Source organism: Halichoerus grypus, chromosome 11 (genome assembly GCF_964656455.1).
Source record: "Halichoerus grypus chromosome 11, mHalGry1.hap1.1, whole genome shotgun sequence".
NCBI classification, from domain to species: domain Eukaryota; kingdom Metazoa; phylum Chordata; class Mammalia; order Carnivora; family Phocidae; genus Halichoerus; species Halichoerus grypus.
Window position 1 is genome coordinate 4,756,027 of NC_135722.1, and position 140,903 is coordinate 4,896,929.

General features: G+C 55.7%; 2 protein-coding genes across 7 annotated transcripts; one reads left to right on the forward strand and one right to left on the reverse strand.

Moving 5' to 3' along the window:
* Positions 1-1,464: 1,464 nt before the first annotated feature.
* Positions 1,465-98,403, reverse strand: LRP5 (LDL receptor related protein 5). 4 transcript variants are annotated; one of them, XM_036105434.2, is made up of 23 exons: positions 98,230-98,403; positions 69,964-70,360; positions 63,805-64,002; positions 60,067-60,263; positions 58,831-58,962; positions 43,075-43,471; positions 41,486-41,657; positions 32,445-32,661; positions 29,910-30,199; positions 28,219-28,445; positions 26,716-26,900; positions 24,254-24,577; positions 23,059-23,258; positions 21,109-21,317; positions 19,765-19,955; positions 18,917-19,126; positions 16,307-16,432; positions 12,999-13,235; positions 10,724-10,834; positions 8,740-8,976; positions 8,356-8,495; positions 3,625-3,722; positions 1,467-1,896 (listed from the first exon to the last, which is right to left on the reverse strand). In XM_036105434.2, exons 1-23 carry the CDS (start codon positions 98,291-98,293, stop codon positions 1,635-1,637), a joined length of 4,821 nt encoding a protein of 1,606 aa, XP_035961327.2. In that variant the 5' UTR covers positions 98,294-98,403; the 3' UTR covers positions 1,467-1,634. The 4 variants fall into 4 exon arrangements, with proteins under 4 accessions (XP_035961328.2, XP_035961327.2, XP_077913831.1 ...); XM_036105435.2 differs by lacking the exon at positions 10,724-10,834 and having other exon boundaries at positions 1,465-1,896; XM_078057705.1 differs by lacking the exons at positions 43,075-43,471; positions 58,831-58,962; positions 60,067-60,263; ... (1 more) ...; positions 69,964-70,360; positions 98,230-98,403 and adding an exon at positions 42,136-42,263 and having other exon boundaries at positions 1,468-1,896.
* A 29,821-nt stretch (positions 98,404-128,224) lies between these two features.
* On the forward strand, positions 128,225-138,889 carry C11H11orf24 (chromosome 11 C11orf24 homolog). 3 transcript variants are annotated; one of them, XM_078057708.1, is made up of 5 exons: positions 128,225-128,368; positions 131,383-131,642; positions 131,789-131,989; positions 136,536-136,709; positions 137,499-138,889. In XM_078057708.1, exons 4-5 carry the CDS (start codon positions 136,634-136,636, stop codon positions 138,605-138,607), a joined length of 1,185 nt encoding a protein of 394 aa, XP_077913834.1. In that variant the 5' UTR covers positions 128,225-128,368; positions 131,383-131,642; positions 131,789-131,989; positions 136,536-136,633; the 3' UTR covers positions 138,608-138,889. The 3 variants fall into 3 exon arrangements, with proteins under 3 accessions (XP_077913834.1, XP_035961329.2, XP_077913835.1); XM_036105436.2 differs by lacking the exon at positions 131,383-131,642; XM_078057709.1 differs by lacking the exon at positions 131,383-131,642 and having other exon boundaries at positions 137,508-138,889.
* The last annotated feature ends 2,014 nt before the right edge of the window (positions 138,890-140,903 follow it).

Genomic DNA, 140,903 nt, shown 5'->3' on the forward strand with positions numbered 1-140,903 from the left:
TCTCATGGAAGCCTAGAACAGTCCTCGGGGGCGGGGGACAGCGCCCTTCCTTAACAGATGGGGCCAGCTGGGTGAAGTGAGTTAAGAGGTGAAGCTGGCCTGCCTTCCAGGCAAATCCAATCCCTCCTGTCTGCAACCGGTCCTTTAGTGTAGGTCCCCACCAGGTGGCATAGCAACCCCACGTCGGTACTCAGGCCTGGCCTTCCTGAGCTCCCTGTGGCTTGCGCTGATGGCAGGTCACCTCATCCTCTCGTCTCCAGTGTCTGCTCTTGGTCCCAGGGGCATCACCACCAAGGCTAACCATGACCTCAGGGAACTCCTGGGCAATCAGGGAGCAGGGGAGGCAGCTCCCCGAAAGTCTCAAGAAACCAGGCCTGGCAGTCTTATGTACCTGACGTCCCCAGCTCTGTCCCCTGGTCGAACAGTCTCGGGAGCCCCGAGGGCCACCACCTTTCCCAGCACTGGGGCCCCGGGATCTGAGTGTTCTGTGGTTTCCCCATCCTGGAGGCTGTCACCTCCGCATTCCAGGCCCTGGGGGGTTGGCCAAGGCTTCGATCTTCAGTCCTGCTGGGAAGCCCTTCTTCCAGATCTCTGTGTTGATTCTTGAGTGTGTGCCCAGGACTCCCAGTGGTGCTTCTTCTCTAACCTCCCTGCGACATTCCAACTGGGGTTAGGCCCTTCCCGCCTGGCACGGGGTGGCGGGGGGAGGGCAGCCAGGCTTCCTCATGACTCCTGACTTGCTGACTTCTCAGTCTCCTGCAGGCTGGAGACCCCCCAGGGGCAGGCAGCAGGCCTTATCTCTTCGTGTCCTCCAGTACCACCCCAGTGGGTAACAGGGCAGGCCTGGGGCCGTGTTTACTGACTGCCTCTGCGAGGACCAGGCTCTCCAGGGCCCGTCTGCTGGAAAGGACAGGGCGGCAACCAGGGAGGGCAGGAGGGCTGGGAGGTTCCCGCCCCCACCCTGGGCGAGCGTGGCCTGGCAGCCCTATCCACTGGGGTCCACATGGATGGCAGGGCCAGGAGGGACCCCTTGGACAGCAGAAGCCTGGGGCGGCCACACACAGAGGTCAGATGGAAGCAGACACTGGCCAAGGAATAGCCCAAAGCCCAAGTACATAATCTGCAGAGCCCAGCGCAAAATGAAAAGGCAGGGCCTCTTTCTTAAAAACTACTCAGAATATCAGGATGGCAACAGCAGAGCACAAAATAAGGTGCAGGGGCCCTTCATGACGGCACGAGTCAGGCCTCCTGCCCGCACGTCTCTGCCTAGGGGTTCGGCCTACCCTGTGGGGGCCTGAGAGAGACACGGTGCTCCGGACGGACAAGTGCGCAACTCTGACAGCTGCCCAGGGGAGGGCCGGCGGCCGGGATCCCCTCTGTGAGGACACTCGATTCAGAAACACACATGGCACCAAAGAATGGCAGTGACGTTTTAAAAAAATTAAGTTTATAAATATTTTCTCCACTGTACAAAGTTTTCCCAGCCCTGCCCACCCCGTCACTGTTCACATTTCTCGCGTTTTTAAAATCCCAACTATATTTATTTTTTTTAAATCATAAAATATATTTTTTTCTTTGTTCATATTTAAAACTATTTACAAGGGCGCAGAGAGGCCAGGGCGGCCCGGCAGAGGTCAGGACGAGTCCGTGCAGGGGGACGGAGGGGGAGGGAAAAGATGGAAGTAGCTCCTCTCGGTGGCGGGCGACGGGGGGTAGCTGTCCTCCGCCGACAGGTACTGGCTGTGGGGCGTCGGCGGTGGCGGGTAGGGGTCTGAGTCCGAGTTCAAGTCCAGGTAATACTTGCTGGCCTTCCAGCGGTTGGCGCTGTAGTCGCTGTCGCAAACGTCGGTGCTGCAGGGCGTCGTGGGGGGCGCCATGCCGCGGACGATGTAGGGCCTGGGGGGACACAGGCGAGTGGGGCCTCGGCTCAGGGGCCCCTCGCTCGGGCGCTCTCTCGGAGCCACACGTCCCCACCTCACAAGCGGGCCGCACTCCAGCGCGGCCGAGGCCAGCCCCGGGCAAGGACGGCAGCCCCGGGCCACGGCTGCCCTCGGGGAGAGCGCGGCCTCCGGGGCCGGCCTGGCTGGCCTTGGGCCACTGACTACCTAACTCCGCTAGACTGCAGGTTCTCATTGGTAAAATGAGGAGGATAAAACAGCACCCGGTTCCAAAGGGGCTTGTGAAGGTTAGATGCGACTCTGCACGGAAAGTGCGAGAAACAGCGCCGGACACGGGAAAGTGCTTGACAACCGTTCCCCATGGTATCATTCCTATAAATATCGGGAGACCAGTGGGCCTGGAAGGGTCCCCTACTGAGTTAAGGCAGTCTGACCCAGGACATGCCTCCCAGAGGTCTCCTGCACCCTAAGGTTCTGTGTGGGGCTGCCGGACGGCCTGAGCTGGGGGTGCGGCCATGCTATGTTTCAGAGCCCCAGGGGGCTCATCGAGGGCGAGGAGGGGGAGCCAGCACGGGGCACGTGGGGCTGAGAAGGTGCGGCAGGAGGACAGGCCCCATAGGACCCTGGGGCGGGGCAGGAAGGGACCCCGACAGACAGTGTGGGAGGGAAGAAGTGGCACAAAAATCGGACATAAGGAGTAAAGCCGGGGGTGGACCAGACACTGAGGGGTCTGGCCAGTGTGCATGTGACAGCCTGGGGACAGCCACCAACAAGGCCACTGGGGACACACTGGGGCGCTGAGGCACCGGGGGGACCACGACAGGTCCCTGACTAGGGCAGTGACTCAGTAACAAGGGGCACCTCTCCTCTTCAGGCCCCAGAGTTCCTGAAATGGCCACCAGATGGCAGGCGACGCTCTGAGGCGCCTCTGCACCGGAGGGGGAGGGGGCAGGGGGAGGATGAGGACGAGGGGCCTCCACTCCCAAGGCCCTGCCTCCGCCTGCCCCTTCAGGTCGCTCCCGTGGGGTGACGGGTCCAGCGCACCTGTGCGGCAGGCCCTGTAGGCTGAGAGCCCGGGGTCGAAGGTCACCTCAGGCCCCGACCTGGCCCCTGGACACAGGCCAGCACACCCAGACCCCTCTTCTCAACGTTCTCAAGTGTCCGCGCCGCCCCCAGCCCCGACCCGGGGAGGCAGGGAATGCAACCCCAACTGGAGCAGACCTGCGGGTTTCCCTGTGGTGGGTGGGAAGAGAGGCCCCACGGCGGCAGGGGCCACGCCGGCACTCATGTGACTCGGACCTGAGCCTCCCGGGACGGAGGCAGCAAGCGGTGGTCCCGCGGCTGGATTCCAACCCAGGCACACCTAGGCCCCCGTGCCTTGGCCTCCCCGGGCGGTGGGGGCCCCGGCCACGCCAGTGGGAATCCCCTGGTGGCGGCATTCCAGGCCACGCCGGCCTGGGCGTGTCCCCAGAGCTACTTCTAGACCCAGAGCCTGCTCACAACACGGGATTCGGTTGGTTTCTGGACTCAACAGGCAGGCCCGCTGCACTCCGTGGGGAGGCAGGCCGGGCACGGTCTGAGGGCCCAGGGGAGCCCACCAGCACCCTGGCCCTCTCTGCCAGGTCTTCTCACCCCGGAAATGGGGACAAGGCCCTGCCTCCACCACAGGCTCGTCCAGAGGCCCAGACGGCCACGGGTGTGCAGGGCTGTGGCAGGGACTTCGTACCTGTAGGGTCTCGCGGTGGTGGGAATGTTTGAAGAGTAGAACATGTCCACGTTGTACAAGGAGGGGTCCGTGGCGGGGGACGGTGGCGGGTTCAGGATCTGAGGGGAGCCAAGCAAGGGTTACGCGCTTCCGGGGGCGCCCCGCCCTCCCGATCAGGCGGACAGGTCTGCACGGGGCCCAGCCGGCTACGCGGGCCCCACGCTGGGGGGAACCAACAGCTGTCCTGTCACCCCTGAAGGGGGTCACGGTGAGAGGCAGCGGCGCCCGTGGCCCCAATACCCGCCCTGCGGCCCACACCCCGATGCGCAGCCGGGCTCTAAGGAGGTCCCTGGATGCCTGCACCCGCCCCATGCACTGCCCCCCAACACCCAGCGGCAGATGTCCCCGCAGGCCCTGGGGTGTACCCCGGTGCCAGTGGGCGCCTCCTGACGCTTCTCTGGGACTTCTCTAACTCCCCTTTTGGACTGTGACTTCCCCATTTCTCCCCACATGGTGCGAAGTCTAATTCCTACAAGACCCTCCTTATTCCTAACACTAAGGTGGCTCCGCATTCTGGCGGGAACCCCGACCACGAACAGGGGGCGCCACGCTGAGGGAGGGGCCCCAGGCCCTCCACGCAAATCAGGAGAAGGTGCCCCCTTCTCAGGGGATGTATTGCCCCAAAACTGTGACAATGAATACAGTGCCTCCTCCAGAGCCAGGCAGCCCAGGACCGGCCCCCCAGAGGGACAGAGGGACCTGGGGCCCCCGGTGACGCACGCAGATCTGCATCTTCCCCGGCAGCTGCCGACAGCACCCCACCATCACATGGCCCTTCTGGGCATGCGGGGCTTTTGTGGGGTCACAGCCGGACCCTGCTTCCGGAGCTCTCACAGCTGAATGGGAACATGGCTGGCACTGTGTGTCCTGAGGGACTGGAGGGCAGAAGAAAGGGCCCAGCCTTTCCTGACAGGCAGGTGTGTATGGGTCCTGATCACTCCCCAGCTGCGGCGTGCCCCCTGGTGACACATGGGGAGTAGCCTACAAGAAGTGCCCTTTGGGAAGGGGCAAGAGCCCCCAGTCCTTATTCTGGGGAAGGTCCTCTTCGGCCCAAATAGCCAGCCTGGGGATCCTTCAGGATTTGCCCCCAGAGTTGGGAGGGCACGATACTGAGGGGGTGTCATTCAGAGGGGGGAGCAGAAACCAGGTGGGGAAGCCCAGCAGAAAAGGCCTCCTAGAACCGCCCCTGCACCCCACGCCCCTGGGGTCCTGTTTCTCTTCTGCCCATGAATCTGACTGGACCTGGCTTCCCTTCACCTCCACCTCCAAGGTGAGCTTTGGGATTCTGCCCCAATCCCTTCCTCTGCGGGTGGTCACTGCTCCTTCCCCCAGCGCACCGTGGTCTGGCTGCTCTTCTCAAGTTTGGGGCGGGGGCAGCCCCTCAAGGATGTGGGTTCAGGAGAGCGCCCACTTCTGGTCGGGCTGACATCGTGTGCGGAGTGTCAGACGCCCTCAAAAAGGCCGGCTTTTACTTTAGCAGCAAAAAGCAGAGTTGGGCGAGGGGCTATCATTGCCTTTAGATGCTATCGTGTGGGTTCCAGAAAGTACGTATGAAACTACTGTGTATGATCGTAGAATGGTGGATTTGTGTCACTGCATGCCTGTCCAAGCCCACAGAGTGCGCTACACCAACAGTGAACCGTGCTATCAGCTGTGGGCTTTGTGTGATTATGATGTGTCCGCGTGGGTTCGTCCCTGGTGCAGGACATCAGAGGTGACACTAAGGGAAGCTGTCCACGTGGGGGGCAGGAGGCATGGGGGAAATCTCTACACCTTCCCCTCAATTTTGCTGTGAACCTAAAGTTGCCCTTAAAAAAGTCTTAAAAACAAAAAAAGCACCTTTGTAAAACTGGTAAAATCTGAATAGGGCCAAAAAATACCCTCTCAGTGCCCTACTCCTTCCATGGTGCTATTGCCCTAGACTGAACATCTGTGTCCCCCCTCAAGTCCTATGCCGAATCCTAACCCCCGATGTGATGGTATCGGGAGGGGGGGCCTCAGGGAGGTAACTCAGTCATGAGGGTGGAGCCCACATGACCGGGTCAGCACCCTGATAACAGACCCCGTTCTGCCCTGTGAGGAGGATGAGGCAGCCACCCGTGAGCCAGGAACTGGGCCCCCACAAGACACCACATCTGTCAGCGCCTTGCTCTTGGACTAGGCAGCCTCCCAAACTGTGAAAAACAGCTGTCTAAGCCCCACCCAGCCTGTGATATCTTTGTTAGAGCAGCCGAGGACGACCAAGACGTTAGTCATGCGAGATGCTGCCTTTGGGGGGATCTGGGTGAAGGGTACGTGAGATCTCTCTGTATTCTTACAACCGCATGTGAATTGACAATGATCTCAAAATACAAAGTAAAAAAAGTTACTCTCTCGGCTGGGAAAACAAAGTCCAGCCTTTTGTACACTTGCCTGTGTACAGATTACCCGTGGGGACACACGAGAAGCTCGCCACAGGATGTGCCTCTGGGAGGCGGCGGTTCTTGCTCAGAGTGAGGGGGTGACCGACCCTCCTTCCGCTGTACATTCTATTGTACCTTTTGAATTTTGTACCATGAGCCTATATTACTGATGTGAAACAATGCAGTTAATTTGAAAACAGCTCGCTTCACACGGGGTTTCTTCTTTTTAAATATTTTTAAAAATATTTTATTTAGGGGCGCCTGCGTGGCTCAGTCATTGGGCATCTGCCTTCGGCTCGGGTCATGATCCTGGGGTCCTGGGATCGAGCCCCACATCGGGCTCCCTGCTCTGCGGGAAGCCTGCTTCTCCCTCTCCCACTCCCCCTGCTTGTGTTCCCTCTCTAGCTGTCTCTTTCTCTCTCTCTGTCAAATAAATAAAATGAAATCTTTAAAAAAAATAAATAAATAAAAAAGATTTTATTTATTTATTTGAGAGAGAGAGAGAGAGCACGAGCAGGGGGAGGGGCAGAGGGAGAAGCAGACTCCCTGCCGAGCAGGGAGCCCGATGCGGGACTCGATCCCAGGACCCTGAGATCATGACCTGAGCCAAAGGCAGACGCTTAACCAACTGAGCCACGCAGGCGCCCCAATGGGGTTTCTTTCTGGCAACACAAAAATGTTCTAAAACGGTGGTAACAGTTGCACACACCTGTGAATATCCTAACCGCCACCCAATTCTACCCCTGAAGTGGGTGAACTGTATGGTATCTAAGTTGTATCTCAACAAAGCTGTTTAAAGGGGCGCCTGGGTGGCTCAGTCGGTTAAGTGTCTGCCTTCAGCTCAAGTCATAATCCCAGGGTCCTGGGATCAAGTCTCGAATTGGGCTCCCTGCTCCGCAGGGAGTCTGCTTCTCCCTCTGCCCCTCCCCGCCACTTTAAGTGCATGCTCTCTCTCAAATAAATAAACAAAATCTTAAAAAAAAAAAAATAGCTGGGCTGGTAACAGTGTCATCTCTTGCTGCTAATAAGAATCCCCCGGCTCCCAGTGGAGCCAGGGGACAGAGAAGCCAGGGCACCGAGCCTCCTGGTGTCTGCATGGCGGTGTTCAAGGGGCAGTCCTGGAGTGAGCTGGTATTTCTAACTGGTCACGTAGCACATGTAAGAGTCAGGGGATGGTGGCAACAGAGAGGACTAGAGGGATGGTGGGGAGTATTCTAAACTCCAGGCTTGCGGCTCCTCGTTTCTGCTGCCTCTAGACATGTCCCAGGCCTGCAGCCTCCAGGAGACGCAGTTCCCAGCGGGCAAAGCCCAGATAGTGTCCCTTGCTGCCCCCTTCCTCCCAGGGCTGCCAGTGTCAGATGTGGTAAGGAGTGGAGAGCCCGGACATGAGACACCAGAAAGGCAGAAACACCCAGCCCTGGCGGGTAGGGCTTCCTGGAGACCCCCAAAGAAAGCACAGGAGGCAGCGTTCAGCTTAGAAGAGCACAGTGTTGCAGGAAGTCAGGTTTTTAAGGATTAAAAAGTATAGAACCATGTAACGTCAGACCCCAATGCTTGTCTACACAGATTCACACTGGTGCATCGAGTTCACCCAGGTCCCTGGGGCTGTGCTCTTGGAAGTGTCCCCCCCTCCAGCCAGCCTCGGGAGAGGTCCCCTGGCAGGAACGTGGTGGAAGTGGGGGGCACTGGGGGCTTCAGTGTTTCACCCTATGTACGGTCATTTCTCTGTAGCATGTGGCTCAGCTAGGACCAGGCCCTCAGCCCACACGGCCTCCTTGGAGTGTTTCAGCCACAAAAGTCACCTGCGAGTGACAGTCCTTTGGAAAACAATCCAGCTATTTCCTGGGACCTAGCAGGGGCTTGGGAGAGAAAATATGATCTTGGCAGGGACGCTAAGGAGAAGGGCACCCAGGCCAGTGGAGCGCCCTACCCAGACCGGCCCTACAAGAGGCAGTCATAGACAGGGTGGGGCCTATGAGGAACGAAGGTGGTCACCAGGGCACTGAAATGTCCAACAGCAACCCTAGGAGGTGGGATTATGGGGGAGACTCCGCCCTTGATATCTGTATGGGGTTTTCAGATTAGCCACAACGAATAAGGAGTATCCCTTCTACACAGAGAAAATGTCCCAAGAGAAAAACGAGAAGATGCACACAGGGAAGAAAGCAAACACTCCCACCCTTCTCTGTGGTGGTAGGACAGCTAATAATTCTAGGAATCCTGAGGTCACAGGAAGTGTCCCCTGGCCAGCCACTCAGGGTGGAGAACCCCTGCTCCCACCCCCACTCACCGGCGGGTACAGGGTGGCCTTGGTGCTGGACGAGCTGCTGGATGAGGCCCCGGTGACATGGTTCCGGTCATAGAGGGGCACTCCACCCCGGCCCCCCATCAGGCTCACGGAGCTCATCATGGACTTGCCACATGAGATGCCTGCCAGGGGGAGGGGGACAAGGTGGGTCAGGGGCCAGGCCACCCACAGACACAGCACACGCTCCTTGGCTCCTGCTGCCCGTAAGACCCAGGCTCGGGGGGGGGGGCGCGAGTCCTGTCCTGTCCCTGCCCCCACCGGCCCCTCTGCCCACCCCCAGCGTGCGTCTCACCCACTCACCCCACACCCTGCCCCGGCAACTCGCCCCACCCCTGCCCAGCGCCCTGGCCCACAGTGACGTCTTACCTGTGAAGGGACCGTGCTGGGAGCTGCCCGGGGCTATGAAATTGAGGGGCACGTGGGGGGTCCCACTGACGTACTCATGCGGGAAGGGCCCGTTGGCCCCGGCGTAGCGCTGACATACCACGCGCTGGCACACAAAGTAGACCCCACCCATGACAAAGAGGGACAGGATGATGCCGATGACCGGCCCGATGGCACTGCTGTGGGCCGGGCTGTCGTCGGAGGGCGGCTTGGTGATCTCTGTCAGAGAACAGACAGGGAGAGAGGGCGGACATTAACCGTGAAGGCTCGGGCCCTCCTGCAGGGGTGGAGCCCGCGTGCCCCGGGGGGGCCGGTTCAGCACAGCGCCCAGCGGTGGCGGCAGGGCGGGGAGGGAGACGCTGGGGTGCTGGGGCGCCAGGCTCATCTCAGTACCACTGACACGCTGCCCCCCCCCCCCGGCCTGCCTGGAGCACCCTCCTCTCTCCTCCTCGCTCCCCACTTCCTCTCTCGTCCCGCTCCCCACCTGGCTGGCTAAGCTCTACCTACTTTCCAACAATCCCTCAACAGCAACCCCCTACAGCAGCCTCCGATCCGTCCGCGTCTGGGGCTCTCCGTGGAGGCTGAAAGCGTGTGCGCTGGAGGCCCTGTGAGTCACGGGCCCCAGGCAGCTGGGCCTGGGGGCTGCAGGCCTGTCTAGCGGGGGACATCACCCACGTACAGGGGCTGCGCTGGGCCGACAACACACCCAGGGCTGCAGGCATGCGCTGAGCCCCACATGCCGGCCGGCACAGAGGCCCGACGTGAGGGTGGCGTGAGGGGCGGAGTGTGACAAAGCCTGGGCATGGGGGCTCCGCCAAACCTGCAAAGCCAGAGCCCACTCAGGGCTGCAAGGCGCCCAGGAGTCTTTCTGGGGTCCCTGCCAGTGCAACGGCCAGGTGGGGGGGCTCCTGGGGCTGGCTCTGCTGTCAAAGCCTCAGCAGGGGGCGGGGGGGCCATGGAGGCTCTAAACTCAACTTTGACAAAAGGACATTCACTCGCTCATCAGGCTGGCCCAAGGATTCCAAAGGCAACCCACTATGTCCCTCCTGCCAGCCAAAACCCAAAGGGAAGGAGGAAAGTGCTGGTTCGGGCGACAGGACCAGACTACGGATGAACGTCACCCCGGACATGGGAACCAGCGTCACGCCAGAGGCTGGAGACACCGTCAGACTGACACCTGCCCAGCCAGTGGGGGGGGGCTCGATCCCCGGTTGCCCCCATCTCTGTCCTCTGGCCCCAAGTTACTCACTTTCTTGAGATGGTAACCGAGGTGCCTCACCTGACTTCACACGAAGGTACAAAAGTGTTTGGGGACCCCTCCTCCTTCCCCGCTCACAACACCTCTCTCCTGCAATCAGCTCTCAGCCTAGGTACCTCTACAGTAAGCGGAGAGCCCATGTCCCCAGACATGTGCGCACATTCCCACTTCCTGTCTGGGGCTCCAGCTCCCTTCCTGTCACAGCTTTTCGAGAGCCACCACCTCCAGGGAGCCCTCCCTGACTGCCCTGGCCTCACATCCCGTGGCCCCCGTATCCCCGATTATACAGGCCGCATCACTCAAGAGGCGTGGAGCATGTGTGTGCATGTGGACTCTGCACCTCCCCAGCCAGAGAACAGGCGGCCGGGGGAAGGGCCACCCCGACCCCATCAGAGTGGTCTTGCGGCCTGAAGGATGCTGCTGCGTGACGTCCTAGTGGGCAGAAGCGCCCCTCTCAGGCCCCGTCCGCCGCAGGTCCGCAGGGGGCCTGTCTCTGGCACAGCCAGAAATACCCCAGGGCCCACAGCCCCCGTCCCCCTCCCAGCTCAGCCTCACCACTGCCTCTTCTTCCGGGAAGGCTTCCCTGCCTGCCTGCCCCCAAGGCCCAGTACTCCCAACCTTCTGGCCTCTTCGTTCGGCCCCCAGCATATTTCTCCTCCTAGTCCCGACACTGGCCCAGGGCGAACCCTCGACGGGGAGCTGGCTCACCGCACAGGAGCTCATCGGAGCCGTCGATGCAGTCGGGAAAGGAATCGCACTGCTGCTTGATGAGGACACACTGGCCGCTGGCGCAGCGGAACTGGCTGGGCAGGCAGACGGCTGCAAGGAGGAGGCTCGCGTTCAGAGGGGCTACGGGGTGTGATGCGGCCAGGTGCGCTGCGTGCCCCGCCACTAAGACCCAGCAAGAAGGTCTGCGTTCCAAATGCAGAGCAGACAAATGGGACCCTTTCGAGGATGGGGTCAGGGAGTGGTCACAGCAAATCCAGTCTCCACCCTCCCCTCGATGACCCCTGTTCCGAGGCCTCCGTGATGCTGGGGTAGGGATGGCAGGGAAGAGACCTCGGTGAGCCCTGGGAAGTATTTATCAGGCTCCTACCACAGGTCAGGCCCAGGCAGGGCCAGGACTAACACAGCCTCTGCCCCAAGGCTCGCCTGAGTTACCGGGAGGTGAGAGCCAACTAGAGGAATGACCTAGAATGGGTGGGGCAGGGGACAGGTGCTATCTCAGCAGAGCTCCCCGGGTGGAGGATCAGGAAGGAGGAGCAGAGCTCAACCAGGAAGGCAAAGGCAGCTCACAGCCCCTTGGACTAGGAAGAAGAAGGCTGGGTACGGCCTGCCGTCTCTGTCTCCCTCCGTGCTCCAGAATGCGGACCCGGAAGGAGCTACAGTTCTTCGAGGAAGGCACTGCCCGGGGGGCTCAGCCAGCGGCCACCCCCAGAGCTTGCTATTTAAGCTCCCCACCTGCCCTGCCCTGCCCTGCCCCGAGTGTCCCTCCCTGGGAACCAGAGACGAGGGGACCCTGTCCTTGCAGTGACTGGGACAATCTGTTGGCAACGAAGCAGGGGAGGAGGCTTCTGAAAGAGAAGGTAAAACCCTTCTCAAAGGCTTGCTTTCAGTGCTGTACTTTGCACCAGGATAAACGTTTACAGGTGAAGAGGTGGGGGAATGGTTCCTAGTCAGGGCTCCCACCATCCTCTGAGACTGTCACCAAAACACGTGTGCTAGGGCAAGGATGTATGGCGGGACTCCGCAAATTCTTCTGTAAAGGGCCAGGTAATAGGTATTTAAGCTTCAAGGGCCATAGGTCTCTATTGTAAGGACTTAACTCTGCTGTTTTAGGGCAAGACCAGCCACGGACAATACGTAAACAAACGAGCCTGGCTATGTTCCAATAAAACTTTACGAAAATTGGTGGCGCTCCGGATCTGGCACTCGGGCTGCAGTCTGCCAATCCCCAGTCCACCACCTCCCTCAAAATCTCAAGGGTCCGTAAGCGGGAAAGACTTCACGACTACAGCTTTATAGAAGCAGCTGAGGAAGTGGCCCCCCACCCCCAGGCCCTCATCTTCCACAAGATGGCTGCTCATCACAAATGGGGACAGTGGATGGTGACCAACGAGCATGTGAGTTATCTAAGAACAGCATCCGGCGGCTGTGGGGGAGGCAGTTAGAGCAGCCCACTAAACTCAGTCATGGGGCCCTGGTGCTGACGATATGCGGCAGGAAACAACCAAGCACGTCCTTTATAAAAGGAAAATTCAGAGGATGCACACAGATAGATGTTTCGCTGTCAGGTCTAAAGGAAGATCCTGCTGGTCAGAGTGGACTGGGGATGACTAAGGAAATCCCTTTCTCATTTTTGGCTCAGTGGGGTGCTAAAACCACCCAGGAGTAAGCGTTATTCCACAGACTGTTCTGTGGAGGACAGCACTGCCTTTCGGGACAGGGATTAATCAGAGCGTGCACCGCGGAAATCCAGCTGACTACTGGGCTTTGCCTTGGGTTTTTGTGAAACTCTTAACCCAATGAAGGAAGGCAAAATAGGCTCCTACAGTCTGCTTTCAAGCCCAACTGCATGGCAGGACAGGGTGGATGGCAAGGTTTTCCTCAGTGGGCCTAAAGGTAACATTTTCCTCTCCTAAACCGAGGAGGATCTGGCACTTTCGCCCTTGGCAAAGGTTCTACAGTGAACCTACTCTTGTGTGGCCAGACTGAGCTCAAGCTTCAGGAGGGCAAGGCAAGCGGCTTGCAGGGGGCGCAACTCAGGGAGGGGGCAGCCAGGATGGAGCAGGCCCAGAGGGGGTGGGGGCGGGGCCAGAAGCGGGGGTGGGGGGGTGGGCAGGGCTATGGCAGGCAGGGGCAGGGAGGGGCGGGGTCAGAGCCAGGGGCAGGTAGGGGCAGGGGCGGGGCTGAGGAGGGGGCGGGGCAGGGGCAGGGTCAGGCGGGGGTGGGGCGGAGCCAGCGGGGGCGGGGCCGGCCTCACCGTCGCAGTCGGCCTCGTCGGAGCGGTCCTGGCAGTCGGCCTCGCCGTCGCAGCGCAGGCGCAGGTCCACGCACTGGCCCCGCGCGCAGGGGAACTGGGCTGCCGAGCACACCGGGCAGCCCTCCTCGTCGCTCTGGTCGTCACACTCGGGGAAGCCGTCGCAGCGCCAGGCCCCGGGGATGCAGTCGATCTCCCCGGTGGCACACGCGAACTGGTCGGGGGAGCAGGTGGGAGGCTCTGCGGAGGACACAAACACCATCACGCACCGCCCCGCGGGGCCATGCGCTGCTGGGCTTCCAAGCGGGAGACGGTTCAGCTCGATCCCGGTACTGTACCCACACGGTCTCTAGGGCAGTGTGATCTATCCTGTCCCGCCTCTAGCCCCATCATAAGATGAAAGTGGGGGTCATAAATGTTTGCTGAAAGGAGACAGGAATCTTCTTTGTTGCTTTTTTTAACTGTGGGGAAAGGGTCCTGAATGGAAACCTGAGCTCTAAGCAGCAGGTGCTACACCAAGTTGAGGAGAAAACGCTCTTAGCTAGAAACTCGATCCTGACCACTGAGAAGCCAGGGCAGACCCACCTCCTATGGGTCTCCATCTCCTCACATGCACCTCAGGGCACTGGGCCAGGTCTCTGGGGATGCCCACTGGAGCCCCACCTTTGCCTGCCTGGGGTCCCAGGCTGGGCTGCCCATCTAGCGTAGAGTCTGTATGCGTGCCCGCCCGGCCACACCTGAGCATCCAGTGCCTGCACGCGCACACACATCACACACACACTCCCCTTGGGAGCTGGAGGGTCAGAAATCAGGTGCTTAGGACCTGCATCTGTTATAGGTCTGGGGCAGCTGGAGCAGTGGGGCTGGGACTCTGCGGGTGGCTAGCGCACCCACGGATCCAGCAGGGGGCTGCTGGAGGACCTGCTGGGCATCTCGTGGGGAGCAGGCTAAGAAGAGGCAGGAGCGCGAGGATGCCATGGTGGGAGGGTGCAAGGGGCAGTAGGAAGGCTCCCGGTGGAGGGAGTCACCTAAAGGTGGGGAAGTGGGTGAGCAGGAGACGGGAGACCTGGGGCCACCTCCTCCCAGGTGACCATGGCAAGTCGCTCCTCTCCTCATGTCCACCTTCCTGAGTGCAGGCCAGGTGCTGGCCAGGACTCAGTTGGGGAGCAGGGTGGGATCGGGTGGGAGTTGGACAGGTGTGGGTTTGAACCTACGCTCCCCTCGGCAACTCTTCACAACCAGACAAACGTGCCAACCTCCCAGAGCCTCCATTCCCTCATCCCTAAAACAGAAGCAGCCAAGCTACGCCCCACGCTCCTCACAGGATGGCAAGGTAAGCGTGGCTGTGTGTGGCTGTGCCTGGCTCGGGAAGGGCTCAAACAGCTTTAGTGGCGGTGCCACTGAGAAAGCTGAAGCACGTGGCTGCACCTTCTGCCGTCTGGCGCCTGCCACCTCGTGAGGCACCAGGCCCCTCGTCACCCCTGAGAACCCCTCCGAGCTCTTATCCTCCTGTGCTCTCCCCAGAGAAGTAGCCAGGCATCCACAAGTCTGAAGGGCCGAACCCGGGGGTTGGGGAGGGGCCAAAGGGGCACCTCGTTCAGGTAGAGGCCCAGGGCTGGGGTCCAAGGGAGAGCTGAGCACTCTGGGCAGCCCGGGCATTGTGGGAGTCAGGGCCACTCAGGCCACAAAACCACGTGAGCCCTGGGGCTGGAACTTGGAAAAAAAGCCATAAAGAAGCTCACAAGGGTCAAGGTGGCCCCCACCAGGGACAGCCACAAAATGTCCCCTCTGTTCTAGGCAAAGCTCTCTGGGGTTCACAGTGTAAGGCAGGGCAGGAGAAAGCTCCAGAAGGACAGGCCCTGTGGTCCTACCCCCTGAGCTCCAGGGGCAAGGCGAGCTGAGAACGGGCACGCGTGTACTGACAGGCACGTGCTGAGCATCTGTTGTGTGTGGGACACAGTGTGGGTGCCGTAAGGGGCGAGGATAAGCAGAAACGGGACAGGATTAAGACCAGCCTCTGAGCTCACAGAGAAGAAGGGGAGATGAGAGGATCCAATGTCACCTGGGGGACAGTGGGGGCAGCAGAGAGGAAGCCCTGGCATTTGGGCTTCGTCACAGCGATGATGACAATTGTCACCTTTTTTTAGGACTGCCCAGCATCCCACAACTAATAGTAGCTGGCATTCTTGTGTGCCACGTGTTGGGGACCATGCAAGGTGCTCGTTACGCAATACCACAACAACTCCGAGGCAGGTGCTCTCGACTTCTCTACTCCACAGAAGAGAAAGCGGAGGCTCGGAGAGGGCAAGTGACCAGCCCAGGATTGCTCAGCTGGGGAGTGGGAGAGCTGGGATCTGAACCAGGTCTGTCTGACCCCGAAGCTTACATTCTTGACCACTCCCCACTCAGCTTTAGGGGAAGAAGAGGATCTAGGGTGGAAGGAGGGAGAACAGACAAAATTACAACGAGAAACAGACAAGCCCACTATTGGAGTTAGAGACTTCAGCACCCCCGCCGGTAACTGAGAGCTCACAGGCAGTCAGGAGGGACAGAGACGGCCTGAACAACACCATCCACCAACCGGATCTAACTGACATCTACAGAACACTTCCCCCAGTAGGAGCAGATGACACATCCTTCTCAAGCTGACACAGAACACTCACCAAGAAAGACCACATGCTGGGTCATAATATACACCTGAACAAAGCTAAAAGGGTAGAAATCATATAAAGTATGTTCTCCAACCACAGTGGAATTAAACTAGAAATCAGGGGCTCCTGGGTGGCTCAGTTGGTTAAGCAACCAACTCTTGATTTTGGCTCAGGTCATGATCTCAGGGTCCTGGGATCCAGGCCCACATCAGGCTGCATGCTCAACAAGGAGTCTGCTTGAGATTCTCCCTCTCCTTCTGCCCCTCCCCCTACTTGCACTCTCTCTCTCATAAAAATAAATAAATCTTTAAACTAGAAATCAGTCACAAAGAGATAACTGGGAAATCCCCAATTATTTCGATATCAAATCAACACACTTCTAAATAACTCAGGAGCCAAAGAAATTGTCTTAGGAGAAATTCTAAAGCAATTTAAACAAAGGGAAGAAAACAACTTATCAAAATTTGTAGGATGCAGCAAAAGCAGTACTTTGAGGGAAATTCACAGCCCCAAATGCACACACTGGAAAAGGAGGGCAGACAGACATTTGGTCCTGGAGGCTGGATGCCACAGTGACTGTGATTTTAAAAGGATGCTGGGCAGGGACCTGGCAGGCGGGGAACCCAGTGTCCCAGGAGAAAGTGCTGAGGTCACACCTACCACCACAGGTCAGCAGGTTCTGCAGGAGCACGAGGTGGACCGGGCACGAGCACCGTGGTGTCCCGTCACCCTTGGCAATGCAGATGTGGGAGCAGCCACCGTTGTCCCGGGCACACGGGTGAGCCGCTGTGGAGACAAAAAGAGGGAGGGGGTTGGGCTCTGCCTCTCACCTCAGGACTGCAGCCTAGAGGGTGCTGGAAACAAGGGCCAGGCAAGAACTCACAAGAATGGGTGCTCCTGTGGGCCAGGCCCCTACACATCGTCCCACTTAATTCCCAGGGCAGCCTACGGGGTCTACCTCCTCTGCCGTGCATTTTACGGATAGGAAAACGGAGGCTGAAAGCACTCATATCACACACTGGCCCATCTACACCAGCTCCCACTGCGCCCACAACCAGCACCCTGCACTGCTGTCTCTCATGGTGGAGTGCACTGGGGGATGGCCCCCACATAGCCACGTCCTAATGCCTAGAATCTGTGAATGTGACTTTACTTGGAAAAAGGGGCTTCACAGATGTAATCAAGTTAAGGATCCGGAGAGGAGATCATCCTGGATTTTCTGGGTGGGCCCTAACTCCAACGACGGGTGTCCTTGTAAGGGACCCCAGGGGAGGTGAAGACGCAGACACAGGGGAGAAGTCTGTGTGATGACAGAGGCAGGGACCGGAGCCCTGTGCACGCAAGGAGCACCTGCCACCACCACAAACTAGAAGGGGCAAAGACCGTCCCCACCCACAGCCTCCAAAAGGGGTGCAGCCCCACTGCGCCCTTGATCTCAGACGTCTGGCCTCCAGCCTGTAGGACAATACACTTCCGTGGTGTTGAGTCACCCAGTTTGTGGCCATTTGTTACGGCAGCCACAGGAAGCTAATACACGTGGGGATAAACAGCAGGACAGCGAATCCCCAGGGAACTCGCAGTTTTCAATTCAATGAACCGAATTAACCAACACCTGACCTACAGGAAGAAGCCTGGGAGGGTGGCTGCCCTCCCTCAGGCGAGAGGAAATGAGAGAAAGCACGGCCCCCTGCCCCACAGAAAAACCAGGGTCCTGCCTCAACCTCGGGGATTAAGTGCGTAAAGTGACAGAGGTCATGGTTTAGAGCAGGGTCGACACGCTTTCTCTATAAACAAGAAAGTAAACAGTTTTGGCGTGACGGGCCAGACCATCTGTCACAAGTCTTCCAGCTGTCACAGGAAGGCGGCCGTGTGTGGCACATAAGCCAATGGGCGCGGCTGTGCGCCAATAAAACTTTATTCACAAAATCAGGTGATGCCCGGATGGGGCCCAGGGGCCGTGGAGCGCCAGCCGTGGTTTAGACGTGAGCTGGAGAGTTTCGTGAGTAAGCAGGTTGGGTGCCCCACGTCCCAGACCAACACGGGAGAGCTCACTCAAGGGTCCCCCACCCTCACCCTAGACACTGCACATTAGCACTCACAGCGACGCCCCCGTCTCCGACCTCATCCCTGTTAGTTCAACATTTCTGGCTCTCCCATCCCCTCAGGTCCAGGAGCTGCCGGTCGGCGTGCCAGGCTTTGTGCCAACACCAGCAGGTCTGGACGTTCGTGGGTTCAAAGTTCACCATTCTGACCACGGGCCAGCAGTTCTCAGGGCTGACACCCAGGAATCCACGGCTTCGCTGAGAATGGTGTAAGGGGCCGGGGAAACTCGGGCACTCTGACCACATCCGTCAGGTGCCTGAGCGACCTGGAAGCCGCTTACCCAGCGACTTCACTTATCCAGGACCCGGCCGAGAACCCACAAGGCCAGAAACCAGCCACCCAGCAGTCAACACAGAAGTGACCGATTCAATTCATCAGAGGTGATGCCCCCAGCTCAAGAGAGAAGCTTATCCACTGAGAACATGCCGCTTGAGCCGAGGGGGAGCCAAGGAATTAGTAGGAGTCACTCAGAGCAGGACAGGAAAGGCGATCAGAGACAGGGACTCCGGGGAGGGGAGACGTGGCCAGCGGGAGGGTGAGGGGCCCGGGTGAGGCGGGCAGGTAGGGCAGCCCCCAGGGCCTCGAAGACGGGCAGCTTGAAGGTAGCTGGACAGGACAGGGACAGCGATGGCCCTGCTCACCGCTCTGTCCTGGCAGCAACATCCGGCCGGCAGCCGGGGTGTATTTACTGAATACAGAGTGGGCAGACAGACAGACATGCACATGCTCCTATATCCATCTCTAGCCATACACAGAGGGGGTGGAGGAACAAGAGGTCCCCCAAGTGTAGGGGTCCCTCCCTCCCAGCCGTTGGGCGCATCCTAAGTCCCATTTCCCAGCCTGATCCCCTGCACAGCGGGTGCGATGAGCCACGGCATGCCCATGGTTTTGTTCCTATATGCGGCAAAGGCGTTTTGCACTTGGCAGTGAGGCTACTCATCAGTTAAGTTGGAGTTAATCAAAAGGGATACTAATTTAAAGGTGGGTCAGACTCGGATCTGTTGCTGAGTCGGAGGGGCAGTGAGGGCCGAGAGTGGCCCCCACCAACCGCCAATCCCGCAGTCCTCACCCTGGCCAGCCTCCTACTTGCTCCGAGGGATCGGTTCAGATGCCCCCGCTCCCATTGGGCACCTGCCCACAACACTCCCCCCCACCGCCCCCACATACAGAACTCCTCTAGGCTGATGTCCTCCACGGCGTGAATGCCGGTCAGGTGGGCGACTCGGCCCTGGACTCGCGTCCGCTTGTCGCCGGTGGTCTTCTCCACACGCTCGATCATCTGCTGCTGCCGGTCAATCCAATAGAGGTGCTTGCCCAGCACGGTCAGGCCCATAGGCTGCACGATGTTGGCATCCTCCAGGGTCAGGCGGTTGGCCCCTGCAAGTGGGACAAATGCCCCCCGAGTGGCGGCGGCTGACCCCCAGAGCTCAGTCCATGCTCAGCTCAAAACAGAGGGCTTGCCAGGAACCCCAGGGGATTCCGTACTCTGGCCAGGGCCAGAAGCTAGAGCGGCTTCCCTGGAAGCAGGCCGACCTGCAAGCAGCCCTCGGACAGCCCTGCTCCCATCTAGGCTGCCTCCCACTGGGCTGGCCCCTCCCCCCCACCCCACGCATGGAAGAAAAGCCCCTCTAAGCTCCTCTCCGGCCTCGGGGCATCCCAGGCTAAGAGGCAGCCCATTGTAGGGCAGCTACAAGTGTGGGTGCTGGGGGCGGAGGGGTCCCACTCCTGTCCCAGCCCACGCTGTGGGACCCTGGGCAGGTCACCCACCCTCGCGGAGACTCCTCTTCTGCCTCACCACATGGGGATCATTCAGGACCTATGTCTGGAACACTCGGCTGGGACTATATGTGGTAGACACAAAGCCCCAGCACAAGGCCCACCCGAAACAGACCCCTGACAAACGTGGCGGCTGGTACCACCATTACGGATGATGAGGGAGGCCAGCTGTCCCGCGGAAGGTCAGATCTGTGGGTTGCTGAGGGACCCAATGCCCGGGGGAGCCCCAGGGCACATACCTGACAGGTCACAGCTTTCGATGCGCTTCAGGTCCGCGTCCACCCAGAAGAGCTTGCCCAGCCTGTTGTCCACCACGAGGGCCACGGGCCGTATGAGGCCCGTGGTGAAGAGGACCTCACGCTCGGTGCCATCCAAGGCCGCTCGCTCGATCTTGGCCGCGCGGTCCTGCATGTTGGTGAAGTATAGGTACCTGCGGGAGGGGAGCAGGTAAAGGACGGCTGTCACGGCCTGCCATCTCCACGGCCAGGATGGAGCACGCAAAGCACCAGAGAGAGCAGGCCCGGATCCAGCAGGGCTGGCCCCCAAGGCTGTATGGGGTTGAATGGTGTCCCCCCACCCCAAAGAATTCATATCTACCCAGAGCTCAGAATGCAACCTTAATTGGAAACTGAGTCTTTGTAGATGCCATTAAGAATCAAGGTGAGGCCATCTGGTCAACACCTGGAGCCCCCAGAAGCTGGAAGAGAGACAAGGAAGGGTCCCCGCAGAGCCTCCCGAGGGGGCACAGCCCTGCTGACACTTAGCTTTAGACATCTGGGCCCTGGAACTGTGAAAGTTCTTTTAATCCCCCAGATGGTAGTCGTTTGTTGTGACAGGCTCAAGGACTAGCCCGCACTCTGGCTAAGTCCCCGCCTCCGTGGAGGCCAGCCTCAAGGGAGACTTGTTAGGTTGTTAAAGAGCCACCTAAAACAACTAGGCTTGTGCTCCCTGACCCTTGTGTGCTGCAGAGGCTGATATCACCATCATCCTCAGATTCTCGGATGAAGACACCGAATCCCTGAGCTTACATCACCTGCGTGAGGTTGCAAGGGCAGCAAGTGATGGGGTCAGGTTTCAACCTTGGTCTTCCCGGCCCAGGACCCGTGTTCACAGGAGCCGTGCCCAGGCGTGAGCTCCATCAAGCGGTGCCTCCACAAGTCTGAGCCCCGCCTGGTGGCAGCATTGCAGGTGCCCGAAGGTGGCTGTCGTGTGCTTGCCGCCAGGCCCCAAACCTTCGCGTGCCTAGCTTTAGTTCTGAGCTTTAGGTCATGTGGGTTTTGGTCTCCCTCTCACCCTGGTTATTCCCTTTGGGACCCTCCGAGTCTGTCTACATCTTCATGGAAGGAAGAAGCTCCCAGGAGTTGAGGCTGTGCCCAGAAAAGTGGTGAGCTCCCTATGATGGAAGGTATGCAAGTGAATAACCAGCCATCATCTGGGATGCTCTGGAAGGGATTTTTGTTTTGGGTTCAGATTTGATGGGGATGGTACAAAACCTATGAACTAAAACTTCTATCCTTTCTCTGTCTCCCTGCCAGGGTGCAGAACCCTGCACTGTGGTGCCCGCCCACCCCTCGGCCTCGCACCCTCGCTCGGCGTTGACGACGATAGCCCGGGGCTTGTCACGGTCCCCACGGAGCACCACACCCATGGCGTCTCCATTCAGCCGATGGACGTTGATGGTATTGGTGGCCTCACACGTCCAGAACAGCGTCCTGCTGTAGACGTCGATGCTGAGGTCGTGGGGCTGCCTATCTGGGTTCTGGCTCTGGCTTGGAGAGGTCAAAACGAAGGGCTGTAAAAACGAAGAGATGAGCATTGGCTACGGCCGTCACGGGAGGGCAGAGGCCTCAGTTTCTGAGTCCAGACTGCAAGTTGGGACTCCAGCCCTGTCTGGGGCCCCTTCCTGTCGGATCAGCAAAACTTCATCCTTGGGGGTAAGGGGTGCCCCTAATAAAGAATCAAAGCCACCAGAGGGTGGAGCTTAGCAAGACTCACAGGAAGGGAAACAGATGTTTCCCAAATTAAGTAGAAACCCAGAAGGTGTCCCTAAAGGACTTTTCCTTCCAAGTCTCTCCCTGCTTTTGCCAGACACCAGGAAAGAACACCTCCTGATGAGACTTTAAGGCAATCTGCACCCAGCACCTTCCTCAGCAGGGAAGCCACGGGCCATCAATTCACACTTCCCATCCTCCAAAGGACTCAACTCGACTGTCACCTGCCCTGGAAGGGATGGAAGGAACGCATTCCCACCATTCTGCCAGGCTCTGCCCTCCCCCGCCCCCCCCGCCAGCAGAGATGATGCCAACCACGGACACAGACCGCAGGGGATGGCTTGTCAACGCTGTGCTGTCAGTGGAGCACTCTATCGGAAGCAAGGCCCAGCCCGGACACACAGCGCTGGGGCCCAGGTCAGGGTGGAGAAGAGCCAAGGGAACTTCACAGACACAGAAATCGTCTGGAAGTCTCCACCGGCGGCATTTCTCTGCGTCGTCTTGTAACAGAGCCAAGATTTCACCCTGAGGACATGAGGTCTGACCCTGACCACGCCACAGAGAAAGGGAGGGTTCGGTAGCTTCTATACAAGGAGTTTTTGGAAACTGGCAGGCTGGGCCAGGCAAGGCGGTGAATGCCACATGAACGGAACGCCGGCCACATGGAGACCCCGAGTAGGTCCCGAGGCCGCCGTGAGATGGTCCTTCACGGAACGGGCCACCGAAACCTAACGTGAAAGCGGGCCGTTCTGCTACAATAAGCATTTTGAAAAGGCATACTTGTTCTGATGCATCAACTCACTGGGGCCCAGTGTCAGCCTAACACGGATTTTGCATTTGCCAAAGCACAATCTCACCCGCGAGAAACGCTGGGTGAATGCGAGGGCGGCCCACACGATCCCATACCCGCAGCGCCCTCCGCTGCCCGTGCACGCTGGGCGCGTAACCTCCCGCCCCGTCGGCTCATGCAAACCCACGAGCTGCGGCCCTCCCACCCCCATGTCCTCAGCCAACTTCAGGTCTCTTCAAGGTCATTAGGAGTTACGTCTTGAATCCTTTAACATACGCAAAAAGGTGCACCTGTACTTATGAGGTCCCTATCTTTTCTTCACCTGTCCCTGGCAAGAGTTTTGAGTGCTGTGCGCCTTGCCCCCTTCTCCCATAGCCCTGTGGTTTTGCTGCGTGATTCTGCGTGGCGTAGTGAGGTTTAGGAACGTATGTGTTGCGTTACAGCGAAACGGACTTTGCGAGTCCAATGAACTAAGAATAAATCCAGAATAACCAATACCAACTAGCCTTGCACAAAACCACTGTGGAAAGAAAGAAAAAAAAATTCCATTTCTACATATAATCATAATCTAAGGGTTTCACACTGCTCAGGATTATACCCCGGGAGGGCATAATTAGAGCCCAGATTGTTGTTGACGCAAGCCGTGCTCTGCTGGCACCCCTCTGCTAAGCCAAAGGGGATGGCAGCCTGGAAATGGCCCGGGGGAGCTCCTCGCGGAAGCGACCCCCATGTCCCCCAACAGGTACACTTGCCTGGGTCCCGTCGTCCTTGGCTCGCTTGATGTTCTGGCGCCCATCCACCCAGTAGATGAACTTGTCCAGTGGGTCATAGTCGATGGCCTTGACATTCCTCAGCCCATGCAGGGGCAGGATGAGGTCTGGGCTGTGCTGGTCGTCGGGGATCATGCGGCTGATGGCACATTTCTGGCTGAACAGCAAGAAGGTGGTGGGCGCTAGAATGGGCAAAGAGACGAGGGGGCTGCGCGTCAGCGTCTGGAGCCGAAGACGGGGTCGGCAGGGAGGGACGGCATTCTGCTTTCTCCTAAGAGGCAGATCTGCATATGTACCTACTAGATGCACTGGGGAAAACGGGAAGGACATACAGCTACTTCCTGGGGGTGGACTACGGCGGATTCTACTTTCCACGTTATGTGTGTCTCTGCTGTTTCAACATTTCGTAAGTGCGTCAACTACTTTGAAATAGATAGCATTTTTAAATTATCAAGACTTAAAACAGAAAGAGGGTAACGGTAGTAAATACCAAACTCCCAACCATAACTGTACTTAATGCTCAGATAACCGTATCATTTGCCGTATGCCCGCATGTGCTCACGTGAACTGCTGAAACTGTATGAAGTGAACTTGACACGGGAGGGGACACTTTACGGGGGCGTCAGTAAGCCAAACTGCCTGGATGCAGAAAGCGCACTGCTCAGAACGTGTAGGAGGCGATGGTTAGAGCCACTGTTAGAGAACTACAGTTGGGTGATTCGAAACTACATCACGGCCCCAGGTCTGCCAGCCACAGGGGCAGAGACTCGAGTTACAGGCATCCCCACCAGTGGGTGACTGCACCTTTGCGTTGACCCTTCAAGGTGATGGCCCTCAGGGGACGGGGACCACAGGACCAAAGGGATCCCAAGAGTAGGGAGGCCCAGGCTGGGTCGAGGACCTGCTGCTTCATCAAGACACAAATACATGGGCCAAGCCCTCACCTGAGTCAGTCCATAGGAGGATCTTTGGATGTAAAATCCACTCACAGGGGAGAGCACTCACTCACAGAGCCAGGCCTAGGCCTCCAGGTAACGCGCGGCTTACGCAGTGTACAGCCTACTCAACCATCTGTGAACACCGAGGCACCTCCGGACAAGAGGCTCCTTTGTGCCTCCGTCCCCAGAGCCAGCCTGATCGACATGGGGGAGGAGCGGGGGCACAGCGGGGCACTTACGGCTGCAGTTGCGGCTGCTGGGGTCCAGGGTGTAGTGGGAAGCACAGCCGCAGCGGTGGCCGCCCGGGATGGCGAGGCAAAGCTGCCCACACTGCCCGTTGCTGTGCATGCAATCGTTGAGGCCGTCCTGGCGGGAGGAGTGGAACACCAGGATGTCCATCACGAAGTCCAGATGGCCCTGGATGAGGGTGCGGTTCCGGCCACTGGTCTTGTCGGCCCTCTCGATGCTGTGCAGGTTCCAGTCGGTCCAGTAGATGTAATCGCTGTACTGCGTCAGGCCAAAGGGGTGCGGGAGGTCGTCAGCAATCACGACGCGCTCCTGACCTGCGTGGACACACACGGGCATGGTGTCAGCGATGCACGGCCGGGCCACAGCGCGGGGCTGACTGGTTCGAAGCTGCCTGGCAACCTGCGTCAGAGTCAAAGTGTTCCAGCGCTTTGGAAAACAAGCAGGGCTGACTGCAGCTGGAGGCCACCTACCCTGTGACCAGGCAAGTCCCCTCCTACACCGCAGTGGGGATGCACGTGCTGTCCACTCCAATGACATAGACTAAAACGTGCACAGAGCCACAGCCGGGAAACAACCCAGATGTCCACCAGTAGTAGAGTGGACGGGGGCGCCTGGGTGGCTCTCAGTCAGTGAAGCGTCTGCGTTCAGCTCAGGTCACCATCCTGGAGTCCTGGGATCGAGCCCCGTGCTGGGCTCTGCGCTCAGCGGGGAGTCCGCCTGAGATTCTCTCTCTCCCTCTGCCCCTCCCCAAGCTCGAGGGTGTGCATTCTCTCTCAAATAAATAAATCTTTAAAAAAATTAAAAAAAAAATCAATTAAAAGGGGGGGCCCAGCTGGCTTAGTCCATGGAGCATGCAACTCTTGATGGTCGTGAGTTTGAGCCCCATACTGGGAGTAGAGATTATTAAAAATCTTAAAATAAAAAAAAAAATTAATGAAAAATTTTGAGACTAGGAAAAAATTTGCCAACATGTCAATATTAATTAACATGGGGTGGTGAAAATTATGAATAATTACTTTTTTTTCCTGTGTTTCTGTGTTTTCAGAAATGTCCCACGTTGATTAGTTTACCATCAGAAACAAGCCCGTCATTACATAAAGACGTTCCCCAAGTGCGTGCATCAAACACATACTCGAGCTCGCACGCCCGGGGTCCCGCGCCAGGAGGGGCTCCCAACAACCATCCTCGGTGAGAAGTGCTTTCACTCAGTTCTGCCCACGGCAGCTGCCTGAGGAAAGCGCCGTCAGTGTCAGGGAACCGAGGCCCAGGAAGGTTAAGGAACGTGGCTGAGGTCACACGGTAAGAGGCCGGGCCAGGACCGCACCCCAACAGTGAGGCCCCCAGTGCATAAATGTTTGTGGCATTAAATGGAAAGCACGCTAGAGCAGAGTGACAGCTAGGCCCACGGCACGTGGCCACCCTCGGTCTCCAGGGCCGTGGAAGTTTCGGGGCTCGTGCTGATTTCCGCCCCTGTGCTCTTCCCTCCAGGGCAGTCAGTGAGCTTCATGATTTCAGGCAACCACCGCTGTTCAGGGATGGGTTCCTCATCAGGCACCAGCCTCTCGTAATTCACTGTGGGGCCGGCGGGGCTGTCTCAAAGACACGTTCAAACCTTGTCATTGGCCTCAGAAACCTGGACAGGAAGCGTGCGGGGCAGGTGCAACCCGCCCTGAGCAGAAACCAGGACGCCAGGGTTCCAGCCCTGGCTCTGCTCATACGATACCTGCGACAAGCCATGCAGCCGGCCTATGCCTCTGTTTTCTTACCTGTAAAATGGGCACAACCACACCCATCACGGCGGGACAACAGCGGTGATCAGAAAATCAAATTCTCTCCATCGCCTGGGGCAGCCTATCACCCGGTTACCCCCGAGAGCTAACATAACCACTCCCTTCCAGCAGTACAGAGTCTAGATTTGCATGTCCTGCCCCCACTGGTGGGTGACTTGGAACGAGGTATTTTTCTTTTTTTTTTTTTTTTACCTAGTCCCAGGATGTTGGGTGTGGCCTATGAGTGGATCTGAGAATAATGCCCAGCACACAGTAGGTGCCTGGGGTCAGATGGAGATGAAGTGTGCTAGCTCTGGAATCTGGGCAGCGCTCTGCGACCTTAGGGAAATCCTGTGACCTCCCCGGGCCTCAGTTTCCCCATCAATGAAAACCTACACCATGTTAGAGTCCCGGCACAGGGCCTAGCCCTGGCTCTTAGTAGGTGTGCAGCAAACAACTGTCCCCAGGGCCTCTGTCGACATGCCTACAGCAATGGCACTGGGGTGGAAAGGGACAAGCCCCAGAAGAAGACACAGCTGGATGAGCAGCCAGGGCTGCGTCCATACCTCCTGTGAGGCTTAAGGGCTCACAGGCCAGCGGGAATGGTGCAGTAGGGGCCGAGAGGTAGCCGGCGCCCCCGCCCAGGGATGCCCCCGCCCAGCAGGACCCCGCCTGGCCCTCACCCAGCATGTCGGACGACTCGATCATGTTGGTGTCCAGGTCGGTCCAGTAGAGACGCTGGTCAGCGTAGTCAATGGTGAGGTCGTTGGCCCGACCCACCTTGTCCACCAGCGTCATGCAGTTGGTCCCGTCCATGAAGGCCCGCACGATCCTGGGTTTCCCACCCCACTCGGTCCAGTAGATGTAGCTGGAAGACACAGGGAGGGCAGAGCGGGCTCAGGTGCGTCCGCCCTCACTGCAGGGCAGGGGGACACGACCACCGCCATCTCCTCGGCATGGCCCATTCCACCCTGGAGAAAACCACACTGATGACATCCCTCTGGGAAGCGGGCACGGGGTGACACCCTGGGAGCCCCCCACAACCCTAACATCCCTCCAGGTACTGTCACCGCGCTGCCTCCTGAATTCCCACAGCAGTTCACCTGCAGGGTGAGGGCAAACACATCCGTTTACAGACCCAGACCAGTGGCACAGAGGGGGTGACCTCGTAATAGAACTCCAGGTGGGATACTTTTGTCAGAGATGAATGCTAATTAAGCTGGACAGGACGCCAGGGTGACAGGGGAAGTCAGGATGAATGTGGGCGAATCAGGACACACGGTCCCCTTACTCAAAAGGGGCAGAAGACAAGAATCTGAGGCCAGCAGGCACTACGGGGCCAGGATCCAAACTTGGCTTTCCTGCTTCCAAAGGGTCCTCCTCCCTTCTTCTTCAGCAGCTCCACAGAAGGAACCCCTGTTCCAGAACCGTGTGCGTCTTACTTGCCCTTCGGCTAAAACCGGGCCTTTCTGCTCTGCCGTCCTGCAATCTTTCCTTCTCTAACAGTGTGCGACAGGCAGCGTTCGGGGTACACCGTACACATCACTGATGCACTGGGGGCGAGCACTGGGTCTACACCACAGAAAACTCTGGTGCAGAGGGAGACTCAACCCTGGTCCCTCTGGCCCCCGTGCCCAGGGCAGGGCCCCCAGGCTCCTGACAGGTAAAAGCAGGTGCCTTGCGAGGCAGGTGGAACCCTGCCTGGGAAGCCTGCAAGGAGCCCTTTCTGAGCGCGCTGGACTCCAAGGCCCTAAAAGCCAGCAACATGGGGCAAGAGAAGGAGCCCAGCTCTGCTCTCCCTGCTTACCTGTCCCTCAGTAAGTCACTCAGCTTCTCTGAGGCTCAGTTTCCACATCTGCAACATCAGGGACAGAGACACTTGTCCCATGGAGGCTCCCCGGATGCTGCACTGAGCTCGGGTCAAAGTGCCCAGTGCAGCATCCAATAGAGGGGCCACCCTTCCTTCCTTCTGCTCTGGGCCTCAGTTTCCCCTCTGTGAAATAAACTAGATACCTCCAGGGTCCTGCCCACCCCGGCCACCTCAAAGCTAGTGGCAGTCAGGACTGCTCTAATGAGAAGGCCAGCTGGACAGCCACCCCCCTCGGCCTACAGTCGTCACACACGGGCTGATGTAAGGAAGTGGGAGGGGGGCGGGGACACGTGAGACGAACAAAAACGGCTCTTACCCTTTGGTGGGGTCCAGGGCCAGTGACCTTGGGTTGTCCAGGTCCCTCCACACGAGGACCTGCCGGAACTGTCCATCCAACCGGGCCACTTCGATCCTATTGGTACCAGTGTCCGCCCAATAGAGGTTCTTGCCCACCCAGTCGACGGCCATGCCTTCCGGGTAGTCGAGGCCAAACTCGATCACGTGCTCCACGGAGCTCCCGTTCATGAAGGCTCGGCTGATGGTCTGGGAACGGGGAGGAGGCAAGGGCCATGGTTAGGAACCAGCCTTTCTGCAGACCTCTAACCATGAGATGGATGCTTGGCCACCGGAGCAACTACTGACCACAGCTTTTGCCCAATCGCCCACATACAAAGGTTTTTCAATAAATGCTTGAAATGTAGCAAAATACATTTTTAGGGAAAAAAAAGATTTGATAATATTTAAGTTTTTATATTTCTATATGCATATCACATACAGATCGGTCCTTTCATTCAGTAATCTTTGTCATGAAGTTTTATTAGGAACTAATAAAAATGCAAAAGGTGAGGAGCTACGGAAACAAAAGCGCTCACGACCACGGTATCGTTTACAGCGGGGAAACGGGAAGCCACTAGAACATTTAAAAGAAGGAAACGGTTACATAAAATACGGAGTATCTGTGCAGTGGACTACTTCACTCATCTAAAGAATTGTGTGAAAGAGTTCCTAACAGCATAATCAATTACCTCTCATAATGTCAAGTAAAAAAAGCAGGATACAGAATCCTCTACAGCACCTGATAGGGACCATGAGCAACACTGACATGGGGAACTGCCCTGAAACGTCAGCTGGTGGAGGGGGGATAGAAGTGATTTTTATTTTTATTTTATTTTTATCTTCTTCTTTATACTTTTCTGTCTCCTGCCCTCTTTCTCCAGTGAGCTCCCATGACTTAGAATCAGAAAAATCTCCAAGAGATGTGTAACACCATCGGCAGAATAAAAGATAAATGAGTACGCTACTTCGGTTGTCCGGTACTTTAGACCAGGGGCAAGCAAACTTTTCCCTAAAGGGGCAGATGGTAAATATTTAGGCTCCAAGGGCCACACAGATCTGGTGTCGCTACACAATCTAGCAGCGCAGGCGCAGACAACCCAGAGACAGATGGGCATCGCTGTGTTCCAATAAAACTTTATTTACACAACCAGGAGGCCAGCCTGCGAGCCAGTTTGCCAAGTCCTGCTTTACGAGAAGAAAAGGCCCTTCTGTGTATTCCTGCATATTCACATCGTGCATAAAGACAGCATTTGCTAAGCAGGTGGCCACTGCTGAGGGAGCGAATCCAAGGACGGTGTCAACTTACAACAAAACGCTTCACAGACCCACAAAGCCCATCCGTGTGTCTAGTGGATGTGCTGCTTATAATCATCCGTGTTAATTTATTAAAATAGTCACTCACACTTTATTGTCATAGATCACGTTACCATAAATATTACAGCTCCTTTTTTTTTTTTTTTTTAGTTCAATGCGGGGCTTGAACTCATGACCCCGAGATCATGAGCTGAGCTGAGACTGAGTCGGACGCCTGACTGACTGAGCCACCCGGGCGCCCCTGAATATTACAGCTCTTCTAAGTCTTAAGAGACTATAAAAGCCTTCGAGGTGGCGCCGTGACAGGCAAGGCGTCCACAGCGAAGCTGCGTGCGTGGGACACCCCGTAGACCGTACCTTCAGGCTGACGTCCGTCCAGTAGATGTGATTGTTGGACACATCGAAGTCCAGCGCGGAGGCCTCCTTGACGCCTGTCAGCGGGATGGCCACGTCATTGTTGTTGGTCTCCAGGGAGATCCTGTGGATGGCAGCCCTGCTGGTGAACACCAGGAAGGCCTCGGGGACGATGCAGGTCTTCATGTCGCTCAGCAGCTCCAGGCCGATGGGGCAGCCGCACTTGGTCGCGTGAGGCGTGAAGAAGCACAGGTGGCTGCAGCCCCCGTTCCGGTCCGCACACGGGTTGGTTCCTGGAAGCAAGCGTGGCAGCTCTAACCCTCGGCAGCCCGGCAGGGGCAGGTGGGCATGGCTCCACCGTCCCACGGGGCTCTGCCCCAGCCAGACAGCACATGGGGACCCCGGGTGGGGAGGACGGAAACTGAGGTCCTCCCCAGCTGCAAGGAAGGGACAGCAACAATGGCAACAGGGCTGGCTCTGCACCCGGGGTGACCCAGTGCCTAGAAACTCAGTCTGTCCGCCCAGCAGCCTGGGAGGCGGGAGCCGTTCCCATCGCTGTTTTCCAGTCGCGGCAAGTGAAGCCCAGGGAGGCTGGTGAAGGTGACATAGGCAGGAAGTGGCGCAGCTGTAAGAACGGGCCGTGATGGGACAAGTCTCACACACACACCCCGGGCCCGGACTCCAGGCCTGCTGACTGGACCGACCGCCCAGATGGCACCTCCCAGGATCCAACGCCTCACAAACCCAGACTCGCCCAGGACCGCCAAGGGGGTCTCTTCTTCATTAAAGCAGAGTACTCAGGGTGTTCATTTATTGTTGGCCAGCCTGTTAATCTCCCTTACCTCCCGAGGCGCTGTTAACAGTGACTTTAATGTAGTGTTAAGTATTTCAGCTAAAAAAAGAACCCTGTTCCCCAACTCTCTCAGGAAGTCCTGAGATGAGAGAGATGAACCCAATTTCTCAACCTGAAAGCACACCTGACAGACACATCTTTTTTTAGGAACTGTTGGGTTTTTTGTTTTTTTAAACCATCACTCACAGACGGGCCTCACCGTCCACAGTAGATATTCAGCGTGTTCTAAAAGGCGACTGGGAAACGAAGCTTATCGGTCCCATCCCTCTTCGTCAGGAACCCAGGTGGCTGGGCGGTAAGACCCATCCCGGGGACACAGAAGGCCCAGTTGCTCTCAGGCCCCCCCGCCCCACGGCCTCACCTCCAGGCCTTTGCACAGCTGCCCCTCTGCCTGGCCAAACTGGCCCCCACCTGCCCCCTAAATTCCAAGCTCAAGTGCGTGTGTTAAAGCCAGGCATCCCTAGCATCATCCCAGGTTTAGCCGCGCGAAGGAGTGTCTCAGCCACTAGTCGGAGAGACCGGGAGCTACCTGAGGGCAAGCACTGGATCCTCTCTGCCCATTCATTCATTCATTCATTCACCCAGCAAAGTTCTGTTGAGCACCTCCGATGTGAGGTGCTGTAGTAGGTGCAGAGGCCCCCGCTGGGAACAGAGCCCCAGCCCTCATGGAGCCCACAGCCCCGCCCCCTCCACACCTGGACGCTACTCTCTCCCGTGTAGCCTAAGGACCCGCATTTGGAAGCCTTTTCATAAAGAGACAAATCACGTTAAGTGAGCTTTTTGCAGATCCTGGCTTTCAGATAAAAGGTGTGTGTTTGGGGCGCCTGGGTGGCTCAGATGGTTAAGCGTCTGCCTTCGGCTCAGGTCATGATCCCGGGGTCCTGGGATCGAGTCCCGCATCGGGCTCCCTGCTGGGCGGGGAGCCTGCTTCTCCCTCTGCCTCTGCCTCTCTCTCTCTCTCTCTCTCTCTCTGACTCTCATGAATAAATAAATAAAAAAAAATTAAAAAAAAAAAAGGTGTGTGTTTGGGGCGCCTGGGTGGCTCAGTCAGTTAAGGATCTGACTTCAGCTCGGGGTCCTGGGATCAAGCCCCACATCAGGCTCTGTGCTCAGCAGGGGATATGCCTGTCCTTCTCCCTCGTCCTCTGCCCCTCCCTCCCCTCATGCTGTCTCTCTCTCAAACAAATAAATAAAATCTTAAAAAAAAAAGAAAAAGTATGTATTTGAAGGTCCAGCCCGGCCACGCTGGACAACGATCACAGCCCACCCCAGTGAGGAGGTGGGGGCAGACCTGGAGTGAGTCCCAAGCTCAGCCACATCAGCAACGCGGCCGTGCGTCCTTCCTTCCTCCCAGCGCAAATGGGGCAATACGGTCATCAGTGTATGGGGTTGCTCCGGGCGCCAAGGCACTTGGCCAGAGCCTGGTATCAGAGCCCGCCCCTGGTCTGAGACCCACACCTCGGTTCTGCAGGCAGATCAGCCACAGGAAGGGAGAGGACAGCCGTCTGCCTCGCCTGGCCCTTTCAGCACAGTGTCCCACCTGTCCTTCACCAGATCTCACCATATCCTGTCCTGCCCCTCCCCAGGGTGCGTGCCCGGGGACTGAAGGGCAGCCAAGAGCCCCCTGCTTCTTCTTGGAGCCAGTAGGCTTGGCTCACCGGCGGCTGGAGGCTGAACAGACTCACCGACAACCTTGGCCACGTTCACGGCCTTGAGCCCCATCAGGTCGGGCAGCTGGTCGATGATGACGTCCCGGCTGGCCTTGACCTTGTGCACGCGCTCGATGCTGCGCCGTTGCCAGTCGGTCCAGTAGATGAAATCCCCCAGCAGCGTGAACCCGAAAATGTGTGGGAGCTTGTCCTCCAGGAGCGTCCGCCTCTTTGTCCCGTCGACGTTGATCACCTGCAGGATGGCAGACACAGGTATGAACCGGCCTCGGGCCTGAGCTGCCGGAAATGAGCCAAGGTCAACGCCTGGGATGCTCAGCTCTGTCTGCACCCCGCGAGGCCGTGATACGAAGCCAGGTGTGGCTCCCTGGCAGAGCTGGACGAATGACCTTTTCAGTGGTGGGGCTGGCTCAGGGCTCTCCCCGCAGCCCCCCCTACCTGGGTACGGACACTGTGCTGAAAGGGCCAGGCGAGGCGGACGGCTGTCCTCTCCCTTCCTGTGGCTGATCTGCCTGCAGACCCGAGGTGTGGGTCTCAGACCAGGGGCGGTCTGATAGCAACATCCGCCTGCGCACAGCACCGGCAGGCGTCAACTCACACGCCTGACGCAGACATGAGTGTCCAGAGGCTGGATTACTAAGACGCCGTGGGCCCTGGGCAAGACGTCGCACCGGTGTCTGGACCGATGTCTTGCTTGGTCAGGCCCAGATGAACTCTGAGGGCACTTCTGGCCCTAAGTCTGAGCCCGTAACTCTCAGACATCTTCCACCCCCCCACACGAGTGGCCATTTACTCTGAGATATAAAAGCTAGCTTTTTCTTGAAGAATCGGTGCTGATTAAAAGCATTAACCACAAAAGCCACAAAGGAGAAAACTGCTGTCAGACATAAAAACGCCCACGATTCCGATGACAGATGATCGTGTAGCAGCTTCTGTTGAAAGGCAGACTCGATAAAACACAACATCAAGATTCTCCGGCTCTCAGGCCAGGATCAAAGAGACATGACAAGTCCCAACAGACCTCCTGCAGCCAGATGACACTTCCAGCTCCGCAGAAAAGCGACAAACCCTCTGTTTTGCAGGCGGTGAGAACAGAAGACAGATCAAATTCAGGCTGAACAGAAGAGACCTGGGTCGTCTGCTATCGGACAGCACAAGACAAAACAGCCAGGTCGCCGGGAGGAGCCGGCAGCTCTGGGCTGGGCCCAGCAAGCCCCTGCGCCCCGTGGACCTATTTCTCCACCTGTAACTGAGGGGAGCAGCGGACGTCATCCAGGCAACTTAACCAAAGACAGAACAACGCCTGGACCCCCAATCTGAGGCAATTCAGGCAGAAGTGGGAGGCTGCGGCCCAAGTATGGATCCTGGAAGCAGCTCCCCGCGGGGCGTTCCAACGCGCTGCCCAGGTGAGAACGTGGGGTTGGGGGGTGCCCTTGTACCGAGAGCTGGGGAGCTGCCAACCTCACCTGGAGGGAGGAGCTCGGGTTGCACCGATTTCTGTGCTCATCCCTGGGCACCACTCCTGGCCCCGCTGGTTAGCAGTAAATGGCAGGTAATGGACTAACTCTTCCAAACGGTTTGAGCGCCGGCCCTCAGAGAACGCTCTGCACAAAACTTGCCCCTGGGAGGGGTCTCATCCTGGGCTCATGGCCCAGGAGGTGAGGTTGGGAGAGGAGAAAGAGTATCTCCAGGAACACATCCCGTCAGGGGCAGGGCTCAAGCGAGGCCCTGGGGACCCTTGCTCCTTCCTCAGCTCGGGATAACGGGGGCCGCGTCAGGGGTGGTCCGCACACGCACTACATTGACACTACAAAGAAAATCATCCACATCTAGAAAAAAAGACTCAGCTTCAATGCACCAACATGTCAATACCGCCTCTGTAAGAGATTTTCCTCTTCCTTAGGTATTTCCATATTTTCTCAGTTTTCTTTAATAACTGAACTCCAGACATAAATAAATACACATTCTATTGAACTGAGGCAAGGAAGTACCTTTTTCCTGGCTCAAGAACAATGAAAACGAGCCCACGGAGGACATGGGGCCAACAAGGCTGGCAGCCCTTCCTCTCTCTCTCCGCCTCTGCCCCCTCCTGCCCCGACCTCGAACGCAGGATCCCACCCCCCTCCAGAAGCCGCTCCCTCACCCCGATCACCTCCCACACCAATCAGAGAACCCAAGAAGCACCTCGCAGGCTCTCCATCAAGACTCTAACACTTGAGAAAAATACACGAGCCCAAAGTGGTTTTCTGTGGCAGCTTTCTGCACGCAGTGAGCAAATCCAGCCCATCCATAAAAGTAACTACTGGACCGGGCCTCTCCCCAGGCCTGGAGCACCCATGGGCCTGTCTACAGGGAGCAACACACATTTCAACATCCCAGCTTTCCTAGAGAGGAGCCGAGGGTAAGGAGACGAGACACAGGGCACGGGTCCACCGGGCTCCTGCGAGGGTAATGCGTCCAAACAGGATTCAGGAATAATGGAATCGAATTTGCAACCCAAGAATGTTGGAGTCAGGGGAGAGTACGGGAGACAGATTTTCCAGGTCAGGGGCTGGCAAACTTTTCCTGCAGAGGATCATAAACATTTCCAGCTTTGCGGCCATATGGTCTTGGTAATGCAAGAGCAACCACAGAGAGCGTGAGTGAGTGAGCGAGGCTGTGCGCCTACGGAACATCGTTTGTGCAAGGAACAAAAATAACTTTGTAGACGCTGAAATTTGAATTTGGTGTCATTTTCACACGTCATGAAATATTATTTTTCTTTCAATTTTTTTTTCGCTATCATTTAAAAGTGTAAAAACCAGTCTCCGTTTGGGAGTGGTACAAACAGGCAATCAGGCCCACGGGCTGTAGATTCTCACCCCTGCTCTAGAATTGAGCGCCTGCGCCCTCGATTTTCAGGAGTGGAAACTGGACGTCTCTCCGAGGAGTTACGTCAAAAATGATCACGCCAGATGCCAAAGGTGCCTGGGGCCAGCCTTGCTCTCTCTGACCTTTGGCTTCCGTCCTCCTGCGCTGGGCCAACTCCGCGCTCCGTGCCCGGGTCTGGGATAGGGGAGGGGGCAGCAGAGAGGTGGGACAAGTGGAGCAGACACCCGCAGATCCCAGCTGCGCTCTGAGGGGCAGCACCCATGGCGGTCTGCGGGGAGGACCCACAAAATGGTGGGCCCCAGAAAGTCACCATGACAAGAGATAGGAGCCCAAGACCAACCCTTTGAAAGCACATGTTTCAAGGGAGAAGACTTCTGTTTTCTGATGGAATAATTATCACAGTCAGACATAACTCCCCAAATTAAAACTGCCCTGGTTATTTTGTTCCATGCAATAAAAAAGATCTTAAACACACACTTGCGTGCACATACGCATGGCTCAGCTGCCCGGAAGCCCCATGCTCTAACTTCTTCCCCGGGGGACACACAGCCACCAGGCCTTGCAACCAGCCCTCTTGTGCTGAGTATTTATTCTGGTTGGACCGGAAGTGCCCTCCACCGACCCAGTACGTGTCAGGAGCAGGGAGACAGATATAGGTGTGACCTCTCAGTCTGGGACTTATCCTCAGCCTGCCCGCCAGCCTGCCCCACCGGGTGCGCGGATCTGAGAGCTGACCCGGGATGGCAGGTGTCACTGTCCCGGCCGGGGTGAGAGAGCAGGGGGCCTCAGAGAGCCCAGATGATCCGGAGCCCCCAGCAAGTGCAGGGCGAGCCACACGCAGGTGACCCCTGTGGTAGAGACGGGCTGAAGAGCCTGGGTCGGCCGGCAAGACCTCTGCTTGTTCCATCCTCGAGTCCAAGCAGCCCAGAGGGAAACAGCTGAGGACGAAGCTTCACAAAGGCAACTCAAGCCTCCAAAGGGGCAAGACCAGTCCCTGCTTCGATTCAGTAATGGCTAAGACCACCCTCCACGGACACGCATCCAGAGCGTGTGCCCGGCTATTTAAGCGCTTTGCCTGTCAGCGCTGCTAAGGGCACCAGTCCTCCCTCTACTCCAGGAACAGAAAGCAACAGAATCTGCACAAATAAGTCAGCGAAGGCAGGGGCTTCTGAACAGACATGGTTAGAAAAGCAGCCTACGCGCCGTCCGGGGAGCCAGGATGTCACCCCACCCCCGCGCCCCATCCCCTCTCCTCAGTGGCCCTCTAGAGCACTGACCACCTCCGACGCGCTGCAGCTGTCCTGTCACCCCCCATGTCAATCTCCCCTCTAGAACATCCGCCCCATCAGGGCACGGTCTGTCCCTCGCTGCTCTTCCAGCACGAGGCAGTGTCCATGGATGCCGTGGAATGAACAGGTGCTCACCAAGGGGTGTGGAGGGGGCTGGGGGGACGTGACGGCTCTGTTCAGGGACCCGCTGAGCAGCCGTGGGGAAGGGCCAAGTGAGAGCCACAGAGGGAGTGTGGGAGGGAACAGTGGAGGGGCGTGGGAGCGGGCACCTCAATACAGACCCGGTGTGTCCTGAGTCCCCACCCACCATCAGCACGGAGACCCTGACGCAAGCCAGACCCGAGAGAGCTCCCGTCTGCTTGGGGAGACAAGGCCCACGCACAAACAAGTGAGGTGGGGACGATAATGACGCCGATGACCCGGCGGCTGAGCCAGAGCATGAGCACCAGACCGGTTTCGAAGGGGTTGCGGCTTCCAGCGGGAGAGGCGGCCTCAGGTGGGAAAGGGGATGTCAGCACTTTGCAAAAGGCGAGTCGTCCCCATGCATGAGACCATGGCATGTGGCAGGAGGTAACTCTGGGCTTCCGAGGGGGGAGCCAGGGGGCAGCTGGGCACGTGGGCTTGGAGGGTACTCGGGATGGAAGGAGCTGCCTGGGGGGGGGGGTGCCCATGCTGGGCTGTCACGAGCCTGGTGTCTGCCAAGCAGCAGGGACAGAGGCAGAAAGGGCCTGGCGTCTGCCCAGAGCAGAGAGAGAAGTGCAGGGCCCCGGCGGCCACTGGTTAGAGACAGCTGAGGGAGAAGGGAGTCCTAGTTGCTTTTATGAATCCGGCTGACCCTTGTGACATGAGACCTAAGACCCGCAGCAGGTCAGAGGAGGAGGGGAGGTGCTCTCAGGGTGGAGAGCCCAGCAGGGCAGGGAGGGAGAGGGGGAAAAATGCACAAGCAAATGGTGGTCCATAGGAACGCTGGAGGCCTGGTCCTGAGGGCTCAGCTGGGGTCATGGGAAGGGCTGGATACAAGAACTAAGGGTACTGATGGGGCAGGAGCCTCCAACCCAAGGGCTTTAGACCCAGGAAGACAGGTAAGGAGGCGTCCCAGGCAATTCCTTGCCCAGGAGGGTAGAAAATGCAGCAGAGGCAGCTATGGGGACACAGAGGGGAATTGGGGGCTGTGTCCATGGACTTCAGCCCCCACCCATCCCACGGGGCTCTAGCCTGCGGGTGTTGGGGCAGTCGGGGGCGCCTCCCAGAGTGAGCCTGGAGGGACCAGCCTGAGCCCACCCCCACTGGGGGAGCCACCCCACGACCCCCAGCTGTCACGACGGCAGCTAGCTGGCCAGCTGAGGGGCTGCCCCGGGGGCTGGTCCGAGCCTGATGTCCAGGACAGCTGTCACAGACAAGGCCAGCAGGAGGCCCACCTGCAGGGCAGCCCAGACTCGCCCGCGACTCAGCCTGGTCCATAAGTCACATCTATGTGTCGCTAATGCCATCCAGATGAATCCCTGTTTCATCAGTCCAGCTTTTCCAGACCTTTGTTCTCCTCCCAGTTCATCAAGGGATTAGCCGCAGCTGCCCTATAAAGTCCTTCTCGGGGGCCTGGTGGGCGGAACACAGGAGCCCAATTACCTCTTCAAAGGGGCAGCCAGTTTATCACCGTCTAAAGTTCCTTTCTTCCAGCGCCTTCCCTCTGCGTTCAGAGCCAGGCCGTGCGCACAACCAGGCTGCACGGAATCCGTTCTCCCCGTCAAAGGCAACTGCGTGAGGCAGGCCTGAGGCCAGCGCTTGGGCTCCTTAGCATCTGGCCTGGCCATTCCATTGTCACTGGGCATAATTTCTGGGAAACATTACCACTGCTAGAAGCATGTCCTGTTGCTTCCCTAGCCTGGTTTATACCTCCCCTGACCATCCCTCCCACCTGGAAACCGGAAAGTAAACAGCCCCTGGCCCTCAGCAGTTCCCCCAGAAGCCCTCAGAATCCTCTGTGACCTCCAGCAGGGGCTTCTGCACTAAGCTGGTGGCCCGATCCAAAGCTTGGTCCTGAGGGGCGTACCAGAGGAACAGCTGTTGGGCAGACGTACCAAGGTGGCCCCGGGCACCTAGAACATAGCCGGCACTCACCAGGTGCTTGGCGGCAAACCCGGGACCCCCGAGCGAGGGCCGAGAGGCCAAAGCAGGAACGTGGAGGCAAGGCCCCTAGCACACTCGGGCCACCTCCAAGATGTTCACCCCTGTGTCTGGGGTATTCCCCACTGAAAAGAATGCGAGAGCCCGAGACGCCAGCACGACTGAAGGCACCTGTGACTCGCCTGGGGCGTCTCCCACCGGGCGGAGAAGACACGCTGAGTTTACACGGAGGATGGTCTCCACGCCTATGCACGTCAGCAGCCCCCGCCCCGAGGCAGGGGCGGAGGGGGCGTCCGGCACAAAACCCACAGCCAGGGTCAGCCCCCGATGTGTGGGAGGCGGCTGCGACAGTCTCTGATGGGGTCGGCATTCCCAAAGTGCGTGCCACCAGAGCCATGGCGGAGAAAGAAAGGGACCCTCGATCGTGAAGTTGGAGAACACCTACACGCCTACATTTCCCAAGTCTGCTTGATCAAAGATTCCCAAATCCTTCTAATTCTGTAGCCTCTCTCTTCACACTTTCTGGTGATTAGCTCCAAACAGGTTACACGTTTGCAGTGCACATTCCTGGTTTGTGGTGCGCGTTCCCTCACTCCAGGCCCTCCCTCACCCTCACGCTACCATGACAGACTGTCTTCAGTCCCTCCATTGGTTACCCTTAAAACTGTGCTCCTACCTCTCCCCAGCCTCCCGCCTCCTAACTTCTGTCCCTTCTACTTAGCGGTTACCACAGAGGATAACGTTTAGATTCTGTCGGGAAGCCTGACACTGTCTTAGGGCTTTGTCTGTGAATTGATTCTAAAGGTGGGGAAAATCAAAAAACCACCCACTTGCCACATGACCTTGAGCAAGGTACCGTCCCCCTGGACCTCAGTTTCTCATCCACACATGGGGACCATGCCACATACCTCCAAATACTCTCGTGGGACAAACACACGAAAGGTGCTTAACATCACCCATCATCAGGAAAATGCAAATCAAACCCAGGAGACACCACAGCGCACCCACCAGGATGGCTACAATCATGATAAAGGACACAGAACATTACAGTGGCTGAGGCTGTGCTGAGAGCAGAACGCACGTACGCTCTTGCGAGAGCGTGCGGAACGGTGCAGGCCGTGGACCAGTCCAACGGTTCCTCAGTAAATCACACATAAAATTCCTACACGACCCAGCAATTCCGCTCCTTGGTATGTACCCAAGAGAATGAACAACAGGCGCCCAAACAAAAACTTGCACACAGTGCCCTTCACAGAGTTGCTCACAGCAGCCAAAAGGGGAAAACAACCCGAATGTCCATCAACAGACGGGTGGATGATGTGTGGTCCATCCATACAACCAATGTTACTCTGCCATAAAAATGAAACACAGACAGGTGCCACCGTGTGGATGAATCCCGAAAACATCATGCTGAGCGAAGAAGCCAGGCATGAAAGGCTGCATACCACATGACTGCACTCACGTGGAATGTCCCGGAACAGCCAACCCCACAGGGACAGACAGGAGATCCGCAGGTGCCGGGAGCTGGGAGGGGAGACCGGGACTGGCTGCTTAATGGGCACGGGGTCCTGGGTGATGAAAACATTCTGGAACTAGGTAGTGGTGATGGTTGCTGTGGTTCAGCACTGTGACTGTATGAGGGGCCGCTGAAAGCACACTTTAATTGTAAAAATGGCCATTGTAGATCATGTGTGTTTTACCACAGTAGACGACCCCAGCACCCTGCTGTGGGAGTACATGGAGCCATGCCTGTTCCGTGCCCGGCAGTTCAGCTAGACACACACATCCCCAGCCCCCCAGCCCGCTCCCAGGGGTGGGTGGGATCCATGGAGACGAAGCCTCAGCAGACTCCGCTGGAAACAAGGGTCTTGGCTTCAGGCTCAGAGGCTCCAGAGAAACTCCCTTTAGCATATGATTTTTCATTAAGATTTTGTATTCTGAGGGACGCCTGGGTGGCTCGGTCGATTAAGCGGCCGACTCTTGATTTTGGCTCAGGTCATGATCTCAGGGTCATGAGATCAAGCCCCGCATCAGCCTCTGTGCTCAGCAGGAAGTCTGCTTGGGATTCTCTCTCTCCCCTCCCCCTCCCTCTGCCCCATCCCCCACCCCTGCGCATGCTCTGTCTTCCCCTCTCTCTCAAATAAATTTAAAAACAAAGATTTTGTATTTTGAAATAGTTTAAGACACACAAGAAGTCACTCAAGGAGCTCCCGTGTGCCCTTCACCCAGCTTCCCCATGACAACATCTTACACAACCAGGTATATCCTATGACGGCATTTACCCGGCCACACATCTCCTTAAGGGCCCAGAAACGTATCATAATAAACTATTTTTTCAAGGATCCTATTTGTCCAAATAGCATAGCACAGGGGCGCCTGGGTGGCTCAGTCGCTTAAGCGTCTGACTTGATCTTGGCTCAGGTCATGATCTCAGCGTCGTGAGATCAAGCCCCAGGTCGGGCTCTGCGCTCAGTGTGGAGCCTGCTTGGGATTCTCTCTCTCCCTCTCCCTCTGACTCTCCTGCCACCACCCTGCTCGCACGTGCACCGCACACGTGTTCTCTCTCTAAAAAAATAAATAAAATCTTAAAAAAAAAAACAAAACAGAGCATAGGCATCCGTCCGATGCCCACCTGGTACACGTGATGGGCTCCAGGGCGGCCAGGCCTGGCTTCTGCCTAAAACTCAGGGCTCCAGGCCTGCCGGGCTGTGGCAGGCGGCACAACCTATATTAAACAGCTCCAGGAACCAACGCCCACCGGTGGGGATGACTCACCTCAATTTTGTCCGTCTTGGCGTCTCCCCAGTACAGCTTTCCCTCCTGCAGGTCCAGGGCCAAGCCGTTGGGCCAACCGAGGGACGTGTTCACCAGGATGTGCCGCTCCTGCCCATCCAGGTTGGCGCACTCGATTTTGGGGTTTTCCCCCCAGTCTGTCCAGTACATGAGGCTGGAGAAGAAGCACATGTCCTTGACGCGGTCTGTCTCGTCCCTGCTGCACCCCCCAGGGCTGAGGACCACGCCCTCCCCATCCGGCGGGAGGTGCTCAGGCATCGCCAGCTCACTGCACAGGTGAGCACCAAGTCCCCCACGCAGGACCAGGGGCTCCACGGGAAATGGGGGTGCCCACAGTGCGGGCTCCACGACATGGGGTCCTGGGACTCGAAGGGGGCTGGTGGGCCTCCCCTCCCGTCCTGCAGGTGGACAGACAGCAGACGCCCCGCTGAGAGGCCCGTGGGCTGGAGGGGCCGAGCACCAGGGAGGAGGCCGGGGTGGAGGGGAACCTTCTCCAAGCAGCCGAAGGGCTCCCGTGGGCAAAGCGCAGGCTCCATGGGCAGACAGGCCAAGAGGCCCAGCTCTCCCGGCAGGCACCACGAACAGGTCAGCGCAGGTTCTGAGCCTCAGCCGCGGGGAAATGAGACAAGCACCTAACACCCCAGGGGTGCACCGTGGACGGCAGCCCCTGCAGTGACCACGGTCACTGTTGCCACAGCTCTGCGGGTCCCCACGAGGCACAGCTCCCAGGTCTCCCTCCTGTCCTCCCAGCTCCCCATCCAGGCTGTCTCCAGGACACCGCCCACATCCTGCACGGAGGGCCGGAGGCTTCCCCTGCAGCCCCGGCTCCACCTGCCAAGAGCTCCAACTGTTCCTCCTTCCTCCTCCCAGTTTCCCGTTGTTGGTCGTGAGCCCCCAGGGAGGGCGCTCCTACCCTCCCCTGAGCTGCGGAGGTTCTCAGAAAGGCTCCTACGTCGACTGACAAGCTGTTTTCACAGAATCCTAAAATGGAAAGTTGGAGCCACACTGCCGGGTCCAATCCCAATCTCCTGGCTGTGTGACCTTAGGCAAGTCCCTTAACCTCTCTGGGCTTCAGCTTCCTCTACTGTACAACTGCACCCACCTCCCGGGGAGAGAGGAGGAGGCAAAGATTCACCGTGTGTAACGTTTAGAAGAGGCCCGGCCTGTACGTAGTAAGTACGTACCGTGATCAGTCTAGAAATCACCCTGGCGGACCATTCCATTTTGCAGGTGAGAAGGGTGAGGCCCATGGAAAGAAATGACTCACCCGAGCTCTCCAGGCCCTGTATACGTGTACGTGACAGCCTGTGTCAGAGCTTCTCAAAGTCTGGTCCCTGGACCAGCAGCAGCATTACCAGGAAGCTTGTGAGAAATTCAGGTTCTCAGGCCCCACCCCAGACCTCCTGAATCGAAACTCTGGGAAGAGGGCCCAGCCACCCGCGTTTTAACAAGCCCTCCTCTGGGGGGTTCTGATGCTGGAGAAAGTTCCAGAACCACTAGTCTCTCTCACCTCCGGGTGGTCTGGCTTGCAGCCCCCGCCAGGTGGGAGGTCCGCCCACCCCCAGCCTTACCCCATCACGGGGTGCAGCACGATGGCCCGGGGCTCGTCCAGGTCCTCGGACACCAGGATCTTGCGGGAGGTGCCATTGAGACGGGTCACCTCGATGCGGTCGGTGCCCGTGTCCGTCCAATAGAGGTTACGGGCCACCCAGTCGACCGCAATGCCGTCGGGGTCATTGATCTCGGTGTTGACCAGCGTCTGTGCCCCTGACCCGTCCAGGTACGCCCTGCGGATGGCCCGCACCTCGTCGTCCGTCCAGTAGACGTAGCCCTCCAGCGGGTCGTAGTCGATGGCGATGGCGTGACGGATGTCGTCAACTTGCAGCACGATGTCGGTGAAGTCCGGCGTGTCCAGCGAGATCCTCCGCAGGTCCGTCCTCCGGGCCAGCAGCAGCACTTCCTCGGCCCCTGTGGACGTACACGCGGTGGGGTCAGAGGCCCGCGGCAGGACAGCAGACCCGGCCTGTGCTGGGCAGCCAGCCCCGGGGTCAGAGCTTCCTCGAGACAAGCGGTGACTTTAGGTAACACTGGCCGAGACCCTCCCATGCAGTCACTGGCTCACCCTGTGAGGGCTCTTTGAGGCCAGCACTGGTTGGATCATCATCTTATAGATGAGATCACATAGGCACAGAGAGGTCAAGCAACCAGCTGAAAGCCACAGAGCCACCTGACTTCCACCACTGTGGAAGAGCTGCTTCACACTCAGTCCCCCTTGCCCCCTGCAAGCCCCTCTCCCGGCCACAAACCAGTTCCAAATGCAAGTCCCACATAGGCACTGGGCTCCAGACTGCCATTGTCAAAGACATACTTCTCAAAACCCCACTGGGCCCCACTTCTACTTGCTCACCCTTCATGGCTCAGCTCAGATGCCACTTCTTCCCTGAGGCCCTACCTCTGCCCCGCTCACCCCCCAAGGCAGCTTCATGTCACCTAGCCGCACACATCATCGCACAGTCTGACTCCTTCCCACCTGGCTATCTTACTGACAAGGGTGAGCACCTAGGGGGCAAATGCCCCAGTCTTCCTCTGCCACCCCAGCAGTATTAATACTTTGACTCTGTCCTGGACCCTCCCTGCTGCGATTTGTCAGAACTTCCAGGGCAAATAGCACATGGAGCCTCATGTGCTCCCCAACCCTGGCCTGGACGCCTCGAGGCTGCCGGGGCCAGGATGTGATCCCTCCCCCAGAGCTGGGTCCTTGTCCACTCATTCATTCTGGCCCCTTCTGGTCTCAAGGACCCACAGAACCAAGATTAGGTCCAGAGACTGCTTCTGGAACTTTGGGGCCAATTGCCTGGTCTGACTGGAAAGGCCCAGAATGGGGAAGGACCCATCTCAAGTTATGCAGCAACGCAGGATAGGGACAGGGACGGAACCAGCTGGGCACATCCATCAAACTCAGGCCCCCAGGCCCAGCCTCTGCAGCCAGCTGCCTGGTCAAGCTACAGCTCTCAACCAGCAGACTCTCTCCTGCACCCGGTGCCAACTTCGTGCCACCACGGCAGAGCCCTCGGAGCCCAGTGCCTTGCAGAGTCCACCTGGGGTCCCCTGCCCGGCATTTCGAGTAAGGGTGGGGACCCGGATCCTCACTGTCCTGCTCCAAGGCCCAGAGCTCATAATCCAATTCCTCCCCTAGAGGGCGCACACACGCCAGCGATGGCTTTATGAGCCCAGGGCCGGGAAACCGAGGCAGGCAGCGCTCACAAGGTACGCCAAGTGCCTGACTACTTTGGAAACCTCCGACACCCAAATTCAGATTTGGTCCTGATTTGGTGTGTTGGAAGGAGGGGAGGGGAATTCTGAATTTTAACAAATTGTCTTCCTCTGGGTTCCATTCCCAAAATGTTCTGTTGACATCTGACCTGTCCTTCAAGGCCCAGGTCACACACCTCCTCCTCCTCCTCCAGGAAGCTTTCCTGCCACCCTTACCCCAGTGGATGGGCTGACCACACACACACACACACACACACACACACACACACACACACACACACTGCCCCTCTGCAGGGGCGCCACACTTAATGGTTCATTGGGATTCCGGCACATGCCGCCTTGGCTCTCTGCAGACCCCAGAGCCACACCCAGAGCAGGTGCCGACATCCTAAGACAAGCAGGGAGAACACAGGGCAGAATTCCCTGTGTGACTTTGGACAGGTCCCTAACCCTCTCTGGGCTTTGGTCTTCCCATTTATAGTGAAGAATCAGCCCAACCTGATGATGTCTGAATTTCTGTCTAGCTCTGACATCAAGGGAACCATAAACCAGACCATGAAGGGCTCTGGCTTCATCTGCCACCACGGAGGGATGTGGGAAGCCCCCCAGGGCACGGCCGGGAAGAGCCCTGTCTAAGAGGGCGTCTACAGAACTGTCCAAAGAGGCTGCCGGGCTCCCAAGCGGAGGCCGGGGCTGCTCACTGTGCAAGGCGGAAAGGTGTGTGTCAAACCCCACTTGACTTCAATCAGCACCTCCTCCCCAGAGAAAACACTGGTCCCCAGCGAAACCAACGCTCTGTCCCAAAACACATTTTTTTTAAGCTTTTTATTTATTTATTTGAGAGAGGGAGAGAGAGCATGAGCGGGAGGAGGGGCAGTGGGAGAGGGAATGAGAATTCCAAGCAGAGTCACTGCTGAGCACGGAGCCTGACTTGGGGCTCAATCCCACGACTCTGAGATCATGACCTGAGCCAAAATCAAGAGTCGGACGCCTAACCGACTGAGCCACCCAGGTGCCCACAGAACATATTTAGAGCCTGTTTCACCCATCCCTGTTGCTATGGTCCTCCAGACACAATCACCTAAAATAGTGTGATCCTCACACCGATCCCAAAGGTATGATTATGCCCCATTTTACTGATGAGGAACCTGACACACAGAGAGGTTAAGCTCCCCAATCCAGGGCACACAGGAGCAAGTGGAAAAACAAGGTCCCACAAACACCTGGATCTCGGAAGATGGTACACACAGGAAGCCCAATGTTGACGGGCTGCCCAGCTGGATTGGTCACCCCACCAGTTATCTCTGCAGGCAGCTACTTTAGACCAGGCCCTGGGCCAGGAACTGGGGGTGGGGGTGGGCAAAACAGACAAGGATCCCCCACCCCCGGTGCTCCTGGGGTCACAGGGCAGAGCCCTTTAGGGAGAAAGACCATCAGTGAATGGGTACTAGGAAGGAGAGCTGGGGTTATAGGTGGGCCTGCTCAGGCGGCCAGCTGAGACTGGGGAGTCTGGCCTCCGGCTCCAAGAACCTCAGAATCATGTGGCTGTGACCATGTACCAGATTCCAGCAGAGTGTCCCCAAGGGGCACAGAGCCATCAGGGGCGAAGTGGGCCCGGCCCCAGCCTTCCATTAACCAGGTCAGCACAAAGCTTCCAGCACAGCCCACCGCCAGGGAGCCCGTCATCAGCATCCCTTAGAATTAAGTCTCTGTGGCTGAGGCAGTAATTAACCGCCAGGATAAATCTGTAGGTGATAATGGAGTCCAAGGGGGAGTGTCTGACACCCCTCGGGCTGCAGAGCCTTTGAAGTTTTTATTTGAGCTTTGCTAGAAGACGGGGACATGCGGGCGAGAGTCACAGCCCAGCCTGTTGCCTGAAGCACAGAGGAGGTGGAGCACTCTGTCCAGGACCAGGCGGCGGCGGGGGCCGGCGGGGGGGGGCGGGCAGCTGCGGAGACAGAACCCCCGGCTGCTCGCTCCCAGAGGCCGCTACTCACAGGTGACCTCCAAGGCTGTCAGCAGCGACGTCTGAGCGGCAGCCCTGGCCTCTGGCCACCTGGGTGGGTGTAGGGCACTGTGCCGGGGCCAGGAGGAGGAGAGGCCACCCCCCTCCCTGGGACCAGACACAGATCCTGGGTAGGAGTTTGTTTAAACACTAGGGAAGTAAATTGTTTAGAAACTAACAGTTTGGCCAAATGGTTTTCTTTGGGGTTGTTTAAACAAATAGCCTGCCCCACAGCGCTGCCAAGGAAAGTGAAACCTTCCCCTCGCTGGCTGGGCAGCTGTCCCCGGAGCCTCCTTCGGGCGGACTCCTGACCTCCCCCTTCCTCGCTGCACGCACACGCGCAGGAAAGAAGGGCAGCGCCCCTGTCCCGGGGCCAAGTGCGGGGCACCGACCACAGGCCAGGGCACAGCCTTCCTGGCAGCCGGCGTTCTCCAAACAAAAAAGCCGACCTGAGGGATGGCCCAATGTCACCGGCATGTCAAGTTCAACACCATCCCTCCCTGCCAACATCCCTCCGGACCAAGCTGCCTTCCATCCCAGGGCGCCGTCCTGTGGGTCACACGGACCCGGCCAGATGCAGGAAAAGGCTGCCGTAACACATCAGCACAAACGGGGAGGCTCATAACAGCGGAAACGGACTCCTTCACGGTTCTGGAGGCCAGAAGGAAAAACGCCAGGGGCTGGCAGGCCCAAGCTCCCTCTGAGGGCTCTGGGGGAGACGTCCTTGCCTCCCTCAGCTTCTGGTGGTTACCAGCAATCCCTGGATATTCCTTGGCTTGTGGTTTCACCGCTCCAACCTCTGCCTCTGTCTTCATACAGCCTCCTCCCCTGCATCTCTGTGTCTCAATCTCTCTCTTACAAAGGTCACTAGTCATTGGATTCAGGGCCCACCCTACTCCAGTCTGACCTCATCTTAACTTGGTTACACCTGCAAACACCCTGTTTCCGAGTTAGGTCACATTCACATTCCGGGGACTCAACATGTCTTTTTGGGGGACACGATGCAACCCACAAGAGGTGGGGAGCAGAGGTGAGAGGAGACGTTCCGTGGAAGGAGAGGCAGGTCCAAGGGGTGGGGGGCTCCAGAGCGCGCCGGGCCATCGCTGCCACCGGGATGGACGGGAATGGAGCTGGCCCACGGACACCACGCACTCCGGACGCTGGGACAGCGCTGAGCCCACTGCCGCCTACAAGGAAGCCTCGTGCAAACAGCACGCTGTGAATGCAGCAGGAGCCCGGCCACAAGACAAACAAAAGCCTCCCTGGAACAAAATCTGCTCCCACAGATGAACCAAAGCTTCCTTTCCTGGCAGGAAACACACGCAAACGTCCACAGCGGCTATCTTGGGACCATTCTCGGTCTTCCTTCTGGTCTCCAGCGGGGGTCTGCACACGTCTTCTGCAAAGGACCAGCCGTCAGCACGCCAGGCGCTGCGGGCCACGACCCCGGCTGTCGCTGGCGGCCAGCTCGGCGTCCCAGTGCGAAAGCTGCGGCAAATGGCGCAGAAGCAGGGGGATGCGAGCCAGACGTCACGCAGGGACACCGAAATTCGCGTTTCCTCTCCTTTTCCCACGTCACAAAACATTCTTCTTGTGAGTCTCTTTTCAACCGTGCAAAAACGTCCCAACCATTCTGAGCAGCAAGGCCACAGAGAAACAGGCCTCGACCGTCGTGGCCCAGGGGCCGAGCGAGGTTTGCGGCCCCTCGGCTGACACACGCGTGTGTGCCTTTCACAACATGAGACGGCCCATCCTAGTCACAGTGGAAACCGAGTCAGGAGGGAGGGCAGATACCCAAGAACTCTCGGGACCCTCTGCTCGATTGTCCTGTAAACCTAAAACTGCCGTACAAGATAAAGTCTGTTCATTTTTTAAGTTCACTGGACGGCATCGAAGTCAAGAAGGAAACCACCCAGACCCCAGCAACAAACAGGAGAGATGAGTAACGTGAGGAAGGTGCTGGAGGTGGAAAGTGCCGGCCGCTCAGCGTGGCTGCAGCAGGCCCCCACCTCCCAGAGGACGGTGCCCAGCACGCGCTTCCTGGACGGCAGTGTGGCTCTCGGACCCTCTGACCCGGCAATTTCCCCTCGGCGAGCCCAGCCCGAAGCAGCTGCTAGACATGCACGCGGGTTCCTGGCTGCCCAGGATCACCGTGGCCTCTGATCACTGCAAAACCCAAACCCGCAGGACAGGGCCTGCAGGCAACGTCCATATCCCACAACGCGAGAACATCAAATAAACGAAGGGCCCACGAAAGCACCGGACTCTGGAGCAGGGCTGGGGGAGGAAATGCCCGCCGAGCAGTGGAGGAGGTCAGGGTGCGACGGGGCCGCTCTATGAAGACATCGTGCAAACCCAGAGCTGAACGCAAGCAGAGGGGACAGAGGAGCAAGAAACAGCCAAAGGTTAGCAGCAGTCTTCTCTGAGAGGCAACGTTACGGGTGGTTTTTATTTTCTGTTATTTTGGGTGATGTGTTCCTTTTGAGGGTGATCACAAATGTTACTTTTCAACAAGAAAACATCAAGACTTTGCCCCGGCTTAGGCGGAGAGGCCTTGTGGTTCCGGCAGTGGGGGGGAGGGCCTAGGTTCCGGGGACCAGGCTTTCTCACTTGTCCCACCAGTGGGAACAGAGCGGCCACGCGGGGTTGACCTATTTGGCCTCCAGGTTCTGAGCCGAGTGGGAGGGAAGAACCACAGGAGGAGGGATGGGGCAGAAGGATCCACAGCCTCCAGACAGCCCAGGAAGAGGAGAGCCCCCTGCCAGGTGGTCCAGCGTGGAGACCTGGAAGATCCTTATGGTTAATCCCCTCTGCACCCCAACACGGGAAAGGATTTTTCACGATGAGCAAAACCAAACGTCCCAGGATGTGGACTGACCAAATCAACACAGATGAAAGAAGCAGCGCCCCCAAGCCCTGCGCCCCCCCCCCCCCACCCCGTCACCCAGCATCAGGGCCTGGCCTTCCCAGCAGGCAGAGTGGACATCACAACTGTCCCCACTGAACCAAAGGCATCTCCAAGAAAGGACGGATCCCCACCCAGAGGCTCACACCACGCCCCCAGGGCGGCTCCTTCTACGGCTGCTTTTCATCAAGCGGAGCCTCCGGCCTCCCTTCGGCCCGACCCCCCTCGCCGCCCCCACCCCTGGCTTCGTGTGGGCAGAGCTGGGTCCCAGCGCAGGCCGCCCTCCACACTACCATCTCTAAGGCCATAAACAGCTTCACAGCTGGTAGGCAGCCAACTTACTTTTGTTTTTTAGCAATTGATTAAGTTTCTCCACGGCCCCCTGGGGTAAGCTGCTGGACAGGCGCTGAGACCACAGCCCGGCGCCCTGGCCCAGGAGACCGTGCCGAGTGACCACAGCGGAAGTGGCCGGGCCGGGCACTGGCTCCACTGGAAACCTGAGGCCCGAGCAGCTGTCTGTCTGCACGACCCACCCCGGGCCCTCATACAAGCGTGTGGGAGGCTGTCACCTTGGCCCCGGGGTCCGGGCCTCCGTCTGCACAGCAGTAAAATGGGGGAGTCACTCCTCTGCCTTGAGGCCTGGGGCGGCCAGGGCAGCAAGGTCGGCGCCTGCCTCCCGACTCGCTTGCTCTCCTATCGCCAGGAGTCAGCCCCTCACGTGGTCCTCTGCCACCTGCCCTGCCCCCTGCCCCTCAGGGGCTGCTCACTGCACAGGCCGCACAGCCCACAGGCCACACCCAACCGCGGCCCCCAGCCACATTTCCTGAGTGGCCGGGGGTGAGCACCTTGACCTCTGTCTCCTCACAGGTAAGAGGCAGGAGGGGCTGAGGCTCCCCAGCAAGGCTGGGTGGTCCCGTGACAAAGTCGGTGAGCCTCTGAGCCCAAGGCCACGGCCCCAGCACATGTCCCCCTCCCGGTGGCACCGAGCATGCCCCGGGGACCCGCCTCAGGCCACGTTCTCTTTGAACGAGCAGCAGAGACATGGCCTGGAGGCTCACGACTCAGGCCAGAGGGTCTTGAGAGAGAGAGAGACTTGTGAACAAAGTGCAGTTGGTTGGACCAATTAAAGGTGGGCGACCCGGTTGCCTGAAACACAGGAACATGGGGTTGGACGATATAATACAGTCGGGGACTCACATGATAGAAAAGGCCCGGTCCCACCTCTCTGGGCACGTGGCTCAGCTCTTTAAAAAAAACCACACAGGGGCGCCTGAGTGGCTAAGTCGTTAAGCGTCTGCCTTCAGCTCAGGTCATGATCCCAGGGTCCTGGGATCGAGCCCAACATCCGGCTCTCTGCTCAGCAGGAAGCCTGCTTCTCCCTCTCCCACTCCCCCTGCTTGTGTTCCTCCTCTCTCTCTGTGTCTCTGTCAAATAAATAAAATCTTTAAACACACACACACACACACACACACACACACAGAGGGCACCGGGGTGGCTCAGTCGGTTAAGCAAGCATCTTCCTCAGCTCAGGTCATGATCCCAGGGTCCTGGGATCGAGCCCCGCATTGGGCTCCCCGCTCAGCGGGGAGTCTGATTCTCCCCCTCACCCTTGCTCATGCTCGCTCTCTCACGCTCTCTCAAATAAATAAATAAAATCTTTAAAAAAACAAAAACACAAAAAGCACAGAGGGCCTTCCCAAGCCCAGGCATGCTGCAGGTGTTCCATATACAGCTGCGATCCTTCCTCCCAATAACATCCTGTCCTGTGGCTCCTGGAGGTGGTGGTGGCCACGCCACCCTCCCCCCCAACGCCACGGCACGTAAAAGCTCCGCGGGGCCCCGGCAACACGGTGCAGGCTGCTTGGGTCCAAATCCCACCTCTATCCCTTCCTCTGGGGCCTTGAGCAAGCTCTGACTGCCCAAACCTCCGAAGCAGGCTGGCCCTAGCCCCTCTGACCAGCTCCCACGAGGCCCCAGGGATACAGCGCTCAGAAGCGTGCCTGCCCGGCAGCCCAGGGCAGGATTATTACTGCTACTGGCCACCCCACCCTGGCATTGAGGCCAGAACCAAGGAAGGAGGTTGGTGGGGACGGGCCGTGTGGTTCAACCTAACTCAAGTGCACTGCACCTTACAGGCTTTTTTGTTTTGTTTTTTTAAAGTAGGCTCCACGCCCAGCATGGGACCCAACGTGGGGCCTGAGCTCACAACCCTGAGATGAAGACCTGAACTGAGGTCAAGAGTCGGGCGTTTAACCGACAGAGCCAGCCAGGCGCCCCAGCACCTTACAGTTCATAAGGCGCTTTAGGAAACGTGAGCTTGTTTGATACGCACTCCCAGGTCAATGAGACACGAAGATCCTGCATTTCATCAGGTCACAACCACATAGTGCAGGGCTAAGGCCAAACTCAAATGCCCTGATTCTCCCCCTAACCAGGGGTGGCAGGGAGGGGACAAGGGTGCAGTCAGGCCCCAGATGACCAAAAAACCTCAGCGCTTGCCAGGGCAAAGACTCTTGAAGGCGCCTAATCAACTTCCCCAGCATTCTTCCTGGGCCTGATGCTGGTCCCGCGGGAAGCCAGGATCCCTCCCGTGCAGTGGACGTGGGAGCACATCATAACACATCTCCCAGAGGGGCCGGGGCCGTCTGAATGGAGGCCTGCGGGAACGTGAGGCAAGAAGCCACAGGGAAGGGTGCTCCAGGCAATGGGCACAGCACAGGCAAAGGCAGAAAGGTGGGTGGGAAAGGAGCAAACCATCCATTTTAGTTGGAATAGGAGGCCAAGGGTGAAAAAGAGCCTCCTGGCCTCGGTCTGAGGACAAGTCAGAGGCCCCGGCGTCAGCCCAGCACACATGGGCAATCAGCTCACCCCAGCGCCCTGGGAATTGGGGAGGGTAGACGCACCGGGGCACAGTCCATGGAACCAAGACAGAGGACCTGCAGCCATCCCTAAAGACAAGCCAGCATGAGGGGCACGCGGAGGGCAGGGCTGGGGCAGGTGAGGCCTTTCTCCAGCAGCCTGGGGGCCTCACCAGGGCCGGGACCTCAAGCCCAGAACCTGACTCCACAGACGAAGGAAGTCGCCTGAGCTCTGGGGCCGGGCTGGAGCTGGACTCGCATGCCACCAGCAAGGGGGACACTGGACAGGCTGGGGGTGGGGGACGGGGCCAGCAGGGGGAGTGACGGCAGCATCGCTCTCCGCCGGCAGACCCGGGCCACCCCGGAGGTGCCGCCTGGTCTCATCGCCCGGCCCCAGGATGACAGTTTTCTCATTCTAAGAATATGGCACACTCCCCTCTTCTCTTCTATTAGATTTAGAAGTTAGTCTTCAGGCTCAGACACAAAAGAGCACATGCTGTGTGGTTCCGTTTCTGGGACGCTCTAGAACAGGCAAAACTAACCCGTGGTGTTGGAAGTCAGGACAGGGCTGCCCCGCGGGGTGGGGAGGGGGGCTGCAGGGGGCACCCGGGAATTTTCCGGGTGCTGGAAATGTTCTGTATCCGGACGGGGCTGGTGGCGAGGCAGATGTATCCGACTGTCAAAGCTAATCACAGCGGACGCTCAGACTCTGTGCGTTTTACTGTCTGCAAGTTATACCTTCATTTCCAGCCCCCTCCCCAAAAAAGTCAGTGCTTGGACTGGTGACACCATTTCCTGGGACTGTGCAATCTGATTTTCTTGCTATTACAAATTCACGGTCCATGGCTGAGAACAGCAGCTGCCTTCTGGTAGCAGAGTCAACGCCAGTCACGGCCTGGGCGGCGTAGGCCTCGGCCACAAGGGCCTCCTTTCTTTTCCCTTTGACCTACTTCCCCGATAAGTGACAAGACAGTCAGACTGGAAACAAACGCGCCCCTTATTCCTCGGCCCTGAGCCTCGGCTAATCCGCCCAGAGAGACGGATGGACGTGAGGGGCTTCGAGACATCGCCCCAGTTGTCAGTCTGGCCGTCACACCCGACAGTGACGCCTCTGTCCGCCCCCCCGCCACCTCGGCCCACCACATCCCCTCGGCCTTTTGTTTCCTGTCCCCGCCAACATCTGTTCACACTACTTCTTGGCGAGGTGCAGCAGGTGGACCCGTAAACCATGAAGCCCGAGCCGCCCGCCCGCCCGCCCGCCAGCCCCACCACGGCGGAGGGCACAAAACGGGGTGGCAGCCCGGCCCCCGCTGCCCCGGACACAGCCCCAGCGAGCCACCTGCCCGGGTCGTTCAGGCCCCGAGCAGGGACACACACTGCCCAGAAGCCCCCGGTGGTGAGGAATGCGCGGGGACGAATGTCACAACAGGGGCGTGTTCCACAAGGAGCCACCACAAGAGCTGGAGTGAGGGGAGCACCAGGCTTCCTCGGATGGTGGTGGGAGCTCCCAAATAAGGCCCCGCTACTGCTGTTTTTAGCCCATCCCACATAATTGGAAAAACATGGGGAAAACCAAAGCCAGCTGGGCGCCTCCGTGGGCCAGGCTGCCGGGGAGGGGCGGGGGAGGCTGGCGCTGGCGGACGCGCGGTGCGTGGGATCACAGCCTGGCCCAGGCATCCTCCCCCGCTGGCTCGCGAGACAGGAGTCACTCAGGCCCCCGGGTCTCACCAAGCCCCCTCGCTGGCCCCCCACTGAGCTGCGGCACAGGAGGGGGCCACCTGCTCTGACATCCTTCCTAGTCTCAGAGCCTACAGGACCCTGACCGGGGCCACGTTGGGAGGGACTGGGGGACCTGAGACACTGCACCCTGCAGCGAGTGGGTGTCACCCCGCCCACACACGGGACACAAGACACTGTTGACCCAAGGCAAGGGAGTCCGAGTCTCCCGTCCTGTCTGTGCGGCCCCCACCCAGGCACTGTGGGAAGCAGCCTCTCATCTGACCCCCCAGCTGCACGGAGCGGAGTCATCCTGCTCTCCCCCTTTCACAGGTGAGAAGGCCGCACCCTGCCCCGTGTCATCCTCTGCTTCCAGGGGGCAGTCTGCAGGCCCTGGGCTGTCACAGTCCCATTCACGGGGGTCTGAGCATCACTGCCACCTAAGCCTCTTCCTTGGGGGAAGGCACCAACTCCCTGCACAGGGCTGGCTTTCATTTGCTCAAAAGCAGAGAAAAATAAGACTCATGCATATCGCGAAAATTTCTTCCGATTCAACTCCACAGCATAAATGGTCAGACGCTCAGAGTGAAAGCCCCAGGAATCCACAAGTCATGCCCGAGGCCGTGGCTTCGGGTCCTGAGATGTTTCCAGCAGCGCGGAGGGTTCCCCCACTGCAACACATCAGCCTGCCTTGGGCGCGTGTCAAGTGCAGACTCAGCCCTCTGCCTCCCACGCCTGTCCCTTGTCCTGGAGACTCTGATATGCTAGGGCTGGGCGACCTGGATGTGACGTCAGGGCCTGAGTAATTCTGACACATCCAGACCCCTGCCTCGGACCCCAATCCCGCCCAGCCCCATGCTGGCCTTCATCCCTGGAAAGCAACCCACGTGCCCAGTGCACTCAGGACACACACCTCACTCTTCCGCCCGTTTCCCACCGGCAGTGTCGAGGAGGGCTCCCCCACCCACCCCACGCCCCCTCAAGCCTCCTCTCGCCACCACCCAGCCTCCTCATCTACTTCTGACTGCAAACGTTCAGGGAAGAATTGCTCTTCTGGCATCAGACTCCCTGCCTGGCTCCAAGTTCAAGTTCAAATTTAAGCACTCTCCTACTTGTTGGGCAGCCCGGCCTTCCTCCCAAGAATCAGGTACTATTATCATCTCTTTTTACAGGTGAAGTGACTGAAAACACAGAGAGGCTGTTATTTTCCCAAGATCACACAGCCGGGACGTGAGTGCCGGTATCACAGAACGATAAGCTGACATACAAAGCCAGCTTAGGTCCACCCCACAGCTCTTCACCACAGCTTCCAGCCCCCGCACCCCTGTGCAGCCGCCTCCAGGAAGCCCTCTTAGCCCACAGCACCTCCTCTACTCTGCCCCCTGCCCCCCACCCCCATCCCGTGGATGTTTGCAGAAAGAACAGAATGCCCTCCAGAGGCTCGACCACAGACAAGGGTGCCCGGAGCGCAGAGGCTCTGGCTATTAGAATGCAGGGAACCAGAAAGTCCCTGTTCCTCCGCCTGCCAAAGAAATCAGCCCTCCCCGGGGGGTGGGAGGACCCTTGGACGATGGAGGCAAACTTAGGCCTCCTGAGGACCTGGCCTACTCCCTCTGGCCCGACGTGAAGACCGACGCCAACGGTGTGAACGCTGGCTGTGGTTACCACATACTCCGCACTGACTACACACCGGGTGCCCTGCGCAGTGCTTCTGAGTCCTATCAGTACGCCGTGTCCTTCCCCAGCCTCCCCGGGCAGGGGGTGGCCTGTGACCGCCCCAGCTCATAAGGGAGGAAGAGAGGCATAGAGCGACAAGACCCCAAATGCTGTCCACCCCGGATGACCAACAGCCGTTTGTACCCCGGGGTAGCCTGGGCAAGTCCTTGGTGGAACACCAGGCTTCTCCAGCTGTGCAGGGCACTGAGCCACGACTCTGGGATTCTAGGAGGCCCCACACCCCAGTCCGCAACCCTGATGCATGGGGCTCCTGCCTCACAGGGCCCCTTCACAAAAGCGGCCTGCACAAGTTCCCCAAAAGGGCCAGCACTATTGCATGATCCACCATGGGGGGGGTGTCCACCCCTCACTCCTTCCCCAAATGTCCACGTGCACCCCGGCTCCAGACACCCCAAGTGGGCAGAGGGGCAACCACGCCGGCATTCAGCCATGCCTGTGCTCCTCCCAGAGCCGACCTCACCTCCCCATCCAGCACCACAGCTCGGCCAGGGATCACCAATCCACGGCAGCAAGAGACACCAGCTTCAGATCCCTCTAACCTGGGGCCAGGCCCCAAGCTGGCTCTCTCAAGGCAGCACGACTCGGAAATAGCAAAAACACAAATAAAACAGAAATGCCCAACAGGGGAAAGATGGTTCATTGGATAAATACTTTTTAGGCACTAAAACTCATGTTTTAGAAGCAAATACACCTCCTGCAATTGCAAAATACTCCTGCGATAATGTCAAGTAAAATGCACAGACACACATGGAAAACCAGCAGGAAAAGACCCACCAAAATATGAAGACGACCTCCAGATGCCCTTCAGTTTCTCTTATACACAAAACAGGACTGGCTACATAATTTGCAGGGCCACTGCAAAATGAAAATGCGGGGCCCCCTATCCAAAAATTATTAAGCATTTCAAGTCAGCAACAACAGAGCCTTAAACCAAGCACAGGGCTCCTCTGAACTCGGGGCCCGGAGTGATTGCACAGGTCAAACCCCTGTGAAGTCAGTCCTGACACCGCCTAGCTCTTGCCTCAGGGCTGCCATACACACTGTTCTTCTCACTGTTCCTTGCCCTTCCTCCCTGTTAATCCTCCAGTCTCAGCCTGAATGGTGCCTCCTGGGAAGGACCTTCTCTGACCTTTCATCCCAGCCCTCCCCCCACCCATCTGAGTCCCTCTGTTGTGTCCTTCTTTACTCTGACCCAAATCTGAATTGGTTTTATTCATTTGTGTGCCTGCCTGCCTGCTTCCTGTCAGCCCCACCCCCACTAGCACATTTGCTCTAAGAAGGGGGGGCGGGAATAGGTCGGTGTCATTTACTGCTTTACTCTCTGCACCCAGCACATTTAACAGACATGCGGTCATTGCTTGTGGAAATGTGGAACTCAGTATACCCCATATTTTTCAGATTTGCCAGGATGAACTTTTTGTTTTTTTGGTTTTTTTAAAGATTTATTTATTTAAGAGAGAGATGGAGCAAGAGGGAGAGCGCAAGTGGGGAAGGCCGAGGACGAGAGAGAATCTCAAGCAGACTTCATGGTGAGGGTGGAGCCCGACGCAGGGCTCAATCCCACAACCCTGAGATCATGACCTGAGCCGAAACCAAGAGCTGGACGTCCAGCTCCACTGACTGAGCCACCCAGGGGCCCCTGCACATTTTGTTTTGGACCAGTGCTCATGGGGTCCCTGGGTGGCTCTGTTGGTTGGGCGACTGCCTTCGGCTCGGAAAGTCCTGGGTACGAGCCCACATCGGGCTCCTTGCTCGTTGGGCAGCCTGCTTTTCCCTCTCCACCACCTGTGCTCTCTCGTGAGCATGCGCTCGCTCTCTCTAATAAATAAATAAAATCTTAAAAATAAAAAAAAAAATAAACCTGTGCTCAAGTTCTGGTAACACTCCCTCCCCTCTGCCCCCAGGTCCCCAGGTAAGCCCTGGTCTCCCTTTCCTTCCCCCAAGTGCGACTGGCCCAGGGGTGGCTGCTTCCTGACGCCTCTCACTAGCCCCTCGCCGGCCACTCTGGTGCCCACTCCAGTGCCAGCCAGCCGTGCTGGGCCCTGGACATCCTCAGAGATGGCCGCATCCTAGATGCGCATCATTTCTGAAAGAGCACACTCTGAACCTGACACCTGGCAAGGAAGAGCCTCAGACAGTGCCCCGGACGAGGGGGTGACACTTCATTAAAACATCATCATACTAGGAATCCTCAAAGCAGCAAGTGTGGAGAATTCGGGAGGAGAACAAAGAGGTGGGTGAACACCTGACGTAAAGAAGAACACCCGCACGCAGGGAGGGACAGCAACTGAACTCCGTGTGCCCCAAGTTTTCTCCCATTGAGCATGTGGCTGCAACCTGAATTTCCATGGGGCGGGTTATTAGGGCATGGAGACCCCATGGAAATGGGACGCAAGGATAAAAACGAATCATAAATTCTGTATCAACACGGAGAAAGCAGAAAAGCAGGAGACGAAGCCACAGTGTCGGGTACCGGATCGCGGGGCGCCTCCTGATTCACGGGGTCCTCCCCCACTGACGTCATTCTTCCAGTCCGCGGGGTTTTCGCGTGGCAGTTCGCGACAGCGAGCATCTCGGCTACAAGCATGGCACGCCGGCGGCCCCCTGCAAGCTCGCCCGACGGACCAGAACCTGAGTCCCGAGCCCGGTACCGTGCCCGTCGGGCAGCAGAGCCCAGGTCGGAGCCCGGTCGCAGCTGCCGGGCTGCCCAAGTGCCCTGGACGCGGAGCCCAGAACGCGTGAAAGCTGCGCTGCGGACAGGACGAGACGCTGACCGGGTGGCCGCCCCCGCACCCCCGCCAGGCCGGCCCCCAGCCGGCGCCCCCCGTCTCACCTGCCTTGCACGTCTTGCCGTTGTCGTGAAGCTGCACGCCGGTGGGGCAGGCGCACGTGTAGAAAGGCTCCCTCGGGGACAGCAGACACAGGTGGGAGCAGCCGCCATTGTCCTCCGCACACCGCGTGTGGACTGGGGAAGACGGGGCAGACTGAGGGAAGGCTCCAGAACAGGGCCCTCGACCCCACGCCCCCCTGCCACGCACCGCTCCTGGTGGGGGCATCCCTGCCCTGCCCCTCCCCCCACCCTTCTACAGCAAGATGCCATCTTCGGGGCCCCTCAGACGACACTTCCTCTGTGAAGGCCACCCTCCCCGCCAGGATCTCAGGACCTGCCCGCGCGCGCGGTATGGACTGGGGGATCCTGGAGCAGAGGCCTGTCTAATCCCGGTGGCGTGCTTGGCCCCCACGGGATCTGCACAAACGCTTGGTGGCCACGGCTGGACACTCTTGGTGCTGACAGCAACCCTCCTCATCCTCCCAAGCCCGCCCACAACCAGCACCAACTGAACTGAACACTGCCGGCATTTCACTCTGCCCAGGGCAGGCTGGGGTGCAGTACCCCAAAATTAGAGTATGAACCACCCCCCGTCAACTGGAGAAGATATATGGGGTGGTGCCTCTCCTCTCCCTAAGGCTGCCTTCCGGGTGTGGGCTGCCCCAAGTGTGGATGCATTTAAGGACCATGATGTTCTCACCAGAAAACAATTCCAGAGAGCCCCACCTTCCCTTTGGCACCAACAACGGTTGCCCCCACTGGGCCCCCAATGTTAAGTTCAAAGCTGGAATCTTCTACAGCACCCTGGTCCCCAAGGACCCTGCTAGCCACCTGTCACAGGAGCCCTGAGCCCATGTGTTTCAAGCTTTTCACCATCAAGGACCCCAGCCACCACCCTATGAGGACCCCAGGCTGAGAGCCTCAACTTATAGCAGAGTGTTCATCAGTAACTATGTAACTTCTGTTGGCCCTGAAAACAAAGCAACCTTCCTTGGGAGTCCCTTTGCCACCTCCGAAGAGAGGACAGCTGGGGTGGGGGGCCCACCTGAAGCAGCCCCCTACCCAAGCTCTGCAGAGAGCTCTCTCAGTTGCCCCCCAGCCTAGCCCTGCACTCTGCATACATCTCCCTCCCCTCTACCAGCACCTCCTCTCCTCCACTGCTCTGAGGTCGGTGCCCCCACACTGGGGGCTTTGGCTGAGGGAAGATGCCGGCCACCCCCTACCCAGCCCCCCACTTACAGTAAGGCTGCCGCTCTGAGCTGAGCACTTGAATATCCATGGGCGAATAGAGAGCGCTAAGGATCTCCTTCCTCTTCTCTCCAGTCCTCTTGTTACAGGCGTGGATGGAGCGGGTCTGCCAGTCCGTCCAGTACAGAGTGTCCCCAGAGAGCGTCAGGGCAAAGGGGTGCGTGAGGCTGCCCTCCACCACCTTCTGCCTGCAGGGGTGGGAGGCAGAGCGAGGAGCCATCAGCAGATTGCCCACAGCCCCGCGTGCTCCCAGCTTTGAAAACCCTCCAAGGCCACTGCGGACCCATTCACATCACACATCACAACAGTGGGGCAGGCATCCCAGGAACCGTCCCAGTGTGTGCAGGGCACCTCCCAGACTCAACCAGCCTCCCGCCATCCCTCACAGAGACACGGGCCTCCCCTCCCAACCTGCTTCTAGAAAAGTGGCTGGTGACAAGGGGCCCCACAGGAAAAAAAGGAGGAAGAAAAATGGCAAGGGGGAGGCCACAGCTGATGACTATGAGCTGGTGACCAGCACGCCTGCTCTGCCCTGATGTTTCAGCAACTTAATACAAATTGGACCAAATGTCCCTGTTCATTCCTATAAGGCCAATAGTTTATAGGATCAGAGTAAATTGAATTTGATATCAACGCAAGAAAAAGCAGCTCTCTTCTATGTATTTATAAAGCCCAGCAAACGAGAACTTTTGTTTTTTTTTTTTTTAAGATTTATTTATTTATTTATTTGACAGAAAGAGAGAAAGAGCGAGAGAGGGAACACAAGCAGGGGGTGTGGGAGAGGGAGAAACAGGCTTCCTGCTGAGCAGGGAGCCCGATTCGGGGCTCGATCCCAGGACCCTGCGATCATGACCTGAGCCGAAGGCAGACGCTTAACGACTGAGCCACCCAGGCGTCCCAACGAGAACTTGTTTTTAATGAGATTATGGATGCTGGTAATGATTCAGAATTTTACACTTGGTAGCATGTGTGATTATCTGGTTTAATGACCCTCCCCTGCCTCTAGGCTCCATGGTGGGGGCGGGGGAGGGCTGCAGGGGGCTGATACCCAGCACATCCCCAGCCCCCTGGCACCGCACCTTGGAGACAGAAACACTTAGAAGGTGTCACTGAACAACTGAAAGTCACATTTCCTGATCTGACCCAACGCTGCCTTTTTGCTTTCTTGATATCACTTTTTAAGATTTTTATGTATTTATTTGTCAGAGAGAGAGAGAGCACAAGCAGGGGGAGCGGCAGAGGGAGAAGGAGAAGCAGGCTCCCCGCTGAGCACGGAGCTCAATACAGGACCCGATCCCGAGACTCCAGGACCATGACCTGAGCCGAAGGCAGACACTTAACCAACTGAGCCACCCAGGCATCCCCTTGATGTCACTTTTTAAATAAACTTAATGAGGTGACACTCACGTAACACAGAATTAACCATTCTGTTAATAATTCCGTGCTATGCAGCACATCTAGAATGTTATTCAACCACTACCTCCATCTACTTCCCAAATATACACACTGCTCCTCAGGAGAACTCCGAGCCCACTCAGCTGTTACCCTTCGGTATCCCCTCCACCCCAGCCCCATCATCACCACCATCACCATCATCACCATCACCATCATCACCACCACCATCATCATCACCACCACCATCACCACCACCATCATCATCACCATCATCACCATCATCACACCATCATCACCATCATCACCACCATCATCATCACCATCATCACCATCACCATCATCACATCATCATCACCATCATCACTGTCACCACTGTCATCACTGTCATCACCATCATCACCGTCATCACCATCACCATCATCATCACCATCACCACCATCACCATCACCACCATCACCATCATCACCACCATCACCATCATCACCATCACCATCATCACCACCACCACCATCACCATCATCACCATCACCATCACCACCATCACCATCACCACCATCACCACCACCATCATCATCACCATCATCACCACCATCATCACCATCTCCATCATCACATCATCATCACCATCATCACTGTCACCACTGTCATCACTGTCATCACCATCATCACCGTCATCACCATCATCATCACCATCACCACCATCACCATCACCACCATCACCATCATCACCACCATCACCATCATCACCATCATCCTCACCACCAACACCATCATCACCACCACCATCATCATCATCACCACCATCACCACCACACCATCATTACCATTATCACTACCACCACCATTATCATATCCTAAATGCCACCACCATCCTTGCTGTCCTGTCACAATCCCTCCACCAGGCACCCCCAGCCTGCAGCCTTTCCAGCCTCTAACACTCCCTTCACAATGGCCAGGATCACTCAGCTCCCCAAGGACCACAGCTCCCTAGGCTGCCACACTTTCCAAGTCTCCATCCAGGCCCCAGGCCAGTCTGTGCTCACAGAGACAATGAGATAGAATGTTTCAGATCAGCTGGGCATGGTCAGCAGAGGTCAAGGAGGAACTGAGGCCTCCTGCCAACAGCCATCAGAGTGATCCTCCAGCCTCAGTCAAGCTTTCAGATGACGGTAGCCCCAATCAGGAGCTTGACTATAACCACAGGGCACACTCAGCTAAGCCAGCTAACCCACTCCTAATTCCTGATACCCTTTCCCCGCAAAAAAACCCGTTTGCTGATTTAGGTGGCCAAGTTTGGGGGGTCTTTTGTTACACAGCAATAGATAACTAATACGCAGGCCTGGGTAAAATGTGGCAAACTTGCTAACATCCTCAAATCTGTTGGGAGTTGTCATCTGCTTGTGTGTGCAGAGATCCAGCCGAGCTTCCCCATGCCACGTGACTGCAGCATACTCCCCGCCTGGTTCAGGAGCTCCACCGTGCAGGAACAGGGTCTGTCCTCCCAGGAGGACCCCCAAGACCCGGCACAGAGCTAGCAGGCAGTCTTTGGTCAATAAATAAAAATAAATAAATAAACACCTGTGTGCTGAAGGGATGTTCCTACATCTACAGCGTAATGAGGTAGGGGGCTGTTAAGCTAAGCTGACCAGAAAATTCTAAAAGCAATTACCTAACAAGTAAAAAATCCTTTACAGTTCACTCATTTAACTCATTTTGTTGAGCAACTACTAGGTGTAAGGCCCTCTGGCAAGACCGGGTGATGCAGTGAACCCCAAGACCAACCCTGCTCCTGCCCTCACAATGGGTACTTGGTGACAGGAGGAAGGGGGTACAGTGAACTCTTCAGAACCCTGTCGGACCCCTGGGCTTTAGGTCCACAACCCCTACTGCAATTCTGAAATCCAAAAAAACTCTGAAAATGGTAGGTCCACAACCCCTACTGCAATTCTGAAATCCAAAAAAACTCTGAAAATGGCAAGAGTTCTGTTACTCATTTGGTGGCAAAACCTGTGTGTGGATGTGGGGCTATTTATAGTCTTCCAACCCTGCTTAGAACGAACATTCTGTGTTTTGTTGCCAACATATTCACACAGTGGATGGCAGACGCCCCCCCAGACCTTGCTCGGTGTGGAGTTAGACGTACCGTGTGTACTCTATCATTTTTCAAGTGCTGAAAAGTCCAGAACTCCTCCGGCCCCCAGGGTTTCAGATACAAGACCACGGGGTCTGAGTTAAGAAGGGTCACCTGCTGATGCCCAGCGGACTGGCCAAGGCCTTGGCGATGGCCAGGGAACAGAGGGAGAGGTAGGGGCCCACAAGCAGGCGGGCACTTACCGGAACGAGCCGTCCAGGTTGGCACGGTGGATGAAGCTGAGTTTGGCATCGGCCCAGTAGAGCTTCTGCTCCTCCAAGTCGATGGTCAGCCCATTGGGCCAGTAAATGTCGGAGTCCACAATGATTTTCCGGGTACTGCCGTCCATCCCTGCCCGCTCGATTCGAGGTGTCTCGCCCCAGTCTGTCCAGTACATGTACCTAACGAGGAGGCAGAGCACGAGCTTTCTGTCTTTGTTTTCTGTCTACATGAATGCACACGTGTAAGACAGAGACAGTGAATTCGTCCTCAAATCTCGCCCACTAGAGATAACCAGTGCTTAGGGGCTGGGCTATTCTCATTTCCAATTTGTCTCCTAAGCAGTTAGGAACATACTAATTTTTAAACAAACTTGGGTAATCAAAATATGCTGTTCCAACTTGTCCTCAGTTAGCGATATACTCTGGGTACCCTCTCCTTCTACTAATAGAAATCCTCCTTATTCTCTTAATGGTGATAGGGTATCGTAAATTATTTACATGACTCCACGTCAGACGTTCGAGTTGTTTATGATTTTTTGCTACTACGAAAATGCTGTAAATGAACTGCTAAAGCCAATTAAAAATATGTAGGATGGAATGTTATTCAGCAGATTAAAAAAATGAGCCATTAAGCCATGGAAAGTCATGGAGGAATCTTAAGTGTGTATTACTAAGAGAAAGAGCCAATCTGAAAGGGTTACATACTACATGATTCCAACCACAGGACATTCTAGAAAAGGCAGAGCTACAGAGACAATAAAAAGATGAGGGGCTGCCAGGGGTTGTGGAGGGAGGGACAAACAGGTGGAGTGCAGAGGATTTCCGGGACGGTGAAGCTCTTCTGTAAGTTACTACATTGGTGGACGCACAACGCTACATCTTTGTCAAAACCATAGACTGCTCATGGGCATATGGGCCATCTCTGTACCTTCCCCTCAATTTTGCTGTGAACCTAAAACTGCTTAAAAAATAAAATCTATTAAAAAAAAACCCACACGGGTGGGGCGTGCCCTGAAATAGTAATACCAGTTTTGCATGGGTGGGTTTGTGGGTGATTTGGGTCTGCTTATCCACATCCTCCAGCTTCCAGTAAGGGGCAGGCCCCTCACATCCGCGAGAAGCCACCCCACCTCCTTAAAGGCTTCCTTACATGACGGCCCACCAAGTAAGTGGACATGATACGCAGTGACACCAGGCGTCTGGGGTGACAGGTTCAAACCCCACCAGCACCCAGAGAATGCATCTAGTTGTCCAGGTGGGGCGACAACCCAGCGTGCTCCTCGAAGCCAGGCATGGGTCTTAGTGACAGCTGAGAGGAACCACACCAGCCTGGAGGACACGGGACCCTCAGGTTCTAGTCGGACGTGGATGAGCCATGGGACACAAGGGTGGCAGACCTATGGTCTGCCCAGTGTCTCTCTGCCGACAAGGAGGACGGTGTCCAATTTCCCCTTGAGAAGCCCCACTCCCACGTGTGGTCTTTCAAGCTCTCCCTGCCTCCCCAGGTGGGCATGGGTGGGTCATGGCTAATCAGCAAATCCCATTACCCTCGGCCTCAGAGACTGCTTTAAAGACAGGCAGCTCGTCCACGCCGGGCCAATGGAAGTCCACCTGGAACCCTGACCCGGGAGGGCAGGGAGCTCCCGGGCCCCACCTGTGCCATCCGTGGGAGGACTGCGGGGAGTGCAAATCCAGCGGGGAGAGGCCATGCACCGTCCCTTCTCACGATCCTAGTTCCCGGGCCCATAGACTCTCTCTTAGCTTCGAGCTACTTCTCTCTGACCTGGCAAGTCCCCCACGGTTCTGGGCTCTACTCCAGCCCAGGTAAGATCTCCTCCCCTCTCAGCAAACCCTCAGCAAACCGGGGGCCGGCGCACTCACTGGAGGCATGGGGAGAACACACCCCACCTTGCTTTTGGGGGTCCTCGTCCAGTGGGCCCCCTGCGGCCATGGGAGGTGTGGGTGCCGGAGGGACCACCCCCATTTATGAGGCCGTGCAGCCTTCCGAGGGGGGTGTCATTTCTGAGCTGGTGCAATGGCTGGAGGAGCTGTGACAGGTCACTGAGCCGAGCAAAAGGCAGCCTCCTCCCCGTGTGGCAGCAAGGTTCTTGTCACCAAGCTCCCCTGCTCTCCAACCCCAGTGGGGACAGAGAGGAGAAGCAAGCGCCCCTCACATGGAACACCTCTCCCAGGGGCTTCTCTTGCCCTCCCTCCTCTGCATCTAGTGAGTACTCGGCTGACACAGGGAGAGCGGGGATCACTCTTCCCACTGGACAGATGGGAAAACTGAGGCTCCAGAGGCTGCCCTGCCCCAGGCACATACCAGCGGCTCTGGGAGCACCACGTGGTTCTCTGAGTATCTGAGTAGGGCCTGAGCCTGGCCGTCACGTGACTCTCCTACGTACCAGCAGGCCCGGGGCCTTGGTGCGCTTTTCCTGGCCGCCCGAGGCTCGCAGGTGCCGCGGGCCACCTCAGCAAGGGCTCCCGCCAGCCTGCTGCAGACGCCTTTCTTCCCAGTGCTTCTCCCACCCCCCCAGCAGCCTGGAAAGGGCCCAGCCTTCCCACCACCCGCCGAGAAGATATCAGGAGAATCAATCTCAGGGCAATCCACTCCTGACCTCCCTGAATGCTCCCTGCAGCCAGCGAGAAAGGCCGGAAAATGTGAAGGCTCGGGACCTCCGCGAGGAGCATAATTCAAATTCCTTCCCCCGGGTTTCATAACAGAGGCCCGCTGCTTTCCTTAAATGGGGAATTTGCGAGCCACTCCGTTACCAGAGACCCGTTGGCGTGGATGTGCTTTTGCAAAATCTTGAACGCTGCCACGGGCCCGGCCAAATTCCACGGGGGGAAATCAACTTCCGAAGGAGAGCACAGCGCCCGGTCTTTGTGCGGAGGCTGCCTGCGGCCGTGGGTCGTGGCTGTGTGTTATTTTAGGGAAGGACCATCTTGCATTTTAAAGAAGGGGTTGGGTTTCAGCCTGGCTTTAGCTTGAGACCCAGGAGCCACTGCAGCCCCTTGTGGGCTGGTGCAGGCCTGGGCCTCCCCTCGGTGCTGGGCTGGCGTCTGCCCCGCTCCAGGTACTCAGGGCCAGAGGGTCCTCCCCAGAGCTGGCTCTGCCGCCCACGTGGGCCCTTGGCCCTGGGGAGGGTGGTGTCTTCCCTCCACCCTGTCTGGATGCTGACACTTTTCTACCTGTGCTGCTGAAACCATGCCAACCAAGCCCAGCCTCGGGACCACGGGCCCTCCTGGTTGGGGGCTCCCGGTCGTGTGCACACTGAGATGGCCTGAGAATCTTCCTTCCTGATGAGGTCCGGGGGTCCCCTCCTCTAACACAGGGGACCGTGTCACAGGAGGGCACAAGGACGTGGCAGAGGCTCCAACGGGACCAGGAAGGGGCATTGCTGCTCCTGCAACCTCGTGCTTGTGGCCAGGACAGAGCTCATGACCCACTGTCCCCAGTCTCAGGACAGCGGTCCTGCCCCCAGGACTCAGCCCCAACTTGTATTCAGCAAGAGTGGTGCTGCTGCCCGTGGCACCTGGGTACTGGCCCAGAGTCCTCCCCTCCTGGGCAGCATGGTGCCTAAGGGGACAGAATGGGCATCTCAAACCTTCACCACGGGGGAAGTGTGGCGGAAAGGCCAGCTCAGAAGTCCTTCCCAAGGCATCAGCACCAAAGTCAACTTCGCCCCAGGGGGTGGGGGTGTTGGAGAGAATTCAGAGGCAAGATCAGAAAGGATTTCAAACATTTAATAAGAAAAGCCAGAGCTAGAGACTGACCGGCTCCCAGCGATGCTGCAGGCAAGGGCAGCCTGGACATGATCATGGAGAAGACTGCTCCCCACCAAGCACCAAGCACTTCCCCACCAAGTATCTACTACCAAGCACCAAGCACCCCCTACCAAGTGCCGAGCACCTCCCCACCAAGTACCTCCCCACCAAGCTCCCAACCAGGCACCAAGCGCCTCCCAGCTGAGCACAAGCACCTCCCAACCAAGACAGTGAGAGGTCATGAGGAGGAAAAAAGAGAACGCTGTGCAGACATGGAGACTCTATTTGGGGTGGTGAGGGAGGGGCATTTTTAGGGGACAACAACTAAGACTTATTGAAGCTGCCAACTGTTCTTGGTGTTTTCCGCGGGACACGGGGCACGGTCTCACCCTGTACAGATGGGGACACTGAGGCACAGAGCAGCAGTACGCAACCCTTGCTTCTTGCCTTTCTCTCTAACCCACATGCAAAGAACCAGCAAACCTGTGTGATTCTGCCGTCAAAACAGATCCCAAATCTGGCCGCTTCTCACTCATGGCCCACTAGCTTCCTGATCCAAGCCTTCACCTTCTATCACCAGATCATGGTGATAGCCGCTAATGAGCCCCCCGCTCCCACCCCAAAGTCCACCCTCACTCCAACGGCTAGAGGGACCCCTTTGCTGATGAGTCAGACCCAGCGACTCCTCCACTCTAAACAGGACCTACCCTTCCCCTTGCTCTGTGTCCTCCACTCTCCCCTCACTCCACTACAGCCCCTCCAACAGGCCGAGCCTCCTCCTACCCCAGGGCCTTTGCACTGGCCACTTACACTGCCTGGAACGTTTGTCCCCTGGATGGCCACATGGCTCTCCCTCTCATCTGCTTCAGGGCTCTGCTCAAATGTCACCAACAGATGTTCTTAGTCTCCTGACCTACCTTGCCTCACCCACCCCCTCTGTCCTCGGGCCTAGCGTTAATCTCCTCTGTGGCACATATCCCTGTTGGACACACCATACTATGGTGTTCTCCCTCCGGTGCATCACAAGGGCCTTGAGGCGGCACCCCTCAGCCTCTCCCATCACTGACAATGTCCCCTCTTAGCCAGGGAGACTCGGCCCGCAGTATGGGAGAGGTGTGAAATGGGGAACATCCTGGAAGGTCAGCCTGGCCCAGGGCCGCTCAGCCTGCTTGGAAGGGGGGCAAGAGGGGCCTAAGGGTGGGAAGTCACTGTCAGGCTTGGCCCCCCAGGATGCTGGGGCCGGGGTGCTCCCCCAGTGGTAGAAGCACCAGGCTTGTCTAGCCTGACTCCAGAGAGTCAGACGCCAGGGCCGTAAATCCCAGACCATCCCTGACCTCGTGTGTGTGCACGTGGTGGAGACCAGAGCCAGAGGGGCGCATTTTCTAAGTCGGCACGCCATAAGGTGGGTTACTCGGCCACCACAGCACCCCTTCACCCAGCCTGCTCCCCCAAACACCAGCCTCGGCAGGACAGGCCTCCACCTCCCGGCCCCTGCTCCACCCATCCTGGGGCGGGCTGACCGGGCAGAGAAGGCACCGCAGGGACAAGAGCAAGTGGGCGGCATCAGGACCAGAACCCAGGGGTCCCACTGTGTTTCTGTTCAAGATGTCAGGGAGCCGCGCACCTCTGACCACCGAACCAGCAGAGAACTGGACGCACACAGCGTGGGTCGGCTGCCGCCAGCGGATAGGCAGGCACCTGCGGCCCAGGTAAGGCTGTGTCCCTCCCAGGCTGTGGGAGGAGGGGACCGAGGGCGGAGGGGTGACTGAGCAAACAGCTCCCACTGGGAAAAGTCTAGAATGGGCCTGGCCAGCCCGGGCTGTGACACTCAGGTACCTCCCCATGATCCCGCCCTCCCAGCCTTCAAATCCAAGGATGTTCTTAGCTTAACTGCCACTCACACGATCCCACCTGGGCCTCAGGGCTGGGCCCTGAGCCTTCATGGGTCACAGTGAGCTTGGCCAGCCCGGGGAGCGGAGGAGAGCAGAGGGCTTCCGGAAGAGGCCAAACAATCCCCCTGGCCAGTTCTACTTCCGGACAAGGACCACCTTCTATACCGTTCTCGGCGAATGCGGTTAGAAAGGTGTGAAAGGTACAGATCCAACCTGCCGGAGCATCCGCCCTCCTCGGACGCCATCACGCACACAACAGAGATACCTCGTGATTCACCTCCAGTGCCCTGGAGGCAGCAGGTGTCAAACAGAAACGTAACTACAGCCTATCACGGGGAAACAATTCTCAACAACAGGTCCTGAAAGGTGAACTCCTTTTAAGATGGCCAGGTTTTCTCTGACAAAGCTGCTTGGGCTCAATTCAAGACGGAAACCACGACCCCCCTCACCCCCCGCCAAGGAGGAAGGCAGCTGGGTTTACCCGTGCGCGGGGTCCAAGGCAATGGCCCGCGGCTGGTCGAGGTCCTGCCAGAAGAGGACCTTCCGGGACGTCCCATTGAGGTTGGCAACCTCGATGCGGTTGGTCTCCGAGTCCGTCCAGTACAGCTTCTTGCCAACCCAGTCGCAGGCCAGGCCGTCGGGTGACACCAGGCCGGAGATGACCACGTTCTGCACGGCGACCCCCGTCTGGTTCAGGTAGGTCTGCTTGATGGCCTCCTCGCTCACGTCCGTCCAGTACACGGCTCCCTTGGAGAACTGGAAGTCCACCGCGGCCGCGTCCTCCAGGCCGCTGACCACGATGGTGGACTCCAGCTTGACTCCGCCGGCGTCCACCAGCCGCACGTCCCGGCGGTTGGCGAACAGCAGGAGCGGCGAGGCTGCGGGGGTGGAAGCGAAAGGTGAGGAGGGGGCCCGGCATAGTGGGCTGCGGGCCCCACGCACTCCTGGCCCCCACCCGGCCGCACCCCGGCCCCTCTGCTCCTTCCCTCGGCTCCCCCAGGTGCGGGCAGGCAGGTGCCTCGGCAGGCCCGGGCCAGCCTGCCACTCGCGGAGCTCTCCAAGGAGCCAACAGGGCCACTATCACTGGAGTCACGGGGGGCTGCCGTCCAGCGCCCCCGGGGCCCAGGTGACCCTTCCTGCCACGGCCATGCCACACGGCAACTCGAGGAGCTGCAGAGAAGTCACATCAGCCTGATGCAAGAGAAGGGGGTGTGGGGGCCCAGTCGCGGCCGGGCCGCAAAGCCCGGGTGCGGCAGAACCTCAGGATTCCCTCAGTTCCCAGACCTGCTGTCCCAGCTCAGGCCCCTTCCTGGGACTGTGGCCTCGGCTTCCCACTCTGGAATGCCACCCCCTCAGCTCAAACCCCTTCGACGGCGCCCTGTGCCGTGGCAGCCAAGGTCAGGCCGCCACAACGAGCGCCAGGCTCCAACCTTGGCCATGCCCCTGCAGGACTCGGGGACACGAGGAGGGCTGGAGGTCGGGACCACCATCACGGGCATCACGACGTCAGGAGGCAGGGAGGGTCGCCCGTAAAGATCAAACGGGGGTGGTGCAGCTCCATCTGAGCTGGGCATCCTGCCCTCCTGCAAGTAGGAGACGGCCGCAAAGGACATCTGTCCCCGGATCTGACCCCTCCCTGCCCCAAGCAGATGCAGACAGACGGTAAAGAACGTTCATCATCACAGGCCGACTGCTCTCTGCAGCTCACACACAGTACGCAGCGCCGTGCGGGCTCCCCTCTAAGCGTCCTGGGGACCCCGTGCACGGGCTTGGGCTGTGGAGGACATCGCGCCCACTTCATGGATGGGGAAGAGAAGAGAAGACTTGCCTGCACAGCCAGGTTCAACAGTGCTCCAAAGCCCTCGGGGCTCTGGACCACTTTTCATGTGCTGGTTGCAGGGGTGTATCTGGTTTGTAAAAATGCATTACTTTTCTGTGTATACTTACTTCACTAAAAAGTTTTTAACCATTAAGAAATGGAACTGTTCCCGTTTTCCCAGCTTCTTACGGGAATCGCTCCCAACATGCCGCGGGTCCACCTGCCTAAGAACGCTCCTGGCCCTACCCAGGGCCAGCACCCAGCTGCTCTACACACATACAGTTCACCCCCCCGACCCAGCCTCTGGCACCCCAACTTTAAGAAGGTGCATTACCTCTGCCCTGTGAGAGGTGGGAAGGAAAACGGGGACAGTCCAGAAGGGTGTAGGTCCCCACCCCCAGTAAGAGGCTCCGGGGGGTAAAGAGGGACACCCACCCCAGCGGCCTGGCCAGCAGTTGGTGCCATCTGAGACTTAGGTGCCGGCCAGCCATAGAGCGCAATGGGGGAAGGGAACGATGCTCAGGATGACGGAGAGTCCAGAACCTTCCGAGGAGGAAGAATCCATGAGGACCAGAGGCAGGGGGGCCTTCACTGCAAACAGGGTTGTATGTGGGATCTGGAGGACAGAGTGACACAGGCGGGCAAAGCCATGGCCAACAAAGACACCCCACAGCACACCCGGGTGACGTGGCAGGCCTGGAGCACATTCCCATTCATCATCGCCGTGCTGTTCCTGGCCACCCAGAGCAATGATTACCAGGAATCCCGTCCTGCCCGCGAGGTTTACGGTGCCCAGGCGCCTGAAGTTCCCTGCGGCCAGGTCCCCTGGCTCGTCCCCACTCATCCAGCCCAGGCATGACCTGCCCGGGCACGTGGAGTCGAAATTCCACACTATGGTTCTTCACCTTCTGAGGACCACAACGCTCTCTGATAAACTGATCCTCTCCCCAGACACAGACCCACACAGGTGCACATACGGTGCTGTCACCAAGGCCCCATGATGTCCCCCTACCAAGGAAGACCCAGCTCTGGCCAGACGACCCCTTGCTAAAGCAAGCCGGGGGAAGCTGCTGACTTCTCGTTCTATAAGTTAGCATCTGTCTCAGGAGGGAGCAAGCTCCCTGTGGCCACAGGTATTCAAGTGTCGATTGGTGACGACAGGTGAGGGGCTGCAGGGGAGACGTGCCAGGTGTGAGCATCATCAGGTGAACGGCCCCACAGACAAGCAGTCTCCAATCAGCTGCTCTCTAGCCGGGAGGGGAGGCACTATGGAGGAGGTACGGGGTGGGGGGGGCAGGTGGGGGGAGTCACCAGCCCCAGCGTCAGCCAGAAACCCGAAACACCCAACCCTACAGCTGAGGTGCCTGGGCTGGGGAGATGGGGCGGGGGGAGGAAGAAGCTCCTGGAAGCTGCCCCAGGCACAAAAAATCCTAGCTCTGCTCTGTACTTTCTCCCCAAACTGGAAAGACCACATTTTCACCACGGTTTACACTCTGGGCAGTTCAGGTGCACCCTTCAAAGGCCACAGATGGGGGGGGAGGTGTTTTTCAATTTCTTGTGCTTTTCCCAAAGTGAGACTCCCGGGGAAGGGAGCCACCCTGGAGAGCCAGGGATGGGTGAGTGGGTGGGTGGGCGGCAGGCAAGCTTCCTTGCAGCCCAGGCAGGCACGGCCCCAGCAGGCAGGCTCTTTCCAGGAGGAGCAGTTCCTGCTTCTAGGATGTTTAGAAAGCATGGCACACTCCACGCCCGAGTCCCCAGAGGCACCAGCCTCACCCCAGTCCCCCGGGAACTCACAGCGAGGGGGGCTTCCCCAGCTGACACGGGCAGCATCCACTCTCCCGGTGGCCTGCTCAGGGCCTAGGCAACCCTGGCCAGCGGGGCCTTCCCAATGGGAGACATGGCTGGAAAGACGCTGGGGACAGGACGGACAGGAGCCAGCCTGCCATGGGGATGTGGTGGGAGCAGGGCCAGATGGAAGAGACGAGAGCAGAGCAGAAAGGCGAGGAAGCTCTCAGGACAGCAGGACAGACGGGTGGTGCTCTGCACTGAGAGCAGGACAGAGCCAGCCAGGAGAGTGGGGGCAGACGGCTGTGTAGCACCCTCTGGGACACGAGGAACCCACCTTCGTGCCCATATTACAACGGGGAAACGGACAATAAGCAATAAATACAATAGATAGGCCAAGTTAGTACCTTGAAACATCAATGCTATGGTTTGGAAAAACAGAGCAGGGTAAGGGGTCTGGGAGTGGGGGCTGTCATTTCAGGTAAGATGGTCAGGACAGTCCCCCTGAGAAAGTGACAATCAGGCAGACGTGAAGGGGTGAGGGAGGGTGGAAGGGAAGGCGTCACCAGCAGAGGGAATAGCCCATGCAAAGGTCCTGGGGTGAAGCATGTGGGCGGAGCAGACGCTGGTCCTATGTACTCCTTCCCTGCCAGGCAGCGTGCCCATAGGCCCAAGCCCCTCTCATCCCACAGCCCTCCGCGGGTCAGGGGTCTCAGCTGAGGTAACTGCAGCTCTGGGAAAGGGACCTTGACCTGCCCCACGTCACTCCACCCAGGGATGATTTGTTGACTCACGGCCTGAACTTCTGGGCTCAGTGGGAGTGGGAGCCGCTGGGCCCAGCCACTTCCCAGCTCCGGAACCCACACAGGTCACCATGAAAAACCAGACTGTCACCTCGTGGCCACGGGTGCCAGGAAAACCCTTTCGGAAAACACAGTGGCAACCGGTATTAAGGACCATGAAAACATGTAAACCCTCTCCCCAGGGATCACCCTAGCAGGAAATCATCCCAGGGAACATCCTGGTCGCAGTATTTGCTGCAGCCTTATTTGTAACAAAAAACGAACAAAATTTCTCCAAAGTCAGGGGTAACCAGACTGCTCTCCCGGCGTAAAATCACATCCACAAAAGTAATAAGAAAGCGGTTGCAGTGACATCAGAGAACGTGCACGATATCATGTTAGGTTCGAAACACACCCACCAACCTAACTCTAAGCCCTGATTTGTACTTGGACAGTTAATGCTGACACAGCGAAGACTGAACAGGACACTGGGGAAGCTGACCTTGTCGGGTCTCCGGGTACATATACTTGTCACGTTTTCGCCCTGAATTCCATTTATGTTGCTACAAAGTTACCTGTGCCAATATATTTTTCAGGACCATATATGAGAAGGGCCAACAGACAGGGTGTGAGCCCCAGAGCCAGCTCGGGGCGACTGCTCAGACCCAGCCCTCTTGGACCACGACGTCTAGTCTGAAATGGGGGTGATCGCCGTTACCTCCACTTTGGAGACTGTGAGGCTTGACCAGGGCAATTCATCCAAGGGCTCGGCCCAGAAGCAGCACATCTGAAATGTTCAGTAGACAGCAGCCGGGGTGGGGTAGTAATTATTTCCTCCATCCAGCCCTGGGCCAGCTCTGCTCCAAAGGAATGTGCCCGGACTCGGACCCAGGGGACCTGGCCTCTCGGGACCTGGCCTCTCGCCGTGAGATTTGGGGCAAAACTTTAGAGGCAGGAAATGAGATCTACTCTTAAAAGGCACCCCCACGCCCTGAGCAAACTAAATCCCCCTGGGACATTCTTCCTTGGTTTAACCAGGCACAGATTACCCTCTCTGTGGCCCTGGATTTCCACGGCCCCTTCTTGCCACAACCCTCAGGACACCCCAAAGAGTCCTGCGGGTTCTCCATACCTCCCCGTTAGGGGCCTGGGAGCAGGTCCTCCCACCTGTTTGCAGGCGGTTTGATGTTCCCAGCCCCCCTCGGCCAATCAGTGTCGGACAAAGGCCAGCTCCTTCTCCCTCCTCCCTTGGGGGCCAGGACCCGTGACCAATTTCCCCACTGCAGTAGGATCAGGAGTCTGAAAATCCAGCCCGAGCCATCCCACTCTACCCCATGTAAGCATATCCAGTATTTATATATAGAATTCATAGCAGATGTCTGGCTTTCCATTCCAATAGGCCATATTTTACACTGTTCACATGGTTACACTAAATACAACCCAACTCAAGGTAACCCAATCCTCTGATACTGCACCAAAGAAGCAATGCTTCTAGTACATGCCCTACTGATACTCACCAAGCGTTACAGTGCTCACCAGGGCAAGTGAGGCCCGGACACAAGCTGTGGTTTATCAGCCAGGAGTGACCCTTCGTCCCACACCAGCCCTCGAGGGAAGGAAGACTACGTGGGGCCACATTCAAGGAGCCTAAAATTTAGTTGGGCAGGACACACACTGCACACACACAGTTAACCTAAACAAGCAGAAATGGCCGGTGAGTGCCACAGATGGGAGGTTTCTGGAGCCTGAAGGAGAATGAACCTTCGGCTGGACCTGGCAGGCTTCCTGGAGGAAGGGAGACCAGAGCCTTGAAGGATGAATAAGACTTTGTGAATGCCGAGCGTGCCCAAGCTCAATACCAAGATCCATCTATGCACTCAAGGTAATTTTACTCAGGATGGCTTACAAGCAACTTACCCAACATCTAAGAGCTCCGCATGCCTTCTAGCAGTTTCTCAAACCCGGTGTGGATACTACCCTCCGGCACACCCCACCCCGGGGGCGGGAGCCACCACGCCTCTCCTGCTCATGCCAGACCTCCAGCTGTGCCTGGGTCCACTTCTGCCTTCCCCCTGCTCTCGTCTACCTGTCCGGCCCCGAACCAGAACCGCGTGCCCCGACACCTGGCACAGCCCCCCCTCCTGATTCCTCCTCAGCGCGTCCTGGCTGTCTCGGGCCCTCTACACCCCCCTACACACTTCACAACCGGCTCCCAGAGTTCCACAGTCTCTGCTGGGATGTTTCATGGAATCTTAAAGGGTTCTCAAAACGAAAAGGCAAAAAGGTACAGCGTAGCCGGCAGGACAGAAAGACAAACAAGGATGCTTATCGCGCTGCTGTCTGGGAGCAAAAGCCTGGCTTCGGGAGCATATCGACGTCACCGTGGGAGGGGAGGGGGGTGGAGGGGATGCTTGCACAACTTCGTGAATGTACTCCATGCCACGGGGCTGGACACTTCTCCGTGGTGAAGGCAGTAAATTTTATGTGATATGTATTTTAACACATCAGCATAGACCAAAACGGATGGTGTAGTAACGTCACAGAGTATCACAAGCTACTGAGAAGAAGGACTTAGAACTCTAGGTGTAGCCTGCATTCGGGGTTCTGTTTTTAAATGTTGGGCCGTCGTTAAAGCGACGTGCAATGTGCTATGTATTCATTTATCTGAGCCAGTGTAGACTCACCTATTCCTAGCTCATTAAATGGGTTACAATCCAATATTCCCATTTACTCTGATGTCCGTACCTCCCTACGTTCGGACAGCGAGATTCCCTTCATGCTGGCTCCCGTGTCCCCTTGGCACCTCCCCACTGCCCCCCGAGGATTTCTTTACTTTCTGGCCAATAATACGCTCCAGGCACGGGTGCCCCTGTCCCTCCCTCAGCCCCGCACTGGCCTCTCCTATGACAAGCTCTGGTTCCTCTCCAGGGAGCGTGAGCTTCGGCAGCCCGGCCCTGGCCACCGGCGGGGCTCGCTGCCACTGGGACGTCACTGTCTCCGGGGCTGTCAGGAGACAGAGCCTGAAGACACGAGCGTGCGCCACCCCCATTATCCGCACACACCCCATGTCTGAGTTGGCCCACTCACTAAGTTTCATTTACAGCCCCCAGGTCACCGGTGGAGCGTCTGTGACCGTCCCCGGACACGCGCATGCAGAGGCAAGAGAACTGTCACCCAACCTGCATGTCCCACCGGGAGAGACGGAGGCGACGCTCTGCCTTCTGGTCTCCGCTCTCACACCGCAAGCCAGGGTCCTTTCTGTGGCCCCGTGAGCGCCGTGTTGTTCATATTTCTGTGCCTGTCGGTGGTGGGGTCACCGTTAAAAACGGTCCCCGGGCTGGAGTGCCGTGTGGCCTGCGCGCCTCACAGACAAACACGCGCCAGAGCAGCTTCCTTCAGGCGCGACTCACAGCCCTGCTGGCCTTGCGTTCAGGGCTCACGACTGGGCAGTGCACACGACATAAGGTGTCTTTCAACAAAAGCACGTGGGAAACAAGACAGCAGCTGCGTGACCAGAGGCTCCCGGGAAGCCAACCCTGCCTCTCCCCGCCCCCACTAATTCACGTCTGCGGCAGCTTTCCAGAACACACGACTACAGAGAGGGAGAGTCGACAGTCGTGTGTATATGCGTACACCTAGAACTACTTCTGTGTCTCCTTCTGTGTGTGTGTGTGTGTGTGTGTGTGTGCGCACGTGGTAAAAATCCAGCAGTGCACAGCAGTCCTCGCAACTTTACACGCTTCCCGGGGTGCTTTCTAATCCTTCCCCTTGCTGGGCTGGTCAGCAGCTTCTCCAAAGTGGACGCCCGGCGTTTGTGACCATCGATCCATTTACTTATTTGCTCAATATAACCACTTCCCCGCCACTCCCAGCCTCTGCCGCCCACCACCGCTCACCGCAGCCCTCCCTGCGTCTCGGAGGCCGGGCGCCCCGGCCATGTCACCACCAGCACCTCTGTCACCACCCCGTTTCCTCACGTGCCAGGGGCCGGCATCTGTGCCCTGCGGAAGGAAGGGCACTGGAGTCGTGCTAAATCCACAGATCAATGTGGGGGAAAGTGACATCTCTAGGATAGTGTCTTCCTATCCGTGAACGTTTATTTAAATCTTGTTTAGGGTCCTTCTATAAAATTGTATTATTTTTTCCGAACAGTCTTATATATTATTACTTAGATATAATCCTAGGTACTTCAGATAAAGTTCAAACCATCATTTAAAAAAAAAAAAAAAAGGAGCATGACTTGAACAGAGAGAAACTGCAGAATTCTCTTGAATGTTAAGATAAAGCATACCTCAAAGGCACTCGGGCTGGGGTGGGGGCATGTTTAAGGAGCTGTGCAAGCCTCTTCCCACCCCCCCGGGGCAGGAAAGTTCTAGGGGAAATGCATGAGAGGCACTGATCTGGCTAAAATGACAGGGATCAAGGAGAAATCGGTGCGGTCCCCAAAAGTGCAAGTGAACAAGTCTCCCCAGCTCTGCGCTCGGAGTTCAGTCCCTCACCTCCAAGTACAAGGAGCCTGCACTTGTCTGCCGAGCACGGAATGCAAGGATGTTAAAATGGCAGGAAATGTCTGTGCCTCTACCAGGAGCAGTGATCTCAGCAAAATCCCACTGCAGCTTCTCATGGCAACTTCTCGATGACGGTCGTATCAAATGCCCGAACTCCCTTTTATGTGGGCAGTTCCTCAAAGCCGGGAACCTTCCCACCCCGCGCCTCTGCCCTGGCGCCCAGCGCAAGGGAGGCACCCTGTCACTGGGGCGCAGAGGCCCCGCGTGCGACCCCTCGCGCCGGGGTGACCATGATCCCAGCAACAGAGTTTCACCCACCATCTGGGGCTTTCCACCCAACTAAGATAGGTCCCCCTCCGTGACACATTCTGCAGTTCCTGAACATTCTAAAGGGGAGACTTGACATTTACAACAATAATAAATGTTGGGTTTCCTCTAACTGAACAGATGTTCTGCCTTTTATGGAAAGCTCAGCAAACTCAAACTTGTCGGCCTGAACGGGCTGAGCCCGAGTGGAACCCTCGATAACCTCTCCCAAAGCCCCAGGAAGACTCTGCTCCCCCAGCTCCCCCAAAGCCTGCCCTGTCAGAGCCCCCAAAGCCTGCCCCACCCATCTATTCACCCTGGACCCACTCAGCCGGGGATCTGCCCAAACGCCTCTCCCACCTCCTACCTGGTCCCAGCCCACCAGGCTCCCCGCAGGCCCCCACTCCCCCCAGAGTAGACCAAGGAGACCCCATTCCCTACCACCCACCATGCCTCTAGGCATTCCCACCCCCACGAGCCCTTCCTGGTCCCACACCCGGCCCAGGTGAAAGTGGGGTCCTCCGTGAGACCACCCAGCTCGCCCCACCTCCCCGGGGCAGGGATGGCCGGTGCCACCCACGGGCCCATGCAGAGCAGGGCCCAGCTGCCCGAGGGGACGCATGCCTTGGAGGCTGGACCCGGCACGTGGGGCTTCTGGCAGAGGGCCCTCCTTCCGCTGTTCCCGTTCCAGGCGCTATCCCAATAATGACCCAGCCATCGATCAGGTATGCTGACATTTGCACAAAAGCTGACGTTTGCACAAAAATAACAAATAAATCTATTTTGCTTCCAATCCAGAGCAGATATAGCCAAGGTTGGCTTAAGACAATAACCCATTACGAAGGACTGCTTATCTACTTCCAAACCAAGGCTGCTTGTGATACAAAGAAAGAGCTTTATTACAACCACAAGGGTGGGGAGTTCAGAACAGGCAAAACTTGAGTGGTGCCTCCTGGGACAAGGCGGGCAAGGGAAAGCTAGAAAGCAGCTCGAGGAATCTTCTGGAACACTAGAAGTTCTACTCTTGACCTGGACTACGACGGCAAGCTGTGGACATTCATCAAGCTGCTTTCCTGAGGTCTATGCACATCACTGGCTGCAGAAGCAAGGCCACCACCTCCCATCCTACCTTCCCTGTCCCAGCCCAGCCACGCGGGTTGGTGCCAGGCCCTCAGGCTTGCCTTGCACCTGTTGGGCTCCTGGTGTCTCCCCACCCGCTCCTCCAACAACAGGCTCTCCAGCCTGGGCTCATGGTGCCGCTCAGAGCCAGCCCTCTTCCTCCAGCTTGGTCGCCCCATTTCTGCTGTTCCCTAGCTGCCATGCTAGGTTTCCTAACCCTAACACACACACACACACACACACAGGGTAATTAACCCTGAGGCCCAGGCAAGTTTCCTGAGCAGGGACCACATTTCAAAGGTCAGGGAAGCAGGCAGACAGGAAACGACAGGGGCAGGTTTGGGGGGTGGGGCAGGAAAGAAGAAATCAGTTGCAAAAGATACAAAGAAAATAAAGTTTCAGACACCTTAGAGCACAAAGAAGCTTAGAGGAAGCCCTTAAAGAGGATTTTCATTAAACAGGGAGATGGGCTGGGGGGGTCCCCGCTGTCCTCCTGCGTGAGGGGGGCTGTACCTGGGCTCAGCTACTCCGCAAAGTCCTGGGAGACAAGCAAAGGCCCGGGACCTGGCACAGACCCACCGAGGGCCTGCCAGAGGGACCCCTGAGTAGCAGTCGGGGTAGCCCAATGCCCCCAGGGGCCAGTCTAAGGGTCCCAACCCTGGCCCAAGTGACATGGGCCCCTTCCAGGGGTGACTGTGTGGCCCTAATTCCCACCCAGCATAGGCTCACCCCCAACCCAGGACATGTTCCAGGGATAACTGTCAGACCGGTCAGCAAGCCTCACACCTTACAAATCCCAGAAACCCCTTCTCAATGGAAGCCGGCTCCCCAGCGCCCAGCCCCCAGCCCAACCTGCAGAGGGATGGGCAGAGGAAGGAACTGGCACCTGCTGTGGGCCTACTGCGCGCTCACCACCCTCTACCTTAACCCAACTCAATCTCAAAACACCACCACCCCGCCCCCCGGGCCTGATGGAGCAGCAATTTTATCTATTTCTTTTTTTTTTTTTTTTGAAGATGACGAATCCCTCCAGCAGCTATCTGAGGCCACAGAGCATACAATGGGGGGGGGGCCGAGGGGTAGAGCCCCTGATCTTAAGCTGGCTATTTCCTCCACTACCTCCCACCATGCCACTCCTCATCCAAGTCTATTTGAGGGGACAAATCCCAAAAGCAACCAACAAGCAATCTCAAAGAATGTCAAACTTGACAAATCTCACCAAATCTCTTGACGGGAGTGGGTAGGAGCTTACTCTGACCTTGGACTCAGACACAAAGCTAGACTCCATACAGTCAGCAGAGTGAGACTACTTCCCAGGGGTGACAAGTGTGAAGAAGCCACACCAAAGCGAGGGTGACAGGAAAGAAGAGTGCCGGGGATGTCCCATGTCACTCTGGGCACAACCCAACTCACACACCAGTAACCACCCTTTTTCCCCAACCTGTAAAGTGAGCCTAGGGAGAGGGGGACATAGTCTAGCATGTAATTGCCATTTTAAAGGCTCTGAGAAGTCCCGCAGTGAGGAAACCTAGTTCATGTCCTATACCCAGGATTTCCCAAGTATATCTGATGAAAGAGCACCGTGCAGTTTTGACCTAGGGGACACATTTTTAAAAATACTGGCCTGAAGGGGCGCCTGGGTGGCTCAGTCGTTAAGCGTCTGCCTTCGGCTCGGGTCATGATCCCAGGGTCCTGGGATCGAACCCCACATCGGGCTCCCTGCTCCGCGCCACATCGGGCTCCCTGCTCCACGGGAAGCCTGCTTCTCCCTCTCCCACTCCCCCTGCTTGTGTTCTCTCTCTTGCTGTCTCTCTCTGTCAAATAAATAAATAAAATCTTTAAAAAAAAAAAAATACTGGCCTGAAGGTGAAGTGAAACGGGAAACACAAAAGCAAAACTGAACAGGACACATCAACAGACACTGGGCAGAGGCAGATCCTGGAATGCCGGCCATCTCCAGCTCGGCACACTCACTTCCCACCCCCCAGCCACCTCCTCCCCTTTTCGTGGACAGGAAGACTGGTGTCCAAGGCTGGGGGCTCTCTGGGGCCACATGGTCTTCCGACCAGGAGGATGTCAGTCCTAACAAAGAGGCTTTCTCCATCTGGTTACTGGGAAATGATATGCAGCAAATCACCCCAGATACAAATGACCTGACAAGCTCCAGGACACTGGTCCACACGGGCAAGAAAGCATCCTACCCGCCAACACAGCACAGAACCGGAAATGACCCCAACTGACTGCGACCCCAAGGTTACGTCCTTGGACCCGGCCAGAGAAGCGCATGGCGGGGGGGCCCAGAGCCGGTCCCAATGCCAGTGAGGGAGGACACAGCCCACACCAGGGCCGGTTACCAGAAACAAATCGCCCTGTCCAAAACAGAGTCCATTAACGGAGCCCATTGGTGGTGGATGTCAGGGTCTGGTTACAAACACCACAGAGATTTCCCTGCGAGGGAAAGTGCTTCTCCCTGAAGCCATTTCCGCTACCAACTATGTTTTAATTGGGTGAATATATCCATTTCGCTGCAGTGACCCAGCAGGTGCTGACAGGTGAGGGGGCCGGAAGCAGAGGCCCAAGCGCCTGCTAGGGAAGGAAACGGGCGCCAGGGCTCACCAACAGGCACCCCAGTGTGTCCCTCCCACTCCCTTGTGCTCTCTCGCACACACATGCACACACGCACTCTGCAAGCCTTAATTTAGCCCCCGTGGAATGTTACCAACTCAGTGATACCTAGGACAAGTTTATAGGAAATACGACATTTGATTGATGTTTGCAAATGTGCGTTTTTCACTAATTAGAAGGTTTAGGGCAGAGCAGGGAAAAATATGTATTTCAGAGTCCCAGTTTGACTTGCCAGAAACCAGCCCGTTACTAACATTCTTATTTTCGACAAAATATAGCATTCTGATTACATACCATTTCGGTTCAACAGCTCCCCGCTCCCGGAAGTGGCCCAAGGCCATGGCAGAGACTAACTCGGGGGCCCTGGGGGGCTGACGCTGCCGGCCCATTCCAGCAAGGGGGAGGAGGGCAGTAGCTTCCACCTGGTGTCCTGGAGGCCCCAGGCAAATAGGCACCAGGTGGCAGCTCAGGTTCCTACAGAAGGTGGGGCCACCCAGGACAGCCCTCTGGCCTCGGTGTCCTCCCCCCCCAATAATGAAAGCCACTTATTTAAATGCACTGGGGGCTCTGCAGCCTATTTCCTTTATAGATGAAAGAAAACACTTTTATAATTCAAAAAGCAATTAACGGGTAGGCAGTGGGGCCTCAGCCTGTCAATTTTAGTCCCTGCGTGACCCCAAGCAAGTTTTGCAGGCTCTCCTAACCTTAGTCTGCTCATCTATATAACGGGCACCCAGTCCCCAGAGCAGCTGCAAGGATTAAATGAGTCACTGAACATCCCTTAGAACCTGCCTGATACACTATAAACGTGCAGTAACTACCAGCTATTTTTATTAAGTCTAGATAGTTGTATCGTGGGTGTTCTAAGGCAGGATGCATTGACCAAAAAGTAAGGATTTCATGAAATGCACACCCCAACTAAAAATGCGCACCCCGTAGAAAACATTCTTAATGGAGACCAGTATCAAAACCATCCTAAGTGCAAGCTTTTATGGGTCTCTTTACAGTCCTTGGAAATCAACCAAGAAGGTTCTAAGGGTACTGTACGTGGGTGCACGCATGTGTGTATTATGCATGAGCACGGGCAGGTGTGTGGTTCACAGCTCCCAAGGAGCACACGTACCACCCATCTCAAGTGAAAAAGGGGTCAGGCCAGCCAGCTGAGGAAGGCCTGAGGCCCTGCTGACTCTGGTGATGCCCACCCAATTCTATCTGGCTCTCCGGCCAACTTGGCATCTGCACTGTGTCCTGGATACCTGCCCTTTGGCCAGGGACCAGTGTTGGATGCAAGAAAGAAGGGGCCAGATCAGCTCCAGGGAGCACAGATAGTCCCACGCCCCAGGGTGCACAAATGCAATGCACATACAAGAATTTAGTGCAAGGCCACACAGCAAACTCAAGATTCAGGAACAAAGGTGCAGACGGCCCGGTGCCTCTAAGCCCCCACCCTGCAAGTTCCCACCACGGGCACGCGGGCTGCCAAACCCGCAACAGTCAGCGGGGGTCTCTAACCGGGCTGGCACCAACAGGTCGTTTCCACTGAAGTGGGAGAAGGTGGGACCACTGCAGCCCTCCCCCCCAGGTCCACTGGCGAGGAAGACGGCGCTTTCCCCGTGTGGTCACAGAGATCTCATTGTTCTGCTCGGCAGAGAGGAAATGAGAACTGAGCTCAGAATGCATTTTGGAATTGGCAGAAAAGAACATCTGGGAAAGGAAACGCATTTCAGAAACAAACATACCTTTGTACCAGCTTTTATTTTCTTTAAGTGGTGCAAAAAAAAAAAATAATAAAGGCGTGCCAAATTTACCATCACTCTGCAAAATCTCCTTTTTATGGGGCAAAACTGGGAGGCTCTGCTTTCAAATGATCTACTGTTCCTGAAAAAAGCAGCTGCTGGGTGCTGAGGCCTCGAGGCTGCGGCCAGGAGCCAAACAAAAGACCTCAGGCTCGCGACACCTCTGTTCCAGGCAGAGAGAAGTGGACAGACAGAAACCATCCTCACCGTGGTCTGCTTTAACCTCTTGCCTCTTGGTCCCCACTGAAGCCTCTCTGAACGCTAACATGCCTTCAAGAGCTGGATCTTCTCGGTCCTGAATATCTTATGCAGGTCTGGGGGCTGCCTATAACGCTCAGCACTGAAGACCAGCTCTGATTATCCCGGAAACAAGCTAAGCGTCAGGTCTGGAGGTTCATGAGAATGTGGAGAAGCCCAAAATTAGGGTTCAGGCTTCTTTAGGGTTCGGAATTAGGGTTTGGAGAAGCCCTAGGGGAGCTCTTTTGGTATGCAGGTATGCGGACCAGGGAACTGAGGCACGAGGGGGCTGGGTAACCTGCCCAAAGTCACCCTCCACTACTCAGCAACACAGGAGAGCAAAGAGTGCAGGTTCTTACCAAAGTACTTGAAATTCATTCATTCTGCCCAATGGGGCAATTGAATGACTCCAAGATCTCTCTGCAGAAGGGTCAGAGAGACAAGGGAGCAGCATTCAGCCCCCGAGACACTGCGGTGAACCTACCACGCGCCAAGGAGGAAGCCCTGTCCCTCAGCCTCTGCCCCCTAGGGACGGTGGCCTCCCGCCACCTGACCACATATCCGGGTCCTGTGTTCCAAGACAACCCTTCCATCCCCAGGGAGAAGAAACGGAACGGAGAGGGGCACCTGCAGCTTGGTGCTCCACACCGCTCCTTCTCAGGCGAGACAGCAGGTCCCAGGAGACTGCTGCTTTGGGGGGGAGCCAGGTCAGGCAGGTGGGTGGGTCAGCGGCCCCCCTGCTCATCTCTGCGGCTCCCACCCCAGCTGCCCCCCCCCACCGTCATCCCAGCACAACGCTGTACAGGGTCCAGGTTCTCCTCAGATTCAACGTTCCCGTGTGCAGGAAGGGGGTATGGACATGCCAAGCATTAGGACCACACAGCAACCCAGGAGTGTGAATCCACACTCCACGAGGGCCCCCGCATAGCGACCACTGGGCTCTAAGCGTGGAGCTACACGTCTCCCTCGTGACAGGGCCTAACACTCCTGTCGCACACTGAGCAGTGAGTGCCGGGGTCGGGGTCGGGAGCGCCTGCCACTCGACTGGCTCACTCTCCAAACCTAGGTCAGCACTCTGAGGCTCTTCGGTGACCACGGAGATGTGGCCAGCCTCCCTGCCTCCAGGGCTGGTGTGAAAGTCGAAGCAGGGGAAGAATGGCCTGCCAGGCAGGCAGAGAGGCCGCCGTGCTCTCCCCAGGGGGCGAGACCAGACGAAGCCGAGGTCCAGGTGGCACGGGGCGGAGGGCTGGCCTCCCTTCCTGGCCTCACCTAAAGTGCAGTCAGCGCTGACCGAGGGTCAGAGCATCCTATTCCCGGCCCCGCCTGGCCTGGGCTGGCCATGAGGACAGAGCCACCGCCTGCCTGTGTTCATCCTGGCCCAGGGGCCTAGTTCTGGGCCAGGCACACAGGAGCACCTGCCAGAGGCTCAAATTACTCTCGGGCTAGAGGCAACAGGAAGTCAGGAAAGCCGGCCTAGACTGAGGAAGGGACAGGCAGGTCCCACCTGGGCTCGTGGCCAGAGGGCAGGTGCAGGGGAAGGGCCGGGAGCTCAGGGAGCTCAGGGCTGCAGAAGAGACGGAGGTGGCAATGGGAGAACCGGTCTGGCACACGGGCTGGAAGGCAGCCTCTCTGGGCACAGGGCCCCGTCGGCCACCTGGGACAAAGGCCCCGACCGTCCACATCCCAGGGCGGGAAAGCTGGATGGAGCAGGGAGCTCACCTGAGGGGGAAGACTCGGTGCCCGGGCTCCCTCCTCTGCCTTCAGTGGGAAACTGATGGGGCAGGAGGGCCAACAGACACAAGAGGACCAGAGACGACTGCTGGCCAGCCAGGCGGCCGATCCGCCGCAGAGGACGCCCTGCCCCAGCCCGGGGAGCTGTCAGAAGACGGGCAACAGGGAGAGAAGAAAGCGGGCTCCCTAACAATTTCCTCTGAGGAGGGAGAGGTAAGGGGTGTGTTGGTAACACCCTACCCATCGATCGGGGGAGGCCTCCAGATGAAGGAAGGAAGCCCACAGCACCCCCTGGCCACACCTCTGACAGAGCAAAGGCCCAGGAAGCATCCCCGCCCCCCATGGACATGTGCCCCTGCTCCCCCAGGCCCGGGGCTTCCAGAGCCCAGCCCTGCCAGGCTTCATCTCGGCAAGGAAGCAAATTCAGTACAGAGAGATCAGGCTCAATATGGCCATTAACGCAACTCAGCACTCCAGCTTCTGACGACTCTGAGCTAAGATGGTTTCAGCCAAGTCACCACTGAGCTGGAGTTGAACCTGACTCCAGAATCCCCTGAGGGCCCTCTCCCCGGAGAATAACAATTATGATTGTAATAATAACCCTAATAGCTAATAATTATTGAGCACTCACCGGGAGCCAGCCCCGTGCTAAGCACTCAGTAGCCTTGGTGCCTCCTCGGGCAACGATTACCCCCTGACACGTGAGGAAACTGAGGCCCAGAGGAGTTAACTCACTCGCCCAAGGCCGCAGAGCTGAGAGCGGAGCCAGGAACGTGGGCAGGGCCGGAACAGGTGGAGGAGGCCCCTGGGCTCCGGGCGCGGATTCCTCTAGCAGCCCCCTCAGCCGTTCACAGTGAACCTGGGGGAGTCGGCAGGGAAGGAGGCTGGGCTGCAGCATGTCCTCAGTCCAGGGGTACCCAAGACAGTGACTCTGCTGGGGGGGCCAGCACCGGAGTGGGGGCAGCTGCGGGATGCAAACACATACCATGCCTAGTGGGCGACAGTGGGGTGACCTTCCCGAGAAATCACCGGTGACCCAGCTGACCTTTGGTACCTCAGGCGGGCGAGAAGAAACGGGGCCCACCTGTCTTCTTCACACCCACAAGGAGCGGAAGGGGGACACTAACCAAACGTGTCCCCTGTCACTTTTGACAGCGAGGACCTCACTGACCGTGGATGGGAGTGCATTCCTAACTCTGCATCCCCTCCTGCTTCTGCTGACACAGCTACTGAAGTTCAGGAAAACCCCGGACCGCCCCCATGCCCAGATCCCAGCCCTCCAGGAGAGACCATACACCCTTACCGTGCTGAGAGATCAGTGACGACGCGCCTGGAGACCCTGGGAACCCCGTCTCACAGGCCCACGTTCAGGCGGTACCCCAACGGGATCCCTGGGCCTGTGTGATGGAGTCCCACCTCCAGTCACATTCCATCTTGACGGGGGTGGGGCCCCGGGAAGGCCTTGCTCTGGAGAGAGGTCTCAAGACCTGGGCCACACAGGGCTGCAGGAGTCTGGCTGGAGGAATGCTTTAGGGTGGTGGGGCAGGGGGAGGGTTTCTGAACAGGTCTTTCTGGATCCTCCCAGATGGAGCAGAGCAAGGGGGCTGCCGGGGCCCAGCGCCCCCCTCGTGGCCACACCTGCCTGGATCCTGGAATGATTCTACTTCACCCTCCAAATCAGTTACTCCCAGCCCAGGTCCATGGCCCAAGGGGCCACGGAGGCGCTGAATGAAGACCCCCCTGTGAGGGCAAAGGGAACCCCAGCCTGCTTCGGGCGCCCGTGCTGCTGGCGGGCCTTACAGAGCTCGAGCCAGCTGCACCGGGCCACCTGCAGGCCGAATCGACACGCAGAAAAGGTTAATACTTAATAAAGGCCCTTTCCTTGAAAGGGTACATCTTTCCAAACAAAGGGAAAATGTTTTAGAGACTAGAAATGGTAGCCCAGGGCGCCTGGGTGGCTCAGTCATTAAGCGTCTGCCTTCGGCTCAGGTCACGGTCCCAGGGCCCTGGGATCGAGCCCCACATCAGGCTCCCTGCTCGGCGGGGAAGCCTGCTTCCCCATCTCCCATTCCCTCTTTTTGTGTTCCCTCTCTCGCTGTGTCTCTGTCAAATAAATAAATAAAATCTTTTAAAAAAAGAAATGGTAGCCCAACAGATGAAAACTGCTCTTTGTTCTGCTCCTTCGTTTTGAGCCATCGCCCGCACGCTCCACGGCTGGCGGCTCAAACCCCTCCAGGAAGAAGGTGGGGATGACATGAAAACGAGGAGAGCCTCAGTGGGCCACTCCACTCCCTCTGCTGAGGTCACCCGGGGACAACCTGGGCAGAGACCTCCCCGGGCTGCAGATGGCCCACACCGCGTCCTCCCCGGGGACGTGGCGCTCTGTACCCAGCCCAGCAGGTCGGGGGGGGGGGGCGGCAAAGGGGGACATGCTTCAGGGCTGTCCTGCTCAACACACGCAAGGCCAGGCGCTCACCTGCTCTGCGGGGAGAGGCAAAGCTGGGCCCACACTCCTCTCAGGCGGGCGGTGCCCACACAAGTTCCCTGTGCCGGGCTGCTCCCGGGCAGGGCTGGTGATCCAGCCTCGTGGCCCTCGTGAGCCAATACTGCGCTGGCCCGTGGGAAAGGAGAACTCTGTGCAAACACAGGCGACACGGTGACAGCCAGCACAAACCACCCCCCACGGCGGGTAGGTATTTCATGGACCCGGGACTCCATGGTGAAGTGTGTCCAGGATGCACTGGGTTTCTTGAAGTAAAACAGCTTTATCTGTAGCAGGCCCTCTCAGAGTCCATACCTCAGGAATGTGGGTTTCTATTGGCGGAGTGGGTCCCACACTTGGCCCCACAAGCCTTCTGTTATGTAGAACAGGTGTTCTATAATCCGGGGAACACAGCGCTGGATACCAGGATGGGGGTGGGAGCTTACCACGCTGTAGGTCTAGGGGCCAGAGTGGGTAAGGATGGGTAAGATTTGCTCCCTGGACAGATGAGGCCTTGGGAATTCTCAAGGCAGCTACGGAGCATCTACGGCATGCCAGACAGCAGGTGGAAGCACAAGCACGAAGGCAGCCTCTGTCCCCAAGGCCCTCTCTGGCTGGGAGGGCCATGGAAGGTTCTGGACTACGTGGAGACAGATCTGTGTGGATAAGCACTAATCCCAGGGAGCACAGGAGAGGGCTAAAGCCAGCCCGGGGGCCGCACAGAATACCAGGCCAAAAAGTTCCAACTTCAGATGTTGGGAAACTGGTGTCATTTTCTGAGAAGGGGAAGGACATGATTAAACTAGCTTTGGAAAACTTAATGTGGCCAGAGTGACAGGTAAACGGGCAGGGAGCGATTCCGGGAGACCTGCTGGAAGCTGGTGTAGTCTCCCACTCCAAGGGTGAGTACTGTGGGGGCCGACAGGTGAGGCCTCAGTGCCGGAGAAGTGGGGGGGAGGGGGGAAGGAAAGGAGGAGCACCCGGGCTTTCCAATGTGCAGGAGGGAATGGAGACCCGGCCTGCAGAGCAGAGCAGAGGAAGAACGGGTGTTGGGGTCGGCCCCGCGCTCCAGCCTCAGTGGGAGGAATCCTGGGGGGGGGGGGGGGGTGTGCGAAGATGGTGCACACTGCCATCGGTCTCTTTTTGGAACTGAGAATGTTCTGGAGAAAGTTCAGAGAAATGGCCTTCCCCCAAAAAAGCAACCAGGGAACACATCTGACTCTGAAACACATCTTGCAGTGCGGGCATCACTTCGGCTCCCATAGAGGAGAAGGCCTGCTCCTCTCAGGGCCAACTCCAGGGTGGTAGCTGCCGCGAGTGGACAGTCTGGAAGGCACCCAGGCACCTGGCTGACATGTTCTGGCCAGGGCCACGCGCTCGGGCGGCTTTTAATGCCCGATTGAGCAATTCCCTAAGACTTCTGCTAGGCAGGTACCGCCTCCCCATTGGGCTAATAAAGGGGTGCCAGCCAGGTAAGAAATTAAAGTTACTCACATTTTGTTCTGGAATGAACTAGGGGAGGGGAGCAGTAATTTACGCAGTAATTATATTTGCCTTCAGGCTAACACTGGAATTAGTTGCATTAGAGCTCAGCTCCCGAGCAGACACCGGTGTGAGCCCGAGAACAGGAGCGCGGTGGGCAATCCAGCGCAAATGTCACCTCTAAAGCACTCCATATGCAAGAAGAAGCAAAAATACGAAGACCAGCTCCTTCGTGGTGGAAGATGAATTTACTTCCACAGCCAGAGGCCAGCTTGCTTGTCGGAGACCACTTCTGAAGTCCAGCCCTCTGACACCTGTTGAATGTGGCCATTTACTGTCTCTGGATCAAGAGATCAAAGGATGGAACCTGATAGGCTGACTCTGAAGTTTATCACAAAAGAATAAAGGTACAATGGGGCGCCTGGGTGGCTCAGCCGTTAAGTGTCTGCCTTCGGCTCAGGTCATGGTCCCAGATCTGGGATCGAGTCCCACATCGGGCTCCCTGCTCAGCAGAAAGCCTGCTTCTCCCTCTCCCACTCCCCCTGCTTGTGTTCCCTCTCTCACTGTCTCTGTCTCTGTCAAATAAAGAAATAAAATCTTAAAAAAAAAAAAATAAATAAAGGTACAAGAACAGTGGACACAATTTTTTGAAGACAACAATGAAGGGGGAGTGGTACACTCAGTTTCTAAATACGCTCTGATGCTACAGAGGTTAAAACAGCCTACTGGTACAGCCAGCCAGCCCCAGGTCCACGGAGCAGAGCAGAAGGTGCCAGGGGACGCAGCCACGCCATCTCTGAACACCGCACACGAAACAGTGCGTGGTATTTTAGATGAATGCGGATAGAATGGGCTGTTCCGTCATGGTGTTGGGAAAATTCCCTATCCACTTACGGTGGAGGGGTGGGGGGGCACATCAGGGACAGTTCAGATCCCTACCTCATACTGCATACCTCCCCAAAATCAGATAAAATAATGTCTGAATATAGAACACAAAACAATAACAGCCCTGGGAGAAGATAAAGGAAGAGGTGTTTACAATCTCAAGGGAGAGAAATAAAGCACAAAACCCAGAAACCGTAAGGGAATAGACATAGTTTTGATTACATGAAACTTTTTACTGCCTTTATGATAATAAACCACCAGAAATAAGGGTGAAAGACTAACTACAGGTTAGAAGGAAAATGTGGAACAAATTTAACAAAGAGTTACGGTCCGTGCCAAATAAACAGCTCCTACAAATCAATAAGGAAAAGATAAACAACTCGACAGAAAAATGGGCTCAGGACAGGAGTAGGCAATTTACAGAAGAATACATACAAATGGCCAAATGGCCAAGAAGCCAGTCATGAGGGATGTGCAAATCAAAAAGTGTTATAATTTTTAAACAAACTGATTTAAGAAAAGTGGAATCTGGTCATTGCTAGCACTGGCGAGGGCACGGGAAAGCACATACTTTCACAGATGCTTGGTAGAGTATAAACCAGCGTGGCCTCTTTGGCGGAATTTGTCAGTATCTTTACAAACTTACAAGTGGCTATTCTCTTGGGCAAGGAGATATGCGTGAACAAGGCGGTCACTGCAGCATGCCTCATAATAACAAGAAAGCCTGGAAAAACGTGCATGCTCCTCCAATGGATAAAAGCTATGAAGGATGGTAGATCCATACTGTGAAATACTGCTTAGCTTTTAAAAAGAATGAAGATCTGAAAAGTAAAGATACAGAAAATGTTTAAGACAGCAAGGAAAAAAGGCCACAGAATCAGGGGTAGAGAGTGATTGGGTTTATGTAAAAAATCTGAGCAACGGGTTCAAAACAATGTAATACATTTGTTATAATCTGTGTTAGAGGTCTGGTCATCTCTGAAGAGAGAAATAAAACAGACAATAAACAAAGATGCTCATCCTCACGGAAACAAGAACCATGGTAAATATTTAAGCAGTGCATATGTATTCATGTACATCTTGCATTTAAATATTTATACATATTTGTAAAAGAAAATGGCCAACAAGTACATGTAAAGATGCTCGATGTCATCAGCCCAGGAAAATGCAGATCAAAACCACAACACAGTACTAGCCTCATACCTACTAGGATGACTAGAACCATCCAGCACCAAAAAAAAAAAAAAAAAAGGGCAAAGCAAAGCAAACAAGTGTTGAGCAGGATGTGGAGAAACTGGAACTCCCAGGCTGCTGCCGGCCACTTAAACAGTGCAGCCGCTGAACAACACAGTTTGATGGATCATCAAAAAAAATCAAACACAGACTTACCATATGGTCCAGCAGTTCCACACCCAGGCACGTCCCCCAAAGTGAAAGCAGGGACTCAGAGAGATGCTCACACACCCATGTTCTCAGCAGCAGCCAGAGGGGTAAAGAGCCCCGGGGTCCCTCGACAGGTGCATGGACAAACAAAACGTGAGCTATCTCCATACAGTGAGCTGTGATTCAGCCATAAGAGGGAATGGAGTTCTGCCACACACACTACAGCTCAGATGAACCCGAGAACATTACGCTAAATGAAATAAGCCAGCCACCAGAGGACAAACACCACATGATTCCACGAAGAGGAGGCAGGTAGAACAGGCAGATTTGCAGCCACAGTAAAGTAGGAGAGAGGTCAGCCGGGGCTGCAGAGAGCGACGAATGGGGTGTGACCGCTCTATAGACATAGTTTCTGTTTCAGGCAATAAAAAAAAAATTGTGGAAATAGGGACGCCTGGGTGACTCAGTCATTAAGTATCTGCCTTCGGCTCAGGACATGATCCCAGGGTCCTGGGATCGAGCCCCGCGTCCGGCTCCCTGCTCAGAGAGGAGCCTGCTTCTCCTTCTGCCTCTCCCTCTGCCTGCCACTCCCCCTGCTTGTGCTCTCTCTCATTCTCTCTCTCTCTCAAATAAATTAATTAAATCTTAAAAAAAAAAAAAAAAGACGAAGGAAACTGAGGTTCATGGAAGGCAAGTGCACCCCAGGCTCCACAGGGAGGCAGTCAGGAGCTTGCTGGCTCCTTCCAGGGAGAAGAGCCTTACCATATTCTCAGAGGGGTTCCTGAGACCCCAAAAAGGCTAAAAACTACTCTCCTCCCCGAGCGAATCTTTGCTTCCCTTTAAGCACTAGAAAATTGCAACGAGGCAAACTGAAGCACTGAATTAAATACCAACCAATAATGCAAATAAAATACCCAGAAAGTACTGTAGGCCCCACCCCTGCAAAAGGGCTCACGTGACATCACCATGGTAACCTCCCAGGGGAGTCCATGGCAAGAGAGACCCCGAGCAAGAAGGATACAGTGGACGTGTGACTCTGGGCATGGACTCCATCTGGACCCGAAGTTCCGGGGCCACGCTGCCACTCTGAGAGGAGCACTCCCCCGGCAAGTGAGCCGTGGGCAGGGCCCGTGGGTTAACTGTCCCCAGCCAGGTGGGCAAAGGTGGGCCTGGGAGGCGTACAGGAGTCAGGGCTGCTCAGGGCTCGGGAGTGGCGGAACAGACGTGCACAAGGGCGCCGCGGGGCTTCGGGGAGCGGGACACCCTTCCTTACCAGGGAAGCATCAGCAGCCAGGTCTGCTCCTGGTTGGAGCTCTAGACAGGTTCAGGGCTACCAGGTACCTCTCAGGGACAAGCTAGCGCCAAACCCAGACCCCCGACAGGTCTCAGCATCCTGGCCCCCCACTGGGGAAGGTGTTCTCAACCTTGCCTCTGATCGTGCCCTCCAGCACACTGAAAAGGCAACCTGGACAGCTAGGGCAGGACCTCTTGGTCCCTCCTCACGGACACCGGCTCACTGAACCCCACAAGCCAGATGCCACATCCCACTTTTGCAGACGAGGAACCTGAGGCCACGAGCTAGCAAACCACTCACCAGAGAAAGCAGAGACCAGGACAGAGGAGCAGGCAGGACCCTGGGGTCGGCTCTTGGCCAGACCTGCAGCTGCCTCAACAGGTCAGCCCTGGGACCCACGCTGTCCCCAGGACAGCCCCCCAGGGGGCCTGCCTCACGGCAGACATAGCGCTGCTTTCCGAACAAGGGTGCCAGCAAGCCCGGGGCGCAGCCCCTCACTCCCATCAGAGCCTCCCCGTGCTGAGCACGTGTTAAGTGACTGTCCGAGAAACCGCACAAGCCACAAATGTCCAGTGTCTCCCAGGGCTTCGGCAGTACTGAACACGGCACGCAGCCCATCTCCCAGCACCCTCCTCCCGGAGGCCAGCACCGGCCCTCTGCTTGTCCCCAGCCTCGGCCACCAGCTCTCACGTCTCTGAACCGAGACGCGGATCTAAGGACAAATCTGCTCACGCCCGGCCCAGCTTCAAACAGCGTCCACTGTTCCAAACCCCACTCAGACGGCACGGCCCGCAGCTCAGGCCTGCAGAGAGGGCCCCAACCAAGGTCGGGCCATCGACGGGTGAGTGGATAAGCCAAATGCACTCTGACCATACGATGGATATTGCTCGGCATCGAAAAGGAAAGGGGCAGGGACACACGCTACAGCGCGGACGAACCTAGAAAACACTGAGGCTCAGTGACAGAAGCCGCCAGACACAAATGGCCTACGTATCATATGACTCCGCGTATAGAAACATCCAGAACAGGCAACCCCACTGAGACCGAAAGCGGGCTGGTGGCCGGGGAAGGGAAGCTCTTGTTTAATGGGTGTGGGGTTTTATTTTGGGGAGACAGAAATGTCTGTAACTAGACTGAGGTGGTGACAGCACAGCATAGTGAATGTACTAAATGCCAATGAATTGTATCCTTTCAAAAGATTCATTTTATATTACGTGATTTTCACCTCGATTAAAAAAAAAAAAATCAATTCAACACCTTTCACCCAGGACAGGCCTGACAACTCCAGCCGGCATTTCCTATCTTATTTCCTACTCCTGACTAAATTCTTCCAGAAGCTTCCATTGCCTTCTGGAGCACATCTAGACTCTGCAGGGTGATCTGGCCTCTTTCAGTGGAGGAGACCACCTGGTGGTTAAGGACAGGACTCTGGGACTGTGAGGGAGAGACCCCGGGGCCCACCTCTCCCACAGCTGCCCAAACGGCTTCTGTCTGCCTATCTTCCCGTCAACAGAGAACGGCCTAACAGCCTCATCTGCCATTCTGTCCCCGCACTTCACAAGGCACCAGGGGCCAAAGAGTAACAGCAGCAATGGTAAGACCTGACGGAGTGCCAGGCAGGTGTTAACTCACTGAGTGATAGGAAGTATTATTATCCCGTTTTACAGAAGAGAAAACTGAGGCACACGAGGTGGGCTTGAACGCTCAAGCTCCTCCATGCAGCAAGCACCAAGGCTGACGTTAGCCCCTGGTCCTCGGGCTGTCCCTCTGCTAATCACCTCCAGAGCCCCCACCAGTGTTGTAGGAATAAATGAGTCAGGACAGTGGACTAGATAGCCAAGGTCACACGCAGAAGAAAAATCCAGAGCTTTTGGACCTCTAGGCCAGAAAGATCAAGGATCCTATTACACAAGAGGCACTGTATTTCGGTTACCCCTGGTCCCACACCCGGGCCGGGGATGGTGCAAAGGGTTTCACACACAACACTTCATGCCCCCGAGCTGCCCGGGGTAGGGGGGGGATCAGGGGAAGACACCGGATGCAAAAAAGCTAAGTAAGTCACCCAAAGTCGAACAGCTCCTGAGCGTGGAAACCCAGACTGGTCTGACCCCAGAGCCCCCATTCTCAGCCCAAGCTGCAGGGCAAGCAGCCATGCTGAGTCCTCCTCACCTGACTGCACCCCCCCCCCCAAGCAGTGTGCAAATTCTGCTAAATGCCTGAGTGGTGATACAGTGCAGCTGAAATTAAATGGGTTCCAAATGCGACAGGATCGCCACAGCAAATGTGGGATCATACGGGTTGACGGGGTAAATTCTTGGATTTGAACAGGGAGGGTTAAAAGCACGTGGGCCCTGCTTTGAAAACTGGGGGTGGGGAGGGGGGAGACCTCTCTCAGTGGACTCCACACAGCATTTAGTTTTTAACTCCGCCACCCACCTGCTGGGCCCTTCCAGTGGGCCAGGCAGTAGGCATCCGCAGGGACCACCCTTGGTGGGGGGCGGGGTAGAGGGGTGAAGGGAGGGTCCTGGACAGGTGGTCCTGTGGCCAGTGCTGTGGGACCAGAGGGGAGAGGCCCGGGCCTGTGGAGCTGGGCAAGGCCATTCCCAGCACCGGGACCACTAAAACAAAGGCATTTCCGTGGGCTCACAGCTTCAAATTGCAACAGGAAGCAATCAGGAAAAATAATTAGCTACCAACTTACTGGCTCCACTCCGGACCAACGCATAAATCTAACATAGAAATCAGGCGCAGAACATATCAAGAAGAGTCAAAGCAGTTGTGCAGAAGGGGTCCTCCTCCTCCTTCCATTTTAGGACTCGGTTGCCACATTAGCCGGTGCTGCTGACATGCTTCCTAATGTTAAAATAATCAACCCTATTTTTGCCTCCTACACGACTGAACTCCACAGATGTGATTCCTTCTCCTTAGGGGCTCGAACCACAAAACGACAGGCATTCGACTCCAGCAACGTCACCCCGAAAGGTACAGGAAATCCGAAACAGCAACCAAGTGAAAAGCAACATAGCCCGCTGAGAAACTCCACCTTTAAAACAAACATCTTCCCCCAAAAAAACAAAAAAAACCTTTTGCCTCTGTGATCCAGGCATTTCCGGAAAGAAAAGCAGCAGCCTTGGCCTGAACTACCCAGATACTGTCATTGTTTTGTCGTCACCTTGTTTTGCTGGTATCAGACATAGCTGAGAAATGTAAACACGCTCCCGAGGGAGATAAAGTTGGGGTGAACCCGCCAACACTTGGAGGCTTGGCCTGGGAGGCAAAGGGACCTGGGGAAACTAGCTGCTCTATGCCCCCCAAACCTCAAGGAAGGGGCCGCAGCACGGGAACGAGACCACAGCGCCTGGCCAGGACACCTCCCTGCAATGTCCCACGCTGGAAATATTCAGGGAGACAGCTGTTCGCCTTAAAGAGGCCCAGACAAAGGGACCTGAGCTACCCACCACCACCACCACCACCAGCCCCCAAAAATCTGCTACCAGCAGCAGAACAGCCTCCCGGGGCGCCCAGGGCTCTGTGGCCCTGTCCAGTCTGGCCAGCCACACTCCAGAAAAACAAAACACTCACATCCGAAGAGAATGATTTAGGTAGCAAGAGATCTGCTTCGAAACCACATGGCAATCTCCAAATTAAAAGAACATGTGTAGCGTTTCACAACGCGCTTAGGTTTCCTGAGTCCTCCCGACCTCAACTCCACCCCTTGGGACACACCAAAAGTTGCAGAGAAAGGTCCCCGGCCCTCGATCTCCCAGAGGCTGTGCACGAGCGAGAGCACCAGCGCGCCTCCCGACCACGCCGTGCTCTGCGACCACGTCACCCCGCGCGGCGGCCCCACGAGGCCACCCCTGGCGTGGACACCGGCCCGGGGCCACGGCGGGGGGGGTGGGGGTGGGGGCCCGGCGGCCAGACGGGTCCTCCGGGCACCTGGCAGGTGTCGGTCCGCTTGGAAACCGACAGCCTCGCAGATGAAAGAGGGCAGCGCAACAGGCCAGGCCGCCCGGCGCCCGATCTGAGAACTTTCTCTGCAACTTAAATCAGTTCTCGGGGCTCGCCGCGCGGCCATCGGAAACGGGCTCGCCGCAGAGTCCCCGACGCAGGGCGGCGAGGCCTGTCTCTGGGCCGAAAGTCCCCGCTCTGCGCCGGCCCGCCGCCCGGGGTCCACACGGTCCCGGCGCGGCCTCGCCCGGCCGGCTACACGCGGCCGCACTTCGGAGCGCGCCCCGGGCCGCGGGCAGGTGAGGACCCGCCCGCGCCGCACCTGGCGGGGTCGGCGCCGCCCGCGCGCCCTCCTCGCCGGCCCGGGACGCGGCACGGGGCCCGGCCTTCCCGGGAGGGGCCCGGGAGGGCGAGACAAAGGGCCCGCGCGCGGCCCCCGGGCGGCGGGGGGCGGCGGGCACCCGCGGCGCGCGCCCCAACTCGCCCCCAACTTGCAAAGTCGCCTCCGCGCGCCGCGCACTTGGCCGCCGGGCCATTGTCCCCGCGGCCCGCGCCCACCTACCCGCGGCGGGGGCCAGGCTGCAGCAGAGCGCCAGCAGCAGCAGCCGCGGCGGCGCCGCCTCCATGTTGTCCGGGGCCGGGCGGGCCCGCGCGCGCTCACTCGGGCTCCATGGCGCGGCGGCGGCGGCGGCTCCTCGCGCGGCTCCCGGCGCCTGCCGCCTCCCCCCTCGGGCGCCGCGGACCAGGACGGCGGGGGAGGAGGGAGGAGGCGCGGGAGCGGAAGCCGCGCCGCGTCTCCGCCCCCCGCGCCGCCGCGCCCTCCCGCGGGCGCCCCCCGGAGCCGGCCCGCGGCCCTCCCCGCGCCCCCGCCTCCCCGGGGGCTCCCCGGGGGGGCGCGGGGTCGGCGCGGGCTTGACAGTCCGCGGGAGGGGGGGGCCCTCCGGGGCCGATCGAGTCCCGGAAGCGGGTGTGTCACCTGTAGAGCCGCGAGGACCCGGCCGTTACCGACGGGGAAACTGAGGCACAGGGGGCGGGGCGCGGGAAGAGCACACCGCGGGGCAATTACGGCGTCGGAAGCCGGGAGCCCGGAGCCAGGTCTGTGCGCTTTCCCGAGACCGCAGCCACCCTGGCAGGGTCCGGTCGCTCGGGGCGGCCCCAAGACACCTGTTCTCACCGGTGAGGGCGCCCGGGAGGGCAGAGGAGGGCGACGGCGAGTCGGTCCAGGCAGGGACAGACGCGGATGATGGACAGAGGCGGGGCTGCAGGGGCTGAGAGTGGGGGTGAGCTTGAGGTTATTTTTTTAAACTAAATATATGCCCTCTATATTACAGTACACGAGCACTGAGCAGCAGACACGCTGTTCTTCCGAATATGCTTCTAGGCGGTCTGAGGCAGAGAGCTGCTCCAGGATGGCAGACCTCACCTTTGGTTCATAGAGCCAGCATGGACCCGAGCTCCCCCCATCCTCCCGGCTCCGCCCAACTGAGCAGGCAGCTCAGCTCTGAAGCCTCAGGGCACGAGAGGGCCTGGGAGGGGGCAGAGCACCGGCTCTGGAACTGGTGGGCCCAAGTTCAAACTCTGGCTCTGCTGCTTCCTGGAACCAGGTGTGCCCTTGGGCAGGTCTAAATATAACGTCTCGGGTAGTCTTTCCTCCCTTATAAAATAGGTATAGCAGGGCCCACCTTGCAGCTGCTGCGAGGGCTAGCTGTAACTCACAGGAGCACCCACATGCTGGAGAATATGCACATTCTTCACGTGTTTGGGACAGCTTTACAAAGCCAGTGGTCAGGCAGACGTCTCTGTCCTCCTGGGGCTTATGTTCTAGAGAGAGAGACAAATAAAATAAAATAATAAAATAAAATAAAATAAAACAAGAGACAGAAAAATTTAAAACACAAAACCAAAAACACCATTAACAGACTACAAGGGCTGCCATGAAAAGTGGATGGTATTGGGCTGCAAAGTCTTGGGACGTTGTGACTTAGGGAGTGGGGATATTCGAGCCACAACTCAGAAACAGGTGCGCTGCAGGAAGAGCAGTTCAGGTGGAGACAGCAACAAGGGTGAAGGCCCTGGGTAGGGGCCCGCCTGGACGCTGGACTCGTGGCAGGAAGCCCAAAGGCCAAGGCTGCAGAAGCTGCAGGTGGGGTGGAAGGGGGCGGTGCTGAATTAGGAGAAGCTAGCCAGGGCCAGTGCATACCGGACCTGGAAAAGGCGTCAAGAATTTATCACAAGAGCAACGGGGAAGCCATTACAGGGGTTTAAGTAGCAAGAACCCTGGCTGTTCCTCAGGCAGGCCCCATGCACAGCTCCAGTAGCCCGTCCTGCTGCCTCTCCTGGGGCCAGATGCAATTCTTGTAGCCCCTCCACTACCAACACCTCCCACACCCTGACGAGTCTCCCACTTCCTGCCGTGACCCTCATCAGCCTCCTCTCCCAGCATCCAGAGTGAGCCTGTTGAAACAAGACAGATCACATTCTCTCATCTGCTCAAGAATCTGCTGACTCCCAACTCAGAAGAGAAGCCAAGGGCCTTATGGCACCTAAGGGCCTGATCCGGCCACATCTGTCCCTTTATCTCTCTGATTCCTAATGCACTGTCCTTCCTCTTCCTCACCCTGCTCCAGCCACAGAGGTCTCCTTGCTGGTCCTCAAACACACCAGGCACACTCCTGCCTCAGGGCCTTTGCACTAGCTCTTCTGTCTGCTGGTACTCTTTACCCCAGTTATCCTCCTGATTTATTCCCGCACATCTTCAGCTCCTCAGCCAGGCCTTCCCTGACCCCCTTTGAAGATAGTAAACCACACCTCCTCCACCACCCACCCCGGCAGGTACTTTCTGCTCCATTTCTTTGTTTTACTTTTCTCCTTGGCTCTGACCAACATCTGACATACTGTTTACTTACTTTTCTGCCCTCCACTAGAATGGCAGCTCCAGAGAACAGAGATTTTCAGTTTGTTTTGTTCCGTGTGTATCCCCTGTGTCTAGACCAGGATACAGTAGGTGCTCAATAAATGTTTGTTGAATGACAGAATGAAGTGAAAAGCTCTGACTCATGTTCATAAAAAGAGCACTCTGGCTGCTGAGTAGGGACAGGACAGGACAGAAGAGGGGATGCGGGAGACTGGTCAGCATATGGGTTTCATGGCAGCTGGGAGAGATGGTGGCTTGGACTGATGAGGGGGGCAGGAGGCTCACGAATGGCGAGAAGGAACTGGATTCAGTATGCTTTAGGGAAAGTTAATGGGACTCACTAAAGGCGCTGGGGAAGAGCCGCAGGGGCTCCTCTAAGGGGACACCTGCAACAGCAGCTGGTCCAAAGTTGGAATCAAGGTTCTAGAGCTGAGAAGGAATAGAGAGAGGCTGAAGACCCTATAGCCAGTTATACAAATGATTAAAAGGGGAATGAACCAGAATAAAAGGACACAAAGAGACATTGAGATTCTTTGTTCTCCAGGAGAGAGATGGAAAGCTTGACTCGCAGAGCGGGAGAACTCAGTCAACCCGGAAGACACCGTGCAGGGCACGGGGTGGCGGGCGGCCGCGGCTCTGGGCGTACCCCGTACTTTCCCATGCTGCCTCTTGAGATGCCAAAGGTTCAGGAGCCTCCAGAGAACCCCCCCAAGAAAGAAAGGACTGAGCCCCAGGTCTCGAGGCATCAGAACAAGATCCTAGGTTGCCCGACTCCTATCAGAACTTTAGAAAAGTCGTTTGCAGAGAACACATGAGAACGGTCCCTATTTGATCCTGCAGGATTCCGGCGTCACGAGGGAAGTAATTTTTAGACTCCTCCCTCATGTAAGAAGCAACCGGAGAGGGTGCTAAGCTCCCACTTCCCCCACAAGACTGCCTGTCACGGCTCATCACACCACCGACCTTTTCTTAGGCCTCCTATTTGGAAGCGTTCACTCTCAACTCACCCCTCAGTTGCAAGTTCCGTCCCAGTGAGGTAACGGGGCACGGCACCTGTCGGATCTAATCGTTTCCGGGGACAGGGGCTCAATTGGGGTCGATTTAGAGCCCATCAGAGGATGACATCTCAGCCCCGTGACACTTGGGGGAAAGTGCCTTCTTGGTTTCCCTCCCAACCTGGAACGTGCTGATTCTGGAGAGAGTTATTCTGGGCATGAGAGCCCTCCGGCCACTGTGCTCAGAGGTGTGCACTGGGTTCCCAGTGTTCCTGGGCTCTCCGAGCCCCAAGCATCCTCCCAAGGGCTCCTCGGTAGAGGCGCGCAGTGGGAATGTCACTGGGCCCCACCGGCCTTTCCCTTGCACGGCCGCCTCCCAGCAACCTGCGCCAGGGGCAGGCGAGGGAAGGCGGCCACTGCTGCGTGGGGGTGGGCAGCGGAAGGCTTAGATGGTAGCGGGCACGGTGGCTACGGAATCAGCTGGACTTTACCTCTCTGAGCCTCAGTGTCCTCATTCATAAAATGGGATTGGTGCTATCTGATGGCCTTCTTATCTGTCGGTGCCGATGTGAACCTCGAATGAGAGGAGACTCAGAAAAATGCTCTTGAGACTTTAAAGCCCTGCCTGAATGTGAATCATGATTAACGTGGGCCCCAGACAGGGCAGGAAGATGGACGTGCTGGGGCCCACTCAGTGTCACCTCCCCGCCTCCCCCGCTCCCTCTGATAGTTGTCACCAGCCCTGACCTTCTGCAGCCCTGAACCCCAGCCCTCCTGATGGCTCGGCGCCGTGTGGGCTGTGTCCTTGGGGACCATGTTCTTGACCAAGCCACACAAGCGTCTGGCCCACCTCATTTTCTTTTCGCTACAGATTAAGAAGCTGATGTTCTGGTTTCGTTTTCCTTTTAAGGCACTTTAAAGACACCTGTAGTGGGTTAAATGGTGCCCCCCCCAAATAAAAAGACATGTCCGCATTCCCAATCCCCAACCTGGGAATGTTAGCTTACTTGGACAAAATGTCTTTGCAGGTATCATTAAGTTTAGGATCATAAAATGAAGAGATCATCCTGGATTATCCGGGTGGACCCTAAGTCCAGTGACAGTTGTCTTTATACCAGAAAGACAGAGGGCGATTTGAGACAGAAGAGGAGGAAAAGAGCAGGAGAAACCTGTGTGACCACAGAGGCAAAGGTGGGAGGGACGCAGCCACAAGCCCAGGACCGCGGCCCGGAGCCCCCAGAAGGCGGAAGAGGCAGGAGGGATCCTCCCCCAGCGCCTCGGAAGGGAGCGCAGCCCTGCCTACACCTGCATCTGGGACTTCTGGCCTCCAGGCTGCGAGAGAATACACTTCTGCTGTTTTACGACCTCCAGTCTATGGTTTGTTGCAACAGCCACAGGTGATTACTACAGACCCTAATTTTCTCAAACCCACTTTACAGGGAAGAAAACTGAGGTCAGAGAGGTAATGGTTTGTCCAGGGTACCATCCCCCAGCTGTCTTCATACCATAAGGGCAAGGTCGAGGAGTTGCAACAGAGATGGTATGCCTGCAAAGCCTAAAATATTTGCTATCTGCTCCCTTACACACATTTCCCACCTGTGCTCTAGGGAGTCATGTGGTAATGCCTGTTCTGGAAAAAATAAAGCAGGGTAAAAGGGTCGAGGGGTGCAGAAGGCAGCATCTGTTGGCAACATCTGTTGACTGGAAGAAGGGAGGGAGGGAGCCTTGCAGCCAGCGGGGAAGGCCAGTGCAAAGGCCCAGAGGCACTCTGAGGGGCCAGAGGAGCCGAGCAGGGAGAGCCAAGGTCAGAGAGGAGTGGGCCAGCTCTGCGGGGTCTTGGAGGCCCTCACCTCTCTGAGTGAGAGGGGGCTCCCCAGAGGGCCAGCAGCAGAGGGAGCATAGGATCTGATTTCCATGTCATGGAATCTGTCAGCAACTATGCGGGAAATAGGCAGCAGGGGCAGGAGAGGAACCAAGCAGACCAGTGGAGGGGCCACTGCAGGGGTCCAAGTTCAAGATAGTGGGGACTTGGATGGCGGCAGTGGAGAGAGTGAGAAGTGGTCGGATTCCGGGTCTCTCTGAGGGGAGAGAGGACATGGAGAGCAAGAATCAAGGATGCTGTCAAAGCATTTGGCTTGAGCACCTGGAAGGCTGGGCTGAGATTGTAAGTGTTGCTGAATGAAAGGCAAGAGACCCCAGGCTCAGGGAATGGTATCCTGCCTTGAACTTGTCTATTCAAGGCAGGATTATTTACTTTATTTACTCAATTATTTACTTCCCAGCGGAGGAGTACAATGAGAGAGTCTGGGGTTCAGGGAGGAGGGCTGGGCTGGGCACAGAAAGGTGGGAATCTTCAATGTTAAGGCCACAATCCCGGAGAAGCATCCTGGCAGAAAGAGGTCCAAGGCGGCACGTTGGGGCTTCCAAGCTCAGAGGTGAGGGGACCAGGACAGAGGGCCTCCCAGAAGCCGGGGAGAAAGTGAGTGGAGGGCCAGGGCCAAGTGTGGCAGCTGCTGAGACGAGAAGCCTGGGGATGGAGACTTGTCCACTGGACCCAGCAGATGGCTGGTCATCTGTGACCTTGAGGAGCTATTTTGAAACGCACAGTGGTTCACATGCACCTGGCTTTTTCCTGGGGCCAGGAACGCAATGGGCACGTAGTTGAACACAGAGGACTCCACCAGTGAGGGCAGAAAGCACCTGGGCCCACGCACCTGGGGGGAAACTGAGGCAGCTGCCACAACTCCCTGGTCACTCTCAGGGGCAGTGAGGTCCTTGGGTCACTTCAGCTCCCCAAAACAGCATTGGTTAGCAGCTATAATTCCAGTTCTGACTTAACGATCAAAACTAAAGTTTTTTCAAAGTCACTACTTCTGGGGCGCCTGGGTGGCTTAGTCGTTAAGCGTCTGCCTTCAGCTCAGGTCATGATCCCGGGGTCCTGGGATCGAGCCCCATGTCAGGCTCCCTGCTCCACAGGAAGCCTGCTTCTCCCTCTCCCTCTCCCCCTGCTTATGTTCCCTCTCTCGCTGGGTCTCTCTCTGTCAAATAAATAAATAAAATCTTAAAAAAAAAAAATCACTTCTTCTCCCTTCCTCCAGCTAGATGGGGCTGGGAGCAGGGGAGCCACAGGGGGAGAGGGCCAGCTGGCCTCTACTCTCCTCCTCAAGGCTGGAGCAGGGGGAGGGAGGGACATGGGGGCAGGAAAGGGCTGGGGTGGGGGGCCAGACAGGCGTCCCTGTGGCCTGACTGGGGGCCTGTAGGTTTGGGGATTCCAAATGTCTATTCTTTCCCTCTCGGGCTCTTTGTGGGCACCTTGGCTATTTCTCGGATGCCATCTGACCCCTGGACACATGACTTTGCCCAGTTCTGTGGCTGGCCAGGCAGCTATAGCAATGGCCTTGGCCTTTAATTTATCAGGCGTGGAGCAAGCACCAGACACAGACCCAGCTCCAGGGACATATGTCCCCCTGGTTCCTTGGAGCCCCTTTTGTCAGGTCTCGAGATGAAAGGGACCCACCTCAGAACCTCTCTCTCTTCTAACTGCCTTCTCCTCTTCTATGCCCTCACTGGGCAGTGGGCTAATTAGGTGCCCAGCCAAGCGGGTTTGCCCGGCACCGACGGGTTCCCAGAACTCGGGACTTTCAGAGCTTAAACTGGGAAGGTCCCAGGCATATGGGAACGAGTGGGTTGCCCTAGGGCTGCTGGAACCAAGCTCCCCTCTGCAAGGCCCTGACCCCAAGCACACGGGGGACCCAGGACAAAAGTACAAAGCAGGCCCTGCACTGTGCCTGCACCGAAAAGTTGAAACTCCCTCTTGAACACATGGATGTCGGGTTTGTTTTTTAAGTAGAGGGATTTTCCTGAATAAAAAGAGACAAAAGAAATATCCTGGCTGATCATATCCTGCTTAAAAAATAATTTGATATTAAAAATTATGAGCATTTTTTAAAAATTTTATTTACTTATTTGAGAGAGAGAGAGGGTTCACGAGCAGGGGAAGGGGCAGAGGGAGAGGGAGAGGTAGAAGCAGCCTCCCTGCTGAGCGGGGAGCCTGATGCAGGGATCAGGACCTGAGCCGAAACCAAGAGTGGGATGCTTGACCGACTGAGCCACCCAGGCCCTCCGTGAGCATTTTTTTTTAGATGTGACAGACTATGTGTTTGTAGGAGAATTTTCCTAGGAGATCTCTTCCAAACTATTCAGTGGAGAAACACCATATTGTCCACAACTGTCCTCAATATTTATATTTTTGGCAATGTGGCAAAACCTTAGCAAATTTAGAATCTAGGTAATAAAATTACAGGTAGTCACCGAAAAAAAAAAGTTATAAATGAGCCCACAGACTATGGAACACTGAGTGTTCTGTCCTCCCGCCGGACAAACCCACCATCCTAACATCAGGAAGGCAGTGCCGCATAGAGTTTTTTGGATTGGTTGGAGTTCTGTGTTGGAGCCTGGTAACAAGAGTCAGGTGAGCTCACCAGACCTCTGCCCCAGGTGACAGCAGCAGGGGGGAGGGTAGGTCTGGGGGAGCCGCACACACAGCCTGGACTCTGTGCCCTGTGTTGTTGCAGCAGGGATTTGGGGTCAAAGGTGGGATGGGGGCAGGAAGCATGCCCACGATGGGGGATGGGCAGGCTGGAGGGGGTGCGGGGGGTCCCCTAGAGCTTGGAGCCCCAGGCAGGATGGCGCTTCCTGTTTTGTTTGAGGTCTTCAATATCAGGCAAAACTGGGGTGAAAAGTCCCACAATATCTCCATCCCTCAAGAGAGACACCACCGCTCAGAATGGGCAGGGCACCTGCCTGAAGTCACACAGCTGGAAAATGGCCAGGCTAAAATTTGAACCCAGGCCTCCTGGCTCTGCCGTGGTGCTCCTCCTGCCAGGCTAATCCCCTTCCTTGCACCAATCACCTCTCCTTCCCCAGGAACTCGCCTCCCGCCAGGACCGCTCCCGACACACCACCTCTTCCAGCTCCACCTGCTCAGCTTGCAACCTGGAGCGAGGGTCTGCCTTCTTAAAAAAGCACAACCAAAACTCACCATTCCCCTTCATTCTTTCCTCTCTGTCCCCTCAGCTGCCAAGCCTCTCCAGCCCACCGTCTACACGTGCTGCCCACTGTCGTCACCTCCTGCTCATTCAATCCTGCCCCTGCTGTGATCTTCCCATTGCCAACCCCAAAGGCCGTTCCTGCTGTATCTTGCTTCTTGATTCTGCAGCTTCCTCCACCCCAGGCCTCCCTCCGGTGCTTCCTTGAGTCACCTCCCACCCCCCTTCTGCGACACCCCTCTCCCAGTCCCGGCCCGTCCTGCACGCACAATCCCCTGCTGCTGGCCTGGCCCTCCGCTGTGCCACTTTTCTCCATCTCCACGGCTAGCTTTGGGCCCCCGGGCTCTCTCCACTGCAGTCTGGCCGCCAGCATAACCAGCCCAATGGCCCTGAAATGCCCATCTGACCGTGGCCCTCCCTACACATAAACCCTCTATGGCTCCCCAGTGCCCCGTGGCTCCTGTTTCTGCCAGGTCCCAGGTCTGGAGCATCCTCTCCTGCTGGCATCCACCCCCTCACTGCCGGCCAGGCTCAGATCCTCCAGGCTGGTCACAGTCTTCCCAGCGCCTGGCTCTCTGGGTCTAGCTGCTGCCCTTCTGCGGACATGATGGTCACTGGGTGAGGCCGAGGGGGCTCAGATGGGGACAGAGGGCGGTGAGGAGTGAGTAGGTGCTACAGAAACTCCGTGTGCAGGAGGCCCCCGCCAGCCACCAGTGAGGGTGAACCTGGTGAACTATGCCCTCACCGAGGGTCGGCTGGGACGGGCAGCCATGGAGAGGCCGGTGCCCCTGGTAGGAGACAGGGTGTGTGCATGGAATGGTGACACTCAGGTGTGGGGCCAGGCACAGCTGGTTTTTGCGGTGTGGAGGGGAAGGGGATCTGGAGGTAGGCAGGCTGTAGGGGCAAGGATCCAGACAGGGGATCCCCTAATGAGGGCTCTGCACTGCTGGAATACTGTGCATTGTCCCCTCAGGGCACTCCAGGAGCCTAGCCGGGGGATGGGTCTCAACCCCTTCCTTCCTGCAGGACACACTCCCTCCCAGTGGAATCCTGGGATGTGGACACCCTGGGACCCGTGATGGGAAGGAAAGTCATGGAAGGCACCCAGGACAGGAGGCTTTGCCTGGACCAGGTGGGGGAGGGTGCGGGTCTCAGGGCAGTTTGTGGCTGAGGGCACGCCCAGGGGGTCTTGTGTCCCTACTAGTCCCATGAAGGCTTCTCCCTCCCCCGTGCCCAGGCTCTGGTGGGAGTGGCCTCAGAGGGTCAGCAGGATAGCCGGGCCTGGCATCGAGCCGAAAGATACACTTGCTGGAGCGTCAGGGCAGCAAGGACACGGACCCCTCACAAAGCTGGCGAGTGAGACCCTGGGCTTGCTTGCACCTCTCCGGGCCTTGGCCCTCAGCCCTTATCAGGTGCAGCAGGGGAGGCTGAGAGCCTGAGGCTTGGGGGTGCCTGGCCACGGGGGACGTGCCTCTTGCCAGTGTCCCCTCCCAGGCCAGGATCACACGTCCTTCCTGCTTTTCCGTAATTCTCTGACCAAAGATCACAGCGGGCAGTGGACAAGGGCACCCGGCGCCTTTGATGTGCGGCCCCCGCCTCACGGTAGACAAAGTGCTGCAGACTTGTACCACACTGTTTTCTCCCTGCAAGGAGGACGCGGACCACAGGCCTTCTGGATGCTCTCCCTGTGCCGGACGCTGCAGGGCGAGCTCTGCGGGAGCCCCACTGAGCCCCTTGCCTCCTAACAGCCCTTCAAGGAAGGTCTCATTTATGCCCATTTTACAGCGGGGGAAACTGAGGCCAGGGGCAAGGTAGGTGACTTGACTGAGGTTCCTCAGTGAGCAAGGGATGGAACTGCAGACTCCGTTATTTCCCGTCTCCGCGGGGCTCTGCGTCCTTTCTGGGGAGAAGCCGCTGAGGCCAGTGAGGGTTGCCTGAGGCATCTCTGCGCTCCGGGCGCTCCGGGTTCTCGGGCCTGCAGTGAGCCGTGCGGCCAGGAGGGGGCAGCAGCATCCTGCCCGGCCTGGCTCTTCCCGGCGCTGGGGAAAGAAACCGCTCTTGCAAAGACGACCTCCCCAGAGAAACCGCCGCACACACCAGATGCTATCAAGATAAGAGGAAAGAACGTAGGCTCCCTGATCAGCGGACGCTGTTGGAATGGCCACCTGGGCAAGTTGTTGAACCCCCCGACCCCCGGGGTCCTCAGTTTTCTAGTCGGTGCTAAGGGGGATAATAGTAGCTGCTGGCTTGGCTGTGTTGGGGATGAAGATAACCAGGTAGCCAGACCTGGAAAATTCTTGCCTGAACACCTAAGGCTCACGTTAGTTACTAAAGGGGTTTGGTAGAAACAATCCAAAGCAAGAAAGGAAGGAAGGAAGGATGGAAGGAAGGAAGGAAGGAAGGAAGGAAGGAAGGAAGGAAGGAAGGAAGGAAGGAAGAAAGAAAAGAAAAGAAAAGAAAAGAAAAGAAAAGAAAAGAAAAGAAAAGAAAAAAGAAAGGATAACCAGGTAGTGCACATAAAATGTCACCAGCAGGGTTCAGGACCCTCAGCCAAAGGCAAGACAATGGGCAGGTGTGTGGGGGGGGATGCAGTCAGGACCCCCACCCCATCCTTTGCCAGCCCCAATAGACTGAAGAACGTGCAAGTGGCCTGGGGCAGCCCTATGATCATTACAGTAAGGCTGGTGTCAGTGAGGCTAAAAGTCAAAGAGAGAGGAGCTCAGTTCCAGAGGCGGTGCTTATGGTTTCAATTAGGTTAAAGGGAGTTATTTTGTATTCTAATTATAGAATTCGTTCATGCTCATTGCAGACAGGAAAGGATAAAGAAGACAACAAAAATCATATATAATCTCATGACAGAGCTCTCACTGCTGTTAGCACTGTTATTTATTTCCTTCTAGTCTTTTTTTTCTAGGCATATATGTGGAGATGACCTTTTTTTTTTAAAAGATTTTATTTTTAAGTGATCTCTACACCCAACACGGGGCTCCAACTTACAAGAGTCGCAGGCTCAACTGACGGAGCCAGCCAGGTGCTCCTGAGATGACATTTTTACAGCAAAATTGTGGTCAGAAGCTTCTATTTCTGGCAGAATGACAGGCTAGATATCCAGATAGCACCTCTTAATACAGAGCGCGTAAAAATACTGAGACAATATTAATTTTAAAAAACTTTTTTTTAAGGCATGGTGGAGTTGGTAGGACAGTAGAGGACATCTTCCGGGCCGAAAATAAAAAGAAAGCCATATTCATATTTTTGAGACAACTGGCAAGTTGAACACTGATTATAGCAGAGACGTAAACACTGATGATACTAGGGGATTATTATTTTAAATTTTTGGTGTGTGAATATAGACGTTGTGGCCATATTTTTTAAAGAGTTCTCATTGTTTGGGGGCACCTGGGTGGCTCAATCGTTAGGCGTCTGCCTTTGGCTCAGGTCAGGATCCCGGGGTCCTGGGATCGAGGCCCACGTCGGGCTCCTGGCTCAGCAGGAAGCCTGCTTCTCCCTCTCCCACTCCTCCTGCTTGTGTTCCCTCTCTCACTGGGTCTCTCTCTGTCAAATAAATAAATAAATAAATCTTTATTAAAAAAAAGAGTTCTCATTGTTTGGAGATGCATACCGAAGTAGTTTCAGATGGAACAGCATAATGTCTAGAATTTGCTTCAAAACCACACCGAGGGCAAGTGGGCTTCAAAGTTGGCTGCGTCATTACTTCAGTGAACTAATTGAAATGTTCACTGGGGTCGTCACATTGTTCTTTGTATATTTACGTATATTTGAAATTCTGCATTAAATGAAAACACCATCATGGAGGGCTGCAGCTGGCTTTGCCCTGGGGGTGTCTCTGCCCCCGAGAACCTCAGAGCCGGGGTGCCCTGGGACGGCAACACATTGCAAAGAGGAGCAAAGCTCTGGGCCTGAGCAAGGGCGAAGGTCGGATCAGAAACCCCCAGGACGCTGAGATCCCCCAGAAAAGAGACATCTTCAGTGAGTAAACAGCAACAGAATTGGGGGGCTGTGGGGGTGAGAGGGAGAAGACTTCCTTACGTTGGCCTCGGCTCTGAGTAGAGCAGAAAAAGAAGGAAGACAGACGTCTCCCTGAGAATGTCTCAGCATGGAGCTCTGCTCCCAGGGGCTTGGAGCAAGAAGCCACATAGAGTTTGAAGTTGAGGGTGTAATCCAAAGTGGTCCCCGTTGGTAGAGCTCCACAGAGCCTGGCAAAGCCAAGGCGACTCAGGAGGGAATGCACTTCAGACACAGCCCTCAAAGGCTTCCCGCTAATCGAGTTATGGAACTCACAGAACACATCAGGAAATGAACCACCATGAGCAAGAGTCAGCAGAAAAAGCAAACTGTGGTTCAGAGCCATAAAAGCTGCAGACACTGAAGTTCCAGAGAAACTTCAGTTATGAACCATTAAAAAAAAAGCCTTTTTCAAATGTTCAAAGAAATAAAACTGGGGGCGCCTGGGTGGCTCAGTTGGTTAAGCATCCGACTCCTGATTTCGGCTCAGGTCATGATCTCAGGGTCGTGAGATCGAGCCCCACGTTGGGCTCTGCGCTAAGTGTGGAACCTCCTTGAAGTTCTCTCTCTCTCCCTCTGCCCCTCACCCTGCTTGCGTGCTCTCTCTCTCTCTCAATAAATAAATAAAATCTTTAAAAAAAAAAAAAAGAAAGAAAACAGGCTATTGAAAGTATGACAAAGAAGCAAGAAACCATCACATTTTTCAGGGAAATTGCAGAAGAGGACTAAAGAAGGATTTCAGAAATAAAAACTATCATTGCACCAGGGAACCGAATGGCCTGGTTAAGGATCTGGCAAGACCGGTGAGTGCTCTGGAGACAGATGGAAGCGATTGCCTGGAGCAAAGTCCAGAGAGACAAGCAGGTAAAAAGGAAGTTAGCTCCACATTCCTGGTGGGAATGTACAATGGTGTGTGTGTTCTATGCTGTTTCTACTGGAAACCCTCTGGAAGCTCTTCTAAGGGTTACACCTAGTACCACCACATTCCCAGGCATCTACTCAAGAGAAGCAAAGGGAAAAATCCACATGAAAATGTGCACATGAAATTTCGCAGCGGCATTATCCGTGATAGCCCCAAAGTAGAAACAACCCAACCGTCCCGATGTCCAGAATGCGATTTATCAATACAGGGGAATATTATTTGGCAATAAAAAGGAATGCAGTGCTTATACACAGTACAACGGGGAGGAACCTTGAAACTGTTATGCTAAATGAAAGAAGCCAGGCACAAAAGACCACATATTGTATGACTCCGTTTATTTCAAACATCCAGGAGAGGCAAATCCATAGAGACAGAAAGCAGATTAGAGGTTGCCAAGGGCTGGGGGGATGGGAGGATGGAGAGCAACCACGGATGGCCGTGGGGTTTCTTCTCGGGGTGATGAAATGTTCTAGCGTCAGTTGAAGGGATGGTTGCACAACTCTGTGAACATACGAAAAACTATTGTATTCTTCACTTGAAATAGGTGACCTGTATGGTATGTGAATTATATCTCAACAAAGATTTTTCAAAAAGATGAAGAGACACGGGATGGGGGGGTGGGGCAAGAAGATCTAACAGAGCATCAGGCCGCAGAAGGAAAAACCATAGAGGGGCAGAGGCAATATTCAGTGTCCTAATGGTTGAGAGTTTGCAGAAGTTTAGAGAAGTGGTCACTGACCCAAAGTCCTCAGACTCAGAAAACCCAGTGAATCCCAAGCAGGACTTTTTATTTATTTTATTGTTTTTTAAGAAATTGTTTCCCACATTTTTTAAGATTTTATTTATGTGAAAGGGAGAGCATGAGTGGGGGGAGAAGCAGAGGGAGAGGGAGAAGCAAGCTCCCCACTGAGCAGGGAGCCCGACACAGGGCTCGATCCCAGGACCCCGGGATCATGACCTGAGACGGAGGCAGATGCTTAACCGACTGAGCCATCCAGGCACTCCGCAAGCAGGACTTTTTTTTTTTTAAAAGAAAAGAAAAAAAGAAAAAGAAATCCACACCTAGACACATAGGGATACATTCAGGTCCAGTCAAGAGACAGAAATCACACAGTCATTGAACAAGGAAAGTTTATGCTAAAGAATAAAATAACGGGGAGGGGAGTGATGGGGATCAGGGAGTAAGAGGTAACGAGAACTCCAAAGAACATAGGAGCAGCAGATACAAGGGCTGAGACAGAGGGCCCAGCAAAGATGATGCCCAGGCAGAGATCCAGCCCTCACCCAAGAGGGCCGAAGATGCCGGAGAGCTCACCGAGGTGTGGTAGCAGCAGCAGTCCCTGGAAATCCACCCTCGCGTCCTGGGGAAGCCTGTCGTGGCCAGGTGTCCCGCTGGTGGCCTCCACGAGGATGGGGAGGGCAGGAACACACAGAAGCAGGACAAGCCATCGGTCCTCCGCCCCACTGTCCCCAGCGCCCTCCAGGTCCCCTGCCACTGAGCAGGCAGCAAGTTACCAGCTGGCCTAACAGCGAGACCGCAGGACAGCGGAAAGAAAGAGCTCCCAAAGCCGGCCAGAGGGAAGGAGGGAATGCCGACCGGCCAGTGCCGACCAGCCCGGCCCAGGGCAGCGGGGGAGGACCTCGGACAGAAACACCTGCACCGCGCATCCCAGACCCAGCAACACCATCTTCAAGCACGGGGACAAAGAGAGCCCTTTACAGATAGACAGAAGGAAGGGAGTTTGCCAACACACCCTCAGCGGAGACGCTGCTTGAACATGCTCTTCAGGGGAAAGGGAGGCAACCAAAATGGTAAACATTTGGTTAAATCGAAATCAATGTCTGTACGCAGTAGCGGTAACCTCCACTGAGTGTGCGGGAGGAAGCCTCGTGCGCCTGAGAAACCGCAGGGCAGCGTTCTGCATTTCTTCCTTCTTCTCAGTTATGTGGACCAGTGTGCACCCACGGATATTGGTTTTATTCTTTGGGTCATAGTCGCGTACTGCCCTTATTTATTTTGTGAGGCCAGCTGTTGCAGGGCTGGTCATGGGAGCTCTGTGCGTGGCTCTGATCCCTGTAATGTGCCCCCCCACCCCTGCCCCGCTGCTTCCCTAGTGTCTGGCCCCATAAGACGCTCCGGGACCATCTTTGATTTTCCCTGCCCCAGAGCTAGAATCATCGGTTCTCCCAGGAGCCCTGGCTCCTTTGATGGGATAATGGTATTTAGAAACCAAAATCTGGATACTAAGTCTGTCCTGTTTCATCTTGTTTTTCATTTTCATTTTTTATTTATTTACTTATTTATTTATAGAGAAAGAACATGCACACCAGGAGGGCGGGGAGGGGCAGAGGGAGTGGGGGAGAGAGAAAATCCTAAGCAGGCTCCACACCCGGTGTGGAGCCCAACTCAGTGCTCCATCTCACGACCCTGAGATCGTGACCTGAGCCAAAATCAAGAGTCGGACACTTAGCCAGCTGAGCCACCTAGGCGCCCCAGTATTTTAATTATTTTAAAATGTTTCTATCTTGGGTTTTCTATCTATATAATCATATCAGCTACCAGAAAGAGAGAGAGAGAATTTTACTCCCTCCTTTCCAATACGTCTACATATTATTTCATTATTTTATCAAACTGCATTTTAAGTACACGTTTGATTTTTGGAACAGTTTCCGATTGGGTGTTACAGAGACAGTACAGAGTGATCATATATAGTCCACACCCAGGTTCCTGTGTTACTAACATCTTACTTTAGCATGATACACAATTAATGAACCAATAACATTCTTAGTGTCTGAGGTCCATGCTTTGTTCAGATTTCCATAGTTGTGTGTGTGTGTGTGTGTGTGTGTTTTAAGTAGGCTCCATGCCCAGTGTGGAGCTCAATGCAGGGCCCCACTCTCTACCCTGAGATCAAGACCTGAGCTAAGAGTCCGATGCCTAACTGATAGAGCCACCCAGGTGCCCCCAGATTCCCCTAGTTCTTACCTAACATTCTTTTTCCGTTCCAGGAGCCCACCTGAGATGTCACATCACATTTACTCTTGTCTTCGTAGGCTCATCTGGGCTGGAACAGTTTCTCAGACTTTCCTTGCTTGGGCTCACCTTGGCAGTTTCAAGGAACACTGGTCACGATGCTGCAAAATGTCTCTCCTTTGGAATTTTTTCCTCATGACTAGGCGGGGGTTTGGGGCTTGGGGGAGGAAGACCACAGAGGTAAAGCGCCTTCTCATCACATCACATGAAGGGAACGTCAACACGACGGCCTTACCACTGTTCATGCTGACCTTGGCCATCTGGCTGAAGTGTGTGTGTGAGATTTCTCCACTGCCAAGTTACTCTCTCCCCGTTTCCATACTGTGCTCTTTGGAAGGAAGCCCCTTGTTGCAACCCACATGGAAGGAAGGGCGTGGTGTTCCACCTCCCTGAGGGCGGGGCATCTGTATAAATTATTTAGGATTCCTCTGTGTGGGACATTGAACTGTCTCCCCGACTCCTATTTACTTACTAAATTATTTACTTATATCACTCATGGATATTTATTTTATACTTAGGGTTTAGTTTAATACTATTTTACTTGTTTTCTTGCTCAAATTTCTCCAGCTTGGGTCATTGGGAACTCCTTCAGTTGGCTCCTGTGTTCCTTTGACAAACACCCTCCATTAGGGGTACTTTATAATTATAATTATAATAATAATAATTATTATAATTACTATTAGCATTTCCCTACATGTTGGCTCTGCAAGGTCCTCCAGGATTATCTGGTCTATTCCCTGCCCAGCCCTAGAGTCAACCACTTAACCAGTTCTCCAGGGAGCCTTGTTCCTTTTACAAAGAAGAGTATTTAGGGGTGCCTGGGTGGCTCAATGGGTTAAGCGTCCGACTCTTGATCTCGGCTCAGGTCTTGATCTCAAGGTCGGTGAGTTCAAGCCCCACGTTGGGCTCCATGCTGGGCGTGGAGCCTACTTTAAAAGAATGGTATTTAGAAACCGAGATCAGGGTCAAGGTGCATCTTTTTTTTTTTTTAATGTTGATTATCTCGGGCTTTCTAGCTGTTTAATCATTTCAGCTAAAAAAAAAAAAAAACCAGAGCGAGAGAGGAAGGATAATTTAACAACTTTCCCCCCTACATTTATACATATCTTTTCATTCTTTTTTTAACTGCAACTTTTATTTTGTTCTTTACATATTTAAACTGGCAATACATTCACATGAAATTCATGAGATACAAAAGAGTAATTGCATTTTTTTTTTTATTAAAGATTTTATTTATTTATTTGAGAGAGAGAATGAGAGACAGAGAGCATGAGAGGGAGGAGGGGCAGAGGGAGAAGCAGACTCCCTGCCGAGCAGGGAGCCCGATGCGGGACTCGATCCCGGGACTCCAGGATCATGACCTGAGCCGAAGGCAGTCGCTTAACCGACTGAGCCACCCAGGCGCCCAAGAGTAATTGCATTTTATATGCAATTTTTATCTTGCTTTTATCCCCCACCTGATATTATGTCCTGAGCATTTCCCCATATTCTTAGATGTTCTCCCCAGGCATCATTTTTAATAGTTGCTCCATAATTTTGCTGTGGATATACTACAACTTACTTAAGCACTCTGCGTGGCATCTAGCCTTCTCCGTGTCTTCAGCGTTGGACCTAATACTGCAGCTGACATCCCTGCGTGTGCGTCTTTGGGTCTCTCTGTGGTTATGGCCTCACGTGGCGGCATGCATGAGTCACCGGGCCAGGCTTCGCTTAGACTCCAGGTTCGGAACGTAGCCACGACATAGGGCTGGAAGTTGGGGAAGCTGCGGGGGTCAGGCTCAAATCAGAGCCGAAGGCTAGTAGACAGCTTTACAGCTCCTGTATGCCCTATGCGCATGGGACTCGGATGAATGTTTCTTCTGCGTATCGAGCTGGCATTTACTCATCCCATGTTTACTGGGCACCTACTCTGTGCCAGGTACTGTTCTAGGAGCTTTCAGTTCCCAAAAAAAAAGACCACTGCTGTCATGGAGCTTACACTTTAGAGGGGGGAGAGACAGATAATAAGTAATACATAAATTTTATAATATGTTCGAAAAATTATGAAAAAAAAAAGAAAATGTGGGTTAGGAGATCAGGAGAACAGAGGGTGGTCAGGAAAGATCTCACCACTTACAGTGAGATCTCACCAAGAAGGTAGACTAAGAAGCAAAGACTAGAAGGAGCAGAGGATGGGGTCAAGAGGACCTCTGGAGGAAGAACATTCCAGAAAGAAGGAACAGCCAATGCAAAGGTCCTGGGTTGAGAATATACCTTTTTATTTTTTTATTTTTTAAAGATTTTATTTATTTGACAGAGAGAGACCCAGCGAGAGAGGGAACACAAGCAGGGGGAGTGGGAGAGGGAGAAGCAGGCTTCCTGCCAAGCAGGGAGCCCGATGTGGGACTCGATCCCAGGAACCTGGGATCATGACCTGAGCCGAAGGCAGAGGCCTAACGACTGAGCCACCCAGGCACCTCGAGAATGTACCTTTTTAAATTTTATTTTATTTTATTTTATTATTATTTTTAAGGAGTTTATTTATTCATTTGAGAGAGAGAGTGTGTGTGCGCACAAGCGGGGGGGAGGGGCAGTGGGAGAGGGAGAAGCAGGCTCCCCGCTGAGCAGAGAGCCCGACGCGGGACACGATCCCAGGACCCCAGGAACATGACCTGAGCCGAAGGCAGACGCTTAACCGACTGAGCCACCCAGGCGCCTCCCCAACATTGTTTTAAATGCTCACAGATCTCTTTAATGTCTGGCCTCTCGTATCTATTTCTGCGTTCAATGTATTGCAAAATGTTGTTTGGGTTGAGTATATGAAGAAAACAGGGCCTCACACGTTCACAGAGCTGGAGAGAGAAGAGTGTGTTGGCAACCTTTTCAAGTAACTGTGGCCGGTCTCTCTGTTTCTTCACTGGAACCAGCAAGTGGTGGTTTCGCAAAGGTTACCTGCGGCGTGGAATCGGAAAGCGTATGAATTAGCATTCTGAACTTTGTAACATTAAAGTCCAATAGGGTAACCCACTCTCACGGCAAACAGTATCGTCCTAATACCAAACTGGTCCTGGAAGTGGGGTGCTGTTAAAACAATAAACGGGAGAGAGAAACTAAATTACATGGTGCTGGCTCAGCAGCCAGGCGGTGGGCAGGGTGGAAATGGGTACCAGACAGACCCGTGTAACCCGGAGGCGGGCGTTAGGGTCAACGGTCGCCCGTGATGACTTGGGAGATCAGCCACATACCTACGGAGCCTGTGCCCCCGGGGGAGGGTGGGCGCCAGGACACTTACAGTGCACCCTGGCTGTCCCGTCACTGTTGGCCAAGTGTTAGAAGGAAGTGATCGGCTCAGGCAAAACGAACCTTTCTCAAGCAAAAGGAATAAAATAGTAAGAGTCCGGAAATTTGGAGCCCTGTGGGTGAAGAAAGTCCAATTGCTTCTAGACACTTTGTAGCATGAAACAAGGCCATCAGGGGTTGTAAGTGCAAAGACCCCCAAATGCTCGGCTCGGGGACAGAGACCAGGCTCTGCGAGGAGGGCAGCTTGGGCGGTCAGAGGACAAGGAAGTGCAGCCCTGGCTGAGGGTGTTGAGGACAGAGCTGTGGCTGCGGTTCCTGGTGCAGGAAACCAGCCCGAAAACAAACAGGTCAAAAGTCGGCCTCTAAGGCTTAGAGGGAACTGTTTTGCCAAAGAAGTCATGAGACCAGACTTTAAAACCCTATACAAGGGCACCTGGGTGGCTCAGTCCGTTAAGCGTCTGCCTTCGGCTCAGGTCATGATCCCAGGGTCCTGGGATCGAGCCCCGCATCGGGCTCCCTGCTCAGCAGGAAGCCTGCTTCTCCCTCTCCCTTTGCTGCTCCCCCTGTTGTGCTCTCTCTCTCTCTGTCAAATAAATAAATAAAATCTTAAAAATAAAAATAAAATAAAACCCCATACAGTTGGACCATCAAAACAAAAGCGACCTGGGGCACCTGAGTGGCTCAGCCCGTTGGGCGTATGACTTGTGGTTTCAGCTTGGGTCATGATCTCAGGGTCGTGAGATCAGCCCTGGTCAGCCCCGTGCTCAGTGCGGAGTCTGCTTGGGATTCTCTCCCTCTCCCTCACTCTTTCTCTCACTCGGAAATAAATTATAAATAAACAAAAACAAAACAAAACAAAAAAAACCCAGAAACAAAAGTGACCCGTAGGCCCGCAAGTTTGCACAGGCAGGACGTGGGCTGCCAAAGCAGGACATCCCCCAGGGAGGGCCTAGTCCCCAAGGATACACCTCAGATGTGGCTGCAGGGGACCGTGGCCAGGGAAGACTCTCAGAGGCTGGGGCCAGCTCTGTTACTCCTGCCATCCCTACTCCATCTCTACCCCCCCTTTCCCTTCTGGAAGTTCCATCCTTCAGGGCAGGGGGCTTCCAGATCTGACTTGCAGATCTCTGCTCTCTTTCGTGTTAACTTCCATTTTCACTATAATTTTGCTTTCTGTTCTCAGCTTTTCCATCTGATCTTTCAGAAGGTTTTCACCTGTGACTACTTTTTTTTATATATATATTTCCTCTTTTGAATTTATTATGCTGGAAATGATGTCTTTTTGGTTTTGGGAAACTGTCCACGGCCTACGTGCATCCGCTTTGAGGCGCACATTATTCTCTCTCAGCCTGTTCTGTGAGCTCTGACCCCCTGGGAGCAACCTTGTTCGCCTTGACCTCACTCCCTTCAGGTACTGAAGTCCGCAAACCGACTGCCATTGTTTTCTCGGCCGATACAAACGTGCAGGTTCCTTTGGCTTCTGGTAGGGCAGGCTTTGGGGTTCTGAGGTGCAGCCTGACAGACCCCTCACATCCTTCCTCCCCCGGGACTGAAGCACTCATTCCCCGGCCTCTTGGAGTGCGGGCGGCCGGCTGCTCCCAGTGGAGTTCCTCTCCTGAACTTGCTCTTGGACAATGGAAGCTGCCTGTTCCAAGGTCTTGGCCCCTTCCTGGGGCAGCTGCATTCAATGACTGGTTGATGTGGGGCGGAGGGGGCGGGGAAAGGCTCAGGCCCCTAGTCCCCGCCGCAGAGATCCCTGTAGCATGAGCTGAGGCTGTGTTCTGTCTGCATCTCAGTCCCGCTGTTTCTTCTGTCCAGTTCTGCGTGTGCACTTCCCCACAGGGGGTCTATTCCCGAAAACCTCCACGATAAACCTCTCGCACACAAATCCTGGCATCTCAGAGTCTGACTTCCAGGGAACCTAACTGCAAATGTGTCTCTTGGGCAGCAGAAAGCCCACACGTGGTGGACGACAAGGGAGCCTTTGTTCAAGGGGCCTGGCCGCAAAGCACTCAGCAAGCTGGGCCCTCTGAGGAGGTGTGTCGGGGCAGGGCGCTGTCTTTTCTCAGCTGCAAGCCAGGGTGCCCATGTGGTGGACAGGAAGGCTCTGCAGCCCCTGAGGAGGGTTGCTTCTGTTGTAGTCAAAGAGATGAACAGCAAGTGTGAAAATAAACGAAGATCACCCAAATGAAACAAGCCAGGGTCAAGCTTGCTACAGTAAGGGAGTCAATCACCATCACTTATGTTTAGCAGAGACTCAGGGCAGGCGGGGAGGTTTTACGCAGGGTGGTGGGGGGGAGGCTCCAGGTGTGCCCTGACTGGAGGCTGTTGGCCTGGGAAGTTGTAGGCAGACTTGTGCTTGGCCTTAAGTGGGAAGCAGGGACAAAAATTATGGAAATTGGCACTTATTAATCAAATCCTGGCCATACTGGGCTGGTTGTTACAGAAGCTATTGTTTAACTTCCTGCATTATTACTAGAGATCTCGATATGGCTTCCCACAAGTCTTAGAGCAGGCTGCTTTCCTGGGTCACGATCTCGCTGTCCTGGGATTTAGCCCCAAGCCTGGCTCCTGCTCAGTGTGGAGTCTGCTTTAGATTCTTCCTCCCTCCCCCTCTGCCCCTCTCCCTGCTCGTGCTTTCTCTCTCTCAAATAAATAAGTAAATAAATAAAAATCGTAAAAATAAATAAATAAATTGATATGCACCTGATAACACAGCCTTTAAGTAAGTAAAGCAAAAATTGATAGAACAGCAAGGAGAAAAGGAAAATCTACAATCCACAGGATATTTTAACCCTTCTCTCTCACTAACTGACAGAACACGTACACAAACAATCAGTAAGGATATAGGAGATTTGAAAAACATAAATAACGAACGGCTTGATTTATTTATGATTTATTTATATAGAGCACTGAAGATCACACATTTTTTTCAGGCACACTCAGAATATTTGTGCAAAGTGACCATATACTGGCTCATAAAGCAGTTTCAATAAATCTCAAGGGACTAAAATACTATAGAACATACTCTCTGACCACAGTGCAATTCATCCAGAAATCAAAAACAAATAAAAATTTGGAAAATCCCCATTTGTTTGGAAATTAAGAAACACACGCTCAAGTAAAAAATGGATCCAAGGAATAATTCAGATAGGAATTGAGAAATATTTTGAACTAAAAAATAATGAGAATACTATATCCCCAAACTGTGGGGTAAAGTGAAAGCATCACATAGAGGACGTTTTTAGTCTCACATGCATATCTTAGAAAAAAAGATAAGGTGGGAAGTTAACGGAATAAGCATCCACCTCAGGAATTTAGATGAGAACTCAAGCGTTGCATTGTTAACGGGAAGACGCCAGTAGAGAAGGAGAGGTGGACCAGAGAGAAGGGGACTGGTTAGCTGGCAAGCTCGGGTTCTACAGGAAACACTGGAGACCAGGTGAGGAGATCATCTTTTACAGGCGAGAACTCCTCTTCCAACTTGATAGAAAGGGAGAAGGAAAGAGTGGCTGTGGACCAGGCCCGCCTGTGTGTAGGTGGAGAGAGTGAGTGAGGAGGCTTGAAGAGGGTGGAAGGAAGTGGAAGCAAAGGGCCTCCCAGGAAAGTGTGGGATTTCTGGCAGCCCAGAGGGCCCTGCCAAGGCCGCACACCACGGATCTTCTTCAGCACCCAGGTGTAGGCATGAAAGAGGTAGAGAGCTGGACTCATCCAGCGGCGTAGTGTTGCCATATGGGTGTGCTGAAGGACAAGGAAGGTGAAGTTGTTGGCAAAAGAGTGACTTCCTTGTTGGATCGCAGAATCCCAGCTGGAGGACAGCAGGCCAAAGGGCAAGAGGCTGCAGGTGAGGATGAGGCTCATGGACAGGTGCAGTGGGAGTAATGAGGTGGGACAGCTGGAAGGATGGCTCAAGAGTGGGGATCCTCTGCCCATGAATGATGACAGGGTCCCGACTGTGGCCTTGGGATGGCCGACTGAGGTGGAGAAGCCAGGAAGGTCACCGTGATGGGGGCAGAGAAAGTCAGAGCACACAAACCATGGAGTCCCCCTTGATGATATCAAAGGAGGGGTGGGGGATGAGGTGGGAGGAGGAGGTGGGTAGAAGGCAGTGCCCAGGAGAAGTAGAGGCACATTTTCCCTGATGCAGAGGAAGAGAAGCACTTCCATGCGCATTTTTCAAGGCATGGGGCCTTTTTGGGTAGGCTCTACACCCAACATGGGGCTTGAACTCATGACCCAGATATCTAGAGTCATGTTCTACCAACTGAGCCAGCCAGGCATCCAAATGTTAGAATTATTTTCGCAAGTTCCAAAAGAATACAAAATGAGTTTTTTATTAGAATTGCATTAAACCTATGGATTAACTTTTAAAATTGACATCTTTATGAGATTTCAATTTCCTGTCCAGAAACATGATGTACCTCTTCATTTATTCAAGTTTATTTTTAAATTCTCCATATAAAGCAAATTAGAAAGCCTGCTTAAGTCCTGAATGTTTCTACTAACATATCTCTAGGTATTTTATAATTTTATTACCAGAGTAACCGACATTAAAAATTTTTTAAGGGTGCCTGGCTGGCTCAGTGGGTAGAGCATGTGACTCTTCATCTTGGGGTCGTGAGTTCAAGCCCCACCGTTGGGTGTGGAGCCTACTTTAAACAAACAAACAAATAAATATATTTTTTAAAACGTTTTTAGCTCATTACTGTTGGTATACAAGAAATCTACTGACATGTATTTATTTTGTATCCAGACAGATGATTGACTTGTTCTTATAACTTTTAATTCACTTTTAAGTTGACTCTCTTAGACATTTTAGGTAGTTAATATCTCATGTAAACAATGAAAGCTTGGGCACCTGGGTGGCTCAGTTGGTTAAGCGACTGCCTTCAGCTCAGGTCATGATCCTGGAGTCCCGGGATCGAGTCCCGCATCGGGCTCTCTGCTCAGCAGGGAGTCTGCTTCTCCCTCTCCCACTCCCCCCTCTTGTGCTCTCTCTCTCTCTCTCAAATAAATAAATAAAATCTTAAAAAAAAAAAATAATGAAAGCTTGTCTTTAAAAGAAAACCTTGTAGTTTTTGTCTCATTCCTTTGACTAGAACAATGTTCACATGAGCTTGAGAATGGTTATCCTGTTTCTGATCTTTCTAGGACTAGCTCCAGTTGTTTTTTTTTTTTAATCAATAAGTATGATGTGGGATAATAGTTTGAAATAATCATTCTTTATCATTTTGAGTAAAGATTCTCTTATCCCTAGTTTACTGAGAATTTTTATCAAACCATGTTAGCCATTTTTTACTAAATTGTAATAGAGATTCCTGCCATTTCCTCTCCCTCCATGCCATACATACTGAACACTTGCTTGCAACGACCACTCAGAATTCTTGATCAAGATTTTCAACAATGATCTCTTCAAAATTTTGGAAATCGGGATATTCAAGATACGCTGTTTGCATAAGTAGGAGATAAATATTTAAAACCAATTTTTTTTTAAATCAGCCATTTCTGATGAGAGTCCCTGCTTGACCTCAAAGTCTCTGCACCCTTAGTTTTTCATTTCTTGGACTCTGAGCCATGCTCCTTAGGTTTCTGGAATGCAAACGCCCCCAGCAACATGCAGCCCTTGTCCGTGAAGGCAGCAGGAGGTTCTGCGGCATTGAAAGAGATGCTGGTAATGGCCTCTCCTTAGACTGGAGAACTTTGCAGTGGAGTGGAGTATCTGTATTTGCTGCCTGGGGGCCCCCAGGGTTTGCCAGCAGAACTTTCTCTGCATTGCCACCCTCCACAGAGCCCTGGACAAGGTGGCCCTGTGGGGCCAACCCAAGGGTTGAGGGTGAGCCAAGACACAACTGGTTAAAAATCCAGTGTTAGCTGCAAATTTGATAAGCATTTTTTTTAAAGGATTTCTTTATTTATTTTAGAGATAGAGAGCACAAGCAGGGTGTCGGGGGGTAGCAGAGGGAGAGGGACAAGCAGACTCCACACTGAGGGTAGAGCCCGACACGGGGCTCAATCCCACAACCCCGAGATCATGACCTGAAAGTCAGATGCTTAACCAACTGTGCCACGCAAGTGCCTTATAAATCATACTCTTAATCCTTTCCCTCAGGACACCCACTAATGCTAACTGATTCTTCAGTTATTGGTGGAGTGATCTTTATATGTCCATGAGGCCAGGATTTATCAGTTGTGTCATTCAAGTCTTGAATGATCTTTATAGTTATTGCTGCTGTTGTTTTCTCTGTTTGTTCTGTACATTACTAAAAGGAACATACTCAAATCTCTCCCTACGTTGGGGTTTTTTCTATTTCTCCGCTGCGAATTTTGCTTTGTATATTTTGAGGTCTTATTATTGGGTGTATTCCCATTTAGAATATTTAGAAATGTTACATCTTCCTTTTTTTTTTTTAAAGTGTGGAGACCAATGTGGGGCCAGAACTCACAACCCTGAGAGCAAGACCTGAGCTGAAATCGAGTTAGACACTCAACCAACTGAGCTCCCCAGGTAACCCTGTGTTACATCTTCCTACTGTGTTGGATTTTTTATCAATTTGAAGTGAAATTCTTCTTTCTTTTTTAAGATTTTATTTATTTATTTGAGAGAGAGAGCACAAGTGGGGTCAAAGGGCAGAGGGAGAGGGAGAAGCAGACTCCCCACTGAGCCGGGAACCCAATGCGGGGCTCGACCCCAGGAGTCTGAGATCATGACCTGAGCTGATGGCAGATGCTTAACCGACTGAGCCACCCAGGCGCCCACGAAATGACACTCTTTATCCCTCGTGTAATTTTTTAAAAACCAACTTTATTGGGGCGCCTGGGTGGCTCAGTCATTGGGCATCTGCCTTCGGCTTGGGTCATGATCCCAGGGTCCTGGGATTGAGCCCCACATCCAGCTCTCTGCTCGGCAGGAAGCCTGCTTCTCCCTCTCCCACACTCCCTGCTTGTGTTCCCTCTCTCACTATCTCTGTCTCTGTCAAATAAATAAATAAAATCTTTAAAAAACCACAACTTTACTGGGGTATAATTTACATGCAACAAAATGCGTACATTTTAAGTGTTCAGTTCTACTTATACACACACATGCATGTAACTAATATCACAATCCTTTAATTTTTGCCTTTCTTTACAGCAGAACATTTGTTTTGTTTTGTTTTTCAGTTAAATGTATTGAGGCATAATTTACGTTCAGTAAAATTCACATTTTCATGAGTTGTAACAAATGTATGTAGTCGTGCAACCATCACTACAATCAAGATATAGAATATCCACATCACCCCCCAAAATTCCCTTATACTCCTTTGTAGTCAATCTAGAGTTGCCAGATTTAGCAAATTTAGCTGGGCAACCTGTACTCTATTTGGCAAATCTAAGCCAATTCCTGTTCCCTCTCCCATCCCCTGGTGACTACTGATTTCTGTTTCTATACTTTTGTCTTTTCATGAATGTCATATAAATGGAATCATACTGTATGTAGTTGGCGGTTTGTAACCTCTTTGGGAGCTTCCCGTGTATAATCTGAAACTGGCCCCAAAATGCAGAGGGCAGGAAGAGACCAAAGAAAGAGAAAGGCCACTCCAGGTTGGTAGGTGGCAGTTTCAGTAAGAGAAGGGGACTTACATATGAGGTTTGTCTTGAGTGGCATCAATGTGAGTGAATCCCTGCACCAGCTGCCGAATCTTGGAAGTTTATAGAGAGAGAGGCCTTAACAAGGTTCAGTCCCATACACCGCACAGGTGTTCTCAACACGTCAACCATCTCAAGCCTACATCCTTGGAGCAGCCTCTGGGAGCGGGAAAGCCAACCAGAACCCACATTCCAAGGACGGGAGAGAGGCTGAGTAGCCTCTGAGTGCCCGTGTCCAGCTCACAGATCAACCGGAGGTCATGTCCTCTCAATGACCTTCCTTAACTATAGTTTCCTCTGTCTGGTTTCTCTTAGCATAATGCCTTTGAGATTCTTCAGTGTTGGTGACTGTTATCAGTGATTCTGCTTTCCATGGCTGAGTAGTAGTAGTCCATTGTATAGATGTACCGAAATTTTATATCCTCTCACCCACTGATCGTCATTTGAGTGTTTCCAGTTTTCGGTAATTGTGAATAAAGTTGCTGTAGACATTTTCATGCAGGTCTTTGTGGGTCCATATGTTTTCACTTCCTTTGGGTAAATACCTAGGAGATTGCCAAACTTAGTATTTCTGAGCACTGTAAGTGACAGGTCAGGAACAGCAGCCCAATAATGCATACAGAATTATATTTCTATCCTCATCATTATCCATCTTTATTCTACAAAGTCTCATAATTTTCATGTCCTTAATTTTCTGTTTACAGAGTAAAAAGGAACCTTCGATTAATAATGACAATGAAGGGTTGAGCATGAAGGGAAATACTGCCCTTGTTTTTTTTCCCTAGGAGTGATGGTTCAGAACTCACTAAGTTGGTCTTCATGGAGACCTTGCTGAACAGAACTACCATGAGTAAAGATAAAACTGAGGCACAGAAAGCCTAAGCCTCTCACTCACTCTCACTCAGCCGAAAAGTGGAGCTGGGGTTTGAAGCCAGGCAGGGTTACTCCAGAGCTCTTTGCATGTGAAATCTAGTATGGACTATATTCAAATAATAATGTAGTTCAATGACTAAGAGCACTGGGCTCTGCTGTATTTGCATAGAAAGCCCTGAGATGATCTGTACCCTGAGACAAAAGCTTTCTCTTAACCTATTGCATCCACAGCCATCGACAGCAGCGCACTAGCCCTGCTCCACTCTTCATGATACCCTGCAGAAGCAGCCAGGCAGTTCCCAAAGCTGTGCTCAACACTAGCTTCCAGATGACCCCAATCCACTGAAAAGGTGCAAGGTTCCTCTACAAGAGAATGAGCTTCCCTGTATTCTGGACCATCTTGGTAACATAGTTCCATTGTTATCTGAAAACCATTTTCTAGTAACACCTTAGGCTGGGGGCTCACAAATATTTTCTGTAAAGGACCAGGCAGTAAATATTTCAGGTGTTGTGAGTCATACAGTTTTTGCCGCAATTATTCAACTCTGCCCTTGCAGGGCAAAAGCCTAGACAATATATAAAGGGTATAACCGTATCCCAATAAAACTTTATTTACAAAAGCAGACAGAGGGCCAGCAGACCCCTGCCCTAGACTATGAGCTCTTAGAGAAGGAGGCTTGTGTCTTTATCTTTGTAATTTCAGCCCCAGCAGTAAAGATTGTCCTGATTTTACCAAAGAGGAAAACAGTCACAGACGTTGATTTTTGAGGAAGACAGGCATAGAACTACAACCGGCTATTTGGGTGTATTTTCTCCGGAACATAGATACTGCACTTCTCATTTTAGATCCGAGCGAGTTGGGAAAATCAAAGCAAACACAAAGCAAGAGGATCTTGTCTTCACAAACCCTCCCAACTGGCCTGGGTCTCGGCAAACTTGTTTCTGCAGGCTAAGTTCTACACGACTTGAAACTATGAGGTTGAACTGGAGATGGCAGCTCTAAACTGCGTTTCAGGAGCTCCCGGAGCTCAGAGCAGGGAGGTGATCTCGTCTTTGCACACCGTCTGGTTTAGTTTCTTAGTCCAGGACCCCAAGACAGGTTACACAACAGACTGAAAATAAAGCCTTTTGTTTATTCCCACGAGATCATCCTTCACAGACGGGCTTTCTTTGGACTTGGGGGTCCTGAGAGGGTTTTACACAGAGTGGGATTCAGTCACACAACTAGTCATTTGCAAAGCCTACTTCTAAGTCAAGTCCTATACACTTTCCTTTATGCCCTATTTGGCCCCATTGTCATCCCGCGTCTGACAATCACTAAACACTGAGTCTCAGCTTCTGCATCTGTAAAACAGGCACAGAGCCCCTATAGTGCTGTCGCAGAACTGAATCAACGAACTTGGCCGGTAAATCACGGAACCCAGCGCGGGGCTCGGCACGTGCTAAGCGCTCAAAGCACCGGAGCCCCCACCCCCACGATTCCCTACTAACTGGCCCCCCAGGGCTGGACCGTGTGAGGGAGGAGCGCAGCAGGGCGGGCCACCCCCAGGGCTCGGGCCCCTGCGCGCCGTCGGGCCCCACAGCCCAGCAGCCGAGGCGCAGCGCCACCACTTCCGCCGGACACCCGTCCGAAATAGCCGCTTCTGGCCGCTTCCGGCCACAAGCGCGACGGAGCCCGAGCCGGAGCCGCCCCGTACTGGGCGGAGCCTGAGGGGCAGCCACGCCCCTCGCTTCCGGCTCCCTTTCGGCCGCGCCTGGCACCGCCGGGCTGCTCCGTGCTCCGGCCGGAGCTGCCCCGCCCTCCCGGGCCCGCCTCTGGTGACGTCAGTTCCGGGGCGGCCCGGGCGGGGCCTGAGCTGGGGCGGCTGCCTCGAGCAGTCTTGGCTCGGGTGCGCTGCTCCGCTGCCGGCCACGTCTCCACGCCGGGCCGCGGGCACTTCCCCGCCGTCCGACGGCCGCCCGGCCGCCGCAGGCCTGCCGCGCCCGGGTAAGGGGCCCGCGCCGCCGTCCGGGGAGCTGTTGTCACGGCTCCCTGAACCGGCTTGCGACCGAAAGAGGGAGGTGGGGGCAGGAGGAGGCTTGAATGGGGGCATAGAGGCAGGAGGGGGACCGAGAAAAGATCAGTCGGGGCGCAGGTGCAAGACGAGGAGGACAGGAGAGAGGAAGGGACGGATGGGGGACCGAGAGGCTGGAGGGAGGAGGAGGGCTTCAGGGGGATCCCAAACCGGGGAAGAGGCCCGGCTTGTTGGAGTTTGGGAGCGGAGGGTGGGAGAGTCGGGACACTCCCATATGCGCGGGGAACTGAAAGGTTTTCCCGGGGCAAGGCTGGGCCCCAGAAGTGCTGCCCTCCAAGAAAGAGTTGGCCTCTTGGGTGACCCAGGCCTTCCCCCCAGGCCCTCCACCTGGGAGGGGGTTGTGCCTTTCCGTCTGCCTGCCTCCCTCCCGGGTGTGAGAGCCCCGTGGCTGCTTACTGTGTGCAGTCAACGATCGGGCTGACAGGAGGGATCAGCACCCACATGGTTTGCCATAAGACATAAACATCATGCTTAGAAATCTGCCTATACCGACGTGCAGTTATTTTTACCCCTAGAGGAAGCATCTCTAAAAACTGCAATGAAATCGGTGAGGAAAGTATTTAAAATACGAATTTTCCACCTATATGCTGGACTTGCTTCATGGACAAGGGAATGCCAGATTTACACACCACATTGCCAGCAAAAACTAGCCTTTGATCAGCATTTAGCTGTGATATCAAAACTTACAGAAACCTGGAAGCAAACAACGTAATTAAAACGATATCCATTTCAGGTTCCCATCTGCCACGAAGACACGTCCTTTAGACCGCAGGGCAAGGTCTATATACGCAAAACCACAAACCTGTGTTCCTTGGGTTCTGCTGCCAAAGTTCAGCCAGATGATGTGTTGGGATTAGGTATCTGTGGTTTACCCTGTATTTGTTTCCTTCCGCATTTCCTGCTCCTTGGTTTATAAAGCTTCTCCAGCTCTGAGTAGGGCCCCAGGCCATGTTGCTGCTGATTTAAATCTTACTAGAGTGATGGAATGTGGGGGTAACACTTATAATCCCTTACCAAGCCTAAGGATTACTTGTATTAGATCTTAGGAACCTGTCTAGGCCAGGAAAAGGAATCCAGCAATTTGGAGTCTGATTCCATGTAACCTGCACACAGGACGCAGCATATAACAAACAGGTTCCTAAAAGAGTTTTTGAAAAAAATCAAGCCAAGGGACAACTGGGTGGCTCAGTCAGTTAAGCGTCTGCCTTCAGCTCAGGTCGTGATCTCAGGGTCCTGGGATTGAGCCCCATGTCGGGCTCCCTGCTCAGTGGAGAGCCTGCTTCTCCATCTCCCTCTGCAGCTCCTCCTGCTTGTGCTCTCTCTCTCTCTCTCTCAAATAAATAAATGAAATCTTTTAAAGAAAAAATCAAGCCAAGGTTGGAAACATAAGAATTCAGAGACAGGAGGTATTAGAAGGCATCATGAGATCATGAACCAGAAAAGGATCAGGAAGTTGACACCTAGGGCCACAGTCTGGGGGTGCCTTTCTGATGAAGGGTCACCTGGCTCAAGGGGTGCTGCCCCTTCCCAGCTGAACTTGTGGGGAGCTGACCCTGAAAAAGAGGGACTCCCAGCACCAGCCTCACTCCTGTCTTTCCGTCTGCACGTCTTCCACTTAATAACTTAATTCTTTCTTGTTTATTCCCTTCTTGCCCCAGGGGACTCTTTCCTTTCCACCTATTGTAGTCTGAGGCCTAGGTCTACCTAGTCTCCCTGCACCCTAATAATGAGAATAACTGGCCAGCCCCTCACTTAAGGCTCACTAAAGCCTTTGCAAGACAAAGTATTTTAAATCTTGTTAAGGGTTTGTCCATTGTGAGTCAACTTACAAAGATTAGTGCAAGTCCTCACACGTGAGTCTTGACATTTAGAATATGCTTTTGGGAAGTGGAGGCAGGCCCATTCCAGAGAGGTGGAGTCATGGCCCAACGAGGGGAGGGCCCGGTCTGGGCTCAACAGTGGCCAGTTTCCATCTCTGTGGGGGTGATCACTGGCCCCACCAGCTGGGAGTGAATAAGCAGTGACGGTGTCTGGTAGAAGTTTCCTGAGAAACTTGTGGAGTTTCTTGACATAGTCTTAGAAAAATGCTCCATCTATGCGCTCACCTTTGTGTTTGTAAGTGTGTGTGCGGTTGCACACGGATGCGTGTATCCATATGTGGCAGTGTGTGTGCGTGTGCTTGCGTGTGTCGCTGGATGTGCGTGCAGCTGTGAGCACACGAGTGTGACTGCACACAGGCGTGTGTGTGCGTGTGCCCGGTGCATGCACTTGTGGGCCCGTGGCGCTCCTCACGCATCACCACCTCCTAATACCTGGCCCTGTGGGAAGTGAAAGCTATTTCATAATCTCCCGAGTTTACATTAAATATTCATCAATGAAAGAATCACATTTGTGCCGGTTACTATCTTTGCGTTACAACTGTCCTCCTGGTTCCTCTAAAGTTTTGGTTGGCTCCTAGAAAAATGCAATTCCTGATATGTAAATTATGGAGTTTCTGTAAATTATTAAAATCTACATGTGAAACTCTATCCAGTGGGGTTACTCTGTGCCTTTCTGCCCTGGAGCTCAAAATACTTGAAGAAAACCGGACATTGGTTTCTTTCATGAGCCTTTCAGAAATGTTTTCCAAAAGCGATACATGCTTATGCAAAAAAAAAAAAAAGATACATATGTATATATATACACGCACATATGTGTATATGTATATATATGAAGTAGAAAATCACCAGTAAATTCATTCCCCAGGCATAACCATCATTAATGCTCTGGTGTAAATCTCTCCAGACCCGTTAACAAATGTCTATTTAAATAAAAAGAGAGTCACGGTGTGTATGCTGTTGTATGACCTGCTTTTTTCCATCTAATGATGCATGCGGCCCGTGTCAATAAGTAGAAAGCTATGTATTTTTTCAATTTTATTTTTAAGCAATCTCTGCACCCAATGCGGGGCTTGAACTCACAACCCGAGATCAAGAGGCACACGCTCCACCTGACGGAGCCAGCCAGTGTATTTCTGAACGGCTGCCATAGTATTTATATGTGGTTGGGACCGTATCTTCTATAACCATTCCACTTGTTTTGCTGTTATAAATAACGCCGCGATGAACACCTTTTTAGACCTTCATCTTTAAACATCCATCCACTTGCTTCCTTTGAAGAGATTCCAGCAGTAGAAAGTGCTACCTCGTAAGTCTTGACATTGAAAGTTCTAATACTCCTTCCCAGAACGATGATCTGTCTAAGGTTGCTATTTCAGTGCCTCCCCCCGCCCCCCCAGGTTTTTTCCCCCTATGCTTTTCCTAAGGAATATTTACCCTTTTTTCAAACCGTAGATGCGTCTGTTGCCAGAGCGGGGCATCTGCCCGTGTCCCCCGTGTGCCACAAAGCATGCCATGGCCAGCAAGTGCTCCTCGAAGCTGCTCTCGCCTCCTGCAAAGGCAGACCTCAGCCAGCAAGCACACGGAGCCAAGCCCGCCGCTCTCCAGCAAGGACAACGGCCCAGCTCGAGAGCACGCCCTGAGCAACTGCGTCTGGTGAGTGTCCGCGGCCCTGCAGGCAGGGCCACCTGCTTGGTGTCGGGACAGTGAGCCCAGAGAGGGCCCCGAGGGCCAGAGGGCCCAAGCTGTGCCGCAACCAGGAGGGGCCTGTTCTGTGGCGCTTCACCGTCAGAGGTTCTGCCCTCCCAGGTAGCCCGGGAGGATGGGGCCACGAGCAGGGATGGACAGCAGGGGCTGGGAGCGTGTGGTCCTCTGCGGCCCTCTTCTGTTCTTGTGACACAAACACTGGATACCGCAAGAGGTTTTCTCTTGGCCTGGTGTTGAAATATCGCAATGCCTGCCCCCCACTGCTGCTGGGGGTGAAGGAGGGGCCGCCTGGCAGCAGCATTCCCAGGAAGAGACAGACTAGAGGCTGTCCCCAGACCACTAACGAGACAGTCCGGTCCGTGTCTGTTCCGCATGAGGAACTGAAAGAGAAGGAGGAAATCCACTGGGCACAGTGAACCAGTTCCTCCGTCCCTTAGCTGGATTATCTGCTCTGAAGTTCATTCCAGTGCTAGAGCAGGGTTGGCAAACTAGGGCCCGTGGGCCAAGTCCCACCTCCTGTCTGTTTTTGTAAATAAAGTTTTATTGGGACACAGCCACACCCGTCATTTACAAATGGCCCACCTTTGCACTGCAGCAGCTGACTTAAGTAGCTGAGACAGAGATGGTGTGGCCCACAAAATCTAAAACATTTGCTGTCTAGCTCTTTACAGAAGAAGTTTGCTGACCCTGCCCTAGAGATTTGTGGTGCGGCGGGCAGCAGAAGGCCCAAGGCCTGTGGTACATGCAAGAAGCCCTGGTCACGTCATCCCACCCCAGCGGACCCCAGGTCCGTGCAGGGAGCATGTTGGGCTCAGCAGTGGTAGCATTTTAAATGCATTCTGTAGATGTGACTGGCCAAAGAATGAGCCATTTAAATACATTTATTTACTGAGAGCCCAACTGCATTGCCTCAGCTCGTGGGGTGTGTGGGTTCTTTGTTCCTGAAACCTTCCAGTTTCAGTTCTCTCTTCTTATGGTATTGGTTTGTTTCTTCTCTCCCCACCCTGCCCCCACTTGTTTCTGTCAGAACAAAGAATGACTTTTATAGTCTAGAAAACAGATGCAGGGGCTCCTGGGTGGCTCAGTGGGTTGGGTGTCTGCCTTCGGCTCAGGTCATGATCCCGGGGTCCTAGGATCAGGCCCCATGTGGGGCTCCCTGCTCAGTGGGGAGCCTGCTTCTCCCTCTTCCTCCGCCCCCCCCCCCCCCGCTTGTGCTCTCTGGCTCTCTCTCTCTCTGTCGAATAAATAAATAAAATCTTAAAAAAAAAAAAAAAGAAAAGAAAAAGAAGAGAAAAGAAAGAAAACAGATGCAGATCAGTAGCTTCTGGGCTGAGTCCTCTAGACCTCTAAGGTCCCAGGAGCCCTTACGGACAGTTTTGGATGGAAGGTGTAACTTGAAACTAAAATAAAGCTAGGGACTCTTGCAAAGGGGTGAGAAGCATCAAGGAATGCACCAGACTTCCGGAAGGGTTTGTGCTTGTGGGGCTTTCCAGTCATGGGGCCACTTTCCCACAGTCCCCTCTGATCACAGGAGATAGAAAACCACCGTGTGGCCACTCTCTACATGTCCCTTTCTGCCACGCAGGGGCTGCTTGGCGGAGCTCCCAGCAGGGCTGGATGTGCTTGTTGGGGCAGACTGGTGGCTAAGCCTGGTACTGGGTTGGAACCTGCAGGAATTCCACGTGCCCAGTGGGGCTGGGCCCATCGGGCAGAGGTAGCAGGGCCAGATTTTGAAGGCCATGTTGGCCATGTTAATGAGTTTGGAGGTTATCCTGGGATAGTGGGGTCTGAGCAGTGGAGGCTGGGTCACCTTTGTGGGTTCCAAGGATCTTTCTGGAAGCTGTGGGGTGGCATGTGGATCAGGGCTGGGATGGGGATGCGTGAAAGTGATTGATTTGTGACTCAGGGCTCATGGAAAGACAGTGAGCCTGCCCCAATCACCAGGAGCCTGCCTAGTTGCAGGGCCAGGGAGGGTAGTGGGTAGCTTCCATGTCAGGTAAGGAGCCGGTCAGGACGTTTTCACTTAGCATGACTCGAGTGCTGTCTTCCATGACGTTCTGTGCAACTAAAGAACTTCATGGTAAGGGCCAGTGGAAAGACCAAAGGCCTTGGGTGTCTTCAGGCAGGACTGATTTCGGAGGTGCCCTTAGGAGCCCCAGGCTCATTGCCTGCCCTCCACTCCCAGCAGGGCTGTGTTCTGTGTGCCCTGTGCCCGGATCAGTTGTTTAGTCATGGGACCAGTCATGACTGCGTGGGACTGTGTCGTTGTCTGGAGAGGACCTGGGCCCTGCAGGCAGCCACGCGGCACTCAGGACAGGATCAGGGCACACCCAGGACCAGCAGGGCATGAAGTGATGGGACGCTTGAGGCCAGTGGGCCCCTCTGCTCCCCAGTGTACCCCTGCAGCGAGGGACCCCAGCCTGCCAGCACACTGGAGGGCCCCAGGGTGAGGGAGGGGAGACCCCTGTGCACTCAGGAGGCCAGCTCTGGCTGTGCCCAGTCCTCCTCTTGGTGAGGCTCAGCTGTTGTGGCATTTCTGGAAGTTTCTGCAGACAGCTGGGTGACCAGGTCCTCACAACTACCTCTGTCTCTCACAGTGGCACCCCCCGGTCCAGTCCGTCGGCCTCCTGTGACCTTGTCTCCTCCTGCCTGCATCGCCACCCCTGCCGCCTCCTTGCTGGGCTCCTCTCATGCCTGCCCCTCCTCTGTCCCTGCTGCCCAAGCACCTTCCTGCCTCAGCTCCCCCGCCAATCTCTGGTCTAATCCCAGGTCACAGCACACTGTCCCTCAGCCTCTGGCCCTGCTGCTGTCATTTGCTGTGCCCTCCCACCCGCCTCCCCCACCCCTTCCCAGGTGGATTCCATCCATCTTTCAGAACACGGCCCACCTGTTGCTTTCCCAGGAAGCCTTCCCTGGCCGCACCCCTCGACCCACCAGAATTCAGTGCCTCCTCTGAGCCCCACAGCACCCTGTGCTCCCCCACCCACCTTTGGGGCCTCCACACAGAGGACCAGCCTCCAACTTACACATCAAGGCCTTCCCATGTGCCATCCCTGCCTGCTTCCAGGCACTGAGTCACACCTCTGCTCCGTGCTTGCAACAGCTTGCAGTGACCTCTTTTCTGTGTCTCCTACTGGATGGCAGGCTCCCTGGAGGAAAGAGTTGTGTGGCTTTTATCTTTTTGTTCTACATGTACTGCCCGGCACATGAGCAGGCACTCAGGGAATATTGGATGGATGGATGGATGGGTGGATGATGGGTGGATGGGTGGGTGATTGATGGGTGGGTGGGTGGGTGATTGATGGATGGGTGGGTGGATGGATGGATGGGTGGGTGATTGATGGATGGATGGGTGGGTGGGTGATTGATGGATGGGTGGATGGATGGATGGGTGGATGGATGGATGGATGGATGGGTGGGTGATGGGTGGATGGATGGATGAATGGGTGGATAATGGGTGGATGGATGGGTGATGGATGGATGGGTGGGTGATTGATGGGTGGATGGATGGATGGGTGGATGGATGGATGGGTGGATGATGGATGGATGGATGGGTGGATGGTTGGATGGATGGGTGGATAATGGGTGGATGGATGGGTGATGGATGGATGGGTGGATGATGGGTAGATGGATGGATGATGGCTGGATGATGGGTGGATGGATGGGTGATGGATGGATGGGTGATGGATGGGTGGGTGGGTGGATGATGGATGGGTGGATGATGGATGGATGGGTGGATGATGGGTGGATGGATGGGTGATGGATGGATGGGTGGGTGATTGATGGACAGATGGGTTGGTGATGGATGGATGGGTGGGTGGATGATGGATGGGTGGATGATGGATGGATGGATGATGGATGGATGATGGATGGATGGATGGGTTGGTGATGGATGGATGGGTGGGTGGATGGATGGATGGGTGGATGATGGATAGATAGATGGGTAGTGGATGGGTGGATGGATGGATGTTGGATGGGTGGGTGGATAATAGATGGGTGAATGGATGACACATGATGGATGGATAGATGAAGGGGAGCTAGCTGGCTGGCTAGCTAAAGGATATCTCCCATGTGAAAGGTGTGGTCAGCTGTTGTGGAGTGTACAGAAGTACATTGGGCCTGATATGTGACCTTGGCCGATCTTGGTTATCAAAAGACCTTGGCCCTGGGAGCATGGTCAGGTCTTGGCCCTTTCTCTACTGCTCTTTCACATTAGGAACTCTGGGTAGGAAAGTGGGCACTTACAAAGGTTGAGACACATAGTGAAAGTGGGTCAAGGAGTCCTTTAACCCCATCAAATGCAGGCATGGGACAGATCACTAGATCACCGTGGTTGAGACGCATCACACTGTTCCTGGGTGCCAGGCCCTGGTCAAAGCGCTCAGCTCGATTTGCACCCTGGACCTTCCAGAACCCTCCACAGTAGGCACCGTGCCATGCCCCATGTCCCAGGTGAGGCTGTGCATTACTGACCAGACACCTTTCTTGACCACAGATCCTTCAGCCAAGCAGCAGGGAATCATTAGCAGCCTGAGGAGTGGCCAGCTGGGAGCCTCAGGGACCGCCCAGCCTTGCTCCTGGCTCACCCACAAGATGTGGACAGCCCTTGTGCTCGTTTGGATTTCCTCCTTGTCCTTATCTGAGAGCCTGGTGCCAATCAAGGATCCACGTAAGTGAGAAAGCTCTGTGACTCCTGGTCAGGCCGACAGTGATCCCAAAGCACCCTGAGGCCAAGGGACGCGTGCAGGCCTAGGCCAGTGAGTCGGGGGCCCCAGAGCCGCCCGGGTGCTGCGCTGAGGAGGGTTGTCAGGCCAGACTTTTCCAGGGCCAGCTTGGGTAGAAAGCCCCTGAGGGACTGGGCCTCTGAGTCCTGAGAGGGTCACTCACTTAGCCCTGCAAAATTTCTTCTATAAACCTGATCTTCACTGGCGAATTCATCTATTCACACATCAGATATTTCATTACACTCCTGCTCCATGCCAAGCACTGCTCATCTCCAGGAATTCCTGCCACAAACCCTTGCAGAAAGCCAAGAATTGTTTTATGGTGTGAATACCTGGGCAATGATTTATCTGGTTTCTAAAGCCAGGTGCATGTTTGATGGGTTTTGTTAATGGTGAATCCCACCTCTAAGGTGAGACTTTCACTCTGTCTGAGGTTCTGGGAATTGGATCAAAGAGTGAAGCTCTTGAGACTTCAATGGGCTCAGGGTTCAGAAAACGAGGGAGTTTTTACATCAAAGTGCCAAGTGCCCCTCCGAGGGGTAGCAGGCTCCGTGTGCTCAGGGGGAAGATAAGAGGGAAAGGTGTTCACATATCACCTCCTTTGTTCTCACTGGGCTGCGGGGAAAGGCCACCCAGGCCAGGCCAATAGGCCAGAAATTAAGACACTCTCTCAATCATCTACCTGCACAGGATGGAAAGTGATGGTATCTTTTTCTCCCTTTTCTGACTTCAAGGGCACTCAGTCGTCAACAAGACAGATAATCCGGACGAGAAAGATGCATCTGTGATGACAGTTACGAGAGTCCTTAATGGAACGTCTGGAACAATGACCGCGTTGACACCTTCTCCTATCCCATTGGCCACAGCGAGCCCGGCGGCCAACGCCAGCTCTCCTTCGGTCACAGCAGGGAGAACTCTCAGGACAGACGACGCAGGGACAGAAGGTGCCCCTGACCCAGTAGCCTCCAAGGCACCCCCGTCACCTGCCTCGGCGGCGTCGTGGCCGACCCCGTCCTCCACCACCGTCAGCGTCCCTTCCGTGCAGGTGCCAAGCGGCAGCCCGCTGCCGGGAACAGCCACTCTGACGACACCGGCCACCAGCGCTCGGCCTGCCGCTGGGACCACAGCGGGTGCCCGCAGCCCTTCCCAGCATGCCCCCGGCAACCCCACAGCCAGCCCCACGCCCCCCTCGGGTCCCCAAGCACCTGACGTGTCCACACAAGCCCCCGCCGTCCAGACATCAGCGGCCCAGCCCGTGGCTGGCACGGCAAGTGGGCCCACGCCCACCCTCTCCAACACCACCTCAGAGCCCACCCGCCCACCTGTGGCTTCCACGGCTCCCGTGGCCACCATCGCGGTGACCGGCACCACGGCCCAGGCCCAGGAGCCGACTACCAGCGCAGCGTCAGCGCCGGCGCCCCACACCAGCCCGACCCCCAAGGGGGGGGCCACGTCCCCCACGACCCGGCCGAGCCCTGCTCCATCGACCCGGGGGACCGCGGGGCCGGGCACAGCCCAGCCCCCCGAGCAGGTGCCGCCGGAAGCCTCTCCTGGTCCCGCGTCCACCGCCCCAACGCCCGGGAGTCCCGGGGGCTCGAAGATGCCACCCACAGCCTTGTGCCCGCTCAGCAGCCAAGGCCAGTACGTGGTGGTCACCACCAAGCCCCTCACCCCGTCTCTGGTGAACAGAGGTTTCCTCCTGGCGGTGCTCTTGCTCGGGGTGACTCTTTTCATCATAGTTTTGGTTCTGTTAGCCCTGCAAGCCTACGAGAGTTACAGGAAGAAAGAGTACACGCAGGTGGACTATCTCATCAACGGGATGTACGCAGACTCAGAAATGTGACGGGCCGAGGAGGCCGAGCCCACCCCTCCTTCCATTTTGCCTCTGAGACCAAACCAAGTGCTTCCAGATCCTTTTGGTGCAATTAGGAGGTGTGCCGGACGCTTCAACACATTTACTTGCTGTCAGATTAATTCCTCGATCACTCAAGAGTTGCTGCTTTTTCATATTTATTTTTGTAAACAATCATGTCCATGGAATGGGCAGTGATCCCACTACAGCGGGGCTGGCAGGGCCCCGGTGTGGATCCCGACCCGAATTAAAGCAATGACCGCCTTCCATTCAGACCCGTGTCCCCCCATTAGTGTAGGCCGTGTCCTGTCCACCATCCCACCAGGGGCTGCTTCCTGGGACGCGCGAGATGGGCTTCGTGTTCATCAGCATTTACTGTAACACCAGGTTCTGGGGTCTTCTGTGTCCGCACCACTTTCTGGGGCCTCACTGTTACGCCCGAACGTGCCCCGTGCTCGGTGCGGAGGAGGGCACCCCAGGCTCTGGGCATCTCTGACACCCCCTGGAGACGGGGCCTTCCTGCAGATGTCCCTTTTCTGAATTGTTTGGTGGTGCAAACTTAGAACCTGATGTAGGCACGAGAGAGCTGAGTCCAACACGTTAACCAGGTGAGCTGCCCGGTGTGGCCGGGTCAGCCTGGACCTGCTCGGACTGACTTCTCGGTGAACCTGCACAGCTCATGCCTCGTGGAAACCCAATCAGCCAGTGTGGCAGGACCGTCCCTAACCCTTGCCCCATGTCACCCTGGAACCCGGGGGAGCCCCAGGCCTAAGTGCACCCAGGGCTCTGTCTCCCAAGCAGGATGACGTCCCCGGGTTCCCAGGTTCCAGCCCTCAGAGCTGACACGAAGTGCCCATCCTGCGCCAGCCGCTGTCCTTGTGCTTAACGCACGAACCCACTTAACCCCCACCTCGGCCCCAACACAGCAGCACTAGATCCCACCTTAAAGGTGGGGCCACTGAGGCACAGGACGGGGAGACGTGCTCTGGAGTACAGGGGGAGCAAGGCCTTCGCTCTGCCTACCTGCCCAAGGCAGTGAGAGCTGGTAGGCAACGTGGAAAGCTGTGTTCCCAGACCAAGTGTACTTGGAGCGAGGGTGGCATGTTCTGGAACTCTGCTTCTTCATCTGTGGAATGGGGAGACCTAGAATCACCTAGAAATCCCGTAGGAGCCAAGGATGGAGAAATAGAGTGGGGAGCAGGGCGATCAGAGCATCCCTGTGGTCCTCACCTGCCTTCCAGCTCTGCCCGGGTTTCTGCAGCCTGTCCTGTCCTGTCCATCTGTGGTCGGTCCAGCAGCCCCCTTTCCCCTCTGCGGCCTCTGCCTGTCTCGGAGCCACGCCATGTGTCCTGACAGCTGGGCCTCAACCAACCTGTGTCTCTTGTTTCTCCTTCCCGGGGGACGCCGCCACACACCTGAGCCCATCCACGCGTGCGATCACGGGTGTCGGCGCTGGCTGTGGCTGGAAGGGCTTGTCCCAGCTCGCGGCCGGCCACCCTGCACCACTGTCCCCAGACAGCAGCTCTGCTCGTCAGCGTAGAGGATCGGGGCTTTGGAGGATGCCCTTTCCTCTGCCGGCCACCACCGGGCAGCCTGGGCCGGGACCTACCTGCCTGCGAAGGGCAGGTTTCACACCCTGGCTGGTTGAGTCTCATGCGTGAGCCAGAGTTTAGAGGCTGTCCCCACAAACTGGGTGCTTTGTTCCCTTCCGGGGAGGTAGGAGGAGGGGCAACCCATAGGGATGGCTTTCATCCTCAGCTTGCGACCGGGGGACCTCTGCCCGGCACCCCTACTTACAAGGAATGGGGGCTTGGCTGTCAGGGCCTCCCTGTCCCCCTGCCCCAGCCAGAGACTTCCTGTCCTTTCATCCCCCGAGAACTGGTTGCAGTCTCCATCCCTCCCTCCTTGGGGGGTAACATTCCCAACCATCTAGTCATTTTGGCTCCGCGGATGGGCCACAGGTGCCTCAAACTCATGGCGTCCAAGACCAAGTTCAGCACTGGCCCCGAGTGTGTTGGGCCCTTAGCGTTCTTCCTAAACCTAGAGGCATTGCTGCTTACCTGAGCTAGAGACTGGGCTTCAGCCTGGGGTCGCACCAACCACCCCACACACTTTTTTTTTTTTTAAGATTTTAAAGTAATTTCCACATCCAACGTGAGGCTCAAACTCACAACCCCGAGATGAGGAGTCGCCTGCTCCGCTGACTGAGCCGGCCAGGCGCCCCTTCCTCACATTCTCAGGAACAGGCCCCCCCGCCGCCAACTGCCAGCCCCAACCCAGCCATCTT

Excerpts from the sequence above, each read along its gene's own strand:
- LRP5 (XM_036105434.2), bottom strand. The coding sequence starts at position 98,293 with ATGGAGGCGGCGCCGCCGCGGCTGCTGCTGCTGGCGCTCTGCTGCAGC. Across the intron at positions 3,723-8,355 it reads AGGCCACCCTGTACCCGCCG|ATCCTGAACCCGCCACCGTC; the intron begins GTGAGTGGGGGT and ends GGCTCCCCTCAG. Across the intron at positions 1,897-3,624 it reads ACCACCGCGAGACCCTACAG|GCCCTACATCGTCCGCGGCA; the intron begins GTACGAAGTCCC and ends GTGTCCCCCCAG.
- C11H11orf24 (XM_078057708.1), top strand. The coding sequence starts at position 136,634 with ATGTGGACAGCCCTTGTGCTCGTTTGGATTTCCTCCTTGTCCTTATCT. Across the intron at positions 136,710-137,498 it reads GGTGCCAATCAAGGATCCAC|GGCACTCAGTCGTCAACAAG; the intron begins GTAAGTGAGAAA and ends TCTGACTTCAAG.